This window comes from Ixodes scapularis, unplaced genomic scaffold (assembly GCF_016920785.2).
Source record: "Ixodes scapularis isolate PalLabHiFi unplaced genomic scaffold, ASM1692078v2 PGA_scaffold0__279_contigs__length_252992795, whole genome shotgun sequence".
NCBI classification, from domain to species: Eukaryota; Metazoa; Arthropoda; class Arachnida; order Ixodida; family Ixodidae; genus Ixodes; species Ixodes scapularis.
Genome location: NW_024609835.1, coordinates 193,493,023 through 193,637,201, shown reverse-complemented (window position 1 = coordinate 193,637,201; position 144,179 = coordinate 193,493,023). Strand labels below are relative to the sequence as shown.

The 144,179-nt window shown below is 46.2% G+C and overlaps 3 protein-coding genes and 1 pseudogene across 3 annotated transcripts; 3 read left to right on the top strand and 1 right to left on the bottom strand.

The window, feature by feature from the left end:
* Window positions 1–50,059: 50,059 nt before the first annotated feature.
* Window positions 50,060–68,111, top strand: LOC121836059. Its single transcript, XM_042290708.1, has 2 exons — window positions 50,060–50,286; window positions 67,478–68,111. The coding sequence occupies exons 1-2, from the start codon at window positions 50,060–50,062 to the stop codon at window positions 68,109–68,111; spliced, it is 861 nt and encodes a 286-aa protein (XP_042146642.1).
* Window positions 68,112–81,776: 13,665 nt separating this feature from the next.
* LOC121837920 (protein unc-13 homolog D-like) lies at window positions 81,777–84,380 on the top strand. The gene has a single exon (XM_042293799.1). It carries the CDS (start codon window positions 81,777–81,779, stop codon window positions 84,378–84,380), a length of 2,604 nt encoding a protein of 867 aa, XP_042149733.1.
* Window positions 84,381–88,704: 4,324 nt separating this feature from the next.
* LOC121836058 lies at window positions 88,705–90,547 on the top strand (annotated as a pseudogene).
* A 16,827-nt stretch (window positions 90,548–107,374) lies between these two features.
* Window positions 107,375–126,239, bottom strand: LOC121837919 (glucoside xylosyltransferase 1-like). Its single transcript, XM_042293798.1, has 5 exons — window positions 126,081–126,239; window positions 115,745–115,876; window positions 115,164–115,356; window positions 107,464–107,780; window positions 107,375–107,380 (listed from the first exon to the last, which is right to left on the bottom strand). The coding sequence occupies exons 1-5, from the start codon at window positions 126,237–126,239 to the stop codon at window positions 107,375–107,377; spliced, it is 807 nt and encodes a 268-aa protein (XP_042149732.1).
* Between the last annotated feature and the right edge of the window lie 17,940 nt (window positions 126,240–144,179).

Genomic DNA, 144,179 nt, shown 5'->3' with positions numbered 1-144,179 from the left:
GGTGCCGTAGCTTTGGTAATGCCCTGTAAGCTGCAGAAGGATGAGTCAACCTAGTTCCAGTAACAGTTCACCTCACGTACGAATATGACCAGAAAATGCTCATGCCACCCAAGGATGAGGGTCGACAAATTTCCCAGCGTACGGTCTCCGATTTTCTTCTTGTGGCCCAGATGATGAGCTGCCTCTTGAGTTTCCTCACTTCATCCCCCTGATTACTGATGGTCCTTGTCTCTGGTGTCCGGCCCTTGCAGCTTGCCTCCACACGTTTGTCACCCTCGTGGTATTCTCTGTGATTCTCCGAGGAACCATCGTACTGGAACAAGAAAGTAACAGTATACAGTGAATGGACAAAGCGAGACACACCTTATACTCAGGGGCAGATCCAGAACTCCGTTGGGGGGGGGGGGGGGGGGGGGGGGGGCAGAAAGTTTGTAAGAATGCTATTCTCCCCTTCTTTCGTGTGCACCGGGGGGTCCAGCCATGTCAAATTGCCCTCCAAGATGGGGGGAGGGGGGGGGGGTCGACTTTGTTTGGGGGGGGGGGGGGGCGCCCCCGTCGTCCCCCCTTGGATCTGCCCCTTGGATCTGTCCCTGCTTATACTTCTAAATTAGATAAGTACTGTGGGTCTTACTGCATGACGTGCCAAGCGGAGATAAGTAATGTCTGGAGCTTGACAGGGGGGAGGAGGGGTCTCGACGCATGCTGGACGACAGGTGCCAGATGCTGCCATACCCACAGGGTATCCTGACGAGAGAGAGAAGACAGGTGTGAGTCCAGGAAATTGGCATGTTTGAGCAACACTTTTTAGAGGTGCCTTCCCGTTAATTCCCTTCAAGAGACATCCATCTGACTAGTTAATTCAGAATTATGTTCAATGTACCCAGTCAACTTGCTTAGCCAAATGCAAATATATAACAAGTGGTAAATTCACTTTTTATAATGTTGCGTGTTTTTTTTTTTTTTTTTTTATATCTTATGCTATGATGACAACTTCTCTTTTATGATTTTACAGATTAGCAAATCCAAGGTTCGGTCCTGATCCGCGTCATTTGCTACTATATTTATATTTTTCCAGTAAAGTGGTGTGAAAGTTTCGATACGTGGAGGTTGCGCGTGAACAAGCAATTCATTACGTTCGACCGTTTTACAAGTCACGTCCGATGTACATACGACTAAGAAATTAATCGAGTCACATACACTGCGTTGGAGAAAAGACGATCGTGCCATGGCCTGACGCGAAGGACAGCACGAGCACTTTAAAATGTTTGCACTCACCAGCAACGAACTTGAAGCGGAATCCCGGAATCTCGAACGGCGAAGTGAGTCCCCGGCTTTTTGGCTTCTTGCCTGAGCAGGCCCATTTAGAACACATTCATAGCGCGATTCGGTAACTCACGTGACACTAAAACGACAAGCGAGGATCCAACCGAAAGGGAAATGTACTAGGAAAGAGAAATTCGCAGAACAGCAACACCGACAACGCCGACAACGCGACCGGCGACATGGCTTCGGTTAGGGCAATGAACTTTTTGAAGCTAACGGTAACTGCTCGATTTTTTCTTTCCATGTTGGTTTATCATTATTACCTAGCTTATTATGTTTTCTAAAAATAATAACATTAACGCACTCAATTTAGTCAATTGCGATTCTTTTTGACGCTGTTTTTTTGTTTGTTTTTATTTGACAACTTCAGTTGTCGCCATCCGGCTTGAGGAGCGCTGTGTATGCGCGATTACCGGAAGTGGCCTTGAGTGGGACCACTGGTTATGATTCCACTGTGGTTCAGAGCATGCACATGATACACATACACAAGATAAATAGCGGACACTTCCATAGGCTCCAGCGGCCCAGATAGCCGAGTGACAGCTAGCGCTCCTAGCGGGCGGCATTAAACACAATCTAGTTCCGAATCCGGTCAAGTTAGTTTCGGTTTCGGTTTCGGCATTTCTGCTGTGGTTCTTTGATACCCTTCTCCTTCTCTTTCTCCCCATCTTTCCTTCTTGCGTCGCTCCTCGCTACGCTCTCGGGAGCTCTTCGGCCACCGGAGCCGCTGTTTCTTTCTTTTTTTTTTTTTTTTAATGTTGACGCAGTTTTATTTTAATTTTTATGATATAATCTGTGCAAAATGTGTAAAACAATATTTCTACTTCACAAAACAGATGCGTACATCATCTTTGTTTTTTCTACTGCAAAACATAGAAGTTCCACAACATCCACATTGACTCTGGTGGAACATTTTGGGGTTAACAACAGTAAGTGGTTCGAAAATATTTTATTGGGCCACATTCGTATATACATGGTTTACTTCAGACGCTCTGTATGTTTTATAAGAAACAAATACTAATACTCACAAAAATAAATGAATATGAAGGAGTTCGTCATATCGTACACTTCGTAATAGAGTTTTAGCGGAATTAAATTAACAAAAATTTTCCACAGGGAACATGCTGAAGGGTCTATTCGCTTTCACGCCGACTCGGGCTCGGGAAGTCCATAAATAATTAAGACATCGCTATCATTACCACTCATAAGAGTATAATAAGAGTGCAAAGCACGCAGCGAAGGGTACGAATTCCCAATTTCCGGCTATTATAAAACATACGAATTGGCATAGCCTGAAACACACTGCGGGCAAGCCAGTACCAAACACTGGGAGCTCTATTCGAAATCTGACAATATTCAACATTCCTAGACATTCCTCGAAATACGTTTGATCAGAAAGAAAGTATGGCTAAAAGAAAAGCGGCTAAAAAACTAAGACAGTGGGCACAAATCTGGATACATTTTCTTTTTAATATCTATAGCATCTATACACTATTTTCCATATAAATTCTGTAGAAAGTGGATAAATACTTTTGCAAAAGGGCCGTGATACACATTTGCTGGAAATAAGGGAAAAAAATTTTTCGAGTGCAAGCTGCACCGCTTAATTAATACGCACTTTCTGTTTCTGATTTGTCAACCACCTTCGTTAATACACTATTAACAGTTAAACTTGTCTAGTTGCTTTACGGCAACTGAAGAGTGTAACCAAACTTTGTCCAGGTTCCGGTTAAGAAATCGAACATGCCAACACAAGCGTATTCTGCAAAACATTTTTAAAAACCATTTGTGGCACTCTGAGCAATGCCAAAACTACCCAGACCTTAAAGTGTATGATACAAGACAGCGCACACTCCTCAAACATGCGCCACGTTCTCTATTATGGCAAGAAAGCGATTTTCTAGTTGCTGAATGAAATCAAAGGCAGCCTGGGATGGTATATTAGATTCCCGAAGAGCTTTCCAGTCACGTGATATGCTTTAAGCACAAGTAAGTACTGGTGAGGCCTGGCCAAGCTGTCAGACTCTTCCCTCAGCGGCTGAGAACAGCCACAGCTGTGGGTTGTCAGTTCAAGGAAATGCTTGATCAAATAGCCCCTAACGTAACAAGTGGACGAGTCATCAAATAAGTACAGTCGGGAGCAAAAGTTTGCGGGGCACGGGAGAGCGTTTCCATTGTTCGACAGTTTGAACAGTTCCTTTATCCCTATCTGTTTCAGTCCTGAGGTGAACTGATACACCTTTGAGTTTGTATTGCAGCCCTGCATTTGTCATATAGCTCCAAAAATGTTCTCAAGTGGCAGTGGATCTTGCTGCAGGCGTCCTGTGAGTAAGAACTTAAGGTCATGGCTATTTGAAAATTCCTCCCAGAGCATAAATCGAGAAGGAGATACTGGCAGTGGTCTTTGCACTGGGCAAATTTCATCAGTACACCTTTGGTCGCCATACGAGAGTCATCACGGACCACAAGCCTCTACAGTCAATCTCTGGCAAGCAACTAGATCAGGTCCCCAGACGACTGCAAGGAATGCTCCTCCAGACTCCAGACTTATCACGATAGAGTACCGACCAGGGAAAGAGCTCGTCCTGGCGGAAACTATGTCAAGGGCATATCTACAAGAGACTGGAACGCCAGAACAATTTGCTGATGTCAACGTTGTGAACTACCTCCCAATGTCAGCAGAGACAATACAGAAGATCAAGGAGGCAACACTCAAAGACCCAGTTCTACAGAGAGTGAAAACGACAATCCTAAGAGGATGGCCTGACACGAAGCGCGACGTCCGACCGGAGGAGAAGCCATACTTCACTTTTCGGGACGAACTAACTGTTGAAAGTAACATTATCTACAAAGGACAGCGACTTGTAGTGCCGCTACATTGCGCGACGAGATCAAGAAGAGAGAATAAACTTTATTAATTCAGTTTTCTGAAGGGGGGGGGGGGGGGGGAGGGGCCCTTAGTCCAGGGCTCCTGTGGCCTTAGCCGCCGAGCGGGCCCGGTCCACCAGCTTACGCTGGTCATCCAGGCTGGAGCTGAGCAGCACGGCCTCCCATTGGGAAGGGGTGGGGTGTGGGAAGAAACTTCATGCATCGCACATGGGCGTGGAAGCCACACTTTGAAGAGCACGAGAGTGTATTCTGGCCACAGATGAACTCGGAATTGAAAGACTACATCACGGCATGGTGAGATATGCCAAGTTCACTCCGACAGACAACAGAAGGAAACTCTGAAGCCCCACCCTATGACAAGCCAACCATGGGAGCGAGTGGGTGCAGACCTCATGGAACGCAAAGCAAAAACATTCCTTGTGATCGTAGACTACTACAGTGGAGTTTTTGAAGTAGACCAACTGATATCGACTACATCAGCCGCGGTTATCAGGAAAATGAAAGCGCACTTTGCAAGATATGGCAGTCCATCAGTTCTTGTCAGCGACAATGGTCCGCAATTTTCGAGTGAAGAGTTTGCGAAGTTTACAAGGGAATGGGACTTCGAACACGCGACATCGAGCCAGGACATGCGTTGTCCAACGGCAAGGCTGAAGCTGCTGTAAAAACAGCAAAGAAGATACTACGGCGAGCAATGATGGATGGAAGTAACCCTTACCCAGCGCTACTGGAGTATCGGAGCACACCGAGACAAAGACCAAATGCCAGCCCTGCGCAGCTACTGAAGGAGAGAGAACCCGAAGCACCATCCCTACCACGACCATACTGCTACGTCCACGAATCATCAACTGCAAGCGTGAAAAACAACTATTAAGGAACAAAATGGTGGACTATCACAACGCAAAGGCGAAAGATCTACCACCAAGGAGACAATGTGCGCATCCAACCTACAGGAAAACGCACATTGGACAAGGGAGTAATCATGCATAGGCAAAGAACAGATCGTATGTTGAAACGAATGGAAATGTGCTTCGGCGATATAGAGTCTTCCTGCGGAAGGTACCACCCCCAACGTGGAACGGTTACGAAGAAACCAAAGTGGACAACGACGAGACCGAAAGCCACCATCAGGATGAAGGCCCAGCGGGAGACAGCTGTGTCACCGAGCCGCAGAGTAATCCGGTGAAGGCAACATCAGGGGATCTAAGCAGCCCAAGTACTCGACCAGTTCGTGAACGCCGAGTACTGAACTATCCCGTACGAAAATGTCAGATGGGAGCGGTCCCAGGTTGGGTCTGCGGAGTTCTGAACTTCTGGACAGTTCCGATCAGCGCGATTCTGGGCGTAACCAGTCGAATCCAGTGAGACGCAAAGCACTGGAATCGCACGGTGATCGGTGAATCTGATCCGCTCCCCTTGTTCCAGTAGGGTCTGCTCCCAGCCAGCGGCTCCCAGCCAGCGGGCGCGCAAACTGTGGGCGCGCATATGCGTGACTGGAGGAGGCGAGGGAGGGGGGGATGGCGGAGAACTTTCGCCACTTTCGCGGTCTCTCGCGTGTCACGTGTTGGTGCATACGCACATTCGCGTTTGAACGCGTTTGAGTGCGTTGCGGAGTCCTTGCGGCCAGGCGCGGTCGCTTGCAGAGCGACGCGCGCCTCCCCGCAACGCTCGGTAGCGCGACGCAAGCGAGTAGAGACTTGTTCAACTTTCCGAAGCGTTGCGGTGCGTTCGGGTGCGTTCGACCAATCAGAAGCCGAAAGAGGAGAGGGGGTGACGTGTTCGCTCGCCCGACCCGGCCGACTCGGCGAGACGTCTGGAGACGTATCCGGTTCGCCGGTCGCAGAGCTTGCTTTTTCGTTTTGGGGAGCGGTGGGGACTGTATTTTCCAAGGCTGCGATGGTTCAAGCTTGACAAAACATCGGGGAAGCCGGCGAGATTGTCCCAAGATCGAACACTTCGACGCTGTCGCTGTGCGCCGCCATGTTGCCTTGAATTTCGCTTACTATTGGTGAGCCACTAGCGACGATAGCGCGTTCTTATTGGCTCTTGACTGCGGTTGACTGCGTGTCAACGCAACTGTGCGTACAAGTTTGGCGCAAGCGGTCTTCGCAACGCAACGCGTCCGCGTGTCGCTACGGAACGCACCGCGCTCAAACGCGAATGTGCGTATGGGCCTTAGGGACAGGCGCCTCCGCTGCATCCCCTACGCGGGCGCTGCGAGCGGGCGTTCTCCGCGCGCGCGCCCGGCTTTGTCTCCGAGCAGTGTTGCCAACCGTAGGGTAATTACCCTACTTGTAGGGTATTTTAGGCATGTTTGGTACATTGTAGGGTTGTAGGGCCGTCCGGCCATTTCCCCGCCAAAAGTAGGGTAATTTCAGAAAGTGAAAAAAAAAAAAAAAAAAGCTCCCGTGCAGGTTTTGCACAGCTTTGATAGCTTTGCAAACTCGTGTGCTGCCACACCATGACATCATGCAGAACGAAAGTATCCAAGTTGCAAGACGAGCTAACAGAGAGCACCACACACCAAGCTGGAGAGTATTGGAGAGCTGGAGCAAAGAGCAAGTGGGAGAGGTGGGAGGAGTGGGAGTTGCGCGGAGGGAGTTTGGAGCCAGAGGAGGTATCTTCCCAGTGGACAAGTTCCCGCCAATTTTTCTCTGATGACTCTGGTACATCCGGCGGTTCTTGTTACACCTGCGAAACACGTGGCACCACGGTGAAACCACCCCGAGCCCACCAGAACCGGAAGCCACCTGTTCAACTGACGACTAACAATAGCTGGAACTACCACTCGTCCTCTGCGCTCTTTTCTTATGGCGCGTTGCAATTAACTCTTTCCTTACCACGCCCATAAAGCGTCGATCACCGATGATCGACGAGTTTTAGCGACGTTCAAGCGAACGAAACAGAAGCCATGACGTTTCATCGAATGACACTTTGGCGAATACGGAAGAGCCGCCGGTTTCCTATCCTCCCCAATAGCATAGTTTGTCGAAATAGTACCTTAGTTCGACGAATCCCTAGGCGCGGTACACCCAAAGAAGCTAATATGCCGCTCGGATTAGCTTCCTTTTGTAATGAGCCGCCTTGTCTGTCGCCGCGAGTGCTGGTCCCACGTAGCCCAGTTTTTAATTTGACGACTAATCGGCTAAACATGTTGGTCGGGGATATGAGTGCGCTCGCTACATCACTGTAATGCTGATTATACAGAGCGCACCTGAAAGCATGGTGTTCTAGAATAATGCAGGTATGCGCGCGCATGCGTGCCCTGTCGCTTTGCACTGTATTAATATTACCCTGTATCATGATAATCTATGCAACAGTAATATCTGAACAAAGATTTGCCTCGTAGGGTAAATTGTAGGGTAATAAGACACATTCGTAGGGTAATGTAGGGTTTTCTGGACGTTGGCGTGGGGTATTTTCAAAAAATAGGTTGGCAACACTGTCTCCGAGTCAGTTTAGTTTTGTTCTTCGCGCTCGTTGCACGGTCGGTCGGCGCTCGACCGGCGTCGACGTTCGCGCTGCGGGCGCACGGATACTGACGCGCCCATCGTTGCCCTGGATGGATACCTACTGACCTCGGCTTTGCATCTTTATTCAGTGTGAAGCTGCCGACCCATTGCACTTTGGCTCGGCATCTGGATGCGCTTGGCGCTGGTGTGCTTGGTGACAATACTTGGACAACTCGGATACCGCTTGCCTGCCGGAACATCCCGATGCACTCCATCACTGGATACTGTGCTTGTGCGTGCTGTGTGTGTGTGTGTGTGTGTGTTCCGTGCACCGTGTTTGGCGACGACGCGCGCCTTGCACTCATTGTCTGTTGCAGTCAGCGGCAGCGCTTGGACAGTTTCGGTTCTTCTCCGCTCCCGTCAGACTGCCGGCCGGCGGCGACGTTCGCGCTGCGGGCGCACGGATACTGACGCGCCCATCGTTGCCCTGGATGGATACCCACTGACCTCGGCTTTGAATCTTTATATAGTATGAAGCTGCCGACCCATTGCAGTTTGGCTCGGCATCTGGTTGCGCTGGTGTGCTTGGTGACAATACTTGGGCAACTCGGATACCGCTTGCCCGCCGGAACTTCCCGACGCACTCAACGCTGGATACTGTGCTTGTGCGTGCTGTGTGTGTGTGTTCCGTGCACTGTTTAATGACGACGCCTGGACGACCGTGTGCGCCGCCATAATTACCGCTGCGCTCCCCACTGGACTCCACAGAAGTCTTCCGTGCGATTCCCTTAGCCGTTACAAGCGAGAGATCGTCGCGATTTCAGACCCACTCCGCCTGGGTCTGAAATCACGACGATCTCTCGGTTGTAACGGCTAAGGGCATAACACGAAATTCTTTTGTAGAGTCCAGTGGTGAGCGCAGCGGGAATTCCGGCGGTGCAACGGTCCTGGGTTTAAAATTGGGACTGGAACTGCGCGGTTCCAGGCTGGATACAAGCTGGTGCCCCAATTTTGGGTCTAGGCGGAACCGGCATTTTTCATTCCGGCCTGAATCTGACATTTTCGTACGGGATCTGAAGGACTATGTACCTTAAGAATCTGATAATTCAACACTCCCAAAAGAAAAGGGGATGTTACAATATGACATTGTAGCTGTTTCTGTTGGCCCCCGCTAGGCATGGCGAGTTGCGGCAGCGCGGTTAGGCGTCGGGCAATAAACATGGCTGACGAGCACATGTGTGGTTCCATCACTGGAGTCGACAAATAATGAACAACCACGGACCCCAGCCACGTGGGCCACCATACCCGCACGCAGGGGGCACCTACTTTAGTAGGTGCTTGGTGAGTGGCGTCACTACGAACCCCGAGCCATGTGGGTTCGCCCACCCACGTCTGGCTGTACGTGGCTTAACACGTGTCCGGGGAAAAGGGGACCCTGGTGTTTGAGCTGAGCCCGGGGTATGTTTGGACCCTTCGGGGCCCCATGGGCGAGGCAATACACCGCTTCGGACCCTGCTTCTCGTAGACGGGTGTCCTGGCTTGGCCCGACCAGGATGATTTAGTCAGTCGCCTCTTCTACCCTGTTCTTCCTTCTTTTACTTTTCCTCCCACCTCTTTCTCTTCTTTTCTACACTCTCTTTCTTCCTTTTTCACCTTCTTAGGCGGCAAGGGCCAACTTTGAGTGTAAACAGGACCTGTCCCTGCAACCACACTAGGGTATGGTGCCCGGGCAGCACTGGTAGCGCAAATGTGTCAGCCAAGCCCTCTTGCTATGGCACATTACCTACCCCCTTGTTGGGCTCCGTGGTGGGCGGTGCACCCGGGCACTTAACTTTCCTTCCCATCTGTATGGGTACCAAGCAAAACTTGGTACAAGTTGTGCTTGGTACAAGATCGGTCCCTGAAAAGGATCCGCGACGAAGAAAATTTCCCTCTTTTAGAGTCACGAAGCAACACCGACTATATCACCAAATGTTTTGTAGTTTAGGCTGAAGACGCATCCAAGCCACTGTCTAAAACGTCACCTTTCCTTGTTGCAAAGGTGCCGAAAAGCCTGTTAGGGTAAAAGTTCAACTCCAAAAAGATGTTTACTGGTGACCTCTTAATAGAAGTTTTCGAAAAAAAAAAAAACAGACAGTGGCTTTGCACTGCCTTAACCATATTCAGGGAACAAAGGTAACAGTTTCTGCTCACCGTACACTGAACACTGTCCGTGGTGTGATTTCGGAGGATGACCTGATGGACTGTCCTGTGGAAGAAATTCTTGAAGGTATGCATGGCCAGGCTGTTGTCGCTGCCAAACGTATCACCATCCGAAGGGATGGAAAGGAAATCCCTACAAAGCACATCATCCTCACGTTTGAACTAAATAGCATACCATCCTCTGTTAAAGCAGGATATTTAAATTGCAGGGTCCGCCCTTACGTGCCAAACCCTTTCCGCTGCTTCCGCTGCCAGCGGTTTGGGCACGGCTCGCGTTCCTGCCGTGGTCGGGAGACATGTGCGAAATGTGGGCGCAGCGAGCATACCGCTGATGATTGCCACGAAGATCCAAGGTGTGTCAACTGTAAAGGGAACCACCCAGCGTATTCCAAATCTTGCGATCATTTCAAGAAAGAAAAAGAAATTTTAACCCTGAAAGTGAAAGAGGGTATCTCCTACCCCGAAGCGAAGCGACGCTTCTCTGGGTTTCAGAGGCTCGTTTGTCGAGGCGGTGCGCAGGATTACGGCAACTGTGGGAACGCAAGTGTCCTCGGAGCTTGCACAACCACTTAAGTCCCCAGGTTGAGACTCCAACTCCCTGGGCGTTCCATCTCGGCTGCACACGCAGGTGCTGCACCGAGCCATAAGGAGTATTCACTGAGCGCCATATTTGTGGGTGCTGTCTAGAGCGCATGCTCAGAACGAGCCCCCATTGATAAGCTGCTAAGACCGGCCGTTTTGACGGTGTGGAATGCACGTTGCAAAAGAACCCTGGAAGCTAGCCATCAGCACGCGCTCAGCAGTCGCGCACGAAGCTATGGCCGCCAGTGAATTCTTCCTATAGTAAAGGCTCTGGTGCACCAACAGAGGAGATGGAGGCCACCCCGTCGCAGACGGGGAGTACCTCCTCTCAGGGTGGGTCGCAGAACCCACCAAAGAAAGGTGGACATGCACCGAGCCGCACGAAAGGCTCGGAGGCATCAGTAGAGGAAATGGAGGTTACCCCGTCACAGACGGAAGGTGCCTCCTTTCAAGGGGGGCCTCAAAACCCACCCAAGAGAAATGATCCAAAAAAGACAATAACCAGAATCACCGGCCCATAATTCACAATCCCCTTGTTCTTGGTTTTTATGACCAGGGGCCTTATGCAATGAAATTGCAGAGGACTTTTTCACAATTTAGATGATGTAAATTTTCTCCTGCAGAAACATGAGCCAGTAGCACTCTGCCTTCAGGAAACAAACTTAAAATTATCAAATACCAATTTTTTAAAGTCATTCCAACTTTTCAGAAAGGACCGTCTAACCTCCTCCTGCTCTTCAGGAGGAGTTGCCATTGTTGTGAAGAGTGATGCGGCAGCCTGTGAAGTAACTCCAGCCACCCTTCTCGAGGCTGTTGCAGCACGTATTTTACTTGATCGCTTGGTTACTGTTGTGGGATGTTGCTAGCTACCAAATAACACAGGTACCGATAGAGTAACCAAAGGGTTATCTCAACAGCGGCGGCGATCTCAAAGGAGCCGTCATACCTAGTAGCGCGGTCCCCCCCTCTCCGCGGCAATCTAGACGAACGTTTAGGGTCACATTACCGCGGGTCGGTTCGATTAATTACCTCGGTCGGTGCCAATGATCGTCTACCTTGTCTCACTCTCTCGAATATAGCGGAAGAGAAGACACACATACCAGAGTAAGGACACAGTCCAAGAGCATTTATTAACATACTCTTCTATAAGAACTACAATGTCCCCATCCAAAATGCCCCCCGCGCCGGCAAGGTAATAAAAGGTCCTTACCTGGCCGGACGCGGGGTTCCGGAGAGCCAAGACCGGGGACGCATCGGAGAAGTCGCCGACACACGTCCTATCTCTTTCGCGGTCACCCGGACGAGTCCCCTTTCCCGAAAGTGGGAAAAGTCGAGGCGAAAGCCTCCTCGCCTGTCGGTAGTGATTCGCATCCGAGCGGGGGAACGGAAATCGGTCCCCCCGGGAGAGAGTGAGAGGAGAGCCCCCCAAGCCAGGCGGCCCTCTGCCTCACGAACAGGTCAGAACTTACGGCGAAGGCGGCCGAGCGTTCCGACCCGCGGCCGTTATCACAGCCATCGGGGAAGGGAGACCAGAGGAATCCCCAGACTGTTTGCTGATTGTACATACCACCTTCATTTGCTTTATCAGTAGGAGATCTTCAACAGTTGGCTGATCAATTGCCAGAACCCTTTTTTTATACTTGGGGATTTTAATGCACATAACCCACTTTGGGGGAGTCAACGGCTTGACAGTCGGGGAAAAGTGATTGAACGTTTCGTCTCATCAAGGGAACTCTGTGTGCTTAACACCGGTGAACCAACATATTTCAGCTCATCTCACCGATCTTTTTCCTGTATCGATCTTTCCATTTGTTCCCCGGATATATTTACCTTTTTTCAGTGGAATGTGATTGATAACTCATATGGCAGTGATCACTTCCCGGTTCACCTGGCCCCAACGCAACTCTTGACGAGATTGCAGTCGCGTCCTCCCAGGTGGAGGCTAGAAACCACAAACTGGGAGCTTTTTCAAAAGACTGCTGTGTTCTCCCATGATCTCCTTGACACGCTTTCTGTCGATGAAGTAAATGACCACATCGCAACAATCTTAATAGAGGCAGCACGGGTTTCGATCTCCCAAACGACAGGCTATTACCTAAACATCCTAAGTCTTGGTGGAACGTTGAGTGTCGTAAAGCAAAGAAAACACAAAAAAAAAAAAATTCTGGGGATTTCTGCGCCGACATCCGACAGCTCTAAATATCTTGTCTTTTAAGCAGAAGCGTGCTTTCGCACGTTATGTCCGGAGGCGAGCAATAAAGAAGTCCTAGATTGGCTATACCTCCTCCATCAACAGCTCCACACGTGTCAAGGTTGTCTGGGAGAGGGTCAGGAAAATAGACGGGGACTACCGTCAGTATTCAATTCCCTTAATTTCGTCACCAGACGGTGATACCCCCTCCTCACTGGAAGAGCAGGCTAACATTCTGGGCAGGCATTTTCAAAGTATATCAGCATGTGGAAATTACAGCACTAAATTTTTAAGCCACAAGGCAAGGACAGAGAAGGTTAGGCTTGTTACTGCTGGCAGCAACAATGAAGAGTACAACCAGCTTCTTACACTTGCTGAGCTGCGTCACGCACTTGCATCATCAAAGCCTTCAGCCCCAGGTTCCGATAGAGTACATTACAGCATGCTAACCCATTTCGCTGATTCATCATTTGATTTTCTTAAAAATTTTTAATTGTGTATGGAGAGAAGGGCAGCTACCCCATTAAGTGGAAAAAAGCCATTATAGTCCCCTTTTTAAAACCAGGAAAAGACAGATCTAATGCCTCTAGTTACCGCCCTATTGCGTTGACTAGTTGTCTGGGAAAGACTTTTGAGATACTTGTAAACAACATGCTCATTTTTATTTTAGAAAGCAAGAGTCTTTTAAGTCGTTTTCAATGTGGTTTTCGCGCTTCAAGGTCTACAACTGATCACCTTGCCCGCCTTGAAACTGGTATCAGAGAAGCTTTTGTTAGCAGACAGTTTTACCTTTCTGTATTTTTTGATCTCGAGATGGCCTATGATACCACCTGGCGGTATGGCATTTTACAGGATCGTGTGCATGTTGGTATACGGGGAAGAATGTTCAACTGCATTGCCAACTTTTTAGAAGATAGAACCTTCCAAGTGTGTTTAGGAACCACACTTTCTGCTTCTTTTTTTCAGGAGAATGGTGTCCCTCAGGGCTGTGTTCTCAGTGTGACATTGTTTCTCTTGAAAATCGATTCATTGTCACAGGTGATACCACCAAATGTTATGCACTCGTTATATGTCGACGACGTGCAGATCTCGTATGCGTCTTGTAATCTCTCCATTTGCGAGCGCCAATTGCAGATGACTATCAATAGAATGACAAAGTGGGCCGATCAAAACGGGTTCAAGTTTTCGACAGAAAAGACTGTTGTTGTCTGTTTCTCACCAGAGAAGAGGCCTATTTCCGGACCCCTCGCTGCATTTGGCAGGGGCAGTGCTGCCAGTTAGAACCGAACATAGGTTTCTCGGCGTCACCTTTGATAAAAAGCTCACTTTTGGTTCACATATTAAATCGCTCCGATTGAGATGCCAGAAAAAGCTAAATATTATTAGAGTTCTTTCGCACAAGTCCTGGGGTGCAGATCGGGTCTGTCTTTTGCGCATTTACAGAGCAGTTGTACGCTCAACTTTGGATTATGGGTGTATCGTGTATGGGTCAGCCAAAGCAACAACTCTCAAGATGTTGGATCCCGTCCACCACCAGGGTATTCGGCTTGCAACGGGGGCATTTCGTATATCACCGGTGCCTAGTTTATATGCAGAAGCAAAGAATGGTCTCTTAAGAGGTGCAGGCTGTTTCTAAGTGTCCAGTACTCTTTGCGAACTCGCTCTTCGCCAAACAATCCTGTCCACTCCATCATACAAAATATAGAATATGAACGCACCTTTCAGAATAGACCATCTGTCACAAAACCTTTTGCTCTACGCATAAAAACACTGACTGAACAGCATAGCCTTGAAGCACCTGGTCCTTCTGTTGAACTCCAGCAACCACTGGCCCCTTGGAAGAACAATGATATAAACTGCAATCTCTCATTGACCAAATATAACAAGAAAGTAGTGTCTGCAGATGTCATAAGACAAGAATTTCTCGAAATGCATGCCAGTTATGAAAATTACCGTAGTTTGTTTACAGATGGCACAAAGACTGCAGAGTATGTTGGATGTGCTTTTGTTTCGGGGTGCATTCAGAGTTTTCGAAGAATAAATAGAGATGTCACAGTGTTCACAGCTGAGCTCTATGGTTTAATAATGGCAGTTGAGCACATTTTGAAACATAAATTTCTTAAAACGCGGTAGTTTTCACCTACTCGCTTAGTGCATGCAATACCCTCTTGTAACAGATTTACACCGACGAGTGCTTAAGGTACTGGCGTGGAAACTAGCCATTGAGTTCTGCTGGGTACCCGGCCACATGGGCATAGCTGGTAATGAAGAGGCCGATCGGGCTGCCGCAACTTCGGCTGATCGCAATGTTGACATTTTTGCGATACCGGCTGCTGATTATAGAGCAAAATTACGAAGGCAGATAACAAAGAACTTGCAAGAGGTATGGGACACTGACACTCACAATAAGCTTCACGTCACCAAAAAAACTCTGAGTGGAAAAGTTGCAGGCATCGTGAGCGTTTTTACGAGGTTATTTTGTGTCGATTGCGGATTGGACATACACATCTCACCCATGGACATCTTCTAAGGGGGAAGGGGCACCCGAGTGTCTTTATGCTCTGAATCCCTAACTATTCTACAGATTCTCTTAGTCTGCCCGAAATTTGAAGGTGAACGTCACAAACATTTTGCATTGTTTTACCATAAGCATGTTCCATTTCACCTGATGCTTTTGCTTGGGGAAGAACCTCTCATACCACATAAACAGGTTTATGAGTTCTTGAAGGATATTGATTGGCCTTATACACCGTATCTAAATTTTTTGTGCTGTTTTACGAGAGCTGACTCTGTTGCCAATCTGTCTTTTCTACTTCATTATCATAGTTCTGGCGCACTATGGCCTTTGTTGCTGATGCGCCAAAAAACCACAATTTAATTCATTCATTCATGCAGCTTCTGCCCTGTCTTCTTGAATTGTGAGCTATTTAGAAAGCTGTCCATTCTATCGCAGAAATAGGCTGTAGCCATGGCTGCCTGAGGAAGCTCCTTGGCATAAACAATGAATAGGATTGCAAGACAGACTGAGGCACTCATTACCTGTGCGGCACTTTTTACTTTCATGTTATTGAAAGGGTTTTAAAAAATGTGTCGCTCAGTAAGTTTCGGAGCCAATCGCAACCTCATCTCATGGGTAGAACGATAAAGTTTAACAATATGGGACCACTCAATGACCTCATTTCCAATGCAAAATTTGTGTGCTTGGAGATTGTTCCTGGTTGTTTTGATAAGGTGCGGAACATCAAAGATAAAGTAAACATATTCGTTATCAACTTAAATAAACATGGCTCACCCACAGACACACCAAGTTGGTTGTCCAAGCTTACATTTGAAGCCTCCTGATCACAGACCAAAGCCTTTACTGTGAAGCCAGTCTTAAGCTCTTGCAATGAAAGAAATGAGAAGACTGCGGATAACAAAAAACGGTGTTGAAGCGTGCACAACAGTGTATGCAAGTGGCTGGACCCACGTCCTGGATATTCTAGAGAGCCCAACATAACAACCAAGGATCTATCTGAAACACCGTTCAACACCGTCCTCTGTAAATCCATGGACAATGTCGTTCGCACAGTCATAAGTCAAGTCCCTTTTCAAAGAAATCTCATCGAAAATCAAGGTGCACACACGACTGCAGCCCGACAGCCCGACGGAAACAACAGCGCGAGAAGCTCATGCCGCTCGGCTCCACAAACTCACGCCGAGCATGCGAGCACGCGGGCAGTCATGCGTCACCTTGTTTGATGCAAAGCCGACCGAACACGCTGCACGGGAAAGCACAAACGGACGGCACGCATGGCACAGACGAACACGCACGAATGAGCAGAGGCCAAGCAGAATGATGCTGAGGCGACGGCGTGCAGGCAGGCAGGCACACGCAAGGAGGATAGAAGCCGGAGAGCTTGTGACGGGAGGTCACTCAACCTCCACAAGAGACAGGTCAACGAGGCCCATTGTTTGCCTTATATTTACAACTTCTCCCATGGACTGATGAAAGTAGCGAAAAAAGTCAATGTTGGGGTGGTATTCTCAGCTCGGAACAAGCTCTCCAGCTTGTGCAAGAAAGTGGACGCTTCTTCGAACCGACCAGAGAGCTGCACTAAGAAGCACAAAACCAGCTTTGTCCAGTGCACCGAAAAGGTCGTTTACTCCATTCCTCTCTCCTGTGGGAAACGCTACATCGGCCAGACTGGACGGTGCCTGAATGATCGACTTCGCGAACGCCAGAATAACATCACTGGAGCCAACTCAGGACATTTAGGTCTGTGCTGCCAGGATAGCGGGTGTGCGGCACAACTACGTAGTTGCACCGTGCTTGACCAAAGCAACAACCAGCTAACAAGAGGAATAATTGAAGCAAAGCATATTGCCAGCTTGACGATGGATGTCTGAGCATGCCCATCTCTCACCTTATCGGCAAAAGAGTTGGCTCACCTCACCTTAAGATGATAATCGCGGACTACCTTACGACTTCGTTTTAATAGGCGAAAAAAAAAGACAAAATAATTTCCAGATTTTGTTTTAATACGAAGCAGAAGAAAACGAAGACAAAATACAAAGAGTTATGACTCAGCGCTGTGTGTATGTTTTTGTGCCTGTGATTGAGTGAGTGCTTGCTATTGTGAGACGTTTACGTGCTGTGAAGTAGAAATTATGGAAAACCAACTAGCCCAGGCTTCGGTGTTAACTAGGTTGCACTGCTCCAATCTTTTTTCCATCTCACTGGGTTATATCCTAAAGAGCAGTGGAGACAATGGGCAACCCTGTCTAAGGTCTCTTTTTATTGCTGCTGGTCTTGTAGTTTCCGCTTCCCATTTTATAACCACCCTATTCTTCGAATAAACCCGTTCTAGGAACTTAACAATGGTTCCCCTAGCCCACACCCTGTCAGTTGGTCCCAGAGGTTCTCCTGATTCACATTGTCATATGCCCCTTTGATGTCCAAAAATGCTACCCATAATGGTCTTTGACTTGTCACTGCTATCTCTATGCATTGAGTGATTACGAATAAGTTATCATCTAGTCGTCTATCCCTCCTTAAACCGTTTTGAAGCTCCCCAGAATCTGCTTTCTCTCTACCCATTCTTCATTTCTTTTTACAATTTGCATAGCTAGTCGGTATATTACTGAAGTTAGTGTGATTGGTGGGTATGATTTGATACTGTCTTTGTCTCCCTTGCCCTTATATAATTATCTCATCCTGCTCAATTTCCAGTCACTGGGTACCTTCCCTCCCATAAGTATCTGGTCAATCACCTGCCTTAGTTTCAATTTGCTTGTTTTGCCTAAGCTTTTATGAAACTCACGTCTGGACCTGTCGCAGTTCCAGCCGGAACCTTTCTTTCTGCTTTTTTCCCATTCCCCTTGGCCGTAGGCATAGACTTCGGGATGGGGGGGGGGGGGGGGGGGGGGGGGGATCAGGGCTTGTGCTTCCCCCCCTCCCCCGGGCCCGGGCCATGACCCTTACCGAGACGCTGTTTACGTGCCATGTAAAAGAGCTTCTATACTCTGTTTCACCTTGTGTTGTACCGCAGGAAAGGCTACAAGCGCGAGCTTTTTGCTCTATGGCACACCTCGGCGGCACAAGCTCTCGTGCACCAAGGGCAGCTGCCAACACTATGAGCTCGTGCTTCTAGCCTTCGCTGCGGTACAACATAAGGTGAAATGGAGTATAGTAGTGGCATGTAAACAAAATAACGCACGCGTTACCTTTATTGACAAAATACATGGGAAATGGAATCCCAGCGTGCTTTCGTTAGCTTCAATCTCCAGTTCTGGCGCAAAAGTAACGTGCAGCACACCTTCCCCCCCCCCCCCCCCCCCCCCCCCGGGAGAACCTTTCAGCATGCCCCCCCCCCCCCCTCCCCCTTCGGAGAAATGGAAAGTCTATGCCGCTGCCTATGGCCATTTCCTCTTCTTCACTGTGATCCTCCTCTTGTGTTGTGTACATGCTACCGTTCCTACGGCCTGATCTGGTTCTAACTCCGAAAATGCTGCTCCGATTGTATGCCTAATGTATTCTCTTGCCTCTTCCCCTTCTACCTTTGTCCCTTCCTGGATGCTGAATGTCGTCTGGTATCTCTTGGTCTTTTTTCCCTGTGCACTGAAGTGTTCCCAGAACATTTTTGCCGCATTCCTATCCTTCTGGTTTATCTCTATCATCCTCTGGACCCCTGCCCTCCCAATTATGGCCTGTATTAATGCTGATGCCTCCCGCTTTCGTTCTTGAAAATCCTCCCATTTTGATGTCACTTCGGCTGGTGTGGCCTTCTTATTTTTTGCCCATCTGTGTTCTTTAGATGCCGCTTGGCGTCTCGATATTGCTGCCTTAACCTCTTTATCGCACGAGCTTTTGGGCTTGCGTTCTAGTTTTCTTCCTCCTTGTTTGATTCGATATTTCTCTAACTCTCTTTTAAAAACACTAATTCTTCATATGTCCATTATCTTTCCGGTTGCTTGGATACTATGTTCTCGATTCGCTTAGATACCTCCTGTAATTGTTTATCATTTAAGTTATTTCTACCCTCTTGTTTTTGATTTTGCGTTTCTGGTTTTACTGAGCCAAATCTTATCTTGATTTTCTTATGGTCGCGCCCCAGACGTTTTGTGCTTTCCTTATCTATTTCCATACCTACTAATCTGTTTTATATCTTCCGCGACATTAAACAGTAGTCAATAGTCGAGTGCGAGCTCTTTCTCTCCCATGTTATTTTTCCATCACATTTTACCTGAGCGGTAACCAATACCAGATCAAGAGCTTCGCAGAACACCTCTAACATCCTCCCTGTTGTATCCGTATGCCCATCAAAGTCTTCCAATTGTGCATTGATGTCTTCCAAGATAATTATTTCCTTGTTAGTGCCGATTTCCGTAACGTTTCCTGATATGCATGTTAGGTGTTCTGCGTTCTCCTCCTCTGCATATCACTCCCTGTTTTTAGATACACAAAATCCAGGCTTGTGTCTAAACCCCCAATATTGCCTTCGATCCACATGTGTTCCCTGCAGTCCTCTCGCTCCCTTTCCCATTTCTGACCCTTCACTAACACCCCTAATCCGCCTCCCTTGCGTTCCCCATTGGCCCGGTTGCATCCCACCCTATGATATCCCGATATGTATGGTGGTTCTTCCAAATCACTCAGATGTGTTTCTGCTAATCCATACACTGCAAAGTTTTCGCATTCTAATTGCTCCTCGATCTCCTTCCACTTCATTTTGTTCCTGCCCCCCGTTGCATATTTATGAAAGCTATGTTAAGTAGCTTATTCCTCCTGTTTCTGCGTGGCTTCCTCCCACCCTCCCCGGACAACTCCCCCAAACTCACATCGCTGCTCTCCTCTACCTCTTTGCTTTCCGGTGTCTCTCTGATGTGCCCACCCCGTCTCCCCTCTCCTACAGGCCTTTCGCCTCGCTCCTGACGGGATCCCTCTCCTTGAAAGCATTGGGGCCTCCTAAAAAAGCCACCGCCTTCCTTGCTATCCGCCACCCAACGGCCCTCCCCACGTAAGAGCTGAAATGGATACCGCTCCTTTCAAAAGCCTGCTTTCTGTTGTTGCGTACCTCCCAATTCATGTCAATCACCCTGAAACCTATCTCCCTTCCCAGTCTCCAGATGTCCTGGTTTGCGGCTATCACAGCTCTCTCAATGTGAACGCCCTGCCCCCTCACCTCTGGCATTGTGCGGACATTTATCTGTACGTTGTCCGAAGTCGCCCTCAAGTCCCTCGCCTCCCTGCGCAACTGTTTTCCCACACCTCCCCCATTACCTCGTAGTGCATCATTCAGTTCCCCGCTATCCTCACGAGGTTTTGGCCTTCTTTTGTCCCCCATAGTTTCTCTTTCACCCCCTCAATCACCGCCCTCATTGTCTGTCCAGCCAACACCCCAAACTTGACCCTGGCGTCCCCCTTCACCCTCTCAGCTACTGCTCCCCGGCACCTTTCCATGTTGGAGTCTCCTGCTATGATCACGTTGCCCTCCATGTCCTCCCAACTCTTCATTAAAGCAGGGGCTTTGCCCTTTGACTTTTCCTCTCCTTTTGCCGTCTCTTCTCATCCCTGCTTCAGTGCTTCTTTGTACGTCCTCCTTGCATCCCTTTCTACGACCGTGTCGTTCGCTGTAATGTCCGATGGCAAAAGGACCAGCTCCAGATCTGCCAACTGCTCGTTTGCCTTCGCCAGCTTCTCGTCCACTGTTTTCTCTTTCACTTTTTTCCCTCTCCAGTTCTGCCTCTAGCTTCACAATCCTTGCCATCAGCTTTGTGTTCTCTGCTTCCAGCAGGTCCTGTCGCGCGTTTAGGACGCACATTCTACACACGAACCCTGTCATCCCTGCCTCGTCTACGCTATCAAACCTCGTGTCATCTATGCCCACGAACTTCTTGCAGTCACCACACTCTACGTGTGTTCCCTTCCTCTGCCCTGCCAAGTTCTCCCCCGTCCACCCCTTTGTTTTCGCCCTTCTCGTCCCTGAGCCCCTCCCTAGCCTGCTTTATCTCGACCTCCATTCTCTCTCGGGCCTTCCGCTCCTTCTCGAGTTCCCCCTTCATCATCTCCAACATCCCCTTCATCTCATCAGCATTCACGCAGATCCGGCATTGGTGCTCTTTGTCCGCTGATTCCTCCACGCTCGCGAGCGGGGTTTCCATGAGGAAGCACCATCGTTCACAATTACCGCATGCCACGTTGGGCACATTCGGTTTGGCCTTGTCCGGCTTGGCCTTCTCCGTTTTTTTTTTGCCACTCGCGCTCCTGTCCTCCGAAATATCTCTAAATCCAACTGAGGAGAATAAATGGTGTCCCTATATATCCTTAAATTGACCGACCGAGAGACACAAAGCACCCGCCAAAAAATTTGATCTACACGTGTTCGGACACGTGACCCTACACTACCGCTACAACCGCCCTTCACTCTACCCCTAAATTCCTACTTCGCCTCCCTGATCCTACTGCTAAATTGAATCTACTTTATGCCAAGCCATATAAAGTACACTTAAAACAAAACCCAGATACAAAGCAACAACAACAACAACAGAAAAAATCACAGCTTCGAGCTCCGGAATACGCGTCCGATCCTTGTCCGGTCGATTCGTGTTCGATGCCGTCGATGCGTATGCTCCGCGCGTTCGGCCATTGGTTCGGCGCGGTTTTCAAATGAGTGCTTTTTATTTCTGCGAGTTCTGCACACCGTTCCTTCGTACTTTGAATTCTATACGACTTTTACTACAAGGCATGGAGTTGGCACAGTTAATTTAGCATAACCTGAGTGAAAACCAGCGTGTCAAAATTAAAGACTATAGAATCACTACAGCATAGGCGGAAAGTTTTAAATTTCCCGAAAAAGGGGGGGGGGGGGGGGGGTGGAGGGAAAGGGGGGGGGCAACGAGTTTGCCTTAACCTCACCCTCTCCCCCCATACATATATATAGTTTTCTTTTTATTCTTACAGAATTGTTTAAAGAAAGTCATGAAAGCTACACTTTCGCGGTTTGTGCGAGTGAGTTATACACCCCGGGGGACATTATGTGGGTTGTTAATCTTAGCGATAAGTCGGATAATTATTAAAATTCACTAATTAGCTTTTTAATTAGTGAAAATAGACATATAGTTCCAATTAGAAACTTGCTGAGCGTTATCGAAAACCACTCAATCGGTCATTTTCAGAAAGACTTCCAGCGCGTGAGAAGAGTAGTAGCGCACTAAAGTTACCACTCGTGGAGCAGGTACAATGCTAGTGGTTGCGGTAAGGCGTCCATGCGATTTTTCCGTCTCTTATATAGCCCCAGCCTCGTACCTGCTCTACGAGTGGTAACTTCAGCGCACTGTTGCGCTTTTCACGCGCTCAACGTCTTTTTAAAAATTTCTGATTTAGGGGTTTTGGACGACGCTCAGCAAATTTGTAATTGGAACCATATGACTGTTTTCACTAATTAAAAAGTTAATTAACAAATTTTAAATAATTAGCCTACTTATCGCAAAGATTAGCCACCCCCATAATGCCTCACTGGGCGTATAACTCACTCGCACAAACCGCATAAGTGTACCTTTTATGGCTTTTTTTTTAAACAGATCTGTTAGAATAAAAAAAAAAACACGTATATATAAATATATAAGCTCCAGAGACAATCTAATCTACAAACCTACAGAAAAGGCGACGCAATAGTTGGCATGAAAAGACAAGATTACCTCGATGAAGAATTCAGACAGTTAAATGACGAATCATTTTACCATGAATGGGCAACTGATCCTACTCAAATGTTCAAGTCTCTCATTTTGCAAAAAGTTACTAATCTGAATAAAAGCGAAAAAATTACAAAAGAAGTCTTTAACGTTGTAAGACCATCCCATTCCAAGCCTGACCGTTTCTATTTATTTCCTAAGATACACGAAATCAACGATCCAGGGTGACCCATAGTGTCAGGAGTCAGTACATTTACTGAACGTATATCAAGTCTTCTTGATACCGCCTTGTCAAAGAGATTCCTCCGATATTCCCCTCGTTCGTGAAGGATTCTAACCACTTTCTGCAGGAAATCGCCCCTACTGGACATTCTCAACAATTCTTTCCTCGTTACACTTGGTTTTGGCTTCGCTCTATACCAACGTACCTCACAAGAATAAAATCGTGGCAGTGGTTTAAGCGTATGAAAAGGCTAATCGCAAACTTGACATAGACGGAGATGTCATTTCGACACTAATTAAGCTAGTCTTGCAATACAACCACTTTGAATTTGAGAACAAGCACTCCACAGATCAGTGGAACTGCCACGGGAACTAAAATGGCTTCCAATTACTCGAACATATTCATGGCACAACTGGAAACCAACTTTCTCTCCAAACACCTATTCGACTGTTGTTTTAGAAACGCTATATTGACGACATATTTATGCATTGGACTGATACTGAGGGCGAACTATTGGAATTCATCCTCGCCTTTAATTTCGCTTACCCGTTTATAAAATTCACCCATTTTGTATTATAGAGCTGTATAAACGTTCTGGATGTTACTCTCGAAATCACAGACAACAGCCTAAGCGCGAAGCTTTATAGGGAACCAACTGATAGACAACAGTACCTCCACTTTAACAGTTGCCAACCTAGGCACTGCAAGACGAGTTTTCCTTATTCTCAAGGACACATATTTAAACGGATTTGCTAAAACAGTGGCGATTTCGAACAGAATGCAACGGAACTGAAACTCGTACTGACACAGCAGAAGTATCCGACAAACGTAATTGACGATGCCGTGAGCAGGGCGAGGCACTTGCACCGTAGAGATCTAATAAACAAACGGAAAGAACGCACAATAGAAAACAAGCACTTTAACCTAATCTTGACGTACGCAAAAAATCTTCCGAACATCAACAACATCCTGCGCAAACACTACAATATTTTATCAGAGAGCGAATGCCTGAAAGAAGTATTTTCCGCCGCACCTCGCGTATTCGTCCGACGTGGGAGGAATCTCAGATATGCACAAGTTACTCAAAAGAAGTAATTAGGTCATGTTACTGAATATTGGCCTCAAACGTAATTTGAGTAGACAAGAAGTTACTCAAATGTAAAGTAATTGACTAAATGACTAACTAGCGTAACGAAGTAGCGAATTATTTTTGAAGTTACTTTTATATTTTTTATAGCAACAAGAAAATATATAAATATTTTGATTCGTTAGTGAAATTCTGCTAGCCAAATAAAAAGCGACTTGTGTTTTCACATAAATTCTTTCATAGCTGGTTCTGCTTCTGTGTGATAAATTGTTTTGTCCTTTTTGTTTTTTGGTCAGAGACGTACTGCAGATGTATCGTTTCTACTTTGAGGTTTAGCGCTGCCTGAGCTTGATTTTGCAGACAGCGTTTGCTTGTTCACAAAGTCACAGTCAAATTGGACGTTCTAGTGATTTATACAGCGTAAGGTCGGTCTGCCAGGATGAGGCGACACTGGTTTACACTGTAGATGAGCAATTTTGCCAGTGCAGTACGACTGCTAACCTGTGGTCTTTAACGTGCTCACGCAGTAGTGATACACGACCGCACGGCAGTACGATGCTCATCCAGAGCGAAACGGGCAGGGGTAGGGCTCGAACCCAGGATCTCTGGGTTCTGCAGCGCGAGCTTTGGCTCCACGTGCGTCGAGCTGGGTGTGTGCGTTAGCCCACTCGGCCACCGATACTTTTTTTTTTCTTTATTGCCGGATTTTTTACATTGTCAAATAGGCAGGCATATCGCTCAAACAATACCCTACCGAAAAATCCGGTATAACTTTGCCTATCCGGAATATGGAACCGGAAATTTGTTGCTGGAGACCCGAAATCCAGATTGAGAACAAAGGAATAATTTCTGAAAACCTAAATTCCAGATAGAGTCCAGATAGAATCCAGATAGATTTCCGGTTCCATATTCCGGATAGCGAAAAGTTATACCGGAATTTTCGGTAGGGATAGGAAACAGGGCAAGGCTAAACTAAACCAGTCCGAAGTGACTGGCGTCGGAGGCTAAAATTGTTTCATGGACAAAAATACCTCAATGCGCGGAAGCCACTCAGGCTCGCACTTCTGTGCTCTGTTGACTTCAACTAACAAAGATACACTTTCACGAAAATATTCCCGCGCCTCCCGTACATTACTGTCAGCGTTGTTCACAGCCATTCGGGACTTCCAAATACTGTGCAGACCCAACAGCATAACCAGATCAAAGGGAGAACCTTTCTCGTTTTTAACCGATAGATAATGGATTCCATGCGCGTCTAGGGGGAGGTCCTTTTTCAGGGTACGTTGGAGGACGTCCCAGAAGAAGACCCCATCCCAGCACTCAAGAAACACGTGTTCGACCGTCTCTGGCTTCTTGCATAAAAAGCAGTGATCCCCCCACGGTACAAAAAGTCACCTCTTGTTTAGCCATGTCTTGACCGGCAGTGTACCTGAATGTAATATAAAGAAGAAAGTCTTGGTGCCTGCGGGTACCGCCATACGCTTAACGCGCTTCAAGACATCTTGCCCTGGGCCTGCACAGTATAAGGCTCTGTATAGAGGTACAGGATACACAGTATCGCACACAGCCTTATACAATCTTTTCCGAGGAACCTCACTCAAATACTCAACTGAAAAACGAGATAACAGAAATTTACATGAGGCAACGACTACCTTTAAATACCCATGAATACCACCCGACATCGAAGACGTGAAAACAATCAACTCAGGCAACCTGCTTGCAACTCTCACTTGACAAACGGTGCGCAAAAAGGGGTCACTTATGTCCCGAAAATACATGAACCGATTAACAACCTGGCGTAAAAGCAAATGCGTGAAACTAAGCCCCCCAATGCGTACGCGCCGCAAAAGATTCGTCCTATCTGATCGCTCCCGAGTGGAGCCCCAAATAAACACTGAAAATACCTTGTGCAATTTCTGCACATTTACCCGCGAGCAATGCAAAACTTGTAGAACGTACCACAGTTTGCTGACAAAAAAACAAATTGCAAACTGTGGCCCGTGCAAAAATAGGCAGATCATACCTCCGACTTTTTTCTACTCTTTCGCGAAGCTCCACTACCTGCCGGCGCGAATAGGGTTCCCTATCGCAATAATTTTCTAGAGGCACTCCCAAATATTTTACGGGGGTGGTCACCCACTGCATGTTGGCAAACAAACAAGGAGTAGAGCTCCACTCTTCATGCCAAAATCCCAGGCACTTGGCCCAGTTAACAGAGCTGCCACTGACTTCGCAAAAACGTTTAAGCGTGTGAACGACCTGAACAATACTCTCGCGGTTGAAACAAAACATTGCAATATCATCAGCATACGCAAACACTTTAACTTCGGTCGCATGAAGCTTAAAACCACTGATAGTACTGTTTTTAGAAATACTAATGCAAGAAAATTCTAGGTAAATGCAAAAAAACACAAAAAAAAGGGGTGACAAAGGACACCCTTGGCGGACGGATCGATTCACTTTCATATGTTTTCCAACCGACTTGTTCACCGTAAGTCTCGTCGAGCAACCGTTGTACGCCATGCTGACACCTTCGCGGATAACAGCGCCGACGTTTACAAGATCTAGAATGGTTAAAAGCAGGTCGTGAGGCAAGCGGTCAAAAGCCTTTTCCAAATCACGGCCGGACTGGAAGCGCGTGCTCTCTTTTTCTTCATACGGCCTATGCAATCGGGACAATCACCACCTCCCGCCGCAATTCGCGGGGTGCGTTGTCACCTCACCCGTGGGCTACCTTTTGCCGTTTGCACAGAGCGCGTCCGACAGTGTTTCTCAGCGGTGTCGCAACTTGCGGCCGAGATTTTTATAGCCTTTGACACCTGATCCTTACTTTTATACCCTCAGCCACTGTCTAATGCGCTTCTGATGAGCACAAAACGGAGAAGATTTGACGTACATCTCCGAGAGATTCGGGAGTAAAAAGTAGTAAGTAAACACAGCGAATGCGCGGAAAAACTATACTCGTCTTTATTTTCAAGACTCAAGAACAGGAGGAGACGGACCCTTTCTAAGTGGTGGAAATTTAAATGATACATAATTCGCACACTCTCTTGAAATGTAAGCAGGCCCAATCTATCCATTGCCGTGGTCTGCATCATCACTTCATAGGTCGCACATGAAGTCGGTCAGCTGCCTTAGACGAGGGTGTAGTAGTCTGTAAAATTTTCGCACAGTGCATATTACAACCTAAAGTGCTTCCTCGAGGGCTTGTGCACATATCCAGTTGATTTTTCATTTCTGTCCGTGACCGTCTTTGCATGGTGAATCAGAAGTATTCTGAGGAACCGTTGCCAAAACAACAACCTACGAAGCTCGAACGCCAGCGCAAAGCAGCTCAAAGGGACACTGCGAGTGAGATGAAGTGGGGTGAGGTGGTTGCGCCCCTGGCGGCAAGCGAGTGAACTACATACGGAGAAAAAATGCCATTGACTCCCGGCGATTGCAAAGGCCGTAAGAAGAGAAAGAGAGCGCGTGCTTCCAGTCCGGCCGTGCCCAAATCTACCTGGAGCATCGCAACGCAAGTACGCATTGCGTCGCAACACTCCAGAACACTGCGTGCTTTATGAATATTGTTGAAAATAGTCCTTTCTTTAATGCCGCAAGTTTGATGGGGCCCCACTATTTCTGATATTACAGATTGCAATCTCCTTGCTCAGATCTTCATTAAAATTTTGTAGTTGACATTAGTCAGATTGATCGGCCGATACGCTATGACGTGCTGCAACTTAACTGCGTCATCTGTTTTGGGGATTAACACTGTGTGCGACGACATAAAAGATGGAGGCAACATATTCAAATTATATGCTTCATTGAACACTTTGGCTAGGACTGCGGCAATCTCTTGTTTCTGAGTCTTATAAACCTTTTCATCCTCCTCCGCATGGGCGCTGCCATCTTGGAATCACGTGACGCGGGGAGCCATTAGGTTGCATCAACTTGCTGCTCCGCTCTCCCCTCCGCGCCTTGGTGGATGCGTTGTATTCGTGTTTTTCGTCGCGTTTCACCGCGCTTTCTTGCCTTACTTCGGAAACTGCAGTCGAATACGTCTACTCGACGACTAAGGCATCACGAGGGTTCAAACGTCCTTATAACAACTAAGGTTTGTTTACTAATAGTGGTGCAAGGCGTCAATAGTCAGCGCAAGGAGACTGTCTGTATTTCCTGAAAGTATCGTTCTTTGTATTCATAATATATCAAGAACAGTTTGTTTTGATGATGTGAAGAAACTCGCGGAGGAGATAGACAACGAGCGTTTAGCTTGCATTTTATTTGAGGCTAGAAGTAATGGTACGTCAACATCAGACGATTTGTTAGTTCATAATATCACACCTATGTGTGTATGTGGTTCTCAATCTTTTTTTGCGGCTTAATCATTCGGTTGCTCGGTTTACTTATGAAGTTTAAAAAATTGTATACCGGTGCTCGCTCCCATTTCGACAGTCATTTATTTTAACACAAAGGTTGGGACTTCCCGCGTAAGAAACTTCCACAGACACTTATCAGTAGCGAGTTTTAGAGTAGCGTGCACAAAGAACATAACATCGTTTGTATTTGCAAATCCAAAACGAATTTTGGGTTCGGCGCATGGGCAAAAATGACAACGCTTTCCTCTTTTTTTTTTGCGTACGTTGTTTTAACTTTTGCTAGTATCTAAAAACCACAATACGTGACGCCAAAAAAAAAAAAAGAAAGAAAAGAGACGTTTTCATTACAATTATTAACTTTATTTGGCCAGTTTTACGAGAGACAAATGCCAGATTCAACTTGGCGGACCTGTCACTTACATCATATCTTGAATAAGCAAATGTTAATATAAAAATAATTTATTTCCTATGGCCTATATCGCGAAATTCTGCTTATCAGTAGTTTAGCAGTGTTGATAATTTAAGAAATCTCCTACTCGGCCCGTCAAAAAATGCTCGAGTACTGAATTAAAAAAAGAAGCCGAAACGATATTACTTTTTTATATCAATTATCTGCGTCATTACACGATACGTTTTTAGTCTGCCAAGTTCACTAAAGGTTGGGTGCCCACGAAAACCAAACAGTGAGTAGTAAACTCGCGAGCTTATCTGTTCTGGCCGATTCAGCACATTGCTAATCAAGCTGGCGATATGCTTCTTTATATTAACGTGTTAGTCTCTTCATTGGTTGTCTTTTCTGGAAACTGGTGTCATCACTGGTACGGCCGCAGACGATGGTAATCTTGCCTGTATACCAGTCAGGCGTTTCGCAACCGACCATAATCACATACACCAAAGGGGTTAATTGGAAAAACAAAACCCACAATTTAGGCTAAAATGCACCTCGTAGTCCTCAAAGTGTCTCAATACCACTGTTTCATTGGTTGTGTGCTGCAAGGAAAATAATCGTATCACAAAATTAAACAAAGACAACGTAAAACAGCAACACAGCCGCGTTCACGTTGAAACCGAAACCCACCAAATTGAAATAACCTAATGGCGCCGACTGCGTGAGCGCCCTCTATCCGCCTCTGAGGCAACCACTAAAAGGAAAAGGTCTATAAAAAGCTGCACTTAGGCCGTCTGGGCCAGGGGACTTTCCGAGGTTTAGGGCTTCTATTGCAAAGACCACTTCCTCTACGCTGATGGTCGATTCTAGTAATTCTTTCGTTTCGTCATCTATGCGCGGCATGAAACCCACAAATTCAGCTTTAAAAAGCCGAACATCTACTGGATATGACGCAAATAATCTACTGTAATATTCGAAAAATGCGAGTTCGATTTCTTCCTTATCGCTCGTAACTTATCCGTTCCTTTCTACCCCCGTTATATCCGCAAATTATTACGTAATAACATTTCGTTGCTTCTTTCAGTGCTTTTAAGCAAGCCTGTCCGCTCTAACGCTTTCATTTTTATTTCCTGCTTAAAAAGCTCCCCCATCTCACACCATACCCTAATTTTTTCTGGCTCTCCAGTGTTTCAACCGCGGCCTGGACTTGGGCAGTGAAAACATCATCCTCCAAAAGTTTCGCATTCAATTTCCATTATTCCCAGCTGAAAACTTTCCTGGCTTGGGATTTACTACTCATACAAAAGGAAACTAAACAGTGATCACTAAAGGAAGCAGGGTGCACGCGATATTCAAAACATAATGGTATCAAATATAAAGAAACGTACGCTCGATCTAGACGGGCGTGACTCGACCCTTGGAAAGGGGTGTACTGGATTTCGCGGCCATTCCTCAAACATTCCACAACGTCATCAAAGCCGGACTCGTTGATTAACATAAGAAGGCTCTCGGTGCTTAAATCGCGATAGGGCGTTGAGCTGGACTTGTCCCCAGCAGAGCAGATGCAATTAAAATCGCCAAGAAAAAAAAATGAAAGCCGCTTACAACTCCCTGTAACGCCGAATTAGAGCGCAGCTCTTGAGGAGGAGGAGGGAAGGGCACTGGGGGGGTTAAACTAACCAGGGGGGGTCACGTTACCTTGGGGGTCACGTGACCCCCAATGCCGATGATGTCATCACTGACGTCACTGATGACGTCATCAGTGACGATGACGATGCGGGTACCGATGACGTCATTAGTGACGTCACTGATGACTTCACCAGTGATGATGACGATGACGATGCGAATGTCGGTGACGTCATCAGTGACGTCGCTGATGACGTCATCAGTGATGATGACGATGACGATGCGGATGCCGGTGACGACATCAGTGACGTCACTGATGACGTCATCAGTGATGATGACGATGACAATGCGGATGTCGGTGACGTCATCAGTGATGATGACGATGACGATGTGGATGCCGGTGACGTCATCAGTGATGATGACGATGACGATGTGGATGCCGGTGACGTCATCAGTGATGATGACGATGACGATGTGGATGCCGGTGACGTCATCAGTGATGATGACGATGACGATGTGGATGCCGGTGACGTCATCAGTGATGATGACGATGACGATGCGGATGCCGGTGACGTCATCAGTGATGACGATGACGATGTGGATGCCGGTGACGTCATCAGTGATGATGACGATGACGATGTGGATGCCGGTGACGTCATCAGTGATGATGACGATGACGATGTGGATGCCGGTGACGTCATCAGTGACGATGACGTCATCGGGGGGTCACGCGACATCGGCGGGGGTCACGTGACCTCGAGGAGGGGGCCACGTGACCTCAGGGGAGTCACGTGACTTCGGGGGGTCACGTGACCCCCCACGAGGTCACGTGACCTTGGTGGGGGGCTCGCGCGGTGCATTATGGGACATTTCCCATGATGCACCGCGCGGTTACGCCGACGCCGACGCCGACGGCGACGGCGACGCCGACGGCGACGCCGCTCAAGCCGGAAACGGGCCCCTAAGAGCTGCGCTCTAAAAAATGAAAGCCGTTTACAACTCCCTGTAACGCCGAATTAGAGCGCAGCTCTTGAGGAGGAGGAGGGAAGGGTACTGGGGGGGCGGGGGGTCACGTGACCTTGGGGGTCACGTGACCTTGTGGGAGTCACGTGACCTTGGGGTGTCACGTGACGTCGGGGGGTCATGTGACCTGGGGCCACGTGACGATGCCGATGACGTCATCAGTGATGATGACGATGCGGATGCCGGTGACGTCATCAGTGACATCACTGATGACGTCATCAGTGGCTATGACGTCAACGGGGGGTCACGTGACCTGGGTAAGCATCGTGACCCTCGTGAGGGTAACCCTAGTAACCCTCGTGAGGGTAACCCTAGCAACCCTCGTGAGGGTAACTCTCGTGACCCTCGTGAGGTTAACTCTCATAACCCTCGTGACCCTCGTGAGGGTAACCCTCGTGAAGGTAACCCTTTTGGGGGTTACTAACCCTCGTGAGGGTAAGTAACCCTCGTGAGGGTAAGTAACCCTCGTGAGGGTTACTTACCCTCGTAACCCTCGTGAAGGTAACCCTTTTGAGGGTAACTAACCCTCGTAACCCTCGTGAGGGTTACGAGGGTAACTAACCCTCGTGATCCTCGTGAGGGTAACCCTCGTGAGATTAACCCTCGTAACCCTCGTAACCCTCACGAGGGTTACGAGGGTTGCGGTTACGCCGACGGCGACGCCGACGCCGACGCCGACGCTGACGCCGACGCCGCTCAAGCCGGGAACGGGCCCCTAAGAGCTGCGCTCTAAAATAATAAGACGATCACTTTTGCAATACTGATGCATGAAATAAAAGAAACACCCGCCGCTCATCAACCCTATTGGAGGGGTACACACAAATGACCATCGAACCATAGGACGAAAGAGAAAAATCACATACAACAAAGCGTCCTGAAGCACACGTCCTCACCGCCTCAACTGTTTCACCCAAGCACTGGCGCACTAACAACATACAGCCCGCCGACGACCCAACCGCGTGACTAACACACACTTCGTAACGCGCCGTAAATGGTCTAACCATAAATTTGGTCTGGTCCTCACTCTCGACCTTGGTCTTCTGCACAGCGATGATGTCGAGGTCCTGTTCGACTGCTAGACGGTAGAGTTGCCTCTGCCTCCTGCGATCTGAGAGGCCTCGGACATTAAAAGTCGCTATTCCGACAGGACTTTGTAGGGAGACCATGGGTTAGTGAGGATTAACCCGCCTGCACTGTCGTTCACTGCAACATTTTGTCGCGTGATCCTCCGCGGTCTGCGCCGGACCGCTGGTGGCCATCCACTCCACTCCCGCCCGACACCATTCTCCACCTGCGCTCGAGCTGACGCAGCCGAAGTTCCTGACCAGTCGTGCCCGTGATGTCTTCGAACCTACGCTTCGCAGAGCCCAGCTCGACGTCCATCTCTGGTGTGATGGAGACCTCGTCTGACAATGGCGAAGCACCAGCTGCGCCGCCGGCACTCCCTGTTGGAGGTACCGCCGAGCGCTCGACTGCAGGTGGCTCTGCAGGAGCCGCAGTCGACGGCTTGTTCGGCAGCGCGGGGCTGCTCACTTCAGGGGAGGTGCCGGAAGCGTCGTCGCTCTTGGCTTGCTCGGCCTGGGTTTTCACGGGTGGGACCGCTCCCTCCGCCTCTTCCTCGTCCATCATGTCGTCGACGTGGTCTTCGTTGACTCCTCTTCCCACGGCTCGGGCGTAGGGGCGGACACAGTCGTCACGCTCGTGGCCTTAGGCGCGGTACTCGGAGCACTTGGGAGCCCGGCAGTCTCGACGGATATTCCCCATCCTACGGCACCGGAGGCATACTGGCGCACTCCCAGGCACGACGACCAATACCAAGCCGCTTCCGAAGCGCAGCTGATGGAGGAGGCGGTCGAGGTTGACACCCTCCTGTAGTACCAGCCGTGCTATCCGGGTGGTAGACTCGGCTCCCTCGAAGCCCGGCACCTTCCAGCGATCGGACGTAATGTCCTTCACCTCGCCGTACTCCGAGAAAGCCTTGCGAATGGTGTCGTTCGACACGTCGAACGCCACCCAGTGCAACTGGATGCGCACCTCTTGCCTGGAGGGGTCCACGACGATGCAGGTGCGTCCTTTGACAGCCAGCCGTCCTGCGTTCACCAGCTTGAGCTTGGCCGCGTCGGTCCTCAGGTCAAGCAGCCAGACATGGGACATCCGGTACGCCCCGATTCCGGCTACCTCCCTGAGGACCCCCAGCTCGTCGAGCGGTTGCCTGAAATCCTCAATCCTGTAGGGCCTTCCGGCCATGTCGCAGTGAAGGACGACCGCTTTCTTCATTGAATCACCTGATGGAAGCTGGGGCAACAAAAACCTGTACTCACTTGAGCTGGGAAAAACAGTATCGCCGCGGCCGGCGAGTACTCGAAGTACACGAAGTAAAGTACAAAGTTGATTAGAGGTGATGTATTTCAAGTATCGTAAATACACCGAGTGCAATGTACTTGAAGTAAAGTACTCTAAATACAACATACTTTTAAAGTAAAGTACAAATAATTTTTTATCCAATCTTTCGTGATGCTATTTCATATCGTATTTTTCCTTCTTTATTTTATCGGGTAGCATTGCTCCAATGGTAATCGGAGCAGCATTTGTTTTCGGAAATGGCGGCAAATATTGGATAAAATGAAGTTTTCACGGAGTAGTTGTTTTACTCTCGCTGACGAACTATTTAAAGGAGCGGTGCAATGATATTCAATTGGAATGTTTTTCACTTTACACGAGCTTACTCGAACTAGTGGGACTCAAGGATACTCGCACGGAATGCCACTGGGCAAGAAACTCCTTTGTTGCGGTGTAATTTCAAGGACAAAAGCGATCATTTCCATTCAATCTCTCATTTGCAAAATGTGATGACGTAACGTGGGGATCGCAGTACACCCCAATGACGATATTTGAATGCGGTTCATGGATTGAACCCGAGCATTGCGTGGGCACTCGATTTGGGCTCGTGATAATTACTAGTTCGAGAAGCATTCGGGTAGTGGTCCGTGTCCAATCGCTGCAACGACAACAATAGCCGAACCATGACAATGTTTGGAACTCAGCGCGTGTCCTGTGCCTTGCCAACCCCAGCGCGTGGCTATGATCAGCATTGGGGGCTATAATCGGCTCCAGATCACGTGGCCGCTTGTTCTGGCTGCTAGTTGAGGGGATAAACGCTGCTCGTGTTAGGGGCGAAGCTCCTTTGGGGCTAAAATAGTTCGTATGTCCGTCCGCCGTCCGGCGTACCCCTGCTCATAAGCTCACGAGCTCCTGCTCGTGAGTTCAGCAGCGAAAGCAAGAAAAAAAGAAAAAGAAAAAGAGGACAAAAAAAAAAAAAAAAAAATAGGGGGCTCTGAGATGACATCCTATCTGTCTTCTTAAAAAAGAAAAAGAAGACTACTGACATGAATGAAAACGGCACCATCAGCACTACCTATGACCAAAATCAGTGTCAAGAAAAAGAAGAAAAAAAAACTAGGGGGTTCTGAGTTGCCATCCCATCTGTCTTCTTAAAAAAAGAAAAAGAAGAAAACCACACATTCTCCTACTGACATGAATGAAAACGGCGCCATCAGCACTACCTATGACCAAAATCAGTACCATCAGCACCACCCGAGCTTCTCCCCAATCAACATCATTCACTACGTGGAGATGCGGATGATCTTTATACAGCTTTTGCTTCTTTTATATTTTTTTTCTGGGACTTCTTTTGCGTGGGGTGAAAAACGACAGCGTGTGTCATCGGTCGTTAACGCCAGGGATCCGTTCTAAACGGTATTTTCGCAAAGTACAATAATTGTTGCAGCGCCCCTTTAACGTAATACACTTATAAGGCACGCACTTGTATCGGTCTTATAGCCGCCATTCCTTCACGAAGAGAAATGACCAGATGACGTATCGAAAGACGGTAGCGCGTTTTCACATGACGATACGCCATTTTTTGTTCCCAAATTTGGAAAATGTACTTTAAAGTCGGAAATTTCCCGTTTTTTAAGAACTAACAAAAAAATGCTTTAGTAAAGTACAAAATACGTCCTCAAAGAATGTACTTTAAGTAAAGTACACATTTTTGAATCCTAGTTAAGATAGTACTTTAAGTGCCATGCCCTTAAAATACTTCCCAATTTAGCTTATTTTCTTTTTTTTTTCCGTTTGCAAACTTTTTGGTGGAATTATTAATCTTCTCGAACGATATGAAAGTCCTGCATATTCTGAGTTCTGGGAGGAAAGGCAACGCAAAGAGGTCCCCTTTGCGATGCCCTGTAGCATACGATCCTTAAAGTACAGCACAAACTACGGGAGCACCAGAGGGGCTTCAGAGCTAGTGCTGCATTTTGTTGACTCCTTCGGATGGGGCTGCAATGTGTACACCTCCTGTAGTGGGCGACAGTTTCTACGTTGGGGAGAAGCGAGGACAAACCCTTTCTTTAAAAAGGTCGTCTTTCTGTGCTTCGTGACACGAAGAAATGCCAGTCCTCGGCGTTAATCCCGGATTTACTGGGTCTCACTTGCGACATGTCTGTCCGCTCCGCGCGCCTCGTAGCAGGGTTGTTGCAGTGGTGGGCTCGTAAAACGTTTAGAGGGTTTGGAGTTCTCCAAATCACTCCTCCATCTCCCCTGCATATGCCACACGCTTCCCCCTCTTTGCAGATATGAGCTGATCCTCCAACATCTTATCTATTTTAGAGCAGCAACGTTTGTTGACCAACAAACCTACCACTAAGATTTCAAAGTAATTTGTAATTTGAGAAGTTACTCGGAAAAAGTAATTGAAGTAAAATACTAATTACCGAATTAATAATGTAATTGAAAGTTACTAAACTACTCAGAAAAGTAGTTAAACTACAATAACTTGAGTAGAGTATAGTTGAGCTAGTACTAGTCTGTCTCAAGGACGTACTTATCAAATCACTTAAATGTGAACATTTCGACGGAACTCTAACCGATTTCTACCTGCCTGGTTAGGTCAGCAATAAGAACTCTAACCCATTTCTTCAATGTGCCCGACGTTTCAAAGCCGGCTCCGCTCCTTGTATGTACGTTTGTAAGCCCATATACTGTATTCTATGGGCCCATATACTATACCATGTGGGCCCATATACTGTACAATATACTGTAGGGTGATTTCAGATAAGATCGACCAAAGGATGGCTAGTCGACGTTTTCAAATCAACTGATGTTTTTATATGTTATTGTCTAGTGTCTGGTATGAACGAATCCAAACTTAGTTTTGACTAGAAAAAATACTTGGGGACAGGAAAAATCGTAAGGCATGAGGTGGTGGACAGTTGCATTAACGCGCACTGATGGAGGGGGCCCGTTTGAGAGTGAATAACTAAAGCGATAACACTAGGAGAACTCTAATACGTTTTAGGCGCAAACTATGGGTATAGCTTGCTTGTAATATAAAGTAATCATATTTATTTAAAATTTATTTAATTTTCTAAAAATTCACAAACATGCCTGTTCGAACGACAAATGGCAAACTTTGGAGGTCTGTATCTCATGAAATAATTTAATCATTATGATATAATTTGCAGATATTATTCTAATAATATATAGCTAATATTTAAAAAATAACTAAGGTATCTGTGTGATACAATAGTTAGGATATACTTAGTCAAACATGGCAAAAAAAATCAAACAAAGAAAAATTCCGATGCGAATAAAAAAAAAACACCACCCTCGATTTTTTTTAAATTTAGGTAACCTGTTATACTCTATTTCGGCATTCATTTCCATTAAAAACATGTTGCATCATTTTATTGTGAAAGAAGATACAACTCCCCAAAGTAGAGTCCTTTTTCAAAGCCTACACTTAGCAGTGTTTTATACAAGAACTGACTCTGAGTTCCAGTTTCATGAAACCAACACACATCTTTTATATATTTTTATTCAGATGAGGCCAATGATAACTAAAGAAATCGTTCACACACTTAAATTAAGGAGAAACTACTGTGTGCAAAGAGGTATCATATTACGGACTAGTGATCCGAGAAAAGATCATGCAGCCATCGGCCACTAGGAACTTTGTTTACTTTATTCTCCTGCGACACTATATGCTATTCCCTCTTCCGCTCTACCTTCATCTCTCTCTCTCTCTCTCATATATATCCCTGATATATATCCAGAACAAAAACATGTTCAAGCATTCCCTTTCTGCGTGGTAGTGTTCTGTGGCTAGCAAAAATCATTTCCTCGCTAAGCTCACGATTATGGCAAAATAGTTGCCGGAAACCGCAGACGACACTCGTCGCAAGTTCTGGCAAAACGGCCGATACAATCTTTTTTTCGCATTTCCCCGCTCGCTGTCAAGGACAAGGGGGTTTGCTTCAACCAGCAAAACATGGCCGCCGACGACTGTTTACTGAGCAGTCATGCCTGTCGCCATCTCACTCGCTGGCGTCACGGGCGATAATATCAGGCACAAAGGGGCACACCAACCGGCAGCATTATCCCCAAATACTCGAGCCTCGCGTAAATACATAGAGTGTAAACGCTGTCGCCATGTTATCGTAGTAAGACCGCCCCCCCCCCCCCCCCCTCCGCCAACGGGGGACTGCAGTTCGCGACGGCGTACTAACACAACGGCGACGATATCGACATCAAGGGCTCCGAATTTTTCCATAGTTCTACTCCACGGGCATTTCTCGAAACGCTTGATATTGTGTACGCCCGCCTGGAAGGATTTCAGGCGCGTAGTTAAGATAAGGCGGTTCTCCGCGGCAAAAGAAAGCTATTTCACAAAAGCTTAAAAGCGGCGGCGACGCGTGTGCGGTGAACGCTTGTAGTTTTGGTGTAGACAGGGTGTGTGTGTTCTCGTTGTTGACACCAGCCGGCGATAAGGCACTGCAGGCGGTAGCTCAGTACAGCAAGGGCTAATCCGAGTGACCATCAACGTAACCCCACGGCCAACCCCTCGCGAACCGGTCGCCGACATGGCTCAGGCTGTGTCATGAACCACGTGGTAGAAGCTCGGGTGCTTTCATATCAGCGCGTGGAGGGACGACAGTGCGATTCCGGAAAGTCTTTTTCGAAGGCCGCTGACCACAACTTTTTGTCTGGAGACTTTCCCTCTTTCTTCCTTTGACGTGGATCAAGCTTTGCCGACAGCCTCAGTTGTGACCTCTCTTTTCAAATGTACGTTTGCAGTGAGTGAGCTCCTCAGCCTCGGACTTGTCACTTGTGCACCCAGTAGTTCTTTCACTTGGCAATTATATGCCATCAGTTGGGGTTTAATTTCTATTATTTATGTATACATTATGAAGACGTCCTGGAGCTCCGAACGAGTGTTTTGTGCAGATTACTTTTGCAAACACAAAAAGAATATACCAAAGCAGCGGAATTTTCGAAGGGTTGGCGAGTTGGACCTAAACTCATTGAAGCAAATTCTTCCGCCTGACTGTTCCACCAAAGTGAGTGCGACGGACTACCTGTGCTACCATTGCTTCATGCACATCACTAAGGAGATCTCGATGCGAAGCTCAGAGCAGTGCCCTGACATATTTGTGCCAGCTGAAGAAGCAATTGAAGATCTAAATCGCAGCATACTACCTACAGATGTGTCGCCGCTGAGACAACCAAGCGTCGTAAGAAGTCGGGACAGGCCTGCCTATGTCAAGAGAAAGCAGACAGAACTGGAGCAGGTTGCTGTCAAGAATATACGCTCAAGGCTACGTATTGCGTACGACAGGGACGCACCATCGGGGTCGTCCGAACCAACATGCTCCACATGCACTGAGTAGGTGGACAACTTTCGGCAGGCCTTTGAAACCGCCACCTCTCTCCGGGAACGTTGTCAACTGCTTACACTCCTGCCGTCAACACTGACGAAGAATGAGGTTCAAAAGATGATTCCACAGGCCTCAATGTACCTCATCAGTAAATCCCGAAAACTCAAGGAAAAGCATGGCGTGTGGTATGAGCCGGATCCTTACACGAGGTGCAAGGTGAGCCCCGAGAACCTGTCTGCTGCCCTAGAGTACTTCACGAAAGACGAGCTACAATGTTCGCGCCAAGGTCCCAACCAGAAGGACGTCATCTCTGTCATGCTCAACGGAGAGAAAACGTTCGTGCCAAAGCGCTTCATGACACGCTCAATACGAGAGGCCTTCCGTATATACAAAGACAAGCATCCCGATTCCGGCGTTGGGCTAACGAAATTTTACTCGTTGCGCCCTAGATGGGTCCAATGTATTCCACACCAGGAAGTGTGCGTTTGTGTGCGCTGCGCCAATTATTATCTTTGTATTGCCGCTCTAGAGAACGTTACAGGCTCAACATTCAACACTGGTGAAATGAACTCGGCATTTCTGTGCGACCCAGCAACAGAACTGTGCCTTCAAGGAGACTGTGATCACTGCCCAAAAGGCCAGTTTCTTACACTCCAGGAACTTGATATCCCGGAGGATGAAGAGATTGTGCTTGCAACATGGGAGTCCGGCGACCTTGTGAAAAAAACTTTGGAACCTGAGACTTTCCTAAAAGTCATCCAAGTGACGGTTGGAAGGTGGGTACTTCACAACCATATCCGGCGAACGCAAGGTAAAGCGATCTACGATGAAAAACAGTGCATGCAACGCGGGAGCATTGTCTTTCATTTTGACTTTGCTGAAAACTGGACCATCGTGCTTCCTGACGAAGTGCAAGCATATCACTGGAAAAAAAAAACAAGTTTCGATATTTACATGTGTAGTGACGACAAAAACATCTACAAACAGCTTTGCCATCATCAGTGAGGACCTCTGTCACGACGCCGCTCACGCTTCCTTGGCTCTAGAAAAAGTGAAGGAGTGGGTTGAAGACAACGTTGCGGTATACTCGTACGTGACGTACGTAAGTGACGGCGCCGCCAGTCATTTCAAGAATCGCTACCAGCTTCACCAATTTGCAAAGGACGATTGCCCACAAGCCCAGTGGTTATTTTCTGCATCTGGACATGGGAAAAATGCATATGACGGAGTTGGCGGACTCGTGAAGCACCAGGCCACGCTGAACAACCTGAGAGAAGGTTCAGTAAGCGCAATTCAGACGGCCAGGACAATGGTGAGCGTTCTATCAAAGAAACTGAAAGGCGTGCATCTTGTATATCTGGACGAAAATGAGGTTGTTCGGTATCGTGAACAAAAAAAAGAAGAGTGGCTGACGGTGCGCGCCTTCCCTGGCATTCAGTCTTGGCACGCGTGGCGGCTCAGCAAGTCATCAACAAAAGGGACCTGTGACGTATATGTAGCACGGATAGTCGGATCTGCTTGGAAGCAACTTTATTAAATGGGTACAGAGAGGAGAACCTTAGCGTAAAGTGCCGAATTTGATTTCCCAAGGACTGTTCATTTTGAATGCAGGGACATCTTATTTATCACATTTTTCTTCACGGGGTATTTAACCTACTGTTTTTGTTGGTGGTTACTAATAATTTTTATCTGATCACTATAAAAAAAATTTCAAAATGTTATCCTCAAGCAGGATAAAATATATCGGCTTGCCACGATTCATTCATACACCGAGAGCATCGAAGCTGCTCCAGTTAGGCACTATGGCATCCGTCACCTGAAATTGTTTGTAATCGTAAATACACAGCCAACCTAAATATCTTACTATTATATCTTTGTTTTTGTGTGTGGAAGTAAAGTTATTTATTTTACCCTAGATGTAAAATATACCGGAAGGTACAACTTCACACTGCATCATCTCTTCTCAAATCATAAGTCTCTAATATGATACCACTTTGTACGCTTATGTAAAATGCTGCATATAGTTTCTCCTCCCTTTTACTGTGTGACCGATCGCTCTTTTTATCAATGACCTCATCTGAATAAATGTATATAAAAGATTTGTGCAAGTTTCATGAAACTGGAACTCAGAGTCACTTCTTGCATACGACACTGCTAAGTGTAGGCTTTGAAAAAGGACCCTACTTTGGGGAGTTGTTTCTTCTTTCACAGTGCAATGATGCAACATGTTTTTAATAGAAATGAATGCCGAAATAGAGTATAACAGGGTACCCAAATTTAAAAAAAATCGAAGGTGGTGTTTTTTTTTTATTCGCATTGGAATTTTTCTTTGTTTGATTTTTTTCCCATGTTTGCCTAAATATATTGTAACTATTGTGTCACTCAGATACCTTATTTATTTTTTTCAATAATAGCCATATATTAGTAAAATAATGTCTGCAAGTTATGTAATAATGATTAAATTATTTCATGAGATACAGATTTCCAAAATTTGCCATTTGTCGTTCGAGCAGGCATGTTTGGCAATGTTTAGAAAACTAAATAAATTTTTAATAAATATTATTACTTTATATTACAAGCAAGTTGTACCCATAGTTTGTTTGTAAAAAGTTTTAAAATTCTCCTAATTTTATTGTTTTAATTATTCACTTTCAAACTTGCCCCCTCCATCAGTGCGCGTTATTGCAACTGTCCACCTCTCCCTGCCTTACGATTTTTCATGTCTCCAAATTTTTTTTTCTGGTCAAAACTACGTGTGGATTCGTTTATACCAGACACTAGACAATGTCATATAAAAACATCAGTTGATTTAAAAATGTCGACCAGCCACCCTTTGGTCGATCTTATCTGAAATCACCCTGTACCATATATTGTGGGCCAAAAAAGTGAAAGCCGTTTACAACTCCCTGTAACGCCGAATCGGAGCGCAGCATTTTGAGGAGGAGGGGGGAAGGGTACTGAGGGTCACGTGTTCTCGGGGGGGGGGGGGTCACGTGACCTAGGGGGAGGGGTCACGTGACTTCCCAGGTCACGTGACCCCCCCCCCCCCCGGCCACGTAACCAAAATTTCCCCGCTAGATTTAGTGGGAAACATTTTCCGCTAGATTTAGCGGGGAGATTTTTTCCGCTAGATTTAGTGGGGAAATTTTTTCCCGCTAAATCTAGCGGGGAAATTTTTCGCTAAATTTAGCGGGGACATTTTTCCGCTATATTTAGCGGGGGAATTTTTACCGCTAGATTTAGCGGGGGAATTTTTTCCACTAGATTTAGCGGGAAATTTTTTCCGCTAGATTTAGCGGGGAAATTTTTCCGCTAAATTTAGAGGGGAAATTTTGTCGCTAAATTTAGCGGGGAATTTTTCCGCTAGATTTAGCGGGGAAATTTTTCCGCTAGATTTAGCGGGGAAACTTTTCCGCTAGATTTAGCAGGGATACTTTTCCCCTAGATTTAGCGGGGAAATTTTTCCGCTAGATTTAACGGGGAAATTTTCCCGCTAGATTTAGCGGGGAAATTTTCCCGCCAGATTTAGCGGGGAAATTTACCCACAATGCACAGCGCGGTTACGCCGACGGGGACGCCGACGGCGACGGCGAAGCTGCTCAAGCCGGAAACGGGCGCCTAAGAGCTGCGCTCTAAAATGTGTCATATTGCGCACTATATGTAGGCCCAAAGATGGCAATCTGTCGTTGCTTTCTTCTTTCTTGCAGTATCATTTTCTTCTGTTTTCGTGTGTCGTATAGTAGCCCATGTGTATAGCTGCTTGGCAGCGTTCCGTTGGGTCGGTTCAGATTGTTGTTCGTTTTTCGTATGTGCAAAGATTCCAACAAGAGCCGCTTTCTCCAATTTCTTTCTCTGTCGAGGATGGAACTGCTGTCAAAGGCGATGACGTGGCCGGTCTTCTGAGCATGTTCCGCAAACGCGTTCTCTTGGATGCCGGCGCCTAAAGGGGCAATACTTTTTAGGCGCCGCGAGGTAACCTTAATAAATAAATAAATAAATAAATAAGTAAATAAATAAATATATACATACATGAATAAATAAATAAATAAATAATGTGTGACACAAGGAAATTCCAAAAGAACGAAGATTTCCAACAAACTGACTCGGACTCAGCATGCGAATGCTTAGAGATGAGTGGCCTTGGCTACGGGAAACGGGCCCCATTTTCTCATTATAAATTTATGAAAATCGCTTATACCCTTCGGACCAGATTACAACAAGCTCTTAAATTTGGCATATGGTCCGAACCGCTACAGCTACATTCCGATGTAGACGGAGCGTTTAACAATGCAAAGTTTTTTTTTAGTTTTTATTGTGAATAGTAAGCACAGTTTTTTTAGGAACATCCGGTACATATTTGCTTGCAGTTAATTTGTGCCAAAGTTCTACTTCCAAATGGTGCTACACACGTGGAGAAAGTAGATAACCTACATGTAGTGTAGGTTATCTACGTTTGTGTATGCTTTTTGCAGGCTGAAGTTTGCCTGCTTCAACTGGCGACTTGTCTCTCAGCTGCAGATGAGCAATTTAGCCAGTGCAGTACAACCGGTCGCCTGGTGTCTTAAACGTGCACCACGCAGTAGTGATACACGACCGCACGCCGGTACGGTGCTCATCCATATCGAAGCAGGCAGAGGTGGGGATTGAACCAAATATCCTTAGGTTCTACAGCGCGAGCTTTCGCTCCACGTGCTCCCAGCTGGGGTGCGCTAGCCCACTCGGCCACCGATTTCCCCCTCCTGCATCTGGAAGCAGGCAAGTTGTGACAACTTCTCGCAGTTGAAATTCGCAAGCTCCCTTGTGTTTTGAAATTAAATCTATCGAGGTATTAGCTTGCGAATTATGTTTTATTACTATATCCCTGAATGATATGTTTAGAGAAAGTTTTCATCGTAGTCGATCTGCCGTCTTGCTCATCAACCAGTACAGTGACTGTGCATCACAAACGTTGTTACCAGATTAGCGGTTTTTCCTCTGGCTTTTAGCGGTGTTGAGAGTCGTCTGGAGGGTAATATTTTTTTTTCTTGAGGCGGTGGGTTTCTTGAGGATTATTTTTACATTTTGCTCATTTCTGGTGGTTTAATAATGTTTTATATATATTGTTTTAATTTCTCTCTCATGAATGGATTAATTTCTGTGTAAGGTAGAGCCATATATAGGAAAGAGTCACCTTTGCTTACTCGTAGCAAAATTAAAAAAGGACCCCTGCCACCCCCGATTCCAGATGCGTTTCCGTACCCGCCGACGTAATCCATACGTTTTGCAGAGATTTTTGTTTTTGAATAGCGTAATCTGTGTCGTCTGATGATACATGAGACATTCAGTAACCACGTCACAAAGTTCTGGGTTAAATATCCCCCTTTTTTTCTTTTTTGCAGTGGTTATAGGACCCGAAACTTAGACATGCGACTAGTGAAATTTAAAACCTCTGTCAGACGAACCAGATATCGCTACTGCAGAACAGAGCTATGTGCAAAAACATGCGGATAACCTCGGGATAGTGTGGTACCACACCTAGAATCGGGAGTAACAAGTCACGTGGATGTGTATTGCTCAAACCAAATAATGAGAAAACAGGGGAAGGTGAAGCTCTTTATTATGAATGAATAAACATTATTTTCTCTCTCTCTCTCTTTGTTTCTCTCTCTCTATGAACATATATAATCTAACAAAAAGTCAGGAAGTGTGCAGGCGAGCTGGTAAAAGTTGTTCCTCACCACGGTCTCTGCAGTGAGGCAAAAAGTAAAAAGTGACACATAGGAGAACGTTTCACTAGAAGAAAAAAGGGTTATTGGTGACATGGGCGACCAAAAATGTCATTTTGGCTTAAACGCTCACTGTGATGTCTTTATATGGAGTCATTTTGCTTTCATCGACGGAAATAAAAACGATATCAGACTGTCAGCTTTCATTGTGTCAATCGTGCTTTTTACACACAGCATCGAACTTAGTTCGCAACTGATAATAAGTCGCCACGATTATAACTTGTGACGCCGCAGCGAGTCAAATCCTGGTCGTGACGTCATGAACCAATGTCACAACCAAGACGGCCGACCGCACTCGCGAAAGTTCTGTCCCGCTACACGCGCGGTATGTTTCTTTTTTGGCAAACCTGGACACCACATTGTCGCCTACGAGGTGAAGTTCTACTCCAGCAGCCGGTGGCCCAAGCGCGACAATGAATAGATTAGTAGCCCGCGCTGTCCGCAAATACCACCCGGTTGGCAGCCTGATCTTCAGTCCAACCCACAGAGAAGTCTTCCTGATGCATCCAGCATTCATTTTTCTACATCTGCAAGTCTCAAGGCTCCACGGCCACAAGCCCCGCTGAAAAACAACACAAGGGGTCAGGAACATGCCATTGAACCTAGCTACAAGTCGTTAGCCAGTCTATCTGAATAGTCCAGTGGATGTACCCAGTATACCTATGAACAATCCTGTAGAAGTATCCAATTGGTCTGTGCCGGGGCTTGCAACCGGCGGAGCACCAGCAGGCCGGTATCTCAAACCCCCCCCCCCCCCCCCAAAAAAAAAAAAAAAAAAAAAATATATATATATATAACGTTTCGGTTACGGTTACGGTTACCGTTTTCTGTTAATAGAGAGTTTTAGGGAACCGTTTTTGCACATCCGATACGGTACGGTGGGCCCTCCGGTACGAACTGCGCATGCGCTTGTCTTCTGCGATCTTACCGTAATGCGCTGGTCGAACCGTAAGGCACGACCGGCACAACCAATGGCCGACATGGACAGTCTCGCTTGGTAAGCGAAACGGCGATTTCGCTGGCGGAGAGAGCGTGCCGTGGCTCCAAACATGAAGCAAATAAATCGTGGCAGTGCCTGGCAGGAGCGCCACGTGTGACAGCAAGTCCATAATGTTTGAGTCAGCAAATAAAACAAAAAATAAAGAACAAAACGCAATAGGACTTTTTCAATAGAAATAAATTGGTGTAACCAAAATCGTCTTTGTAGCTCAGGAGAAAGAAGAAGACGCCGTTCCGAACGGACGCGCTTTATGTTCTCCAAGGAAAATACACCGTGCACTGGCCGGGGAAATGCTGAGGCTTCGGCCAGTTCTTCGGAAACCATGACAACTGAATACCGGACCGTCTTACCTCGTCTACCCACAGGTAATTTGAGCCTAAACTCTGTTTTCCTGCATGGAGATCTTGCCGCGAGACCCTACCGCGGACCTGACTTCCGTGATGCCTTACGAGGAGTGGTTGAGGCTCAAGATATCATCGGAATCGGCCAATTCCAAATGAGCCACGTATGGATGGTAACTTGTACTAACGCTTTGGCGAAAGCCAAGCTCGTCAACAAGGCCGAGCTCTGTGTGAAGGGACACAGATGCATAGTCATCGACCCAGACACCAGAGACGTTAAACTCAAGTTGTTGTGGCTCTCGGTCCACATGGAGAACAAGCGAATCGAAGAGGCGCTAGCGCCCTACGGTACGGTTCGTTCAATCGTTCGAGAGAAGTGGAGTTGCCCAGGGATGGAGCAAATGGAGACTTTAAACAAGGAAGTAACGTTAACACTCTGTGAAGGGATGAACAGCACCCAAATCCCGCACCAACTCAGGGTTTTCGGCTGCCGAAGCCTCGTGATCGTTCCTGGTCGCTCTCCGCTGTGCCTCCGATGCAACCGAATCGGGCACATACGTCGAGAGTGCAGAACTCCTTGGTGCGGGGAATGCCGCCGCTATGGACACTCTACAGACGAATGTGTATCGACATACGCCGACAAGCTCCGACAGGTGAGAACCCCTCTTGAGGACGTTGTTCAAGATCACCTAATGGGCATCAGTGAGATGGTTGACGCTACAGGAGAAGTCATCGATTCCATAGCACCAAGGACAGAACGGGAAACTACTTCCCAAGAAGCACAAACGACCAATCCCGTCTCGCATGATGTCTCATCTGAGCCAATCAAAGAAGACTCTACGATAACCATTACAGCAACCATGCGAAACTGGTCGGAAGACGAGTACCCCCTATTGGAGGTAACAGAGGAGCCATCCTGCAGCCAACAGCCACTGCCTCGCCGGGAGCGTTCCACCACATCCAATGAAGCATCCGTCAAGAGACCCGCTCCTAAGGCTGAGTCGTCCCAGCCCTCTGGAATGGGTGCCAAGAAGGAGAGCAAGAATGACGAGGGAGGAGAGGCAAAGCGCAAGCCAGCAGCGCTCCGAGAAGACCCTTACAGCCCGGCTCCACAGCCGGACAACGAGATGAAAGACAATGATGTTTTACCTACATAACAACTAGTAGCCCATGGCACGCCCCCCCCCCCCCCCCCCCCCACTCAGCTTCGCTACCCTCAACGTCAGAGGACTGTGTTCACGTGCGCGACAGTCCCAAGTATATAGGCTCCTCTTAAAAGAACAGATAGACTTTGTTGCCATTCAGGAAACAAAGATATCGTTTGATGAGGACACCGCTCGAGCACTGGACCCTTTCCTCTTGACATACGAGGTATGTGTCCGTCATGCTGATGGCTTGTCGGGAGGGTGCTTTTTGTTTCTGAAAAAAAAGCCTGGGTTATTCTTCACTGTCACATGTCGTTGGCGACAAAGGAAGGTTTATATGCTGTGATTTTCTGTTACGGGGCATTTTTTTTCGTTTACTGTGTATTTACGCTTATAACGGCGAGCGAGAGAGGCGTTTTTTTTTTGAAAATCTTGCCCCATTTCTTGATACAGACAAGCAGATTGTTTTGTTCGGAGACTTAAACTGTGTGTGTAACGTTAGCGACAGATCAGTGCCTTCTACAAGGCGTGATAGCAGTGCCGAAATTTTGAACAGTCTCACATCTGATTACTACCTTTTTGATGTTGGGGCTTCGCAAAACGTTTCTAATCGATTTACTCATCTTCATGCAACATGCAATGCGAGACTGGATCGCATTTATGTATCAAGTGCCCTTTTTGCACAAGTGAGTGCCTACGACGTAAAGCCAGTTTCCTTTTCGGATCATTGCCTTGTAAGGGCGTGCATTGGTAGAGACGTACAACGTAAATCACCACCAAATTGGGCTTTATGGAAATTTAATACGAGACTATTAGAAGACAAAGAGTTTAGCAAGCGAGTTAGAGAAAATTTTAATATGGCGAGTACGAACCACCTATTCGGCATTTTTGCCCAGTGGGACTCGTTTAAACAAGAAATTAAGAATGACGCAATTGAATGCTCGTGCATAACATCATTCCATGCAAAGAAAGACAAAAATCTTCTTTTACGCAACCTACAGACCCTCCACGAGCTAGAGTGTGAGACACCTGGTCTGTTTCATGAAGAAATACTACGAGTGAAATGTCAGATACAAAGTCACGAACAAAAACGGTTCCATGGAGCACTAGTACGGTCTCGTTGTAGACGATTTCTATCCTCAGAGACACCCACTCGACGAGCACTTGACGATGAGACTCGAAATAGACAGTGAAAAAGAATACAACTTCTGAATTGTAACGGGGCATTATCATCTGACGAACTTGACATCATGAATGCTTTTGAAACACACTACCAGAGCCTCTTCGGGCAAACGCAATCGATAAATAGAGAAAAAGCTAAATATCTAGTCTCTTTGATGCCCCAGGTTAACCAGCTGAAGAGCGATCTCCTTGGTAGACCAATCACATTGGGAGAAGTACAATGCGCGATAGATGAATTACCAAATTCAAAAACACCAGGACCCGATGGACTCCCAGCAGAGTTTTATAAAGAATACAAGGACCTCTTAAGCCCGTTTCTACTGAAAGTATTTCTGGAAGCGTATGAGCAGGAAACACTACCACCTTCTTTTTATAAGAGCCATACAGTTTTAATCCCAAAAAGTAAAGAGGCAGATAAACTCCTAAATGTTGAAGGGTACCGCCCTATTACACTCTGCAATGTGGACTACAAAATCTTCGCAAAAATTCTGACAAAACGACTTCAATACATCACATCCAGCGTTATTGACAATCACCAGACTTGTGGAATTAAGGGCAGAACGATACAGACAAACATACACGTAGCTCGTACAATAATAGAGAGCTGTTGTGCTCATGCAGATCAAGTGGCCAAGGTTCAAGTGGATCTAGCAAAAGCTTTTGATCGCGTCTCCCATATTTTTCTATTCGACATACTTCGCCACGTAAACTTAGGGCCAACACTTTTTAAAGGAATAAAGATATGCTACCGCACTTGTACCACTAGGCTTATAGTTAATGGCTCTTTGTCAGGTCCAATTCGTCTAGAGTCATCTGTCAAACAGGGATGCCCATTGTCCCCCCTTTTGTTCGCACTATACTTAGAGCTCCTATGTCTAAGCGTACTAAATAGCCCTGCTGTAGAAGGATACCGTTTCTACTCCACAGAGGTAAAAGTGTTGGCATATGCGGATGACATTGCGTTCTTCTGTAAGGACAAACGAAGCGTAGACAATGTGTTCGCTTTAGCTCAAAACTTGTGTTCTACGACTGGGGCGCTCATCAACAAGGCAAAGTGTACAGGCTTCTGGTGCGGGCAATGGGCCACAACACCTTCAAAGTACGCTGGCATTTCATGGAGCTGCATTGCCCTTCAGTACTTAGGAGCTCCCCTTAATTGCGTTAGGAACAATGGACATTATTGGACAGAAAGGGTTGAGAAGATGAAAACTAGAGCGGCTATAATGAAAGTAAATCAGTGGTCTATTTTTGGACGGGCGAAAGCCTGTAATATCTTCTTAGCAGCAAAACTTTGGTACGCACTTCAGGTGATTTGCTGTACTAGAGGCCACATTCAGAAGTTTCACAGAGTGTTTGCAACTTTTGTATGGGGTTCTACTTGGGAACCCATGAGACGAGGTAACCTGTTTCGTTCCGTTGAGCAAGGCGGTCTCGGGCTTTTAAGCGTCTTTTTAAAACAAATTATATCACGCTTCTTGTTCTTCAGAACTGTGTCTCATGACTTCCTTCGAACTTACATGCAGGCAGAGCTTTCAAGTGCGTTGCCGTATTTGGTAGTAACAACAGTGCCTGCGAGCACATCTCGTCCATTGGGATACCTCGGAGAGGTACCCAAGCAGCACGTTGTGAATGGGCCATCGCTGGCAAGTGTACTATGGCCAACCAGATTTTCGATGGCCCAAGCTTGGCCAAAGTGCTCGGCAATAGAAGTGTTTTCGTCCTCGTCTGGTGACTTGCCATTCACTTTATGCCAGTCGCTGGCCATTCACTTTAGGCCAGTGACTGGCCATTCACTTTAGGCCAGTGACTGACCATTCACCTTTGTCCAGTGGCTGGCCATTCACTTTAGGCCAGAGACTGGCCATTCACCTTTGGTCAGTGACTGGCCATTCACATTTGGCCAGTGACTAGCCATTCACTTTAGGCCAGTGACTTGCCATTCACCTTTGGCCAGTCACTTTCGGCCAGCCACTGGCCATTGACTTCAGGCCAGTCACTGGCCGAAAGTGGCTGCACTTATACACTTAATACATAATTTATCACAGACTGCCAGAAAATTTGGGTGTTCCTCAGAAGACTGTCAAGAGTTTCGGGAGGTCAAGTTTGAGAACTCAACCCCAGAAACACTTGCATAGTAATGACACGCGAAGCTGCTAAAAGGCTGCTCAATATTTATTGGACTTTTTGAGTACTAAGTCTTACGACGCTGGTTGCGACCACCATTCCAGTCGTCGTGGGTTCAGGGATGGTATGTTGTCCCACCATTAAGATCACCCGGTACTGCAGCAGTAAAATAAAAAAATAAAACGAAGTAACTTTAGGTGAAGGGACAGTGCAACAATAGAGAGTTTTAGTAGATCGTTCCGATACCTCCGATAGCCCCGATAAGGATACCATGTATGCGCAAGGGAGGCGGTGGCGGAGTATCGGGTATCGTTATCGGAGTCATGGGAGCGATCTACTAAAACTAGCTACTGTTCAGTTACAATATTTTCCACTTTACACGAGCTTACTGGCACTAACGGGAAAGAGAAGCCTTGAGTACACAGTAAAGGGTTTTACACACTTAAGGGCGTAAATCAGTTTGTCCCTGGGCTAACACCCTTATGGCGTTCAGGCAAGCACCCTTCACAAAGGGTGCTTGCTAACACCCTTGGGAAAGGGTGCTTGGCATGAAATGGGCACCTGCTGGGGTGGCCCAGTGGATGGTGGGCCACCCCAGCCAATCTGGCACCGGGAGAGTATCATGCGACGTTTCGGTTATGCGGAGTTCAAGGTCACATGACGCTCTCTCGACGCTGGATTGGCTGGTAGCGTCCGCCGCGCTCGGACGAAGGTTGAAATGAAGTATAGACCCCAGTGAACATTTCATTGGAATGTGTCAAATACACATATCAGAACTTGTAAATTGTACAAAAATAATATATGGTATTGCATATTCTTATATTATTATCATATGATTTACAGCTTATCATGTTTACTGAACACATTTACACTTTTTTCACTTAAAGAGATTGCCACAACACCACATACGAGGCATGTGATAAAGAGATAATGAGTCACACTAAACACAACTCACTTCATGAAAAAGTAATACAAAAGAGCTCCTTCCAAGCCACATCATAACCCCGTGGGCAATTGGGATGTGCTACGGCACCCGCCTTTCTCGAACTCTAAGTGAGCAAGCAGTGGCCCCAAGCATCGCACTGCACGGCTGAACCATTGTGAACATCATGGTCTGCCACAAACGAAGCATATAAAGCTTTTCTGTTTGGAGATCTAGTGACATGTTTTGTTTGTCTCAGAGGATTGCAGACAACACGCTTCGCTTATCACTTGTCTCCTACGCGCATCTGTTTACTAATTGGAAGCAGGGTAGAGGGGGTGGTTTAGCCCTTGACTGAACCACAGCAGTATTTCATTAGGTGAAGCTCATTATGACATCCATTAGAATGTGTTAAATTGGACATTTATTGAACCTTGAGAAATGGAAAATACAATGTATGCCCATTCCATGAAATAAAGAATGCTATCTGCAAAGATGTAGTGAAAAATATTACAGAATGAACTTGCACTCTACGGCAAAAAAGCAAACGTCTCAGTAAAAGACGCTATCCTCTTGCTCACGTACAAAGAAAATTATAAAGTTCTGGAAGACGACTATGGATAAGGAACTCGTACAGCTAAATTCTAAGCACCTCGTCTACAGGAGGTCAGCATTAGTTATCGCAGAAAGTGCCCAACATTTAAAGAAATAAAAAGAAAACATGTCTCCATAAAACCTTCTATCATTCGTTCTGGATGGGAAATAAAAATTAACCTGATAATACTGGCGAGAAAAGTGGATTATACACTTTTAAAACGGCTCACAAAACAACTCTTCAACCACATACCTCTCTGTAAACTTCGTTCAAAATTTAATTACGACTGTCCTTGGATTGGTGTCCCTCAAGCCAAGGAAAATCCTCTCCAGAGCAATTAGTGTGTTAGAGGCCTTGCATTTGTACTGGATGCTGAAAAGCCAATATGATACCAACAACATGCACAGCCCCTCTTCTGCATTAAAAACGGAGAACAAGCGCTCACGATCCTCAACAAGGTGAAGAAAGTCTGCATCGTCCAGCTCTTCCTTGTTGTAGAGGACACATGGTGCCGGTGGGGTGTTCTCGTCCTGCGTTAGGTAAAAGGACAAAGCAAAACATATTTTAATGTAGAAGGCCAAAACATGTTTGCTCTTGTCAACTTCTATTATTCGCTGCAGTTAAGGCCATGAGCATCAGCCTCCACACAGGCATACAGTGCTTATGTTGGAACAAGTAACCGGCGTCTGCAGCAATGTAAAACGAATGAGGAATTACAATCGGGGCAACATAACAACATGCAAGTATTGCGAAATAATCTTAGGGACACTTGTAAGTAGCTCTATTTCTGTACCCGAACGCATTTCCGAAATCTATTTGTGTTTCAGTAGTGAAATACTTTTGCGATGTATTATGATACGTTGCTAGACTTATGTATCTTGTTACATTTATTGTTAGAAATGAGCTGACAGGTTTGGAGATAAAAAAAAAGCCACGGAAAAATCCGACGCATCACTGGTTTATTTTCGCAATCAGTGATTTTTTGCTTTGCTCTCACTTTTAACTTCTACAGCGGCCGGTTTTCTTTCTGCTGACAGCAGCCTTCCTGAGTACATTTGGGGTTATTGTATGGGTAAGAGGCCACCAACAAATGCACAGATGGGAAACAATATGTCTAAAAGAAGAAGAAGGCAAAAAGCAGGGACGTTTGGGCAGACACGCTTTGTCAGGCGGTGTCACCGGTTGCCAGCGTTCATTGGGTGCGATAATGGGTTCTTTTCGGTATCAGCGAACATAGCCAAGGGAAGTCAAGTTGCAAAAAAAAAAGGGACAAACACCGACAGAAGGCGGGGAGCTTAGGTGCTACAATCTATGTTTGCCACAGACGCACCCTTCTCACCTCGCCGCCCTGCATTTATGAGCCGTACAGGGCTGCCGACTGACCATAACGGTAGATGCTAATATTTGTCCCTTGGCAAATGTTAATTTTTTTGTCTCCTCCTCTACACTGAAAAACCCAAAATCCAGCATGCAGCGTGTCGAGGTTGACGGCTGCGGTTTTCAACGGTGGAGGGGGTGATTACATATTAAAAAATGCTCGTGATAATATATTTCTACAGCTATCTATGATACATTGTTGCGTTTGCACCTCAATGCACCCCTCGAATCCGTGACAGACAAAGGCGTTCTGACAAAATATACAATGAGCTGTCTGCGTCAGGAGAAGAGCAATCTCGATGGCCCAAAAGGTAACCTGCGGCTGCTGGATGACTTCATGTAAACGGACCCAGAATTCACGGGCTTGGAGAGAGGTGCAGAAACTATGTGACATTCAACTAAAAAGTTAATAAGCTCAAATTATTATCCATTTTAAGCCAAAATCCATGATTCGCACATGCCTAATATTTTCACAATGAAGCCAAAGGCGAACCAAGTAGTAGTCCGTTGATTTATTGCCGAATAGAATACACTTTGAGTACTAAACTGGATGCTTTGCTTATGTTTGGAAGGTTGCAATGACAAATGCAATACTTAATTGGGTGAAAAGCAAAGTTTTGTAACAATTATGTGCATGATTACATTCTACAAGTCGTTTTACGTGTATACACTCTGCACAGCATTCTATTTGAAAGCTAACAAAATTAAGAAAAAAGGCCGTGAGAGTTCTTTCGATGTCTTCTTCACTGCGTGTTCGTGGGACTCGGCGGACATTAGTAAAAGGGATAACCGTCACAGTACGTTGACTAATTGACCAAAATCTGTTAGCTTTGTAATTTATGGCTTTATGGACCATGTTGTAACTGCAGTGTTAAAAGCCAGTCAGTATTAAAGGCTATCCCTATTTAAACCATTCACAAAAAGCCAAGCGGCTTGGAGGTATTCATTGTACAACTTTTGAGTTTTTAATGTCGGCTGCAAAAACCGTGCTCAGCTTGTGCTCAAGATTTCGTGCCGTTAATAATGGGCAGAAGTGTGACCTAGTCATACCGGGTACGTCGTCACTATCTCGACAGTGTGTCCTTGGCGGAAGCATCGGCGTCATACTTCCAGGACAGTGAAGATGCGTCCGAAGCAACCACGTCCGCACGACATCCTGAGGCCTTCTGAGCGCAAGATTTTGGAATTGGGCGACGAAAAGGCAGATTTTTAGCACTAAATATTTCGAAACTTGTTGCCATTCGTGAACTGTGTCAATTGTGTTAGTCTTTAATATTCACTGCCTTTGAAACTAGAATTGAAACATACCCCCTAAAACCATTATTAAAAATTTTGGTTAATTAGTTTTGAATAACAGACTGCTAAGGGTTTTCCCCTTATGTAATGTCCTCTGAGCCCCACAAACACACATTGAAGTCAACATCCAAGTAACACTCACGCCGTTTTTTTTTTACTTTGTTTGAATCAAAAGAGAAAGCTTTGTATTTATGTATATATAAATATAATAAATACCGGGTGCATGTGCATGCAGCCGTGCACCATCCCACTATAGAAGTCCACTTTTTTTCTGCAGCAAAACTGGATAAAACGGACAAGGCCAGTTTTACATAAACCCCCAGCACTGCATTTGCCAAAGACTGCCAAACATGATTGCTCACGTCATAGAACACTCTGCGCGGCTTGCGGTCTTTGACGGTGAGTCTACTCGCTTGGCGCACCTGGGACCTGCAATAAATTCAATACCGCTTGCCATATCCCACAAAGTAACAAAAAAAAGCCAGTAATACATAAGTCTACAGCACGACATGTACCAATGACCGCTAGAAATTCTCGCTCGACTCATAGAACACCTCATGCGACAAAACCCTGCATTAAGGACCGATTGAACTTAGTATAAATGTTGCAGAAAAATAAGTATCTGTATTCAGCTGTGTGAAAACACGTGATCTAATGTAATAATTGTGTGGCCTTAAAGGGGTAGGGAAACAACATTTCAGCGCTCATTTTCTAGCTTGAATGTGTTGCATGTTGCACCCTAACCTCAAAAAGACCAGTCTTCCGTTGAAAGGCACAAGAAAACTAATTTTAAAGCTAAATAAACGATCTCTCAATGTACACCTGGTGGATGCGTGCGGAGCTTTTTTGGGAGGTAAACTAGCAACACTGAGGAACCTGCTACGTAGTCGTGACGCAGCAGATTCCTTCGGAGCAGCGCCGACCTTTGGATTTTCAACATTTTCTTTCTTAGCTTTCCTCCTGGCTCAACTCACAAATCGCGCATTGTACCAAACGGTCCAAAAAGACGGAAAGGAACGACTCCCCTCATTCTCGCACCCTCGTTCGTGAAACCGGAAACAGCCATTCTCCCCCCTAGAAGATTAGCCCGTCGCTTAAAACTCGAACAAAAGTTGCTTTCCCCATCTAGTTCAGCCTAAACTGACAGTGTTGTGGAAGCTACGTGCTTCTTGGGCCAGCCCATGTGGGCCAGCCACACGCTCGTCACGCCACGGGTACTTCGAACGGCTTGGTTGTAACGCGCTGACGCTATTGACACCACCACAACGCTGATAACGCCACCAAGGGCAAAGCTCATAACCACGCCTGCCTTGCTACTCCAAGAACGCGGGGAATCTTTTCGTTCTGTTTTTGTTTGCGCCGAATATCCCATGACGCATCGCACTCTCCGTTCGCTTTTCTTCGAGCGCTTGTTCGAGTGCACCGTTTGGAAAGAAAAATATAGCCAGTCGTTCAAAATACAAACGTGCGATTATCATTTACGGCTATTATCCATCATGCTTGACTCACTTCCGAACAAAATTTGAATATTTCAATTTTTGTTTCCGTACCCCTTCAAAGAACACAAGTGTGATGATTAATGAATGATGATGATGAAATAATTTTGACTGAAGAGAGTGACCACAAGTGTATACTAAAAGAATCACTAACAATGATGAAACCTAGAAATCTATTAGTGCCTTCCCTGCGTTTTTCCATCGAATGGAAGAAGTTTCTTGGCCTATATTTTTGTTAAAAACAGTTGTGATCCGTCCGTCTGTTTTTTTTATCTTAATGTTGTGCATATTTTTTATTTCCTAGGTTGAAAGCTCAAGGCAATTCCTGTTGTTTGTTCAATCACATTTACCCAAATGTTAGTAGGTTGCTTTTTTATGTTTACTGTGCTTGGGTATGTCAGGGGTTGTGAACAGTAAAACGCTGTAAGGCCCAAAAAAGGAATTCCCTTTGTAAAGTGGTGGCAAGCAGAAGAGAAATTGTAAAGACTGACTTCATGTCTTCCCCTACGTTTTCTTTTTTGGTCGCCTATTCATTTTTAGCCCATTAATACTCAGCTGTGTTTGATACTTCTCTGCGTTTGTGTCATCCTTCAGAGAACCCGTCTTTAATAAATTATGTGTTTAGCCTGTTTAGCTAGCTTGCACCCTCGTTTTTGTTTATTAATAAATGACTGTAGGATTCAACTGCAAGCACGGTGTTAATGCATACTAATAAATAGCAGCATACTTTTATTGACTAGTGCTGATGATTGGACTAGTTAGTAGCCAATTATTGAAAATAAATCATGAAGGATACGGGAACGGAGGATACACTCTAAGAAAAAATGGAGGAAAAAAGTAGCAACGGCGTGTCTTCCTCCCTTCTACTGACGCGCCCCCAACCGGACGCGAGAAAAGGGGAGGAACGAAACGTTTTTCTCCTTCTCCAGGCAGACGGGAGAAAGCTTTCGCCCTCCCGACTCATCTTCTTTCGGTTTCGTTTTTCGAGCAGGTCGCGCACGTTGTTTAATAAATAGCTATTGAGTTCATTTAGCTTCAGCGGCAATAAAGGCCGCCTGTAATTCCGTTTTCTAGTCTAAATGTGCAGAACATTTCGGTTGCATTGACGCTTTTATCACTAATTTTATCAAACGAGCAAACGAAGCCGCTGGAAACAGCGAAGTTGCGGAGCAGTGCCAGCAGTGCCACGTACACTGGGGGATGGCCGTCTCCGGATCGCGGGACTCGCGCGCGCGGCGAACCGATGGAACTAAAGTCGCTACAGTAGCGAAACCACGCGGAACTGTGTCGACGTTTTTGACGTTATGGAAACCTCAGGAACTGCGTCCAAGACAGGCAGGTTTTGCTGCCGGCTGCCTGGGTGCCTTCCGCGCTGAGTTCGGTTCTGTTTTCCGATGCCGAGTGCAACCGGCGTTCAACGTGGTTTTGTATTTGTGCGTGTCAGCAACATAGCTGCAACATCGTGATGCCAGTGTTGTGGGTTGTGAACAGAAGACTGGGATTATCACCGATGTGACCGTGTGTTCGCGTATCAGTGGTGTAACAACAATATGAGATCGTAAACTGTCGGGCATTGATGCCGTTGGTCGGGCCGTGATGAGGGGGCGGGGTGTCGCAGGTTGACATTCCGCTTTACATTAAAAAGTTTAATACCACTTGAGGGATTACGTACAATCGATCAACGTGCGGATAGTCATGTTGGAACGCTGGTCTGAACAGTAGAAGCTCCTATTGCTATCGTACAATGGCCAATATGACTGTCGGAATTGTCTCGTCCCCGAGAGCGATTGCGCTCTGGGGCAAGGACTGAACAGTACAAAATCGTGACGGAAAGTACGTATATTTACAGTATGGAATTCTGGCATTAAAAAACAATAGAAGGTAAAATCGAAAAAAAAGCTGCCCTTTATTTTGCTGTTTAAATATACTACGGTTCCTGGAGAAACTGCCTTCCAAGTGGCGCGCTGGGATGAGCGCTAGACGTTTTTGGGCTCGCCACGGCGTAGCTCCGTACACTGAACATCTGCCGCAAGTCGCGGCTTTGACTGCATTCAAGTTGATCGAAAAGCGATTTCTCAGCATGTGAAGCATCACTTCCAGCTGAGTGAATATCCGCTCTACAGAGATTAATTCAAGACGGCAATCGCAGCTTTGCGCGAACAGCACAAATAGAAAAACCAATAGAAATGCAGGCTACGACGTGCCGTGTGGGGAAACAAACTCATGGCTTCGAACCGCATTAGGGCGGCTTTAAAATAATTACGGCATGATCGAGCTTTAAATTTTTAATAAGAGATTCATCCCCTGAGCCATTCAAAATACTCTCAGAGGCATGACATTGCTGGGAAAAAATAAACATGCTGGGAATATTTTTCTTTGCTTAGGGGGTCACCGAAAAGTTCCGTACGTTCAAAAAGACCAGTATAAAAGACGGAAACTCGGAGCACGGGTGTAGTGTTCGTGTTAGTGTGGTGTTCCGTCGTATTATTATTTGTGTGTGTGCCGTGTATGTGCTCAATGTATGTTCACCTAATGTTGTAATAAGTGTAATGTGTGTGTATAGTAGAGGATCCCCAAGCGCTGGAGAGCGGCTCTGAAGCGCAGTAGTGGCCTGAAAAAAATTAATTATTTTTTGTAGAACATGAATTGGGCGGTACCAAGCGCCACCTAGCTTAGCTGCTTGCAACTACTCTGCTTGACCCCGCCATCTGGTGGCTAGCGATTTAACCTTTCACGCTACGCGATGAACAGCGGCTTCGAGTTTGTTCTTTCGAGAGCTGCTTTTGGTTTCGCGGATTGAGTTTGCCCTTCTCTGTGATGTGCGGTTGACGAAGGAATTGTGACTCGAGGAACACCAAAGGTAAGACTCAAAGTGCGCGAAGTAACTGGGTATCGGTTGTCTCCGTTTAACATCGCAGTGCTGTCGACGAGAAGACTGAGTAACTGCTTTCGAAACGCAAGTTTCTGTACCTGTGGGGGGAATCTGGCTTCGGAAATAAACACAATTTGCGGAAAGCTCGTGTGACGCTTTTATTTGCTGCTGCTCTCGTCCCGTACAAGAGACGTAGCGTCCTGGTTAAGCCTTATTGGGCTCGATTTGCTCGATTCGGGGCCGCCATATTGAGATGCAAGCGACAGAGGAACGTTGCTCCCCTGCTTCAGGGACGAACGTTTCTCCCTTTCTAAAGCAACATAGGTTACAAGACCGTTCCTCCCCTAAGGGAGGACTATCCATACCCTTTTTTCTAAGAGTGTATGGACACAACACAGCGCTGTGTTGATCTCCTCCTTCTTGTCCGTGCGATTCACATTCTATGTTTTTAATAACACTTTTATTAATAGTTTTCTGCTTGGTATCATCTGTATAGGGGTTCACTGGAACGACCCACCTGCTATTGCATTCACTTTAGGGCAGCTCCACCTTCCTCATGGTGCCATCGTTCAGGAAGTGCAAGGCGGGTGTCACCCTCACTCTTGTGGTGGGTGTCACTCTCACCCTCTTGTGGTTCAGTTCCCCAGGTTCCCATAGGTTTCAAGCTGCTAGCCAAACTGAGTCAGGCCTTCCAGCTTTGCAGGAAATGTCAATTCCACTCTTTTAGACGTAGACACCCACATTTTGCGTGTACGTGAAAGAAGAGAGGGAGCAAAAGAAAAGGATGCATTAAAAAAATGCATCCTTTTCTTTTGCTGAGAACATACATAGACGTTACACGCTATTGTACATTCAGCGGTGTGGCTTGATTTAGGAAGAGCAGTTTTTTTCATATAACTTTTATATAAATAAAAAACTCAATATAATGGGTCGGGCATAAATGGTTGCTATGAACTGCCCTATACATTTACACATTACCCGATATCATCAAAAGAGTAGAGTGGCGTAGGGCTGCACTGCACCAATTATGACTTTGTAACCAATTAATAGTTGGCATTTACTTGTTTATTACTATTGGCTATTATTCTTCGACAGAAAGAATAACCGGGCGAGTTGGTACGGTGGTAGTCTTTGAACTCCATCAAATATTCAGGTTTGACATTAGTTAATTTTTTCCGCCTTTTTTCATGTTTTTGCTTTTTCTAGCTGCTCTGATTTTTTTCGTAAGGGCTTTCGCCACTACTAAAAAACGTGACATCTAAACTCCTTTTATTTTTTTCATCACACAATCGTAAACTTAAAAAGTGTGCCGGTTCGGTAAACGAGAAGAGACCTAATTTCCGAGGGTAGAAGCTCTAAAAACAAAGGACAAGTAAAAGGAACAAACAACACAGTGTGTTGTTTTTCCATTGTTTTTAGCGCTTTTACCCTCGGAAATATGACGAAGAGACCGCGCGTCTCTACGGCACAGGCATTAGCTTATGCAAAAGATCATGCTGCATGCTCGCTCTTGTAACGTTTTTCTCGCTCCCGCTTTATGAAACAAATCGGTAGCGAGCGGCTGTTAGGACAAGACGTCAGAACTAGCATGACCTGTGATTAACACTTTGGGACGGCGACTGAATGCTTGAACTGCCGTCAGACGGCACTTGAACGCTCCGCACAAGCGTCGTCGGACGAGCGCCGCACGACGGCGCCCAGAACATGCCCACGGTTCCGCCGCATGGGAATCTCTCTCACACTGCGGAGCGAGCCACAGGTTTTGAAGAAGATACGCTCTTTTCAAATAATGAAATAACAAAGGCCAGAAACATAGTTAGAATCAAGCATAGCTTAACAAGCACACGGTTCACGACAAAGTTTGAAACAGCAGCCCACTTCGCAGAAACAAAAGAAAGTTGCTTACCGGCGTTTGCACGAGTCGTGCATGGGCGGTTCTGAACTTACGGGCGTTGGCAAGAAGCAGCGTCTCCCAGCTCACAGTCATCGATTGCTATTCTTGAACACGGTATTCGTAGGGAACATATCTAAAATATCCAATAAAACGGCAAAAAAGTAAAAAAAAGGAGATTTCCGAAGCCTCTGGAACTACAACGACCATTCAACCGAGCCCAACGGAAGCTGATTGCAATAGCGATGGTCTTGTGCAGTCTTCAAGAGTCTCTTTTCTTTTTTCTTTTTTGTTAATTTTTTTTAGAACGATACTAAGCAAGTTATTATTATATTAGTAATAATAAGAATGTACTTAAAATAATAATGTAAAACATTACAAAAGTGAGTAAATCTTAGGTTTTATTTAAACCTTAGGTTGTTTCTTTTTTGCGTAAACCGAAACCGAAACTGACTTAAGCAACGTTTCCTTCGTCGTAATTGTTTGCGTGTGTGTGCGTGCATGCGCGTGCGTGTTTGTGCGCGCGCGTGTGGATGTGTCCGTGTGCATGCGTGTGTGCGTCTCTGGTTGTGCGTGCGTGTGCGTCTGCGCGCGGGCGTGGGTTTGCGCGTGTGCATGCGTGTGTACGTGCGCGCATGCGCGCGTGTATGAGTGCGACTGCGAGCGTGCAAGCGTCTGTTTGTGCGTTCTATTGCACTGTGCCCACAAGAAGAACAATTGGATGTCCCTGGACACTGTTAAAACACTAACTTATTGAATATAATAATTATTATTATTATTGTTGTTATTGAAACATAGACCTGAGTCTCTAGACACAGGGCCCTAAACTTTTCTATAAGGAGCATTCACTGGGCGCCATATTTGTGGGTGCTGTTTAGAGCGCATGCTCATAACGAGCCCACATTAATAGGCTGCTAAGACCGGCAATCTTGAGGGTGCGGAATGCACGTGACAAAAGAACTGTGGAAGCTCGTCATCAGCACGCGCTTAGCAGTCGTGCACACATCTATGGCCGCCAGTGAATACTTCCTATAGCTGGCTGTATACCTGTATCTATAAATTTCTAAGGACCACTATGCAATGCTACAGGGGGGGACAGCCTGCCATTGAATTTTCCATAGACGACCATATGCCATTTTTGTATGGGATGTCTCGGACTGGTTTATTATGGGATTTGCCTCTTTATATGTGTGCGTTTTTGTGCATGTCACCATATTCTCAAATTAATATTTTACTCAGGTTGACATGGTCATGTGACAGGTTCTAGCAGCATGTCATTAATATTTGTCAAACATTTTCACTATATTTTGATTTCATGTTGCCAGATACAAACTCGAGACTAACTGATTTTTTTTACTGTGCACTTCCATCAATAAATATGTGTAAACAATACTAGTATAGAGCATTTCACCCTACTTTCCAATTTCTGAGCATGGAGTGATTTGTAAGAAAATGAAATACGAACTCATATATAAAATTTTGTTTGCAAACATAAAGATTGTATGCAAAAGAGGTACTTTATTACAGTGTTGTACACGTTCCTCAAAAAGAGGAATGGAAGCTCGTTCCTCGTTCCCCCTGAATTTTGGAAGGCGTTCCCGTTACAAGTTCCACCTGTGAGAAAGAAACTCGTTCCCGTTACAATTAGAAAATGGAACGTATCGTTACATATACGTTACATTTGTATTTTGCTGATTACATGCATACTTAGTTATATCAAGGAAATATTTTTTTTATCTATTCCGTCAAATGGGAACATACGAATTTGAAGGCCGTGATCGAAGAGCACCAGGAGAAAAAAACAAGCGGAAGCAGCCCTTAGCAAAAAAAGGCCGTACTTCAAACGAAGTTGAAATATATTTAGTACGAATATTCATTTTGTATTTATTCTGTATTATGTTGGCCGCATTCGAAATACGCGCGTAAGGTATTCAAAATACGTTATAAATATGTATCAAAAAATATTTTAAATATGCCAAAAATATTATCCCTTCACACTCAAGATGCCATTTGTGCATTAAAAACCGGTTACACAATTTTTTTTTTATTTTCGATTTTGTCAGTAAATGGTGTCCCTGTGGTATTTGAAGGCACTACTGAATACATCTGACAAAGCTACATTAGAAACGAACACAAACACAAACACCATGACGCACTGAACAGCTCATTCACAGTCCCGATGACTGCTCTACAGCCTTATATAGCCTACATATTGATGGTAATGATTTTTTCGGTGACCACCTCTGCGCTTATTAAGGTTCCAAGTATTCGATCTTCTCCTCGGGAGTCTTTCAAAGGGGAAACAGTGTTTTGAAGTTCGTGGACGATATCTCTTAGTAAAAGGCATTGGTACAACTAATAACAATTCGGCGCAGTCCTTAAAACAATATCCATACAAACGGCTCATAAAATACATGTTATTGCTTCTCTGCGTAGCAACACTCAGGACGAAGCGAATCAAGGCAGTATGTTCACTTTAAAATACTGTAAACGACCTTACCTTCGTGAGGACCTAATTCTCGCAAAGTTCGCGAATTGCCTAGAATTCCGAAAAATAGGTCCCGTGAACAATTCCGGCAAAATGTAAAATCATTAAAATCTATATTGCGATCCCAGCGCGTCGCGAAAATTAGAATTTGCGAATTATTTCGAAACTCCAACTTTGACCTAAATCGCGAAATATTGAGCCCGCGAAAACAAAATATTTTACAGTAGTTGTTTTGCCTTTCCATTTTAGTAGTTGACTATTTAATATGGTAGTTAATATCACCATATTAAAGTCACTATTCGCATCTCGTACAATGGTGAGTATACACGTTCAGTGAACTAACATTGTGCTAACGAAACCACGCCAAACGTATCTGTTCACAGCACCCGCTGAAGCTTTCCAGCATCAGCAAATGTTGTGGTTGTAGTTCCCGAACCCCGTTTGTGATTGGTGTGCAAGGAACTGATCAGGTGTGTTCTTGATAGAAAAAAGGAAACAATAACATAAACTGGGCTGATTTATCAGTGCGATTCTCCGCAATTCAGTTGACAAACTAATCAAATGTTGTATTTAGGCGCTTCAGTGTACTCCATATCTGCTTGAAGTGAACTTCTAGAAGGGGAGCTTTTCAATACTTTGGTAGTTTAAGTCAAACTACCAAAGTATTGCAGTCAAAAGGTACTTAGATTATAACACAACAGTATTTACGATTTTCAGGTATTTTAAGAGTATTCTACACGTATTTTTGATTGCTCCTTTTTTCTAGGGTTGGAGTATATTTTGCATGAATTAAATAAACATTTCAAGAAATATATGTGAAAGGTATTTTGTGCCTATTAATTTAGTATTTACATATTTCAAAGCGCATGAAGGGAACTTCAAATGTAGTTTAAGTAGAGGTATTTTAAAATGATTTTTAGAAGTATATTTTAGTACTGAGTGAAAAAAAAAAGAAGTTTATATTTTCGGTCTATTTTTCGTGTACTTAAAATTATGAACTGTATTTCAAATACACTCAAATTAGAATGTGGTATATTTCAAACGTATTAGTTTTCGCTAAGGGAGGGTTTGATTTGTTGATATTCACCTTTAAAAATCTAAGCTTTTAACCATATTCATGTTTGTGGTGGGGGACTCAGACGAGCCAAAGGTTCTGTTACCCTACATTGCACGGGCGTTTTACAACAATCTCACAAAAACTTCAATGTAGCAAAGTTCCTTGTTCGAATTTAACAACAGTTGATTATCGAAGTTGTCCGCAAGACCAGCAAGTGAAGAAGAGGGTAGGGCTTTTGGAAGGTCAGTCTTGAAAACTACAAGTCCTTCTTCATGAAGGCTGGGTTCGTTGTTCAATTTGATGGTTGGGGGCAAGAGAGAATGAATAAAGGCTAATTGTTGCGTAACTTTAATGTTTCCAATGCTCGGGATACAAGGGTATGTTTGATGTCTGGTAACTTGTACTTTTGTTGTATCTGTTAATCGGTCTCTTTGTGGAAGTTCAGCGATGGCTGTAGTCGGTCTTAGATTTCTGGGTGTATGAGGACTCGTGGAAGCAAAGAAAGTGGCTGAGCTTAAAACGTCCCTCTTTCTGTGTGTTTTCCTTCGATTAAAAGTTTAGCTTTCTGTAGCGCACTCTCGGGCACTGAAAATAGAATCGATGTCCACTAGCTCTCCTGCACCGGACTGTTACCAAGCGAGGACCACACAAGATGAACCCGAAGATAAGTAACCAAAAAGTTAACCAGATCCTGCTCTTTGTAAAGATATTGTTTTTATACTTCTAAAATTTCCCTTTTAGAAATCAAATTACAATTACCCCAATGAACAAAAAAAAAAAAAAAAGGAACGCCGTTCTTTTTTCCGTTTCAGTAAAAATGTAACGCGTTCCCGTTCCAGCTCCACCGATGCAAAATGGAACGGTGGAGTTCCTTCGATCCTCATAAAATGAACGCGTTCCAGGAACGCCGTTCCTTGGAACGCCGTTCCGTATAACACTGCTTTATTATTAGCTATTTGCATGAACTACAACTGACATTATAAAAAACTAGACTGCTAACAACTGTTGCTTTTCAAGCAGAAATCTTACCTGTACATTATGAACAGAGCCATATATAAGCTTTCCCAAACCATTTTACATGATTTATTTAGCACCCTCTTCTACACCCTTCTCACATTCTTTGCTAAATGTAGGGTGTAACACGAAACAGCACCCTTTTCGGTAAAATTATGAGGTTGTATTCCCAGTTATAAGGGTGTTAAAAGGGTGTAGCCGAGGGTGTAAGTTGCTACAACGCCCCTTTTACACCCTTAAAGGTGTAAAAGCTTTTACTGTGTAGTGCGGCCGAGCATCACTGGCGTCAATCACCATGATAGCGTCAATAGCGTCAGGGCGTTGCCCACCACCCGCCAACAACCACGTTGTTAGCAACAAAACCAGCGTTCTGCACTTCTAGGTCGAGATGTTCATTTTCTTTTTCTTTTACATGTGGTTCGACTTTGAACGTTTCCGTTGCGGTTTTAACCGAAGCTGTTAGCTTTCGTTGGCTCAGGAAATCAGTATCCTAGCACCTATATAAAACATTACTGAGACTAGCTTAAGTTTAATCAATATATGAGAGACGTCTTGTTTAGGCTCTTCCAAAACACAAAGCCTGAAATATCCAATCTTATCCGATTCAAGCACAAGCTGATCGGCAAGCGTGGCTAGCGTGGCGGTTTACTAAGCTGAGTGCATTGATACACCTATAGCTTTTTAAGGTAGAGAAGGGGGCTTATGGTCGGTGTACAAGTACACTGGCTGGGTAACGGAGGGTGCGTCTTCCAGGAGAGGCGAGCATGTGCGCCCGATGCACCCGACTACAACTTTTTTTTCTTCAAGTGCAGTTGGGAAGTAAATATGTGGAGCACTAATCGAAAAATCGCGGATGTGGTATTCGCGTTAAGAGGGCCGCGCAGCGACTGAGCGGTATTGTTAGCGCGAAGATGACGTGGGCACTGTTTTCGTATTTTATGTTCATAGAACAACGACGGGCACAATATTTTCCCACTTCTGGTAATGTTCTAAATGAACATATCACACGGCAGTGCTAGTTAAGACAATAGCCTTTCAAGACTAACGAAAAAAAAAAAACGAAATAAAACGGTGATCGTTTGCTTGCGCTAACAGTGTTCGCGCGATGCACGCACTAATATCCTGCCAACCACTCGCTCATGATGCTTCTCTCGCTGCCCGTCGTTATGCCAATGTTTCGTCAAGGCGATAAAAGTTTAGATTATGGGTGTCCCTGCGGCGAAACTGAAAATCAGCACTTTTGGCCGAACACTTGCTGGCCGTGTTTATGTCCCCGGCATCCAAGTTGAAAATCAGCACTTCTGGCCGAACACTTGCCGGCCATGTTTATGCTTCCGGCGGCCAAGCTTAAAATCAGCACTACTGGCCAAACACTTGCCGGCCGTGTTTATGTCTCCGGCGGCCAAGCTGAAAATCATCACTACTGGCCAAACACTTGCCGGCCGTGTTTATGTCTCCGGCGGCCAAGCTGAAAATCAGCACTTCTGGCCAGGCGCTTGCCGGCAGTGTTTATATCTCCGGCGGACAAGCTAAAAACAGCTAGTTTGTGGCCGGACTCTTGCCGGCCTTGTTTATGTCTCCTCTGGCCAAGCACTTAAAGTGGCCAAGCTGTCCAGACACTGGCCAACCGTCGGCCGATCGAAATTCACTTTCTAGTGCTGCTTGGGTAGTGAGCTCAATAGACTTCCTTAAAGCACGTTTTTCCTTGGAATACTTATTTAAAGTGTCGCGGAAAGCTTTACATGTCGATCTCATCGATGCATTATTTCCTATACCCCTGTACCGAAGTATGTTCAGTAATGGCCCGGGACAAGACGTCCTGAAACGTGTGTGTAAGCTACATGTCTCACCGACAGCGAAGTCATTCTTTTATAAGCTCCACACTTCAATGTTGCCGGTAAAGGCTTGGCTTCGCGAAAAAGGTATATTTGTTCCTTGGTCAGTGAACTGTCGTTTGTGCAACCAGCCTGAAACAATAGAACATTGCTTTATTTTTTGCACCGACGCCTATTTGTTTTGGGATGTCCTACAAAGGACATTGAAGAAAGATTTGAATATATGTGCATATACGATACGTTTTTTGCCTTTAAACCAAAATGATACTTTTCCTTATGACCTGTTTACATTGATGGGTCTGCATAGCCTTTGGAAAACAAGGATGATTGATAGAAATGCTTATCCTCCACGGTCTACAAAGTCCAATTTCATAGAAACTGTGTCACATGTACGTAATGTGTACGACCATCTCAAGAAACGCCCAGAATGGTATACCCTTCTTGACAAATGTGTTCATCTTCCCGACTTTTAGAGATGTGACACCATTCGAAAAATGTTACCATAGCCCTCTTTCTTCGTATTTCCATGTGACCATTATCAGCCAGTTTGAATGTAAATAAGAGATAGCTCTGTTAGAATGTGTCTTGATTGTTTTTATTATCCTTTTTCCATGTAATAAATAAAAAAAAAGTTTTTGTAGCTCAGTGGATTGGAGCGCCGAATTTTTTGAGCTCGTAGAGGAGCGGGAGTGGAGAGTTCGAATCCCGCTTGCCCACACACTTTGTTTTTCTTTTTTTACATATTATAAGTTTTTATTTTTTTGTTTTTTTTTATACAAACATTGAACGTGCATTTCGAGCACTTATCACCTGTTTTTTTACAGCTGCTGTTATGACTGAGGATTATCTGTAGTGGCAACAGAGTGAGCAACAGCCTTCTGCATCAAGGCTCTGGTTACTTTTTAGTTTAAAAATGTTGCATGAATTCAAAATTTCTGTACACATGCTAATCACATATATCCTACAAAACGAGCCCTTTGAATATTGGGTGATAGTTTTAATAAGTGCACAGCAGTAAAGTTACAGGTTTTCCTTTATATTTTCTTCGCGTAAGTACCGTACACGGCGCAACGATCGGTACGCGGGCGTTCGACCGTGATCGTCTGCTATCTGTACCGTAAGAGAGCAACATGAGCGCCGCATCTACCTCCGTCCCTCCGCCTCCTCCTCGCAAGCGGTTTACAGCAGAAGACAACATCTTTTTACTTCGGGAGGTGCTAGGCGCTACTCCTTTTTCACTCCAGCCCTTTGGAATGACGCAGCGTTGAAAAAGAACTTCTCGTTGCGAGGAACGAAGGAACGGATTGACCTCCTCGTAAATAAAAATAGAGATTTGAGACGTACTGAAAGATACGTCATTCCAAAAATATACACACTGTATGGAAAGAAAAACAGAAATCATTACACTCCTTCCTTATTTACGAACCCCCAGAGTCCCTCATGAATATAGAATCCCCTAGGGGTACTAAAAAGGAAACTAAGGACTTGGTGTCAAGCATCTGAGCTGTAGATATCGTAGCCTAACCGTTGGAGATATTTCGTACTTTTATTTCATGGTTGCGTGAGTAGACTTGGCTATAAACACCTATATTTCATGCTCTAGAGTGTTCCTTTTTGTATTTATTTGTGCTGCTAATTTTGTGTTCCTTTCATTTTTTTTTGTGCTGCAGAGTGTTTTTTTTTGTAACAACATGTATTTTAGTTGGTCTCCTGGCCCCACATACAAGCTGAATGCTGCTTTTGTGGGCTAGGTCTTTATTTTGTATGACTTGATCTGAAAATAAAAATTGAATTAAATTGAAAATTGAATTGAAAATTGAATGGAATTAACTTTGTACAAGAAAAATGACCGCATCAACTTGAGAGGGTGTGTATATTTTGGTTATTTTTGTATTTTCTTCGAGATTTAATATTTCTAGTTTTATTTGTCCATAGCTTTCTTAATACTCGATCCTGCATTGGGCCTCGAGGGAAAGAGACAGGATCGCTAGCAGCCGACTTCGAATGCTGATGATAAGCGCGCGCGAGCGTGTTCTTGTGCCAAATCGAGTTTGCTTTCGGCAACGTTTCAGCATATCAGGACGTGGTTGGTGTGACCATCATATTTGGTTGATGTAAAACACCAAAGCTTGCCCGCTGAGAGCGCATGGTTTATTAGAAAACAAGCTACCATGCATGTACAGTCGAGGCATTATTTTATTCCCCAAGTATATAAATCTGGTAAACTGAAAGGAAAAAAGTGAAAGCCGCTTACAACTCCCTGTAACGCCGAATTAGAGCGCAGCTCTTGAGGAGGAGGAGGGAAGGGCGCTGGGGGGGGGGTTAGACTAACCAGGGGGGGTCACGTGACCTTGGGGGGTCATGTGACCTTGGGGGTCACGTGACCCCCAATGCCGATGATGTCATCACTGACGTAACTGATGATGTCATCAGTGACGATGACGATGCGGGTACCGATGACGTCATTAGTGACGTTACTGATGACCACCAGTGATGATGACGATGACGATGCGAATGTCGGTGACGTCATCAGTGACGTCGCTGACGACGTCATCAGTGATGATGACGATGACGATGCGGATGCCGGTGACGACATCAGTGACGTCACTGATGACGTCATCAGTGATGATGACGATGACGATGCGGATGTCGGTAACGTCACCGGCATCCACATCGTCATCGTCATCATCACTGATGACGTCACCGGCATCCACATCGTCATCGTCATCATCACTGATGACGTCACCGGCATCCACATCGTCATCGTCATCATCACTGATGACGTCACCGGCATCCGCATCGTCATCGTCATCACTGATGACGTCACCGGCATCCACATCGTCATCGTCATCATCACTGATGACGTCACCGGCATCCACATCGTCATCGTCACTGATGACGTTATCATCACTGATGACGTCACCGGCATCCACATCGTCATCGTCATCATCACTGATGACGTCACCGGCATCCACATCTTCATCGTCATGATCACTGATGACGTCACCGGCATCCGCATCGTCATCGTCATCATCACTGATGATGACGTCATCAGTGATGATGACGATGTGGATGCCGGTGACGTCATCAGTGTCGATGACGTCATCGGGGGGCCACGCGACATCGGCGGAGGTCACGTGACCTCGAGGAAGGGGTCACGTGACTTCAGGGTGTCACGTGACCTCGGGGGGGTCACGTGCCCCCCACGAAGTCACGTGACTTCGGTGGGGGGCTCGCGCGGTGCATTATGGGACATTTCCCATGATGCACCGCGCGGTTACGCCGACGCCGACGGCGACGCCAACGGCGACGGCGACGCCGACGGCGACGCCGACGCCGCTCAAGCCGGAAACGGGCCCCTAAGAGCTGCGCTCTAAAAACCCAAAATACGCTGGCACATCATTCGTGGTATCAGGACATCATTCCTGGTATCACAACTTTTTTGCTTACTCATAAGCTACGCCAAGTTGAACGTCCTATGCCTTGCCGCCAACAAGCGCCTTTATCGGTGCTCGGTGGCACCCGAAAGAAATGCGACTGACTCCGTGCCACGGCAAACCAAAAAGAATGTTTATTCTCTCGTGTCCCTGCACAAGTCACGGGCACCACGGCACGCGCGTGCGTGCCTCGCTTATAGAAAGCGGGAAGTTCAGAAGAGGCTCACGCCACACTTAGTGCGCAGACAGTCGTACAAAATCAATTTTTTTACATTGTTTTCGCTGAATACGGCCAACTCCAAATCATGGTCAAAAAGATCGAGCGCCATTGTTGTCGGAAAGCTCGTCTGCTTCTTCAGCAGACGAACATTTTAGAACTTCGGTGTGCTAGGGGCGACACGCCGTGGTGCGCCAGGTTTCGTATTACGGAAGCGCATTCATTCCAGTAAAAGAACGAGACTAACTATAAGTAGGTATACAATATATTAGGTTCTCCATGTATTTAGGGTTCGATCTTTATTTACTTGAGTTTCTGCGATTTGTACAAACACACGCAAATTCGTCTTTTCTCGATGAGGCGGATGCAGGTTTCCGTTGCCAGGGGGCGCGACCTGTACCGATCGTCTGCTATCGTCTGCAAATACGGTTCCCCCAAAGCCGTTTTAGGGTACCTGATCGGTCCACACGCCCGATCCAAGGTATCGATCCTTTTTGCTTATCGATCGTATTTTGTTCCGGTTCCCTAAAACTCTCTAACAGAGACTTTTCGTAGACCGCGTTTCTCCCTCCGCTAAGCCCTCCGCAATGAAGAAGTTGCTGCTGCGCCTGCGAGCCGATAGCATTGACTGTGGAGTTCCGGGTATCGTCGCGGGTTGCGGAGGGCGTTGCGGGACGGCGAAAACTAGAGTTCCTGTATAGCTACCTACGGTAGCAGAGTTGCGCATTCAGCCTCGGCGGGTGGCCGTAGCGCCAGCTTTCCCGCACGCCATGGATGCTTTGCTCCTCACGTGACTAAATTTGGCGAATAGCGGCGCCGCGCGCGCCGCCGCGCAAGGAAAACAGGAGAGGAGGAAAAGGAGGCGGAAAGCAGGGGAACATACGCCGGGCGCGAGAAACGTCGGCGGGGCGACCGTAAAGGTGGCTTTCTTGCACGGCGTGGATGCTTTTCTCCTCACGTGATGGATCTCGGCGAATAGCGGCGTGGCGGCGCGGGGAAAACGAATGCGCAACTCTGCTCCCCCTTCGGGGGAGCATATACAGGAACTCTAGCGAAAACGATCTACGAAAACTAATTATAATGCAATTAAATGCAAAGGTGCGAAACTACGAAAACTCCCTATTATCGCCTCAGTTTCGGTTGTTAAGATTTCAATTTTTACGGTTTTGTTTAGCGGTTACACGTTCCCCCCCCAAAAAAAAAAATCTTTTTTTTTATATTTTTGTTTTATTGAAATGCTAGAGAGCCCTTTTATAATAAACGGTTTAAAGTAGTCCCAAATATCCAACAATGGGACATTCGCAATTACAAGGACTCAAAAACTTCTTAGTGCTTCTAATTGGTCAAAATTTGCACATGCTTCTAGCTCCAACACGTTTTAAATACATCTATTTGCATTATATAGTTTGATCAGGGGGGGGGGGGGGGGAAGGTGCCGCCGCTTCCAATGCACCCTCCTCAGAATTTACGGCGCTCCGTGGGGGCCGCCATGTTAAAACTTGATACCAGTGTTGCTGCATCTGTAGGTCGTCTTTAAGTTAGAGCTGACGCAGAAAATCTGGCCACGGCGCAACGCCGATGTACGCTGGAAGCTAGAGCCGGTTTGCTTTCGTTGTTTTTGTTTGGTGGAAGAAAATCTGGCAACAACGCACGTTCAATATGGCGCCGGGATTGCATCGGCAGCTTCGGTTTGACTCCGTTTGACGCGGTTTACGAATACATGTAGCGAAGACGTGACCGGAGAAGTGCCCCTGTGATGGTCCCGGAGGACGGAAAGTATCATTCGTAATCGTCGGGTGTGCTTTGAAAGCGAAGGGAGTCACAGGGTCCACGAGTGCGCAACCACAAGCCAAGGTTCACGACAGCGCTCCGTTGACTTCGGCGATCTCGTTCTGTTTGGTGCATAGAGATAGGTTTGGTGCAACACGGCGATGGGCGGCAAAGAGTTGAAACGTTCGTGGTGTGTGGTGCGGTGCTTGGAGGTAGAAGCCCATACTAACACGAAGCGCAAATCGGTTATTGTGGGGTTGAAATTCAACGGGTTCAGTCTCGTCGTCGTCAGCTGATCCGGTCCAGCTGGTCCGGGAGGACGCAGCGAGCGCTTTTAAAAGTAAATCTTCCTTCGTTCTGTTTCAAAATGTGCAAGATTCTCGACGCATACCGTGAGTAAAAAGCTGCGGGCGTTTTCAACAAAATTACGTCGTTTTAATTGGAACAATGGACTCCGGATTGTGTTCCTAGACCTCCCGTTTTTATGCTTCGTGTTGTTGGCGTTTGCACAGAGACGCACACCGCCCGAGTAGATGATTCGGTCCTGCAAACGACCGGTCGTACAGAATTTTAGGGAAACTTAAGTCACCACCGATATTTTCTTGTAAATCTCGTGTGAGTTTGTTGCGCTGGTCATGCGATGTGAATAAATTAGGGCAACGTTTCCTACCTGCCTGCGGATGCATGAACTGAGAACATTTTTTACGTAGTGAACATAACGTTTTTTCTTTATTTTGGAAAGAGGTGTTGGGGAATTTATCATGGTACAAACACTTGAGAGTTCAGAAATTGGAGACAGCGAGCATGCTTTCCCAACTTTGTCTCTTTTCTCTCTGGCATTGCCCCTAGTTTCAAGGTGCAGTTTCAGTAGACATTACTACTAGCAGGTACAAACTGCTCTAAAGCAGGTAAAAGACTGGTAAGTCAGGGCGGTGCGGACTCCGTGTTTCGCGCTTTTCGCAAGGTGACTCGGTAAGTGCTTTTGCGAGGTATGCGGAATACGCAAACGATTTTGTTATGCCCGTCGGTCGCGTCTCTCCAGCAAAACGAATAAGATGATCTACAAAGGCGCAATCACAAGCGAACATTTACGATAACAGTGCATATTTGATTCGGTGGTCCGTGTAGTTGTATTTTATCCTGCTCTCTGCGACGCCGTGTCATGGCGAAGAGCTGGAGCGTTCACGGACTGTGCTGGGCTACCGGTTGACCCAGGGGCAAATCCAGAACTCCGTTTTTTTTTTGTTTGTTTGTTTGTTGGGGGGGGGGGGGGAGGGAAAATCTAAAGCAACATAAACAGGACTCGGGTTGCGCCTTTTGTTTTAACCGCCGCAGAACCACACTGCGCCGACGGCCCCTAAATGTGCGCCGCTGCGCCGACTTTTGGTTCTAAGCCGTGCTTTGAAACCGCCGCCGCGGACTTAGTCTCGGTTGAAGCGACGGAGTGGTTCTCCAAGTTCAGAGTACAGGTGTGCCTGCTAGGGTGCGACCTACCCTATTTCGAACCCTCGTCCTTGAGTACCGAGCCTCCTACCGCCTGGCAGGCCGGTAGTTGGTTTTATTTCGGGGGATCCACCCATGTCAAATCGGCCCTCGAGAAAAGGGCAGGGGGGGGGAGGGTGTCAACTGTTTGGAGGGGGGCGGAACCCCCCCCCCCCCCCCCCTCGCCCCCTGGGTCCGCCCCTGGGTTGACAGAGGCCCGCATCGGCACTGAGTGCACTTGGGCTGTTGAAGTGGCTCTAAGGCTGTTGATGCTCAAGCCTTTTTCATCCGCGGCTTGCCTGCCGCCTCGGCGGCTCTGAGGCGAGAGCGTCGGCCTACAGATCCCCATGTGGCGTGTTCGAATCCCGGCCGAGGTGCCCGCAATCCGACGGATGCTTATTGCGGAGGAGGCGCCGTGTAACCGAGCTTTCGGTTGCATGTCAAAAGATCCCCAGGTGGTCGAAATAAATCTCCGTCCTCCGCTGGGGCGTGCCAGATGCCCGTCGTTGGTTTGGCACGTAAAACCCCCAAATTTTTGGCCGCGGCTTGCCGCCAGCTGATCCGGCTGCTCGACGGTGAGGAAGTGGCGAAAGTTACCTCTGAAGTAAATGTAAATCCTTGTTCATCCAGTATCCGGTGGCAAAGTGTGGAAGGTGTCCAACGCGTATTGAGGGCGGGAACTACGAGCGTTTTGCATTGCTTTTGTAACCGAAACCAGAACAGCGAGATAACTGCCTTGCGTACTCCAAAAATGATGGAAGCAATACGTCGTCAAAAACCCCTTTTTAGGGTTTCAAACCAAGTAAACAAGACAAATATAATTAAACTTCGTTGTCTGTATGCAGGAGGACTTATGTAACACATTAATACATTCTCGTTCCAAAACGAAAAAGAAAGTAAAACTCAGTCCGCCGTATATGGCAGCAACTTCTCCGCTGCGAAACCTATGCTGGCAACGTAAGCGGTTTTAATGTGGCAGCCTCCGCTTTGCGCCGCGTTCCCTTTCCCTCCTCCCCCCCCCCCCCCCCCCCCCTGAGTTTGATACCCAAGCATACGTTACCTCCGCTACCCGGGGAACCATCGTATTTTATATAATAGAAATAAAAATAAACATCGCTCCTTTGTTGTTCGGCGACGCTAAAAAAATACAGAAAAAAAAAGACGCGCGAACTATTGGAGAACTATTCGCACCTTCTCGTCGCTATAGTTTGTTTCAACATAGGATACCCAAAAGTGGCTTCGCCCACACTGAAGGAAGTAGCAGAACTATCGCCTTCCTCTAGTAAAATACTGCCAAGTGGAATAAAGTAATAAAATTAAGAGCTGGGCTAGTTAGTGAAAGTCAAACACAATGTAAATGCAATAGCGCACAACAGGAAGACTAAGGATAGGAACGAACAACACAAAAGACTGTAAAAATATGTCCTGTGTTCTTCGTTCCTTTCCTTGGCCTTGGTTGTTCTGCGCTGTTACACCTTCGTCATGTATGCTCTTTCCAAGCGAAGTCCTGTGGTTGTAGACGCTCACATGTCTCGCTGTTCAATTCTGTGACGCTAGAAAATTCGGTTCTTTCTATACTAGCGCCATTATCCTCCGAGGTTTGGAGGCGGAGCTTCTCCTACAGATATCTGCAACTAGGGATGTCACGACTTTCGTCGAGCCGGATTTTTACGTCAAACATCAAGATTCGACTGGTTCGACGGACCTTCGAACTTTTAACCAGGTTTACAAGGTTAGACCTTGTGGATAGTGTGGCAAGATTTTGATATATGCATATGCACCACTCGCTTACGGCAACTCTGTCAAATGGCCATGGCATTTCAAGATCCCTCCTCGAAATCATTCTTAAGAAGCACTAATATTTTTATTTTTTTCAGGAAATATTGGCGAATATCAGTTGCCGTTAAATAATTTACGCTTACAGTTACGGTTTTCATAAATTTCAAATAACGGTTTCGTTTCGGTGACGGTTATTGAACAAATTTCATTCCTAAACGGTTTTCGGTTTCGGTTACGGTTAAGGTTTGAGTCCCCGCCAGCAGGTGCCACAGTGGATGCTTCTAGTTCCGCTGTTCCAGAATCTGCATCCCGGACTCCTGATCCTGGGAGAACCTCTTCAACTTCTGATCAGGAGCGGCTCGTATTCAGGATTCCTGACTCTGAGAGGGCCTCTAGAATCAATGACCCGGAGCGGCTCGCAACCAGGATCCCTAATCCCAGGAAGTTTTTTTTTCAAGCCCTGAGCTACACCACATCCATACAGGGCAGTTGACATTGCCACTACGGGCACACAGCTCTTCTGTTCTTTTGGCACACTTTCATCAACACCACCGATCGAAAGAGACAGCGACTAGAGTTGTGTGAGTAAGCCTGGTGAGCTGACAAAAAGAAATAAAACTCTCCCATCTCATTTGGAAGGTTCTATGGTACATATGTACTCAGTGTTCCATTCAGGTATTTCACAGTTGGAGAACATGGTGTATAAGATGTCTTTGTAAGCACTATTTCAGTTAATGTATAATCACATGTTGACATTTCTTTAGCGACCGTGCAAACACTTTTTGCCACTAGTTTACGGGATTTTTGCGGACATTTTGCAAGGTCACTGTTCAGCGTTCAGTAAATGTTCAAGTGCAAAACACGAAAAGGAATTGAACTACAAGTACGTTTTTAGGTCAAAGTGTCCTACTGGGAATACCCAAAGACTTCTTTTTTTTCGTGTGTGGAGTGTTGAATCACGAGACTATTAGGATTTGTCGCACCGTTTCATTTCAGGCTCTACGAATCCTTGTTGCACATAATTTTACGCTTTGAACTGGTAATTTTTTCTCTGTCTCTAGGAGATATTGAGATTTATGCAGATATGTCTTATTTCCTCTATCTTGTAAGTGTTTTGTTGAGGATATTCAACAGTAGTCTTTTACCAAAAAGCTATAAGCTTTGTCTATAATATCAACGTCAAATCAGCTTTTTTTTTGTTAAGATAAGGGAAAAAGGTAGTTCAGTTTCTTGATCTAAAAAAATATGAGACGTTTGCAAATCTCTGTAATTCGAAATTAGAGGGCAGCTCTCGAGGAGGAGGAGGGGAAGATATGGAGGGCAGGGTATGCCCCTCCACCTCCTCCGTACCCTTCCATCCTCCTCTCCTCCATCCGTCCTCCTCCCCTCCTCCTTTGCTCCTTCCGCTCCCCTCCTTTTCTACTCCCCTCGCCTCCTCCCATCCTCCCCTCTTCATTATCTACTCCGCCTCCTCCTTTCCTCGTCCTCGTCTTCCCCTCCTCCTCGTCCATACCCTCCCATGTTCCCAGTTTCCCCGCTAAATCTAGCTGGAAAATGACGCCACGTGACCTCAACACCAATTCAGTTTCCGAGCTAAATTTAGCGGGGAAATCATTCGTCATATGGATTCCTGTCACGCTACCCATGAACAAATTCAGTTTCCGGTAGACTGAGAGGGAAAATTTACGTCACGTGACCTCAACATCAATGCAATTCGTGCTAAATTTAGCAGAGCGGTTACGCCGACGGCGATGCCGCTATACGCCGCAACGGGCATTTAAGAGCTGCGCTCTAAAAAAGGAGCAGGACCGGAAAAAGACATAGTGTGGACTGAAGTGTTTTGAAGTGTCACCTGCTTGTTATTATGTAGTTTTATAGCGCAGCTCTCAGGCGCCCGTTTCCGGCTTGAGCGGCGTCGCTGTCGCCGTCGGCGTAACCGCGCGCTGCATTATGGGACGTTTTCCATAATGACGTCACACGTGACGTCACGAAGGTAACGAGTGACATCCCGAAGGTCACTCGTAAAGGTCACGACCTTCACGAGTGACGCCACGAGGGGCGAGGAAGGGAGAAAGGGGAGGAGGAGAGGGTTCGGAGGCGGGTCATACCCTCCTCTCCGTACCATCCCCTTCTCCTTCTCAAGCGCTGCGCTCTAATTCGGAATTACAGGGAGTTGGAAACGTCTTTCATTTATTTATCTTATGTTGCGCCATACGTTCTTCCTTATTTTCTCGGGAGAGGGAATATGTAATATGATATTTTGAATCGTTCGGAGATGACGCTGCTGTGCTGTCATGCAGTGGCTTCAGCATATGACGTCATGTTTCTGAATACAAAGAGGGCGCGCGCTCAGTGCACTTAGTTGCTGTTTGGGATTTCGTCCCGATCAGTCGTCTTATTCATTTCGTCTCGGCGCGGCCTGCTACGGCCCTCGCCGGTTCCAGCCTGAGCCAATGCCATGGCTTAGACCTCCGTGCCTCGGCGCACCGCGCCCATGGGCGGCTAGCTACGGCCGCTGTTCCCGCTTTCTTAGGCGCCGAACAGTCTTTATAGCCTCGGTCGATACTTAGGTGCTCGGGCATCCTTAAAGATTACTACAGTAATAAATGACGCACGATAGAGGAATCATGACCCTGGTGACTGCTTCACCGACTCATGTACTCGACAGTTAAAAATACTAATTCCTAGCTCAACACCTCCACGATTACGAAGTTTACACATATGTTGGTTTGTTCTGGCCAATATTTCATATACTGCATAATGCCTCTACGTGCAAGGAATGTATCAAGGAACGCCCCTCATTCAAGGAGTGAGAGGCGTACCAAATAAACCACTCCACCAATGGAGGATTCGTCACGGCCGTCGTTCTGGCTAATATAAATAAGGAGAGTGTACTGTAATTCACGTAAAAAAGTATTTGATAAAAAAAAATTGGGTTGTAACATGTGTCATAGCCTTCTCTATACTCACAAAGCCTGGCAGTTTGATGACAGAGCCATAGAGTGCCCGGTCGCAGATTGGGAGCACGAGGATCTGGTAGCACAGGGCATTTCTCGGGGAGTCTGGCATTCAGGGCTTAGCTTTTGCAGCGGCGAAGACCCGAAACATGGCTTTCAAACCCGACTAGAAAAGAAGCGGTGGCCCGAGGAACGCGAGAAGCACGAGCGAACATTCCATCGCTCTGGACAAGTGTGTTTCGGCGTCTCGCCGCAGCGGGGCGCCCGTTACATGACTCTTGTAAAGGGGCTTATACTCATGTGAGTGTATACAAAAAACTTTTTGTATACACTCACATGACTGGGACAAGAACAAGGTGGCAGAAGCGCCTTTATCAACTCCAAAAAAAGTATGGCTTCCTTGCAGAACCCTTAGAGGTAGTGACGGGCGAGAGGTTGGAGTCGAAAGTGAGAAGCAGAGTACGTGAGAGGGAAGTCTTCCAGTGGTTTGAAGCCGCTCAAGCGAAGCCAACGCTGCTGGTGTACAGTAAAAACAAGCAACTGATCGCGGCTGAAACCCTGCTCTATGACAACAGCTTGGGCAGCCGCCTTCTGTTCGAGGCGCGAGCGGGCGCTCTACGAACTCTGGTATACCGGGAGCGGTTTGACCCCAAGGTGGTTTCCACGATGTGCCGCGCGTGCAGAGAAGAACCTGAGACAGTTGAACACCTAGTGCTCTACTGTGAGTGCCTGCTGCCAACCCCACTGGTAGATCGCCGGCTTCACTCAGAGGCGATGCTAGCATATGCACTGGGCTTTAAAACGACGGCTGACTGAAACAACCCCTACACGGGCGAAGCAGACGACCCTCCACAAGACAGGCATGACATTTCTACCATGCAGTGCGTGCGAAGGACGAAAGCGCGTCTGGAACACTGGTGGAAGAAAATTTAGAACAGATAGCTTATAGTTTTTTTTTGGCTAGGGCACGAAGACTCTTCGAGCTCGCTCGGTATAAAGGGAAAAGCCGCATCATCATCATCATCATCATCATTGTAAAGGGGCTTGTAAAGGGGCTGTAGACTCTTGTCTGCCGCTTTACCTTTTCCATATCGGCAGCCGCGCCACATGACCCGTCCCCATCTCCCTCTGTTTGTGAGTGCGTGGGAAGCTCGTCGAACCACGTCGAACCATTTTCGCAGCCGTTGGGGCCACTTTGGGGGATGGGTTAGCCCTGGCTTAGCCGAACGCTCGGAGCCTTGCCAGTCTAGCTGGAGTCAGTCGCTTCCGGGGAAGAGCCGTTCAAAGACTCCTCTCCCTCACGTGTCAACCCTTCTGACATCTCCTCGCGGCTGGCGCCGAGGAGGCGGAACGCGACAATGTGTGTTTCGGACCTTCCGGGGATTTATCCGTCACTGTGGCGGGAGGAATTGGATTAAACGGCGCCGGATGTCTGCGGTTAAACAATCCAGAGATCGTCCAGCAGCCAATTTGCAGACCTTGGAACTGTTTCCCACCCCTTTATAGGACTCGAGTGTGGGGGATAATCGTCATCTTGCCGCTCCCAAACGTTAAGCTCCTCTTTGGGGAGAGCTCCGCTGGTCAGGTTGCCGTCGGTCGCTTCAGAAGCACCACCCACGGAATCCTCCATAAAATAAACCTGTTAAGTTTTCCCGATCTGTTTCCCCGACTGACTGGCTCGGACGTTGGACGCCAGCGAGGTGGCCACGCTACCCGAGAAACAAGGCTGGGCGTGGACACCTAGAATTATGTTTATACAGCCTAGAACTTGGTCTGCCTCAACAGGTGACGAGTCTCCCAGCTGTAGATGAGAAATTTTGCTAGTGCAGTACAGCTGCTAGCCTGGGGTCTTTAACGTGCATCACGCAGTAGTGATACACGATGGAGCTATAGGGAGTATTCACTGGCGGCCATAGCTGTGTGCGCGGATGCTGAGTGCGTGCTGATGGCGAGATTCCACAGTTCTTTTGCAACGTGCATTACGCACCATCAAGAGTGCCGGTCTTAGCAGCCTATTGATATGAGCTCGTTCTGAGCATGCGCTCTAAACAGCACCCACAAATGTGACGTCCAGTGAATACTCCCTGTACTCTGCGTCAACTATTTTGTGCTGCATTGTCAAGGCTAGTGTAGTTTCCACTGTGCAGCAGTCCTGTATACTGCTGCGAGAGCGCGTGACTTTGTCTTTTACGCCTCATTCGCTTGCTTTCGCGAAACTATTTTTGACTGAGTTGGTAAACTTTGAAAGCTGAGCTAGCTTTGACAAGGTAGCACAAAACTGTTGCTCGTGCAGAACATACAAATTGGCCTATCCTTTTTGGTAGCGCGCAATCTGAAACCTAGGATCGTCGATAATTGTGCTCACGCGCCATATTAATTTCTGAAAAGGTGGTTTGGGCCAGTCTGGTTCGATCTCAGTTTTCGCCGGTACCAATAGACGATGACGATTGCACGAGCTAGAGTGTCGTTGAATATAAGTAGTTTCGAAAGACGTGAATGAGCAAAATCAGTGTTCCAGAAAACCAGCACTCGAAGTCTGCGAAGGACGAAGCCTTGGACGCGGAGCTCGGGCAGATCTTCGAAACTATCTCCACGCAAGACTTCTTCTGGCTATGCGTTGAGTGCCTGTTACTCTCCGAGCGAGACATCGGAAAACCAACCAAGCCCTATGTAGCCATCAAGCAAGAGATGAAAAACTACGTGAGGACGGCATTCAAGGAGATCTTCCAAAGCACGAACGAAGAAAAACTCCTCGAAGCCGCTGGGAAATCTCCGGAAGTCCGAGTTGACTTACACGTCACTCTCGTCCAGGCAGAGGATCTTGTCGCCAAAGACGTGAGTGGCATGTCCGACCCTTTCTGCGTCCTTCGCGTCGGCTCTTCCCAAGCGCAGCACAGCAGCGTGAAGCATAAAACCGTCAATCCGTGCTGGAATGAAGCTTTTCAGATTCGAATCGAGGACCCGGCGAATGACGCTTTTTGCATTGAAGTTTGGGACAAGGACCCGCGAACCCTGTGTGGCGTTTGTCGGGAGCTGTATGACGTGCGTTCGTGTGCCTCCTGTTTAGTCTTCCTCCGGGAATTCCTCGAGGTGGTCTGCTATCGCAGCGCAGACGACTTTATGGGAAGCGCCGTCAAGACCATCAGCGAGATTCCCTGCACGGGAGGCGAGATGTGTCTCCTGCTGAAGGATAAGCGTAGGCAGGGAGCTTACGGAAAAATCTACCTAAAGCTTGGATTCAAGTGCCAGTGTACCAACCCCCCAAACGCGTGGGCTGTCTTGAAGTCACACTACTGCCTCAGCCTCGTTTTTCTTCTTCAGCATGCCACGGCGGTTCATCCTGACATTGCTCTTAGTTGGTGCGAGTGGGACGAGTGTCTTTCCGAAGAAGGCTTAACGTTGCTATTCAGGCACGCACTGAGCAAGGGCATAGTAGAGATCGAACAATGTTTTTGCCGCATAACGGCCCTAACAAATGTTTCAAGGTCGAACAAAGTACGAGTGAACTTCTCGGTCCTCTACCAGTTGCTTGCACGGATGAAATGGTTGCTTGTCGACGCGCACCACGAACTTGTTTCAAAAGCTCTCGAGACTGTCCTTAAGGCCCTCTCCAAAATGTGCCCGGCTAACTTCAGCGGGCTGCACGAGAAATTTAGTTTAGAAAAAGAGCACCAGCGTATGGACTTATCAGGGCTTCTGTTTTGCTGCGTCACAATCGAAGCTTTAAGTGCTATCGAGATAACCGACCCTGCGAGCACTGTGGTAAGGGGCGAAGCGGCTCTTTGGTACGAAAGTCTTGTGAACAGGGAAGACTTGAGATCCGAAGATTTTTCCTCGCTTTGTCAGTGCCTTGGCAACGTGCTTTCAACCATACAGGCGTATCACGAAGAAGCGGATAAAATCTTTAAGTCTGCATGGAACGAAACGTACAGTCAGATTGTGCGCAAGGAGCTTGATTTTTTTCTCTCAAGTACTTTCAAGCCTGGTTTGAGAAAATTTTGCTCTGAACTGCAGGACGGGACAAAAGAAACCGAAACCGGATATTCAGCAAAAATTGAAATGAGCCTTAGGGCATTTTATCGCCTCCACGACTTTCATCGCACGTTGAACAAGATGCTACCAGTTGAGAGAGAGAAACTTGAATTGGATACGATTGAAGAGTGGTTTGGATCTGAAACGGTGATGCTTTGGTTTGATTTCGCCAAAGTCCCAGTGTCTGGATGGATCTCAGAGTCCGTTAGCAAAGACGACATGTCACCTCTTGCTCGTGACATCAAATACGGTACCGCAGTTCGTGACACACTGGACATTTTTACCACCCGTTACGTCCAATTATGGGAAGAGCTCCAGTTCCGGGACTTCCGCTGTGCCCTCGCTTTCGCGACATGCGTGGGCGAGGGCGGTCTGCAATTTTCGAAGTGTCTGGCCCATCGAATCTCAGCCGAACGATATTTTGACGCTGTCGGGGAATTCCAGATTTCGAGACAGCTGTGCGTCGCTATCAGCAGCCTGACGTCCATGTCATTCTTTCTACAGAACACCCTCGCTCAGTTGGAACTTTTTCTGTCGAGGGACTCAGGTCTCGCTCCCAATGCGAATCAGATCGTTTCCTGCTTGGAACTGGCGCTCGACGAGACGCTCGCAATTGTAACCCGCGTGTGTTCCGAGGCCGCGGATAAACTGAAACCCGAACTTTGTGCGAGCTTGTCCCAAGTTGCGAACGCGAGCTCGGAATGCATTCAGGAGAAGAAACTGTACTTGTTGCAACATTACTTGGACACTCGTATCAGGATGCTTGATGAGCATCTCGAAGCGGTCGCGTTTCGAATGATTCTGCGCTTGCTGTGGAAATGTGCCTTGATGGCGGTTCGGGCAGAAGCTGCGTCAGTGCAGGAAGACTACCTCTGCCGAATCACGACGGCGTCTCTCAGCTATGTCGGCTTACACCATGCGCTATTGAAAATGAAAAGCGCGTTTGACGCCGGAGGGCAAGGTCTTCCCGTAGAGGATATCAATACCAAGCTGTACTTGGAGCTTGAGGCGCAGTTAACTAATATCGTTGATGCGCTAGGCAGCGGCGGCGCCGACTCAAGTACTTAGCCGGCGCACCAAGCAACCTCGTAAAGAAAGACTACGCAATGAAAAGTGCTGTTTTTTCTTTTTTTTGTGGACGGAGGGGCTGTATCCATACTGTCTGCTTCTTTTTAGTTTCAAAACCTTTCCTTATATTTGGCTGGGCTCTGAAGGTCACGGAAGACAGTACAATTGATTTATTCTTATATATGCCGTGTGATAGAGGGACTCAAAAAAGTGGCGAGACGAGCACGTAGCTTGCGATGTTCATTCATATGAAATGTCCCTTAGAAAGGTTGGCGAAGACGCAATAAAGAAAGCGCTTCAAGAGGCAGGACTGTGGTGTCCTCGGTTTCTTGCGTACCTTAAAAGCTGTTTTTTGAAGTCGTTCTCCAAGATCAGGCAGAATGGACGAAGACCCTGAATTGCGGAAGAACACTGATATAAACGTTTTGGCACAAGTTGTGTTAAATTGTTTTGCTATTACTCTTGAGCCGGAGTCACAGTGCTTGTACATCATACAAAAGACAGTGTGCAGACATCAATCACAGCGATATTCGTGGTTGGAATGCCGCGTGCAAAATTTTCTTTGAACTCGTTGCCATGCGACATTCGAAACACGAATCTCGTGCGTTCAATTGCGTTGAATGTTGTTTGCTGACTATTTTTTTATGATGCATGCACGTTTGCACTGTTTAAAAAAAAGCCGCAGTTTACACGTTCTGAACCACAGTCCAGCCAGCGCTCGCTCGCAATCGCGGCCAGCCAGAAAGTGCGCGTGCATAGCACAGGAACACATCAATGAAAGCGCCCTCATACGCTTTCATGCAAAGGTGTATAAGCGGTGTGACCCGGGCTTTAGAGTGCAGTCTTGTTTTAAATACTTCAGGACTCGGCTGTGAACGTTCGACGAGGGTTGCTTTTCATAACAACCCGAGTCACGACACAGGACGGCTGTTGAGTGATGGTGTTGGTTTGCTGCTTTAGTCAAATCGGACCCGTTCTGAAATGTGATATGTGTAAGAACGTTTTTGATAGTTAACAGACATTACGTCAGCACTACACGGACGGCTTAAAAAGAGTGTGGGAGGTGGTGTCGTACAGATAAAGGAGTTCTTTTTGAATGGAGATTGAGCTCTTATGGCCTAGATTTTAGAGGTGTCAAATCAATAGCTCGCATTTTTCTCTGTCACACCGGACTGGTTATAAACCCTCCGACACAATTTACTTAACGCAGGTTTGTTTGTAGTAATCTAAATAAAAAACTGCACAAACTAAATATAATAAAATATTCATATTAGGTTTAAAATACATTATGTAGTGCGTGTGTGGTATACAAAAAAGGCGAAATCGAGCAATCCTCTTTTTTTTTGATCGAGATGAGGAGAAGGTAAGACAAGAAACAACCCATGTGATTGAACATGACTATTTTCCAGAGGAAGCATATTTTTTGCGTGCTTTGTAGGGATTACGATATTATTTTTCATGTTCATCCTCCTAACTTTAATCCTCAATTCAAAATAAAAATGAGAAATCATGGGGTCATGACGTGCTTGGGGACTGGTGCGATGACTCCAATTTTCCACGTGCTTTTAAGCACACCATGGAACTTATCATTCGCAAGTGATGATGAGGAGAGGCCTTCGCGCATAACAATTTAAATGGGCGGTGCAACGATATTCAATTGGAATGTTTTTTTACTTTACACGAGCTTACTGGCACAAGTGGGACTCAAGGATACTCGCACGCAACGCCACTGGCCAAGAAACTTCTTTGTTGCGGTGTAATTTCAAGGGCAAAAACAATCATTTTCACTCAATCTCTCCTTTGAAATTGTGATGACGTAACGTGGGGATCGCAGTACACCCCAATGACGGTATTTGAGTGCGGTTCATAGATTGGACCCGAGCATTGCGTGGGCACTCGAATTGGGGTCGTTGATAATTACTAGCTCGAGAAGCATTCGGGTAGTGGTCCGTGTCCGATCGCTGGAACGACGACAATAGCCGAGTCATAACAATGTCTGGAACTCAGCGCGTGTCCTGTGCCTTGCCAAACCAGCGCGTGGCTATGATCTACATTAGCGGCATAAAATGGGCTCCAGATCACGTGGCCGCTTGTTCTGGCTGCGAGTTGAGGGGGTGAACGCTGGGGTGAACGCTGCTCGTTTTTCTTTAATTTTTTTTTTGCGGAGACTTCGATTGCTTGGGGTGAAAAACAAACCCGTGTTTTATAGGTCATTAACGTCAGGGATCCATTCTTAACGGTTCTTGCGCAAAGTACAAAAATTATAACATCGCTCCTTTAATTATCCGCAATCCGTATCCGAACCGCACCCGCAAAATTCGAAACCGTATCCGACCCTCAATCCGCGCATTTATTTTACGTCATAAAGCGTGAATAAAAAAAAAAAAAAAAAGCATCTGGATTATATTTTATAAGCCGTCTGCTTACCTCTGTACAAAGACCTCTTCGTGTCAGAATACGGTCAAAGCCATTTTATCGTATTTTGTTTTATCGCATATAGAAAATAAGCGATCATCCTTCCTGAGACACTTCGCATCTCTGGAAAGATAATCGCAGTGATGAGATCGTCTGGGAGTCCGTTACACTGACACTCTGTCAACAAGATATGCTCAAAATGAAAGGACATTTTAATATTTATTTTCCTTTTTGCTTTGTAAAACCCACTTCAAGCAGACGCATATTTTATAAACATAGAGTTTAACGAAGGACTGACTAATAATATCGTGTCATTTTATTTTGAACAAAAAAGAAAGTGACAGAGGAAAAGCGCTCGCTCAGTACAGCAAAGTATACTCGTGTATATGTGGTAAGGCGCGAGTATGCCGTTTGAAAAATATTACAATATTCGATGATGACAACAACACCTATCAATTGCAGTTGTAAACACGAACCCTCAACTGCATGCTCGGAACCATATACTTAAAAGTAACTCAGTGCCAACTTTCCGGAGAAAGAAAACGAACCCACGCGCAACGTTTCACTTGTCGAGCTTGCTGTGTAGAAGAAAGAGAGTATCTTAACCATGGACGGTTTCAGACTGGTTCGCCACTCTTAAATTAATACCCGCTAATGAAAAGTCTCTTTCCGTTGGTACACTCGATGCTAAAGTGGCATGCACGAACTGCGCTACAAGAATGAGGTACGGAAACTGCGGCTGGCGCAAATTCCACCACTTCAGAGGATCTAATTCATTCTCCTCAATCTACTTGTAGGCGAAAAAGCCACTTGCAGGCTTCCTCTACTTTCTTGTGGCTTCTACGTGTTGGTTTTTTTTTCTTTTTTCCCAAAGAACGTTTTACGCTCTTTTCCTGCCAAACTAGAAACAGCTTTCACTGGACGACTGAGGCTCCGACATTTTTCACTTTTTCTAGGGACAGCATTTTTGGTGACATAGAACGTTCTAAGCGATCTTTGGTGAGAATCAAATATTTTTTGACGTAAAGAACAATTTTCTCGCCAATTGGCACCTCTTATATAAGCGAGCAGTTTGCTCCCGCATTAAACTCGACGATTCGCTTTATAATAATACTCACTTATTTTTAATGTCATTGCTCCTATTTACACAAGTATAGCCGTTCCTGACATTGTTTCAGTCCCGCTAGCGTTCGATAGATAACTGGTGCCCGTGCAAACATGAGCACTTTCCCGTCTTCCATAACTCGCTCGATGTGGCCACCAGGCGTGACCAGCCGACACCAGCCGACACCAGCCACACCCCTTCCCTTGGGGTAGTTAGTTGTCTGAATATCGAGATGAACGTCTAATGCAGCGTCCTCTTCTTGTGTGAGAGCGTGATGTGTTGCCACATCCCTCCTGTAGCCAGTCTTGGCCATCTCCATCCGTAGGATTCACTTCATCTGTGACGGTTCGAGAGGGCTCATTTGGGCAGGGTATGAAATCTGTGCACATAAGGGGTTGGCTCGGTGGCTGTGCTACAACACAGGCCACTAATCCGCTTGTCTTCGCCATGCAGGTTTTTGCTTCCTTCATCTCCCACGTGCTGTTTCCTACACTGCTGACTGCTCTTTCGGATGGCAGTCCGGGCTGTGCACTCCTCTCAGATAGGCACAGCGTGAATGGCTACTCTCTGCTGTCCCACAGTGAGTTACCACCTCTGGCTGCGCCTCCACTGGAGCACTGGATCCTCGACCAACCATGGAAGGCACAATCGACACCAACACGTCCAGACGCCGCAATTACAAAGCAGCGACGACCACCGGCGGCGCTCTGTGGGCTCGGTGGCTGTGCTACAACACAGGCCACTAATTCGCTTGTCTTCGCCATGCAGGTTGGTAAACCGTATGGTCTTTTTGCTAAGAAATCTACCAACCACTTTTTGGTGGAGCTGTCGAGCCCGCAGTGCTGCCTTGCCGTCTGTGCTGAATGCGTTCATGTTGTCCGTTTTTAGAGCGCAGCTCTTAGGGGCCCGTTCCCGGCTTGAGCGGCGTCGCCGTCGGCGTCGCCGTTGGCGTCGCCGTCGGCGTCGGCGTAACTAAGGTCATCCCAAGGTCACGTGACCCCCAAGGTCACGTGACCCCTCCCAAGGTCATCTCAAGGTCACGTGACCCCACGTGACCCCCTGAAGGTCAAGTGACCCCTCGAGGTCACGTGACCCCTTCTAAGGTCATCTCAAGGTCACGTGACCCCAAGATGACCCCACGTGACCCTTTGAAGGTCACGTGACCCCCAAGTCACGTGACCCCTCTGAGGTCACGTGACCCCCGAGGTCACGTGGTCGCCTCCCTAAGGTCACGTGACCCCCGAGGCCACGTGACCCCCAAGGTCACGTGACCCCTTCCAAGATCATCTCAAGGTCACGTGACCCCACGTGACCCCCAGGTCACGTGACCCCTCTGAGGTCACGTGACCCCCCGAGGTCACGTGACCCCTCCAGTTCACGTGACCCCCAAGGTCACGTGGGGGTCACCTTTGGGGTCACGTGGCCTTGAGGTCACCCCCAGGTCACGCCTTCCCGAGATCACGTGACCCCCTCCCCGAAGTCACGTGACACCCCCCCCCCCCGGAGCATTTTAAAGAATGAGGGGAGGAGGAGGAGAAGGGGGAGGGGTCTACCCTCCCCTCAGTACCCTTCACTCCTCCTCCTCAAGAGCTGCGCTCCAATTCGGCGTTACAGGGATTTGTAAACGGCTTTCACTTTTTACTGCTGCTGTCAGGCGATGTAGAGACAAACCCAGGGCCTGACAATGCCGTGCTTGTTGAACTGCAAAAACTGTCTGCCGGTCAGTCTCAATTACTTGCTGAGGTACAAGGCCTCAAATTCTAACTGCAAACAGCCGACAAAACAATGTCTGAACTCAGCAAGCGAATGGGCGAATTAGAAGGCCATTACCAAAGCCTTGCAACTGTACGGACTGAACTAGAGACAACCCGAGCCGACACCGCCCAGACGGCTCGCCAGGTCTGTGACCTGGAGGCCCGTCTGGACGATGCCGAGAATCGCTCCCGCCGTTACAACTTGATTTTCTATGGTCTTCCTGATCCCACTGCCTCAGAAACGTTTGCCCAGTCGTAACAGAGAGTCATTCGCCACTGTTTTGATCTCTTCAACGTCACTTTGGACCCTAAAGAAATGTAACGTACACATCGCCTCGGGCGTTATACAGCTAACCAGTGCCGCCCAATAATTGTAAAGTTCACCTTTTTCAAAACCAAAGAGTTCATCCTTTCAAACAGCCCAAAGTTGAAGGGCACAAATTACAGCATTGGCGGAGACTTCTCTCGTCCTGTTCGTAACGCTCGGAGGCACCTTGTTGCGTTTGCTAAAACCAAATCTGTCGCGTTTTCTCTCCGCTACAAAACCTTGTTCATCGGTTCTAAACGCCATGTTTTTGATGAGGCAACAGAAACTGTAAAAGAAATAGCATAGCGATCACCCCGCTATCAGCGAGTAAAAGAACACCCTCAGACTACTGCCCGAACAAATCTTTCTTTTTCTGCAATCTTTACTAACATACGTAGTTTCCTACAGAAGCGCGAACTTGTGTCCAATCTTGTGTCGTCATCTGCCAGCAATCTACTGATATTAACTGAAACATGGCTGACTAATGACGTCACAGACTCTGAGGTGTTGGCTGATCTACCGAATTTCAACCTCTTTCGTAACGATCGTAAGGGCACTCGAGGGGGAGGCGTCCTTATTGCCGTTAGCCAACATTTGTCATGTTCTGCTCTCAAAATTATGTCTGACCTAGAAATATTATGGCTTATCTGCCGAGTAGCTCCTCAAACGGTTCTACTCGGCGTATGCTATAGACCCCCGCATAACAATCCCGACTTTCCCCTTAAGCTCAATAACATCTTAAGTCAACTTACCGCAGAACACCCCAACGCACAGATCCTCCTTTTTGGGGACTTTAACTATCCGAACGCTGATTGGATTAGCTCGTCAAATCTAACTGTGGGTAACGCAGAAACGAGGGAATTTATGGAAGTATGTCTCAACTTTAATCTCACTCAATGGTATCAGAACCAACACACATATCAAACCAATCTGCAAACTTTCTAGACCTAATACTAACAAGTCAACCGGACAGCTTATCATCCATCACTTTCCTCCGCGAAATCAGTGACCACAGAGTTATTCACGCTGTTTTCAAGTCTCTTCCGATAGCACGCCAAACATACAAGAAAACGATCCGTCTCTATGATAAAGGAAATTACGACGCCATAAATAATAAATTGACCACGTCTTTCAGATCTTTTGAGTCATCTTTTCACGACCGATCTATAAACGAAAATTGGTTTATTTTCAAAAGTAAGGTAAAAGAACTGGTGAATAAATTCATTCCGAAAGTCAGTTTTCGCGCCAATTGCCAAAAACCATAGTTCACCAAAACTCTGAAAAGACTAGAATATAAGAAAAAAAGACTTCCGTGCAGCCAGGCAAAGGACAACCCCTTGTGCGTGGGACAAATACTATGCAGCTGAAGACGCGTATCTGTCTGCTATCCAATGCGCTAAGCGCTCTTTCTTTCACACCGACCTACCTAATATCCTACTCAACAACACCAGGAAGTTCTGGCAAATTGTAAACCCTCAGCAGACGCACACTGTTTCCCTTAGAAAAGAATCGGGTGAAGTTGCTAATGATCCGGAGTGCGCGAACATGTTTAACACTGCTTTTTCATAAGTTTTTACCGAAAGACCGCACACGTCATTTCCCATGTATGTTACTAACATAGTGACAGCAATGGCCCCCGTCACTTTTTTCGCAGATGGCATTTCCTCTGTAATCGAAAATATACAAACTCTCATCATCAGCCGGCGTAGATGAAATCACCTCTAAATCCCTAAACAATACTAAGTATGCGAGCGCAGCGTATTTGTGCTTACTGTTCACTCAGTCCCTCACCACAGGCATCATACCAGAGGACTGGAATAAGGGAAAGGTCGTTCCAATCTACAAATCAGGTAACAAAGATTCTCCACTAAATTACCGCCCCATCTCTTTAACGAGCGTGCCTTGCAAAATCATGGAACACGTCATCTACTCCCAAGTAATACATTTCCTAGACTCTATTAATTTTTTTCACCCGTCGCAACACGGGTTTCGCAAAGGCTTTTCTTGCGAAACCCAGCTGGCTATTTTCCTTCATGATCTGCATGCTAATCTTGATTCTAACCTACAGACTGACGTGATTTTCCTGGACTTCGCAAAAGCATTCGACAAAGTATCGCATAAACGTTTGCTTCTTAAACTTTCTCAGTTAAATTTAAACTCTGACATGTTAAATTGGATTAAAGAATTCCTGAACAATCGCTCTCAGTCTGTTCTTGTTAACAACCAGTCCTCTCATTCACTTCCAGTTACATTAGGCGTCCCCCAAGGATCCGTCCTTGGTCCCCTCTTGTTCCTAATATACATTAACGACTTACCGCTTCATGTGTCTGGTCATATCAGTATGTTTGCTGACGATTGTGTTATCTATCGCACTGTGACTAACATTTCTGATCAATAATCTCTCCAAGATGACCTTAACCACGTACAAGAATGGTGTGACGACTGGCTTATGAAGCTAAACATTAATAAATGCAAACTCGTGTCCTTTCATCGCCGCCGTAATCCCCTTCTCTTCCCTTACGCTATCGCTAACATGCCCGTAGAAATCGTAGAGCCATAAATACCTCGGCCTCACTCTGTGCAACGATCTATCCTGGCGCACGCATGTTACTAATGTTATCTCATCTGCAAACAAGACATTGGGATTCTTAAAACGTCACCTCCGTCACGCCCCCCAACATGTGAAATTACTCGCCTACAAATCACTTATCAGGTCGAAGCTGGAATATGCGTCCGCAATCTGGAGCCCGCACCAAGTATATCTCATGAACGCACTTGAAGCAGTTCAAAATCGCGCTACTAGATTCATTCATCCCTCGTATTCATATAACGTCAGCATATCCTCCCTGAAAGCAGAATCAGGCTTGCCTAGCCTCTCTACCCGTCGTCGCATCACCACGCTTTCCTTGTTTCACAAGTTCTATTATTCTCCGCTTGGTTTCATGCCTTACATCGTGCCGCCGGCACGCATTTCTCAACGCACTGGTCATCCGCTCCAAGTGGCACGCCCACGCGCCGGTACTGTCACATTTTTTCCTCATTTTTTCCTCGAGCAGCCTCAGACTGGAACGGCCTTTCCCCCAACATCGCTGCCGTCACCTGCCCATCAACTTTCATGGACAATGTAGCATCTCATATCTCTCTCTGAATATTTATGGAACCCAAGAACTGATCCATCTGTACCCACCCCTTATGTAATACCCCCTGATGGGGGGTCTTTAAGGTAATAAAGTGAAGTGAAGTGCACTTTGCTTGCACTACGCTTTGGCCTGTGCCCACGAGATATGAGCGTGGCTCCGACGTTGGACCCTGCACGGTACCCCTGCAGGGTCCAACGGACGCCGTTTCATTCGTCGTAGGCCGACAGTTGCTTGAGTCGGCAATCTGCTTCAAATTTTGTTGAGCTGCTCTACGTCTGGGATGGCTGGTCTGAGAGGTCGTTTCGGAACAGGAGGTTCTGACCGCAATCAGCGTCCCATGAGCGGCCCGGATGGGATGTATCTATTATTTAAAGGGGCGGTGCAACAATTTTTGTACTTTGCGGAAATACCGCTTAGAACAGATCCCTGACGTTAATGACCAATGAAACACGCGTTCGTTTTTCACTTCACGCAATAGAAGTCCCAGAAAAAAATTAAAGAAAAACGAGCAGCGTTCACCCCCTCAACCAACACCACCTGGGCCTGTTTTCTCGAAGCGATGGTAAACCCATTTTGGTAAACCACGGTGCCTAGGAAGGGGTACTGTAATAAACGGTTGGATATAGAACAACAATAATTATTTTTGATTGGGCAATAAGATGCGCCATCTATCGGTGAAACGAGCCAGTCATTTTGTTTATCCTCTTTTTCCGCTGGTTGTCATCGATCTATACTCCGTTCCACCTTCAGTCTGAGCGCAGTGGACGCCACAGGCCATCCCAGCCGATCCAGCACCGGGAGAAAATCGCGTGACCTGCCGGTTGGGCAAAGGGACACAGGGAGCTCAAGGTCACATGACACTCTCCCCACGCTGGATTGGCTGAGATTACTCCTAGCGTCCGCTGCGCTCGGACTGAAGGTGAAACGGAGTATAGTATGGTATTTTAAGTCAAAATATAGTAATGTTGTACTTGAAGACCGATTTATTTGCTTCCGATGGTACGAAGAAACTTTAGCTACTATGCTAGAGTTTGTCGGCGAATATTCGAAAATGTAAGAAACATTTCCTTCAATATGTTTCGCCATAAACAACGCATAACTTTCCCGTGTTTCTTCCAGTCTGGCAACGCCGGTGCTGTAGTCTCGTTTTCGTTCCTTGCGACGCACGTTTCTGCGATTCCTGCTGATCTCAACTGTTCGCCCTCTCTTCCGTTTGCCCAACCGATTCACCGGTGACGAGAAGCTTAGCTTCTCGTCACCGTTGAATTGCTGGCCACCGGGGATATGTAGAAACCTCAGTGCTGTCGGCATACTGTCGGCGCACTGTGAACAAAAAAAAAAAAAAAAACAGTACAATGTCTTACTTGTTCACCCCGAACGAAGACTTTATTGAGGATAACCCCCTTTCTCCGCAAAGTAATCGCTGCTCACGATTTGGCGTGCATAGTGCAACAAAATAAACGTCTTAGTATGAATATGTACCAACACTCATTCGCAAAACATTTTTTTTTACTCACCATAAAAACACTTGCAAGGCTTATGTACCGTCACATGTCTTGGATCCCGGACTGCTGAAGAGTGATGCGTTCGCGGAATGCTGCCGTCGGTTAGTTTAGTAGTCCCTCTGAACTATCGCTTTGCTTGACGTGCTAATAGGTTGATGGTGAGTCATTAATATAACAGCCACATCGAAGTGAATGTTCACCAGAACCAAGCAGAACTATTAGCCCTCATTAAGCGACGCCGCGGCCATTTTGCTTCTAGGTACTGCTCCTCCCTCGGCGCCCCTGCTCTCCCAGTCACGTGACCTGGAATTCCCCCTTCTAGGGACAATAGTTAACTTTAAACCACGGTTCGCGTTCGAGAAAACGGGCTCGTTTTCTCGAAGGCCTCGGCATGGTTTCTTCTTCCTCTATGAAACGTCATCACAGTCGGATCGCGCTCGGTCGGCTATTGGACCCGAGCCGGACCTTCGACGCGCTGATTGGCCACGAGCCGCAGCCGAACACTGACGCAGCACTCGTGCCCAATCTCTCGCCTCGATCGATCTGACTATGATGACGCGTGTGGAGGCCTGCCTCAACTCGCAGCCAGAAAAAGCGGCCACGCGATTTGGAGCCGATTATATGCCGCCAATGTTGATCATAGCCACGCGCTGGGGCTTGGCAAAGCACAGGACACGCGCTGAGTTCCAGACATTGTTATGGCTCGGCTATTGTCGTCGTTGCAGCGATTGGACGCGGGCGACTACCCGAATGCTTCTCGAGCTAGTAATTATTACGAGCCGAATCGAGTGCCCACGCAGGGCTCGGGTCCAATCTATGAACCGCATTCAAATATCGTCACTTGGGTGTTCTGCGATCCCCACGTTACGCCATCAAATTTTGCAAAGGAGAGATTGAACGAAAAGAATTGCTTTTGTCCTTGAAATTTTACCGCGACAAAGGAGTTTCTTGGCCACTGGCGTTGCGTGCGAGTAGCCTTGAGTCCCACTAGTGCCAGTAAGCTCGTGTATAGTGAAAAACATTCCAACTGAATATCGTTGCACAGCTCCTTTAAGGGTGTAGCCCAGGGTGTAAGATAGACAGGTGAGGAAACGAGAGCCAAATGAGCGACCGGATTGTGTCCCCCTCGGTTTTCTCTTTTTCTGTGGCGCCATCTATGTGGAGCACCGCGAACTCTCACTCCGGGTGGGCAACCGGTGTCGACCGCCTAAACTGACGGAGATGGTTTCTCGTCGATTTTCAATGGAGGACTGTCGTGCTCTCGGTTTATTTTGCGCACTCTCCCATAAAATTCCATGCAAATCTGATTCCGATTTTTTTCTTCTCGCCGCAGCGCCATCTGTCGCAAATCGGCGGTACCCGCAAGCAGACGAGTACACAATCCTGTCACGGCGCTACGGTATGCTTCTATGGGCCGTTTCCCCACCTGTCTATCTTACACCCTGGTGTAGCCCGATACGAAAGCAGGGGGGCTATGTTGCGCTTTTTGCACTCCCAGGAGACTTGGAAGAAGGAAGTGACGTCAACGACACAGCAAATGCAGATTGGATGTTGACAGAAGAAAACGAAATCAACACCCAATCTGCGTTTGCTGTGTCGTTGACGTCACTTCCCTCTCCCTAGTCTCTTGGGAGTGCAAAAAGCGCAACGTAGCCCCCCAGAGTCACATAAGGGTGTTTTGTCCTGTCCATGGAGGTTTTATCAATTTCAGAGCAAACTCCGCACTCCGTTACTTTGTGGATAATGGGGCTACGAGGTAACGTGTTGGAAGCCATATTATTTAGCAAACCTGGCGAACTCAGAGGTTGAAACTCGTGAAAAATATGGGCCATTGTCCGGTAGGACAACTTCTGGAATTCTGTGTCGAGCGAAGATAGACTTGCAGTGGGTCCCTACGACTTGAGCGATTATGTTCTCCAGGTAAGATATTTATGGATATCTGCTGAAATAGTCGGTCACAATCAACCACTGGTAGAATAAATCCATGGCCACCCGTTACCAAGGTCTCTCAGGGAAATCGGTTGGTTTTAGCGGCATTGTTTTGTTCGTTGATGCCTCGATGCAACTGTGACAGCTCTTAACTGTTCCTTCAATTTCTTTCTTTATTCCTGGCCATCACGTTGTGTCTTTAGCTCGCGCTTGAGTCTTATCAATGCAAAAGTGGCTGCATTTACATGAATGCGACCGTAGCGCATCAAGTCGAGATTTCACGATTTTGATTGGTAGCAGTTGGGTAGAAGAGGAAGAAGTAAGAAGACAGGCTGCGTGTCATTGGTCCCCGCTTGATTCGATGCGCCACGATCGCATTCATGTAAACGTAGCCACTGACCGTCGTGAACAAGACGCAGAATTTCAGATCTTCAAGATGCGGGCACGAAGATTCTAGCAGCGAACATGTGGTGAACGGGTGACGGAAAGGATTGAAAGGCTTAACTTTAGTGTCGATCGAGGTCAAGCCGGCAGTGCCCTTTTTTTTTCAATAGTTTTGGATCTGCAGACATACTGAGTTCGTTTTCTGGCTATCTATCAGCCATTTTAGGCTGGAGCTGGCTGCTGGTATGGTTGACCTTACTAAAGAAACGAATGCCTCATCCTCTTCTTCTAGTTCAGATAATCCTTCCAGGCGGAGAGGTGATTTTGAAAGTGTGTCGACTGTAAGAATCTCCTTTCCTGGAACGTAGGTTATATCGTAGGTATATCTCATCATGCGCATGCGCATTTGCTGAAGTCCTGGAGTAAGGACGTGTAACGACTTGGAGGAAAACATACTCACGAGTGGCCTTTGTGTCAGTCTCTAATTCTTGCTTTTTCCCGATGAGATAGTCGCTGAATTTCTGGCACGCCCACAGTAATACAAGGCCTTGTTTCTCTATTTGTGCATAACGTTTTTTTGTTTCAGTGAGGTATCTCAAAGCGTAGGCGATAACTTTGAACCTACCATCGTCTTTACGTTGACAGAAGATGGCACCGAGTCCAAACGATGTGTCATATGCGGTCACTACAATTTCTATCTTGGCATCGTAGAACCCAAGGACCGAATTGGAAGACATTACTGTTTTCCATTTGTCGAAGTTGTTTCTCTGAACTAGAGTTCCTGTATAGGCTCCCTACGGGAGCCAGAGTTGCGCGTTCATCCCCGTAGCGCCCCTGCACGGCATGTTGATCCTGCTCCTCAAGTGACTGAATTCGGCGAATAGTTGCGCCGCGCGTTCGAGGCGCGCGGCGCGCTCGAAAGTAGGGGAACGTACTGTCGGGGCGCGTGCAACGTCTTCTTTCCTGCACGGCATTTTATCTGGATCCTTACGTGATCGGATCTCAGCGAATAGCGGCGCGGCGGCACGTGGAAAGCAGATGCGCAATTCTGGCTCCCGAAGGGAGCCTATTAGCGCCGAGATGTTTCGGTGGCGCCCTCTTATGGTTTCCCTCCGTGATGTCACGACTGGGATTTGCCTCGCCGTGACGTCACCAGTTGTTATTCTGGCTACTTACCATCGGGTGGGACGACGAGTTCGATGGTGTGTTTAAAAAGCACAGTAGAAGCTAGGAGCCATCGCAATCCGAAACTAACACCGTCAAAGTTGACAATCTGACAGTGCTCATATGCCCATGGTTTGGCCAATCGTGGAAAGCTGACCACAGCGACGCTTTTGGCCGCGCACATCGCTAGTATACAGGAACTCTACTCTGAACTGGTCCCCAAACAAACTCTTGCTTTTTGGAAACCATCGAAGTGAGTGGCTGCAGGATTTCAGCGAAGCTGGCAACTAGCTGAGCAAGGTAGGTCGACATTCCAAGGGCCCTCTGCAGCTCTCTCCTCGATCTAGGCGATGGCATGTCCATAACCGCCTTGATTTTTGAGAGCTCGGGTCGAATTCCCAGACTATCTATTCGGTGAGCAAGAAACGTGAGTTCTTGCGTCCCGAACAAACATTTGTCCTATTTTGAGTGTGCCCCTACACTGCATATCCTCTGGAGCAGGTTTCTTAGTATTTCATGGTGTTCCTCTTTGCTGAGACCCCTGATCAGAACATTGTCCCTGAGGCAGAAGACGCCGCTGACTCCTTCGACGATGTTTGACAGTTGTTTTTGAGTGCTCAGGAGCAGACGAGATTCAGAATGCGAGTCTGTTGAAGCAAAACCATCCGAAAGGCGTGATGAACGTGTTGAATATCTTGCACTGGTTGCTCAGGGGAATCTGCCAGAGCCGGAATTAGTGTCAAGTTTGGAGAAGATTTTAGCCCTTTGAAGGAGGCGCGAAGTATGCTCGTATGCTCGACGAACGGGATGGGGTGCCACTCTCTCAATACGTAACGATTCATTTACGTGAAGTCGACGTATATACGCACTGCACCAGTCGACTTTGGTACAATAACCATGGGTGCGCACCACTTTGTTAGGTCGTTAACGTGGGAGACAACGCCAATGTCCTCCATTCGAAGAAGTTATTTTTTGCCTTCTCATAAAGAGGGATTTGAACACGAAGAGGCGAGTTTAAGGCTAGCGGTCTTGCGTTCTCCAAAAGCTGCAAGTGGTATTTGCCATGGAACCTCTCCAAGCCTTTGAACAGTGATGGAAATTCGACGTTAGGGTTTACTGTCGTTTTGACTTTCTTGATTGATGAAAGCAACTGAAGTCCTTTGAATAGCCGGCTTTCCTAGAAGGGTTATGGTGACATCTCTGAGAACGTAGATGTCCTACTCGGACACTCTATCTTTGTATACGTCATTGCAAGGTGTGCAACACCTTCCAACGACAGTGTTTTTCCATCTGGCCCACGAAGCTGGCGAGGTGGCTTCTGCAGTATCGACCGCGGTTCAAGCTTGTTGAAGCCTAGCTAATGCTGGGGGTTTACAGTTTCGTCGGCGCCTGTGTCAATCTTGAATTTCACTGGCTCGGACTGGACAACAGATCTACCTCCCAATTATTCGCTGACGGAGAGCGATTCATATCACGTCCGCTCGCTATCGCGTCCGGAAGTGGAATCCCTTGGCCACGCTTGCGTTCGCTCGCCGACGCGCGTGGCATTACTCCGCCCTTTAAAAAGAGGATCGTCTCGATGCCACATGAAAGAGAAAAAGAAAGCAAGGCAAACAAAATAATAGAAAATACGGAGACTGGCAAGACACAGTCCTATCAAGCGTTGTACGGGATCACAGTTCACAGTCTTATCGTGCGTAGTACGGCTTGAGGCGCGCGACATGGACGACTTCATGTCGTGGTGGACGGCGTGTCGCTGTTCTTGTTCCGCCGGGCATCACCTGGTAGTTCAGCTCCCCGAGGCGACGAAGTACCTTGTATGGTCCAAAATACCGTTTCAGCGGTTTCTCACGGAGGCCGCGGCGACTGATGGGCGTCCACACACACACCCTGTCTCCGGGCTGGAAATGGAAGCCTCTGCGACGAAGGTTGCAGCGGCCCGCGTCGACGCGTTGCTGATCTTGAATCAGGAGTCGGGCGAGCTGGCGGACTTCTTCTGCCCGTCGAGCAACATCCTGGGCGTCGTCGCTCTCCCCGTCAGCTGGCCCATGCGGCAGCATCACGTCTAGCACGTTCGTTACCTTCCAACCATGTACCAAATGGAAAGGTGTAAATCGAGTGGTCTCTCGAACTGCCAGGTTGTAGGCGAACGTGACTTAGGGCAACACCTCGTCCCGCGTATTGTGTTCTATATCGACGTACATAGCGACCATGTCGGCGATTATCTTGTTGGGTCGCTCCGTCAGCCCGTTGGTCTGCGGGTGGTACGCGGTGGGACGACGGTGGCTGGTGTAACTGAGCCGAAGAATTTCTTGGGTCAGCTGTGTAATGAATTATAATCCGCGATCTGTAATCAGAACTTCGAGAGCGCTGTGCCGAAGGACGATGGACTCCATAAAATCTTGGCGACTTCAAGAATGGATCTACTTAGTTCCTAAAGAAAGGACTTTTGTTTCTGCATACCGCGTGATATAGTCTGTGGCGAAGATTATCAAACGATTTCCTAGGATCGACGGCAGAAAAGGAATAAGTAGGTCTATTCTGATCTGGTGAAACGGTGCAGTTGGCAAAACAATTGGCTGCAGCAGACCAGCCGGCTTCGTCGGCGGATTCTTGCGTCGCTGGCACTCGTGGCAAGATCGGGTGTAGAGGTGGACGGTTTTGGGGAGCTTGGGCCAGTAATAATTTTCACGAATACGGGCCAGTGTCTGGCTGTAAACAAGCTGCCCCGACGTCAGATCGTTGGGACATGCTTGAAATACCTCCTCTCAAAAAAATTACCGCATCTCTACATGGTGAATGATGTTGATTGGGGCGAAACTCGGGTGGTGCTGATGATACTGATTTTGGTCATAGGTAGTGCTGATGGTGCCGTTTTCATTCATGTCAGTAGTCAGTAGGAGTGAGTGAGAAAATGTTTTATTTTCAGGTGGGGTACCTGTTACCCTTGAAACTCGTCATTGGCTACAGGGGGAAGGGAAGGAGGGATTGGGTTTAAATGTAAGTATCAAGTCCGGCGGACTTGATGAACTCTATCAGCGAGTCTAAAATTGCTTTTCTGTGCTCGAGGGTGCCGTCTGGAAGAACCCATTCCTTTAGGCAGGATGGTCTTTCTTGTGGCGGTAGAGCATTCAAAGCTAGTTTCCGCTTGATGTCACTTTTGGGACAATCCCAGATGATGTGTTTGATGTCTGCCAATATTTGACAATGATCGCACATGTCAGTTTCGGAATCTTCCCCGTTGTTGCTTTTTCGGAATTTATATTTCAAGGCCGGTGTCATGGCGGTTCCTGTACGCAACTTTCGTAGGCATACACGCTCCCACCGACTGTAAGATGTCGATGGAAGGGGGTGTTCGTCTGGCCTGCGTAGATCGGCCTGCGTAGATCGGATTAAAATGACCGATGGGATGGAAACTCAGAGCCCCTACTCTTCTTTTTCTTCTTTTTCTTGATACTGATTTTGGTGGCACATTGATACTTTAGACCCATGTTGTTGTAAAAAGAACTATCTCCAAACTCCGGTCTAAAAACATGCTTTTCGTGCAAGGCTCGTCAAATTATGAGGCGCTGGAGAAATGTAGCCTTCTGCGTTAAGTCCTTATTTCGAACTCTTTTGTTCGCCTTCCGCCCATTGAAAAGCATGCGGGAAGGGCCTTAGAACGCACCTGGTATCGCTGCGCCGCTACGTTCTTCCGCAACAAAAAGTTCGTCTGCTTTCCTCGCCGTCACCATGGCAACGAACGCCGAATGAATAGAAGCACGCACGGTACCGCCGTGTGAAGCCAGCAACAGCTGACGCCATTTTACGAACGCCGTCTGCTCGCCAAAGCCGAACGCGGTGTGTCAGATCAACCGCCTCCACCGGTGCGCCGCTAGCAAAGACGAAGAAGCTGAGACACGCCGACGGCGATCGAGCAAGCAACAACACCGCCGGACGACTGCAACGGCGGCATTTACCGCTCATTCACACTGGAAGCGGATCCGCATTCGCAAAGCGATTGCGAACGCGGTTGTATAAAGATTCAGTTCAATTGCACGTGCACCCGATGACATCAAGTGCGCGTGCAATTGTACTGGATCCTTATACAACCGCGTTCGCAACCGCTTTGCGAACGCGGATCCGCTTCCAGTGTGAATGAGCGGTTATTCGGATCAAAGGCCGCCTTCACCGGTGCGCTGCTAGCAAAGACGACGAAGCTGAGGCACGCCGACGGCGAATGGGCGAGCGACAGCACCGCGGGACGACTGCAACTGCGGCATTTAATCGGATCAAAGGCGCGAAATAAGCAAGAACAATTTTTATTTGAATCATAACACCCGATATCCAAGTTGGGGACCACATACGTTTGCTGGGTCTTTCCTGTGAACTTTTTACAGAGAGACGGGGTGCCGCATTCAAAACACAGCTCCGTTTGCAAAATATGGGGGCCCTGAAAAAGGACCGTTTAGACCGCTACCAGAACCTATAACTGACGTAACGAGCAACTTGACGAGCGGTTGGCGCACAAGTAGTCTTTATGCATGCAGGCGGGTGACGGGCTCAGCGCAGCGGATCCCTCGAAGTCACCAGGGCCGTCAGAATCCTCGCTTTGCAGCTTTGCAGCAGCTGTGCATGGGCGCCGCCATAACTGACCTTCTGTTTTTGTTTCCTCTTATTTCGTTTATTTCACTTCATCATTACCATAGCAGGCCAAGTTATTGCCACATTATATTCAAAGCTGGGTCCTTTTCTAAATCATCGGCCTTTGTAGAGGATCGGCAACTAAAGTTTCAGTTGCTCGGCATCTCGGTGAGACAAGAGAAGGTCAGCAATGGCGGCTGTAATTTGGCGCGTGTGTAAAGCGTCTGTAAGGATCCAGTACAATTGCACGCGCACTTGATGTCATCGGGTGCGCGTGCAATTGTACTGGATCTTATACAACCGCGTTCGCAACCGCTTTGCGAACGCGGATCCGCTTCCAGTGTGAATGAGCGGTAAATGCCGCCGTTGCAGTCGTCCGGTGGTGTTGTTGCTTGCTCGATCGCCGTCGGCGTGTCTCAGCTTCGTCGTCTTTGCTAGCAGCGCACCAGCGGAGGCGGTTGATCTGACACACCGCGTTCGGCTTTGGCTAGCAGACGGCGTTCGTAAAATGGCGTCAGCTGTTGCTGGCTTCACACGGCGGTACCGTGCGTGCTTCTATTCATTCGGCGTTCGTTGCCATGATGACGGCGAGGAAAGCAGACGAACTTTTTGTTGCGGAAGAACGCAGCGGCGCAGCGACACCAGGTGCGTTCTAAGGCCCTTCCCGCATGCTTTTCAAGGGCGGAAGGCGAACAAAAGAGTTCGAAATAAGGACTTAACGCAGAAGGCTGCATTTCTCCAGCGCCTCATAATTTGACGAGCCTTGCACGAAAAGCATGTTTTTTTAGCCATCCCGTGTCCTGTTTTTTTTATCCGTAACATGGGTCTAAAGTATCAAACTGCCTTCTTCTTTTTCTTTTTGTAAGAAGACAGATGGGATGGCAACTCAGAGCCCCCTATTTTTTTCTTCTTTTTCTTTTTCTCAATTTTTTTCATTTTTTTTTTTCATTTTTTTTTCTTGCTCTCGCTGCTGAACTCACGAGCAGGAGCTCGTGAGCTCCTGCTCGTGAGCTCACGAACAGGGGCACGCCAAACGGCGGACGGACATACGGACATGGCTAGCCCCTAAGGAGCTTCGCCCCTAAAAGTCTGTCGGGATTACAAGCAGCCACGGCGAGTTGTGGTCCTCGAAGTTCTTTTTATTAGCAATGTGCTCGACCAAAAGCGTCGCTGCGGTCAGCTTTCCACGATTGGCCAAACCATGGGCGTATGAGCATTGTCAGATTGTCAACTTTGACGGTGTTAGTCTGGGATTGCGATGGCTCCTAGCTTCCACTGCGCTTTTTAAACACACCACCGAACTCGTCGTCGCACCTGATGGTAAGTAGCCAGGATAACAACTGGTGACGTCACGGCGAGGCAAATCCCAGTCGTGACGTCACGGATGGAAACCATAAGAGGGCGACACCAAAACATCTCGGCGCTAATAGTGTACACCTTGTCGAATGGCGAAGGTCGGCAGGGCTCGTGAGAGAACACGTCGCACTGCACTCCCACGCCCTTCCAGGTGCTCGATTAATGCGCGCACCTCAGGATCGTCTCGTTGACGTCGTGCTGCACGTGCTGGCGTCAGCAGTAATAACGTTTCTGAAGCAAATCCCTAAAACAAATGGCATCTTACACGCGCGTTCATCAACGCTTTGTTTTGGTTATTTACTTTGAATCTTTTATACCGGAAAGGCGTGTGGGCGTGGCGCGTGAGACAACATTCCTTGCATTCTCCTTGATGCTTGGGTAATTTAGCAATAGGTCAACTAAACTGAAACGAAATATAGTTGGTACATGGTCAATGACGGTGGTGAAACCGGTTGAACATTAAAGGATGACACAGAGGCAGGACAATACACACACAAAGCTGCAGTGATGATGGAGAACAACTTGAACATTAAACAATCAGACAAATATAGAAAATCAAACGATAACACAGGGACAAAACAATCATTCAATTTAGAAGGTGCGCGCTGCAGTCGCGCTGACGTCAGTGATTGCGTCGTAAAACGTTCATAAAAAGGGGTGTTTACTCAAAATTTGCTTTTTCGTACTCACAGTGAGCTGCGTCGTGAGTCCCATGACGATGCTATCGCAATTCATAAACAACCAACGATAGTGGTATAGGCAACCCATTTTTTATTATTTGACACATTGATTTACAAATACGTGCTAACAATATGCGTCTACAGTTCGTAGTTTATTAAAGTTAAAAAATTCAATGTTTAAATTGCGACTAGTAAACAGGTTACAGAAACATGAAAATGTATATTTTAACATTTGCCTGTCGTAATTATTCTGTGGAAAAACACCCTTCACTTATCACGACGGGTGATTAGGCTTCAGCATTTCCGGTCAGCATGGCAGGGCAAGTTAAACTTTAAGTTTATTTTTGTTTCTTCTCGATTTTGAAACTAGCCTCCAACTTGTAACACTATCAATACGTATATACTTGTAATAGCAAATCATTTGAGGAGACCAGTAATGTGGAAGTCGCGTCAAACGTTGCAGAGTTTTTATTGTTTGTTTTGTTTGAAGCGGCAGTTCCTTGTACAAGTTTCCAGAAGTGAGGCAGAAATGAATGCCTCAGGGTCTCGGCCCTACGGATGTTAATGCAGATGAACCCTTTCACTTTTAGTTTGTGCTCCCAATAAGGGGGCAATAAATTAAGTGGGAGGGAGAACGAAAATTGTAGACAAGCAATGTTATCGAAATAGATAAAAAATAGTAAGTGCGCTATAAAATATCCTAGAGATGATGCCATGTATATAGTTGTCCTTTGGATGGGTTGAAACATAACACCTAATGTTTTCAAAGGACTTAAAATTATAATAAGTGTCGTATTTAGGATCGGATGGTGAATGTAAAGAAAAAGTGTATTTTTTCGAAAGAAAAAGGCTTTCGTTTTATTGGTGTAGTTTTTACTGAGTTTTCAAAACCCAGAGTTCTAGATTTGCTAAAGTTCTACTACGAGAGTTATCACATCATTAAATTTATCTCATCAGCGGAAGAAAAGGCGTATTTTTCCCGCATAAATATGGAGTTGAAAATCGTTATGTAAGTTAATTTCAGTCACAGACAGCGTAAAAATCGTAGTGAGTGGCTTATTATTGTAACGCTTCTGGCTTTGTGATTAACCCATTGGCGGTCTTGTCGTATGACGCGCTTTTCCCTTTAGCTGCGGACGGATAATCAGGCGCTCGAGACTCGCCACGCCCGACGTCGCTTGAAGTGCGACATACAGTTTGCGCTTTCTACTTCTGTACGCCTCCCCCTTTTCTATATCCCCTCCACTTTTTAACTTGCCGCAACTTTGATCCCCTCGCAGTTTAGGAGGGGAGTGCTAAGAGGATTATCTTCCCTGCAGAAAACCGAGGTTGTACGTATGTCTGCCTTTAAGCTGTAGCAGACTAAATAATTTTAACACATTTGATAGCAAGGAAATAACCTAATATACCCCTTTGACGACCAAAAAGTCGGTCATGCTAACCCAGGATCGGGGGAAAATGCTGGATTTCCGTTTTGTATGTTTGAAGAACTGGTGGGGGTGGCATGCCTTAAGTTTTTTGTGTTGGTTTCCTTGGGTGGATTATTGTGCTGGTAAGAAGGGTTCAATCTTTCATTTGTGTGTGTGTGTGTGTACTTCTCTTGAATTTGGCCCTATTTAAGGATGATTCGGCCTAATAAAACCTTAGCTGTGTTTGGAGCTTTGTGTTGTCCGCTCCGTTTTCCCCTCAATCCTGGATTATCATGTCAGTATTGTACCAGCTCGAATGCACACTTGCTTTAGTTTCAAGAATACGGTCTTTTCTCGCATACCGTCGGGTATTTGATTAAATCATGAAAACGTTCTCCTTGATGTGGGCTTAAGAGGCCTTCCAGTCTTTCTCGACGTCCATCAGGCGCGCCAATGTTCTCCAGTGTCCCAGATATCCCAATAGCTTTCCAACGCACACAGTCTGATTCAGGCTGCGAAGACTTCGGTCAAGGACATCAATGAAGTTTTGCTCCAGACTTGACCCCAGCTGGTACTGCGCAACACGTAGAAATAAAGAAAGACAAACACTTATACAACAGTTTATACTATCACAGGAAAAGACGCAGGGTATAGGCTGAGCGGTAGCAGGTTGAACACCGCGCTCTGAGCTGCTCTTACATGCTCGCTGCAGCAGTGGCAGCTCATTGGGATTTCTATAATCAGTTCAGCCCCAGGGTGAGCTGTATTGCGTCCCAGTAATCATTAAGCCTTAGTGGCAAAAAAACAAGGAAAGAAAAACAAAAACTCCACTTTGTACGCTACTGAGACCTCATGGCCATTTATATATTGCATTAACCGTCTGTCTCACTGTATGAACTGATCAAAATGAGATAATTTACCTGTGTTTCGAGTGCATCATGGTGTACTATACACTCATGGTCTTATAGGTGGGTAGGAAGTGGAGAATATAAATAACAGAATATTTGCCCGGAACTGTAAAATACAGATTTCACAGAACTCATCTATTCATATAGCCGGTGCTAGGTTAACAACCTAATACCAGCTCTCCTCCAGGACGTACTCGACGCCTTCCACCGGCTTCGGCTGCGCGTGCGTCAGTATTTTCAGAGGCATGAAGTTCTTTCTAGGGGCAGATAATCTGCAGGGATCTCAACGTGGCGCCGACTAGAGGTTGTATTAACCTACGCCTAACCCAAATGAACAAAGTTGTTTTTAATAAATGACTCGGCAGAGTTTTTTTATGTGGCTTGACCATTAATTTCCATATTACCTTTTTCATGGCGAGAAAAACGGCATGGTAGGCAGGCTCTCTTCCAGGGAAAACGAAGAACTGATCCGTTCCGTGAAGAGAGGCGGCTGTTTGACCCAGGCACGACGCAGGAGCGCGACAGTCCGGAGGAAGCACGTCCCATCGGCAAGGCAGCTCGTACAATCTCCCAGGGTCGTCATGGAACACCATGTTCAGGAGGTCTTGATCAGGCAATTTCATGACACTATGATACTTGTTCATTAGGTTCGTCACGATGGACTCCAGGCCATAGGCACGCATTCTGGTCAGGTTCATGAGAATCACTCCAGAGTTTAGTCCTGAACGAATGAAGTGAATTAATGTTTATTTAGACATTCTTGTCTGAGAGAGTGACGTAACAGGCTGTCTAAGCCAAAATTAGTAAGCTTATCGGACCAGAGACTTAACTGTATAAAAGCGTCGTAAACAACAAGGACAAAGACGAAGTCAGTCTGGGTCCTTGTAGTTTTCAGAACTTTTATACTTTTAAAGTCTCTGCTTTATCGGCAACACTTTGCAGAGACTTTGTCCTCGTCGCCCGTCGTCGCCGAGCACTCGAAAAATATAAAAATTATTGTTCTCTCCCCTCTTTCTGCGAAGAGAGGGACGTCGGGACTCTGTCCGCTGCGCTGCGCAAATCGAGCGAAGACAAGCGAAGAGGAAAACCCTGGCGTCCTTCTAAGAATCGCGCAATAAAGGGTGATTTATCGTGTCGTCTGCTTAAAAGACTTGTTTAAAAACGTTACTCGCGTTATGAGAGATCCCACTTTGGCTGTATCCACTTACTACGCGTAATGTTGGATGGTTTCAGAAGCTTCCCCCGCGGTCAATTACTTCAGGGATCACTGGTGGCAGTCGTCAGTGGCATCCACGACGGCAACCACCACAGCTATAAGAATTAACGACGTCGCACCTCCTCCCTCAGGCGTACGTAACGGCACCATCCCACCCGCATTGTGCGACTATGCTACAGCTATTGCTTTCGTTTTTTTTCGCACATTGTGGGCGAAAAAAACCGTTTGCTTAGTATGCTAAATAAACCTTGAATGTAGGCGAAGCTGGTATGTGGAACTTAAAACCGAACCACCTGCATTCGAGAGGCATCGCAGGTTTCGTTAAGAAACTTCTGCTTTTCTGGACGAAGGAACGATTTTTTGCTTTATGTGGACTTTGAGTCGGAAGCTTTCGGGGTTTTTGTTCTTACGAGGAGCGTCCAGTAAATATCAAGATTAAATCAATTTGTAGATACCTTTGAAATATGAACTGAAATTGCCTTAACTATTGTTCGACCTAGTCTTGTGCTGCAGCAAACCATTTTTCTTCTGTGGTAACAAGCTTTTGTATTCCGGCATCTTAGAATTCTGTTGTCTGATTCCTGGACCACTGGAGGACTGCCTAAGACGTTTAGTCATCTGTGTCAAAATGTTGTCCTTTAAGAAAGATTTTCCAGTCGCCCGAAAAGGAGAAGTTCACTGGAGTTCAGACAGAACTGTAGGGCGGGTATGGCAGGAACTCTCAATGGAATTGATAAACCCTTACAGTTTTGGAGGTCTTTTCGACAGCTCGCAACTTTTTACACTTTTTTGGTCAAAATTAACTTGTTTCTGCATCCATCAAAATGCAACTTTATTAGCTTTGTCGTGATTTCTATTGTTATGTCCAGAAATCTTTATACAAGTCGCAATTGCGACTTCGCATGCAGTAACTCGCCGATGCTTAAATGTCACCCAGTGATACATTGTACCTTTGTAGCCGTAATGACACTTTTAGGCCGACCGTCTTGGGGGTCATCTTATATGAACTCACAACCTTCACGAAAGCGTTTGCACTATTCAAACACTGATGAACGTGCCGCATAATGTTTTCCAAAGATACATGATGGTCGAGAAATCCTTTTAGTAGGTCCTGAACCTTCCTTCACTACAACTTTCACGACACAGCTGCTACTGCACATGAGCCAACTGGTCCAGCCCCATCTTAAGCAACAAAGCACGGCAAAAAGTGTTCACAGTTGCAAGTTCCACCACCAAGTGTGAGACACATACAGTTTGCTTTGAAATACTTGTGAAACAAAAACTCGCATGTTAAGTTATCGCAACCATATCCGCATATTTACTGGACTTCCGTAAAATTTCACGCTCTTGGAACACAAGCCATTGCATTTTCTAGAATGCATCTACCCGATGGAATAAGCGAGCGGGACCCAGCTTCACTGCATAAGCATTACCGGTTTCCAAATCTGCGTGCCTTTGCCACAAATACCTTCTAACCATTGGTGTATAAGTTCTAGAGTTCTGCGTTTTCGGTTTCTATTATTTCAAAATTCGGCGTACTTTTTTCGGTGTTTACTTTAAAATTGAATTTTCGTTTTTTTTTGGTGTATATTTATGCCCCCAAAAAAGTTTATCGGCTTCTTTCGCTGAATTAAAATAAACACTAACGGACACCGGATCGATCCTTGTAGCTTTGATATTTGTGATCACTCAAAGAATAACTGGCCAGATACATTGAAAAAGAAATGGACGCTTTATTTGGCAAATGTGTGCAACTGTAAAAGAAACAACAAAAAAAGACGGAAGTACAAACAAGTCAGATATGAACCCTATGCCCCAAAAACATGGAACTTTACCTTCTGTACATCGGGATTACGTGATCTTATTATAGTACACACACACGTACTTTCCCAGGTTTTCTTCGTTGATCCGCACTTTTTCTTTTTTTGTTAATATGACCCTGAGCTTCGAGAATGCCCTCTCAACGCAAACACTGCATGGACACTGGCAGGCTGAGGAAATGAAGCGCTTTCTGAGCGAAAATCGGCCAATCAACCAGTTGTGACCGCTAAAAGAAACACGGTGCGACGTCATGAAGCACAACACAACATGCAGAGCTTGCATCCAGTCACCCTTACAACAAGTTTGAAAACAGGCTCGTACATGACGAAGTCATGGGGCATTTCGGATTTCACGTTCCGATCGATGATGCGCACATGAAACCATAACGCCATCATGTCATCCGTGTACCCCATTCATTCGGACAAGTTTCGGTCGGCACTGTCGTTCCACTTTTTCGCCACGGCTGTGCGGTACGACTGGAAGGTCAAAGTGACCTTTTCCGGTTAAAACTGAGTTTTAGAAAATGAATTCGACGTACCTTTCTCGGTTTTTATTGGTTTAGGTCGAAAATGGCGAACCTACAAACCGACCTTTTCGGTTAAAACCGAATTTCTGAAAATGGATTCGGCGTACTTTTATCGGTTTTTATCGGTTTAAACCAAAAACTCCGAACCCTATGTATAACGAAGGTCGTCCTTCCTGTTTGTAAGGCAGAGCACAACACAGTCATAGACTTTTGATTCTTTCGAGCGTAATATAGAACTATTTTGTTTTCCGTACGTCAGAAGCCTCATCTCTAGCGTGTTTTTTCTACTGAGGGTAACACTTCAGGATTTTGTGAGCATCCTCACCCAAAGCGGGGCGGAATGCTACGAGCGCGTGCTAAAGTTTAAGCTTTTGCCGCATTCTTAAAGGGGCGATGCAACAATGTTTGTGCTTTGCGCAAATACCGCTTAGAACAGATCCCTGACGTTAATTACCTATGAAACACCCATTCGTTTTTTACAGCAGGCAATCGAATTCGCAAAAAATAATTAAAAAAAAAACGAGGAGAGTTCACCCCCTCAACCTGGAACCAGAACAAGCGGCCACGTAATCTGGAGTTGATTATATGCAGTCAATGTTGATCATAGCCACGCGCTGCGGTTTCCAAGGCACAGGACACGCGCTGACTTCCAGGCATTGTTATGGTTCGGCTATTGTCACCATTAAAACGATTGGACACGGGCCACCACCCAATGCTTTTCGAGCTATCGATTATCACGAGCCCAAATCGAGTGCCCACGCAATGCTGGGGTCCAATCTATGAGCCGCATTCAAATATCGTCACTGGGCGGTACTGCTACCGTCCAGCTACGTCATCAAGTTTTGCGAAGGAGAGATTGAATGAAAACGCTCGTTTTTGTTCTTGAAATGACACCCCAACAAAGGGGTTCATTGGCCAGTGGCGTTGTGCGCGACTATCACTGAGTCCATCTAGTGCGAGTAAGCTCGTCTAAAGTGAAAAATATTCCAATTTAATATCGTTGCACCACCCCTTTAAATTTGACCATGGAAATGCCGCTTCATTGAAGTGTCTTAGTTACCAATGTAAAACTTCGTAAACATCTTAAGATGACGTCAACACTCAGCACAAGCAAACACCACCTGACGTTCGTAATTTCCGGCCAAACTGAATAGGCGAAAATACATTGAAAGTTTTTTTGAAAAATAAACAACGTGCTTCTAAAGTCCGAATCAGAGGCCGGATTCACGAAACGAACTTACGCCGAAAATGCGCGTGAGTTAAAACGTAAGACAAAACGTAAGAACAAATTTGTATTCACGAAACGAAATTATCGTAAGTTTTGCGCAGATTACAGCGGAATCCTACGACAGCTCCGAAGCTGTCTTACGCGCCTTTTACGATCAAATCAGCATGGCCTACAGCGTCGCCCAGTTACTTGGTCGCGACGACCAACGGACGTTTATTTTTCTACGTGCTCTTCTCGCGCGTCCCGACTTCAAGAGCAAGGAAAAAATGTAAGTACTTGAAACAGACCACGACTGACAAAAACGCTAGATTCTGAAACACCCAGCAAAGCTCCAACGGCCACGATTCCCCCAACCCCAACCAAGCGAGCTCGACAGAATATAGGCTTAGCAGGCACTCTGACTTTGCGCAGCGTTGCTTCGACGGTCCTTGGCCAAGACCGTCTGCCCACGACCGGCTGGCGTGCTGAATGGAATATGCCCGCGCGACCTTTGTGGACCCTTCCCGTAAAACAATAGTTTGATCGCTGGCCTCAATTTTAGATTAAGAGGTCAATCTCTTCCCCTTGTCATCTCTGTTTTCCAAGGCAGCGGTGACGAGCGCTCTCTCTCTCGAAAAGGGAATCTCATCGATTCTGTATCCTTGTTTTGTGTGGTATAGTGCTCAAATAAAGGCCGTATAGATTATCTTCGCAACACGGTACGTACACTTTGTTATTAGTCTGCCATTTTTATTCTGACACGACTGCACGTCACTGTCGAGCTATAACAGTTCGTGGTAGCTACGCAATGCCGGTCTAACCTTTCTTTGGCGTATGTCACGTCAGTATCGAGCTGCAGTCGTAAAAGATCGGTCCCGAAGCGCTTACCGATTCGCGGTCCAACAGCGCGAATCCAGCCCTTCAGTCAAACGCGCACGTCCGTTCCGAGTGTGAACAGGTATTTACGTGGCTCTTGCTGACACTGTCGTAGTTCAAACGTATCTTTCTTAACGTCGACTGACTCCTGCATCTCCGAGGCCGCAGAAAATGCCTCGGCAGTTTGTTTCTATCTACGTCCCTTTGCAAACGACTGACACGGGTCGTCTTTTACCGACGGTGACAGTTGTGTTAACTTCGTAACGATCGAGTTCGTAGCTGTCAACAGAGGCGGTTACGCATCCCGGCGTCGCCATTCGGACGCGTTTAAATCATGTTAGCATTGACATATCACTGCACAAACACGAACCCCAGACAAGCGGTGGAGGAAAAGCCGCCTGTGTTTTTTATTAAAAATCTACGTGCACCGAACTGCTCCGTACCATGCCGAGTCCTCCGAGTAGTTGTTGGTGCTGCCGAAGACGCCGTCGCCATAGCAACAGCACCTGTACGTTCTAGTTTTTCCGTACGTGAACGTCGCTTTCTCCTCTCACTTAAGAACGCGTTCGTGAATACCGATGTATCTTCTTCTTACGATGTTCTTAGCTTACGAACTTCTTAGCTAAGTTGTTGTAAACTAAGAAGCTCTTCGTGAATCTGGGTTCAGAACTTTGCTAAAAACAATAAAAACTACGACGAATCTTCTTCCAGCAATGTCTGAACGATATCTAATCACTGTTCATCTTCGGAAACCCTGGTATTATGCTATTTTCTTCATTTTGTTTGCGCCTGTCCTCGGCGTCTTTCCCAATCACAAGATTTGACGTCATGAAAACCCAGCCCAGAACACCGCGATAATTGGGGGGATATAACTTGTAGGGGTGTGCGAATACTCGAATATACGAATTCGAATCGAATAGAAAGTTCCCGAATAATTCGATTCGCGAATCGAATTCCTAGTATTCGGTCACTCGAATATTCGATATATTCGGCCAAAGACGCGCGGTCGGCGCAGAGCTGACAAAAAAAGCCGTTTTTCCCCCCGATGTAAGCGCCGTGATGTTAGACAAACCATGCGAAAAACAGCTCTTGGTCCTACCATTCCACAAAAATCTAACGCACAGGTTAGAAAAAAGAAAAGTAACGAACGCCACGAACATTATAGCACGCAGATTCACTCACGATCGCGATAAAACCTACCCTTGAATCACAACCTAAACATCCCGTTTGCGCCGCTTCCAGAGAGGAATTGTTGGGAGGCCGAAATCCCGCGCCATGCCTAATTCTTTTCACGAGTAAAGCCCCTCGTTTCAAACTGAAGCACCGATGTAAAACGCACTTGCCGCACTCACAGAAATCGGCGACTACACGATCACAGGAAGAAAACCACTTTAAACACGCCGATAAAACCAGCCGAGTTATCGCCGTCGTTCTTTTGGAACCTCCAGCCGCAAATTCCGATTCGGAACGAAACAGAACGGGAAAATAGTGTGCCTAGGTTTGAGAGGGTTTCCAACCGTTCGACAGCCGCGTTTGAATTACGAACTGCGAGAACGTGACGAAAAAACGAAAGCGTCGATCGGGATCGGGCAGGCAGGGCAGGGAGAGCAGGCGTCGTCGCCCTTCTGTTTGCTCGCCTTTTTCCTCGCGACAACACAACACATGCGCACTTACGACATATCTGCACTGGAGCCATCTCCGTGGTTTCAGTTTCGCTTGCTCCCTCTTTTAAATCAAGGCTCTCTAAAACAGGATAGACGGAAAAATGGATGCATAGCGGCAGTTGGACGGTGTCTTGCGCCACCTAAGCGCGCTTTTTTTTTCTTTCTTACTTCAGATTATGTTGTTGAAGCCTGTTTGCTAAGATTTAACACCTATCTGTTTATTTACGTGGAATAAAATCCCGGGTGCCCTTTTTCTTCCTTAAAATGAAAACCAAATATCGCAATATGCCCCTTTTCTGAGATATGCAAATATTTATAAAAAAAAGTCGCGGTGTTAGGTTGGGCTTAAAAAAGGCATGCGTGGCTGTAATTTTGGTTTTTTGTGACGTTTAGGGAAGATAGATTATATTTGTGCCATAAAATTGGATCTTTAGTGCCCAACATCCAACAGCAACTGCTTTTATTTTTTTATTTTTTTTTCACCAGAATTTTTTTACATTTTAGCTTTTGTTCTGCTCAAGATGCATATTCTGCAACATATGCATACTCTGCACATACAATAACCTCATTCGCAGCACACTTTGAAAAATTTCTACAAATAAAATCACTATTCGATATTCGATTCATTATTCGGCTTTTTTTTCTTGATTCGATTCGGTATTCGATTCAAAAACTACTATTCGGTATTCGCACACCCCTAGATATAAGGCTTATATTCATATTGTATGGCATTAAATCTAGCGCATGTTTAGAGAAAATACGTCAAGGACCAGACGGCTTAGAGCAGTTCTTACCATAACGTCCGTAGTATCTCGTTTTCCAGTTGTGCATGTACACACTTCCGTTATAGTCTTCGACGTCGGGAGCTAGTCCGGCCAGCTGAATATCATCCATGTTATCGAAAATGCTCCAGAGTTCCTCGACAGGGCGGAAGAACACGATGTCGGAGTCGACGTATAGCACCGCGTCCTCCTCACTAAGCATACTCTGCAGTGCAAAATGGTTACTTTGCGCTTTAATAAACTGAGCAGCAGAAACCTACGTTTCTTCATAATTGCACCAATCTAGTCAACACAAAATGTGCACCAACTTTTTATAAAACCCGTCAGGGCAAAATTCGTTAGCAGCGTAGTATTGAAAAAGTAATTAAGTCACACTAACGGAAGTACGATTGAAGTTTTGCAAAAGTATTCTTACAGCTACGGTTCCTCTGTTGCAAAAGTATTTTATAGTTACGGTTCCACCACATCTGAGCCAAGGAACCACTTTTTTTTAAAGCTGAGCTTCCAAAGTCCGCTGCTGCGTGACGTCTGCGAAAAATAAATAGGTGGAAGAAAAATAGGTTTTAGGTAATTTGATCGGATAATACACGTACGGGTAAAAAGAGTCGCTGCGAAGCACAGGGTCCGAACAGCTCCTTCCAGTTATGAGGACTCTTTATCGGGAATTCAACCAAGCGCAGAGAGTAGGTGACACGTTGGAGAACGCTGGACGGCCATTCTCTGATCTGCGAAGTAGCTTGAAATTATTCAAAGGCACAGACTCACGTGCAGAGCGCGACACAGTGGGTGCAAACATGCATTTTTCACACCTCTTTCCTCTCTTCAGCTTAGATGCTAGTAAACTTGCCTCCTGTGGGACACCAATAGAGCAGAGGGAAAATGTTATTCGACACAAAAGTTAAGAATAAAATGGGAAAATGCGTGAATGTCGTGTTTCCGTTGAACGTGTCGAGTAGTATACAGCTGCGTAGTGCTCATTTTCATCGCTCTTTGTGAACACCCGGTTGTCTCCACTGATGGCTACAACGATCCTGGCAAGCCACCACAATCACAAATACAAAGATGAAAAAAAAAAAGTCTTCTGATCTGTGGAAATGAACTTCCTGTAAGCCTTGCAATGTATGCCGACGTTTTGCAGAGGTAGAGTTTTCCTCTCAACGCTTTCTGTCAAACCGATATCTTAGCGCTAAGTTTTCTGTCACTCCGAGGATTGTAAAAATCCCCGGGAACCTCTTATATTCGTAAATAATTATATTATGGTGATCATACCAAAGGAAATTAATACAAAACTTTTAGGCTCACAAAAGCAAAAACTGCACATCTTTGGGGCCCGGAAAACCTCCGAAGCACCTAATATATTCAATATTTACTTTCCTAACGCTAAGTGTTTTACACCACTGAATAAGGCAAATCGTATCCAAAGAAAAGGTGACAACGTAAATAAATCGAACAAAAAGCAATACAAAAAAACACAAGTCAAAAGTTCAAGCAACTTCAACACACTTCATTCTCTCGGCGCCAGTTGTTCTTAAAAAAAAACTAAAGCGGTACTGTATTGTATTAAAAATACACTTAAATCGTTTTTATTCTGCCTTCAGGATTACAAAGATCAAAATTATATTTCAGATTGATGCTTTGAGTAGCCAGAACGCCCCTTTCAAAATAGCGCTGAAGCCCCTCCTTCCCCTCGCGTTCGGTGCGAGGAGGGAATTATGATGTGTGTTATACAGAGATCTCAACATTTCCGCCCTTTCCACACGCCTTATCCGGGGGTTCAGCGACCGAGGGAACCCAGCGCACGCTAAACTTACTGCATCCAGAGAAAGCAGCGCCATTGCCTTCCCTACCTGCTAGCCAGACACAAACGGATACTAACATACAGACGACCACACCTCGCAAGGTGATTGGTTAATCTCTCAACGTTGCCATGGAAATCGCCATCATCGCCATTACCGTTCTGGAAGCGTTCCTCGCCAATATAAGCGTCCTTCGCCCTCTGTAGGCAATCAACTTATCAATCACGCCCATCTCCACGGATTTCTTGCAATTATATTGTTCGTCTTGAGTACTTGAAAGCAGTTAAATTATTTTTCAGTGCCTCCAAGCACCGACACAGCATCTGGTAGTGGTAAGAAGATGTATGCTTGTTTCGCCGGTGTGTGGATAGCAAAAGCTCGGTATACAAGAAACGTCTCCATAAAGCTACCCGCCACCAGCGAATTTAGATTGGCTCACCAAGAATTGAGGGGTCAAGGAGAAATTGCTCAGTGCAAGCCATGTTTGAGAGGCACAAATTATTTTTCTTGGTACAGTGTCGTGACGAGTGGCGCGAGCACCTGGCATCAGAAAAACGCGCTTTCTCGCAATAGTGTTTTCTGATCTTTCTGATCTGTGCCGAAGATGCGTGCCAGAGGAACCTTCACAACACAGTGGGCTTCCAAAACTACCCCTCCCCCCCCTTTTTTTCTTCTATTTTCGTTGCTCTTTTACATAATACTTTTTATTCCTGAGGAACTGCCTCCTTCGTTTGGCTGTGTTAATTCGACAATTATGCTTGTGACACTGGTCTAAACTCGGGGAAGAACGCCAGAACGACAGTCCTGTGAGACTAAGAGAAGCTGTCCACAATCGGCTGTCCCTCTGAGGCAACTAGAATCTTTCTTTTCAAGTATCCATCCCGTAAACACTTTTAGTTCTATGTGACGTCGGATTAATAAGTAACATTTAGTCATTTCAATGCTTCGAATCTCGGGGCTAACATTTTGAGGCGGTTCAGCAACAACGAAAAGATGTTTGGGTGCCTATAATGTATGTGAAATGGGTGGTACAACAATTTTGTACTTTCAGTCAATACCGCTGAGAAGTAATCCTTGACGTTGATAACTTGCAAAAACACCCATTAGTTTTCCTCAGCGCGTAATGGCAGACGCGGAAACAATAAAGGGAATAAATAGCTTCCCCCTCCTCTACTCGAAATGAGGACAAGCGGCCACGTGATGTGATGCTAATTATATACACTGTAAGTGTTAATAATAGTCATGAGCTGGGGTTCGCAGCGCATAGAGCAGGGGCTGAGGTTCAGATATTGTTAGTTGGGCTATTAGCATCTTTAATTGAACGCGAGCCGTTACCCGAATAAGTTGGCGATGCTGATTGTCATGAACCCAAGCACCCGACTCGCGGTCATAAAAAGCGCGTACGTCACGGCGGCATGTGACTCTCAGTGCGAAGTTGTGATGTCATGTTACGTCACGGTCTATAAACCTAGTGACGTTCTCAATTTAAATCGACTTGACGCAATTAGTCATGTGAGGTCACGGCGTCACGTGACGTGACATTACTTGACAGCATGTCCCGAGACCGTTACGTCACGTGACCACGTGACACATGATTAATCCCAGTGCCAATAGGCTCCTTGCATTGACGTCACATTGCATACTTTTGAACACCAAGTAAAAGGAGGAGAGGGAAGCTGCTTTTGTAAGAATTTTGAGTGACAGGTTAATCTTCTATAATCTTCGGGGGGGGGGGGGGGGGGGGGAGAATAGCGACGCCTGTGCAAATCCGGGGGGCACAAAGGAGGATCCTGATAAGAGGGGAGCTCCCTCTTCCCCTTTTCTATGGAGGGCATCGGAAGTAACGTCATGTACAAGGAGCCTATACAAAAGCGCCACGAAAATCTACAATTTGTCATATGTTGCAATCTTGTATATGACGATTTAACCAATACATAGAGATACAGCTGCTAATTATTGATTCACAAAAGTTCATTTTGTGATACTAACAAAAAAAAAAAAGGACGGTTACCATTCTTTGTATAGCCGAATTAGAGCGGAGCTCTTGAGGAGAAGGAGTAAGGAAGGGTACGGAGAAGGAGGAGGGGCATACATTTCTCTCCATACCCTCCTCTCCTGCTCCCCTACATTTTAGCGGGAAAGCTTCGGTGAATTTCGCGCTCTTGAGGAAGGTAAGGGGAAAATACGGAGAGGAGGGCATGCCCCTCCTCCTCCCCTGTATCCTCTCCTATTCCCCTCTTCCTCCTCTCCTTCTCCTGTCCTCTTCTGCGCCTCCTCCTCACCACCTTCCTTCTCCTTTCTTGAGGTATTTCGATTTTGCGATATACGGTACTAAGCAATCTGATATATATATATATATATATATATATATATATAAAGTATATAAAGTAATGAAGTCGCACTTTGAAACGTTGTTGGAGTTTGAAAGCATTTAGTGAGTCGATATACAAACATACAGGCTGTTTCAGAGAACGCAGGTCAAATCGCTCCTGCGAAAACTACTCATCGCAACGAAAAAAGGCGTGTGGCGTTTTAGTCCTGGGTGAGGGGCCCATTTAGGAAAATTATTAAAGTCCGGGATAATTAAGTAGTTAATTATTTTTGCCTAATTAAATTTTTAATATTGTGTTTAAGGGCATGGTATAAATTAGAAAATCGCTCAACATCATCGAAAAACACTAATTCAACAAATGTCAGAACGATAGAAGGCACGGGAAGCATTTTACAGCTTTCTGAAAAACCGCACAAAATCGACGGGTTTTTAAGTTCCGGTTTGCTATCGGAGCGCATCTCAGCCCCCGCGGCACCGCGCCCCGTGGAGAGATAGTGCAACCAACCTCTGCTGCGCTGTCATCGCGCGTCGCAGCAGAGGCTGGTTGCACTATCTCTCCATATATATATATATATATACATATATTTATATATATATTGTGGTATCCTCGTTTACCGCTTGTCCGGAGAAACGAAATATAGTTCTAACATCTCAAAGCTCCACTCTGTCTAAGTTCTTAGGAAACAGGACAGCAGGATCAAGTCGGGAGAACGAGACAGCGTCAGAGTCAACACTGCCGAATCACGTGGTATTCTCGATGTCATCCTACATGCTCTGGGCTCTGTCGAAGACTGCTCGGCATTTTTGATTTCCTCAGCATTAGTCTTGAGCCTGCTCCCCCGAAATGGCACAACAGAACAGCGAGTGCACGCCCCTCGGGGCCAATGGTATGTTTTCCTGCATGACTGGTATGAAGTCCTTTATCTTGCACGAAGCATTTGGTGAGTGCTATAGGCGAGAAATAAAGAGCTATAACGAGCAAGCCGTTGTCGACCTTGGCGCCACTCAATTTACCAACTTCGTCTGACGTGCCACAGAGACCGATCAGTACAGCACAGGCCCGTACCCATGTAGATGGCCACTTCGCTAACGAGTACAACACGTTTTCATACGTTCCTATTTGTGATTTATGAATGGTGATAGCACTTGCCTGCACAACGGGTAGCTGCCATCTTCCCTCCTCCCTCCTCTTCCTCATCCTTTTGCTCCTCGTCCCCTCCTCCTCCCCTCCTCTTAATCCCTCGTGACGTCACTCGTGACCCTCGTGACGTCACACGTCACGTTGCCTGTGGCGTCATTATGGAAAACGTTCCGTGGTACATCGCGCGGTTACGCCGACGGCGACGGCGACGCCGCTCAAGCCGGAAACGGGCGCCTAAGAGCTGCGCTCTAAAAAAATACCGTGAACTGTTTTGAACCTGTTACCTTTATATTTTTTGCAGGTTCAGTTCCTGTTTTTTTCTAAGTTGTCGCCGAAGATTTCAATTCGGTTCAATTCCGGTTTGGCTAAAAATAACGGTTCGGTTCCGGTTAGATAGGCTGTTTTGAAGGCAAAAACAACCACAGAAAAACGTCGATGAGAGCAGTGACGTTGTACTTTCGACGCTGTTTGATTGGCTTGTCGGCTTCTGGCATGACTATCTTATGGAATGACTTAATTGGACGTTCCACCATGTCTGTTGTACCGCCAATGTGCGATGGTTCCGACCTTCTAATGATCGGCACGTCACTTTAGAAAGAGGTCTTTATTCCATCAGAGGAGCCGAAGGGCCGGTTCCGATCGTGAGCTTTGGAAACAGGTTGGACCGGATTGAAATTTGATTCGGAATTGGGAAGGAAGAAACTCCCCGTCTGTAAACAAAATACAAACAAAACGTTCTACTCTGAATAGACCTGACATTTGTTCAAGCCCACTTTTGGGATCCAGACTCAATCTACTATTTTATATTCAAGTGTTGTTTTAACATTTCGTACGCGATGCGCATGCGCGAGGGGACACGGACCTGCAAATGCCCTGCCGTGAATCGTTAGGACTCCGTCGCTTCTACGCGGAGCCACCATGAGCAGGATCATATTTGCGTTATGCCTTGGGTTAGTGAAGGTAATGGCGCTTCGCTGTGAGTTTATGATGGTATTTCGTCTCATCTGGTAACAGCGGTACACAACAATTCTTCGTCGTAATGAGATAACGTCGCGACCGTAGCGACAAACGTTACTTTCAGGGCAACGGCGCTGTGGAGGTTTCGTGCCACTGTGAGTCGCGAACTGGTTTGAACCGTTCTCTCTGTCGTTTGGTCGTATCCTCTTTCCTGTGTATGCTCTTGGGAGCCGGTTGATCGCAGACGTTTTGTCACCTGATTCATTCGCGCGCGTATCAGCTCGTGTGTGAATCTGCCGGGCCAGGCCGTGGCGGCGGCGATGACTGGTTACTCGCACTCTTGCTTTGCGTTGGTGAGCGAGGAGCCGGTGAGCAATCTGGGGTACTTTCGTCGAGATGAAGTTAGCTTATCGCGTTTTAAGCGCGAGACACATGGACGGCAGAATCGTTCGATCCGACGTCCGATCCGACAGTCCGAACGCCGCTCCGAATCGCCGCACGCGACAGTTTGAGACACACGTTTCCGACCTTGCATGCGACACGACAATCCGTTCGGCTCCGCCCAGGAGATTCAAGCACTCCAGCGGAGGTTCGCGTTCATAGATCTCTGGTCCCAGATTGACGGTTTAGCTTGCACGAGCGAAGTTAGGAGCTCGTTCTCGCTGGCGCGTGCATTCTCTGCCGGGGCCACCTATTTCGAATGCGTCAGTGGGGTCTCCACGCGTCCGGCTTCCCGTCGCCCGTCCCGTTTTCTTATTCGCCCCGCCAGACCCGGTACGTCATCATGACGTTCGCGCTAGCTGTGCTGTCATTGGCTGGACGCATCCGGCAATCCGTCCGCCGTGCGAAACTATCTGGCGCGTTGGACGCACGTCGGATCGCCGATCCGACGTCTGAAGCGACCAAATTTTTCGGATCAGGCAGTCGTATTGCCGGATCGGACGTCGGATCGGATGGATTTTTCGCGCATGTGTCTCGCGCTTTAGAAGCATTTTACGTCTTGTGAGCGTCAGGTCACTGAACGGGAGCTCGAGTTTGTTTTCGAGCGCGGCACCTTTGTTAGTCTCTGCTGTCAACCCGATCGATATAGAGGAATTCAAGGACAACAAATATGAAAATCTTTCTACTGCGCCCATGATCACAAAACTCTACTGCCGTCAACCGCGCCCATGATCACAAAACTCTACTGGCGTCAACCGCGCCCATGATCCCAAAATTATGCTGGAACCGACGGTTCAAATTTGACGCCACTAGCATTTTCAGAAAAAAGTTCTTAAGACGCAAAGTAGAACAATAGTTTCAGCTTTGTCGATTTTGTTTACACGAAATAATAAGCTTGATAAGCGAAACTGCTTATATAAGCAGATTCGCAGATTGCAAGGTTCCTTCAAAGTAGAGAAACATTTTTCTTAAAAAGTTCAAAATCGTGTTGATTGTTACTTTATTCTTACAATGAAACTGCACGCGTATTTTATAATGAAATTGTGCAGGTCCGCTTCGCGTTTGCCAATCGAGAATGCAGTCAGAGGTGTAAAAGTTAGCAAAAAAAAAAGCAATTACGCTACAGTGACAATTAGATGAGTCGAAAAGTAATTAAGTGTAAGTTGCAGTTACGTGCACGCTTAGAATTGTAACTTCTTAAAGTTACAGCTACTAAAATATGACAAAGTTACATCGCAGTTGCTTGTAATACATTGCATATATAAGGGCTGCAGGGCTGAAATTACCGACGCGCTGCTCAGTTCCCGAAAATGTTTCTGCTGAGATCACATGACTGAACATTTCTTTAAGCAAAAGCGCCTCCACGTGATTATATAGTCGTAGGTACTGTAAGATATCTGTAATTAAACCAAGTTAGAAGTTCCATACACAAGCAACTAAGTTACAGCTGCTGCTGCTAACATTTTATCGTATTTTGCAAAATATTTAGTAACAGAAAATGTAACTAATTAGAGTAACCTAAGTAACCTAAGCACTTGAAATTATTTACTTTACAGCTCTCAATGCAGCTTTACTGCTATAAACGAAGAATCCGTTCACAAGAGTCGCGCAGTCACGGGGCGTGAAAACACGTGAAGGCACCACGTCAAATGACCCCCTGACATCACGTGGTCAAAGGTAAAACGAGACGAAGTACGCCTCATACGTAACGTTAAACATATAGTTTACCCCCTCCCCCCTTCCCCTCTCCCCTCCCGAGCGAAGGAAATAGATTCTCCGTTTGCACAAAGAAAGGCGAATCTGCCATATTGTTCCCGAGATATTTCGGTGGCACCCTCTTATGGTTTCCGTTAGCGACGTCGCAACCCGAATTTGCCTCGCTGTGACGTCATGAGTTGTAATCTTCACAATTTATCATCAGTTGCGAACTGCAGTATTTGTAAAAATTACAACGGAAGGTTGAAGTCATCACATTCGTAAACCACCATCTTCGCAGTTGACACTGACAGTGCGCTGATTCCTGTCGTTGAAGAAAAATTAGTCCAAATAAAGACGGCGCCGGCAGCGTTGCTGGTGCAAAAGTTGTTAATTCATACTCATAAAAAAACGGCAGGAAAAATTGGCTGCAGAAACCACTATTGTTGGTTGCCCATGAATTGCTATATCATTCGCCATGAGACTCATGACGCAGCTCGCTGTGAATACGACGACGGAAATTTCGAGTAAACACTTTATTTTATTAATGGTTTACGACGCAGTCATTGGCGTCAGCGTGACTGGAGCGCGCCACTTCAAAATTAAGTGATCGCTTAATCTCTGTGTAATCATTTATTCTTCTGTCGCTGTGTAAACGTGTACTGTCCAAGCTGTTTGACCAACATCCTTTCAGCTTCGTGTGTGTGTCGTGTCCTCTCTCTGTTTAATCGTTTGATGTTCAAGCAGTTTCACCCACCATCATTTACCATGTACAAACTATAGCTTAACTCAAAGCGATAATTGCTTTATTGCTTGAGGGTAAATGTGAATGTGCGCGTACTGCCTCTTCGCCTATGAGCGGCGCGGGATTATATCTGCCTGCGCCGCAGCCATGAGTGATTGCTTCGTAGCTAGGGCGCAAATGTGAATGTGTGCGTGCTGCCGCTCTGTGTATGCGCGGCGCAAAATTATCTACTTGCTAGGACGACGTCCTAAAGGACGATGCCAGAGACAAGGTCTACAACGACCTTTAAAATAACCTCAAGGACGACGTCCAGGACGACGTCGAGGACGACGTCACCAAGGAGGACGTCAAAGACGACCTTCAGAACGGCCGCTACGACGACCTCTAGGGCGATTTCAAGGACCATCTCTAGGGAGAATTCGAGAACGATGTTTAGGATGATGTCGAGGAGAATGTCCGAGGTTGCAATATTAAAGACGACGTCTGGAACGACCTCTTCAACGATCTCCAGGACGACCTCTAGGACGACGTTGAGGACAACATCAGCATACGCGCGGCGCCTGCGTATGCGCGCGGCGCATTCGTTGCAATACAGCATTTGCATCACGGCATTCGCCGTATTGCGAAAAACGAGTGAAGAAGCTAAATAATGCTATCACATTAAAAAAAATGCTTTCGCTTTCAAAACAAAGGTAAAGCAACTAACTTCGAAGTGATGGCGGTTCCTTGGCTAACAAATTTATATCACATGACTGGGAACTCGTAAGAAAAACCGGTCTGCACTTTAATGTTTCTCACCCCCGTGTGAGAAAACATTTACTTTTGCATGGCATCCCACAAAAGCCAAGCAAGCATTTTTTGAACTCGGAACTGTACAATTATTATTCTACCTTTCTGCTGGCGCAATAGACGGAGCGGTTGAAGGTATGGTTCTGGTGGTGGATGACTTTGCTATTGAAGCACCCAAACAAACGTATGTGCTAGCTGACCATTTACTGAAATATATCAAGAGAAAACAACAAAAAATTCTGGAGTATAGTACATAAATTTCCCAGAAAGGCGAGCCACTTCATAGCGGCAGCAGCGACATAGTGTCAGTTGTTCGGTACAGTCAACGCGCAGTCCAGGGACACGGCCCAAACGTTAAGAACGGCCGGTTTGTCGTAGCTGCTATCGGGATCGGGCGCGTGCCCTTTTCTTCATTTACCCCGCTCGCTCGGACCAACAACGAACAACGTATCCGACATTGTCTGGCCTAGCTGGACAAGCACTATCTGGGCGCCACCATCTTGCCTGTAACGTCACGTATTTGGTTGGGTCACGTGACGAGCAGTGACATTTTCGTACTATACGGAGGCCTGGGGCTCACTTAGTGTAACGGCTGGAACCCCGGTTTATCGCTCCAAGCCCGTCTACCTTGTTGACCCAACACAAATCCCCTGGACTGAATTCTTTACCTCATCCACCTCGATCAAGCGCGAGCACAAATTGGACAAGAGTGCTGCGTCAGTGTTCGGGTGAGGCTCGTGTTTCAGTGGTCCTTCACTGATTGAACACGAGTCTTAGCCGAACGCTGTTTACGTCAGCTGAACGCTGCTGCAGAAATACAAAACACATAATCCGTGTGCTTGTTATCCCCGTGGGTTTAGTACTAAACTTAGCCGCTAGGGGTTCTGTTCTTAATAGAGATCACGAGTCATTTCTGCTAACAGAAAGTTAGGGCGCAAACAAGCTGGTGGTGGTTTAACCTTTTAGACAAAACCCCGAGACTTGGGGGAAAGAAGGACAACACAACAACAAAGTCTCAATTTTCTACTCTCACCCGGTCCTGGAGACGCTTGATATTTTCGACGTCAGCGTAGAGCAGCAAGCGCAGGGGAGCCCGAGAGAATGAAACGGCAGACTTGAGATTGTTCATGGTCAACTCGAGCCGGGTAGCGCACGTCACGACCACCATGGTCACGGGAGACCTACAATTCATAACGGGCACAGACGCTTTTGTGTGAATGGTTCAATCTGCGGGGCCGTTTGAAAACATCGTGACTAGAGGACAGTTTTTCAAAATGCCTTTCCACTTCCGGTAAGCCGCTTTTTGCCATGTATGTACAATGTCCTCCACTGTCCTCATTAGTTTTCATGCAGGTCCTAAGATATTGGCGTCCATGTTCTTGTTCGCGAAAGGCAGACGCATGGCGAGTGGCCCCGTCAACGACAGAACTCAGTAGGGCCGAATGGGAAGCTTTTCGGGAAGCTTATTATGTGCTCTCTTTCTTCGGGGCCGCCGGATGACGTCTGCCGTGGCTACTGTAGTCGCCGACGAGCCGTCTTCGCGCATCGGGTCATCTTAACTACCAATAAAGGCCGGTATGCATAAAATCAGAGTAAACGTTTCTGCTCTTTTATGTTACGATTACTCTGGCAGTTGGTAACGACACAAAAGAGCTCAAACGAGCTTGAAAGCACTGCAGCCTAAGCGCGTAGAAATGCATTTATGGCAAAAGTTCATCAACAAGGCAACAATGCTTCACGCGCAAATTGCGGGTTTTAGAACGCAGCTGTGTCACTCTTAAGTTTGTGCGCAGCAGAAGCCACAAGGGTGAGCCCCGCATTTTGAGCTGGACCGACGAGCACGCGTGGGCGTGCAAAGCAAGAGTAGTTCAAACGAGTAAGCTCAGGCTTGTAGTTTAGGGTTCGCTCTCACTTCGGTGAAGCAGAAATAACCCTTTGTATGTGTGAAGTGTCCACAATTTTCACGTCACCTCAAGCTTGTTCGACAATAAGTTGGTGCATAGTTAGTACCTGCTGAGTTGCAAAATAGCAAGGCTTCTATATTTTCGCCTTTTGGCACTACAAACAAGTTTTTTAAAGTTCTAGATAACACGAGCCTCCTACTTGCCAATTTCAAAGCTCATAATCGAACAAACACGACATTTCTACATCTGTCAAAGGCCTTTGACCGGGTATCGGTTCCTCGTTTATAAGCAAAGTTAGCTATCTGCGCTTAAAATAGACGATAACATAACTTTATGATTTCACAATTTCATTTCTTCCCGTGTACAGCTTTCAGTTTTAAACACGCTTAAATCAGGGATGCAACGTTACATTTGGGGTTCCTCAGGGCTGTGGCCTTAGGCCCCTTTCTTTTAATATTTATTAACGATCTTCTAATTTCAATCTCTTCCAACGTACCTCTTTTCGCTCATGAGTTTGTATTATATAGTAAAATTATATCACCTAGCGAAATGTTTTCTTACAGAATGATTTATCCACCAAAATGAATAGGTGTTCCGACTGGCTGATGATTTTGAATTGCTCAAAATGCAAACTCGTCTAATTCACTCGAAAGCGCTCGATTTCATCGTACACATATTTTCTGGATACACAACCCACTGAAGCTGTCACGTCGTGCTAGTACTTCAGTATGCTCCTTACAACTGACTTCTCCTGGAACCCCCAGCTCACATCGAATCCATTTCACTCAACGCGTCAAAAACCTTAGTATACATCAGGCGTTGCCTACACTCTGCCCCTTCGAATTTTATTTTACCAGTTAGCCTTGTTACGTAAGGCCCAGGGCGGGGTTAAACGCCGTTGTGAATGCCCCCCCCCCCCCTCCCCCCGGGACCATTTTCTGCAATGTCTGCCCCTGGCCGTTTGTTTTCGTCGAGCGCCTCTCGCGGGTTAAGGTCGTCTGACTCAGCGAGCCTGGCGCCATCGTCGCTTCGGAAGCACGCCTGCCCAGCGAACGCACCAGACGGGCGCCGTGATGTAACATTCGAACGGCGTAAACAATGGCTAAGGTTTCACGACCGAAACATCAGGGCACGATCCGGGGCGACGAGATCATCCGGACGCCTTCATTCAACGCGTAGACACGGAGGGTCGAAAGTCGGCACGTCACTTCTCGGCTTCGGACGATATTTTGACCCGCTGCGTGGACTCCAACGAGCCGGTGTTTTGGTGAGACTCTTGGTGCCGTCTAGACCGACAGCGAAGTGTTTACGGTGGCTGAGTGTGCGTAATAATGGAATGTGGGGCGGTGTTTGAACGGGACGCCTTTCTGTGATTGGCCGGCCATCCGCCGATGTTGGGGTCCCTGCCTAGGGACCTAGGGAGAATATAGTGTTTAAAATGAACGAACTTCGACAAGCAAAGTCTTCTCTGTTCTCTAACCACCTGTAGATCAGGTAAATAAACAGTGAACTTTTCGAGAGAGATCGCGGCTCATCGTTGTTCCCGCTGAGCTCTATCCCGGTGCCTGGCTCGAATCGCCCCTCCACCACCACGGGCACCGCTCGGTCCCAACAGCCTACCAAACTTTGCCCGACAAAAATTGTGTATTCCGCTGCTTCTGATGTCCCCACCAAGCTTACCTCATCAACCAACTTGAAGCCACTCAGATTCGTGCTGCTTGTTACATCCTGCCCGGCTACGAACTCGCAGCAAACGTCTCGACTAGGAAGTCAGAATTAGGCCTAATTTCATTAGCTACTCGCCGAAAATGTTCACATCACTGCCATTTTCATGGAACTTCCCACCATGATACTAACATTATAACAATAATCTTGTACCCCTCTCTTCGATCTTCTCGTCGTTGAACAAACTTCAACTCTGTACAAGGCATCTCTGGTGCTTCTAACACATTTATTAACTCCTTTCCACTTTCAATTTCTGAATGGAATATACTACCTGAGAACGAAGCCTCAACCGTGTGCCCGGAGTTTCGATTTTGTTTAATTTTATTTTTAGAGGAGTGCTAACGGTTTGATTACTTGTTAATATACTGTTAATTCTCGGAGATAGACAACTGCGTGCATAGATGTGTTTTTACTTCTTTTTTAGATTGTGCGTAAGTTCGTGCTTTCGTGATATTTATGCATTTATGTATTATTTGTATGTGCATTCCTGACGTTATTTCAATTATGTCAACGTTATTTCTTGCCCCACCATATGTATTGCCCTAAATAGGTACATTTAAGGTTAAAATGTATGAATGAAGGGAATAAATTAATGAAAGTGATGACTGCACGTGCGGCCGATGATGGTCACAAAGTCTCTATAGAAATGCGTCTAGAAGCGAAACAAGAGCTCAAACCTCATGAATAACCTCGCACAGAAAACTTAAAACACATTTTCGTATGTTATTATAGGAAGTTCTAAAATTGTGTACACAAGCGTTTTGAGTACCCAAGGAAGTAGCGTGGTTACAACTGCTTATTCGTCGTACCCATACTTTGTCTTGGGTTTTCCGTACGCACGCTATGTATTAGAAATGGTGTGGGTGCCCAAGCTCACCCCTAAGTAAACTTGCGCTGAACTTGCGAGGCACCAGAAGTTTGTAGGGGGCTAAAGCCAAGACGAGTCGCGTTCAAAGCCAAGTGTACAGTGGCGGCTCCCAAAGATGTGGGCACGGTGTAGGAAGGCTCTTTAGGTGTAGAGACTTCGCTCTCCGCCGCGACCAGATAATGACACCCAGCGCGCTTGGCTTCACGGAGCCACCCCCAGATGGCGCCGTAAGTTTCAGGCCATCCGGCAGCGCACCGGCCGCCTGTGCTAGCTGCCTGCTCGGCGTGCAGCTTGCTTCCCGGTGGCTACGGGTTCGCGTACGATGTGGTATGTAGGTGGGGTCATTCAACTATCATCTCTCTCGGCACACTGAAGTTTTCATAACCCAATAAATGGCAGACGGAAAAACAAGAGTAACTCCCTAATACGAGCCGACACGGCGGTCTACGAGTGAAAAAGAAATATCCCTCTCCTGTAGATAATTTCTAGCCTAGCTTACATTCCGTCGTTTGTTTCCTCAGTAGCGCAATAGTAACGTCGGGAAGCGTTAATAAAATGAATAAACTCTGATTGTAGCGCAGGTAAACGATAACTTGAGTGCGATCGAAAGAAAAAAAATGCACAAAAATAAAGAATGATTAACACAAACCTTGTTAACGGATAATAAGTAACTGAATTGCTTTAAGCACCGTTCACATGACTTTTCTAAATATATATATATATATATATCGGGTTCGCAAATTACCGTTGATTCGGCTGGACTATTAAAAAAACAAAATTTTTTTCAACATGTGGGGCAGCTAACGCGATTGTTCTTTTACATTTTAAGGCAGCCTTTGAGTCCTGGTAAGTTTAACTGCTGGCCGAATTAGCACGAAGTTTCGCATTTTGCACGCAGACATTAATGAAAGCAGCATTCTTTTAAAGGTTCACTTTGTTAGTACACTTACATTTGCATGCAGCAGATTGCAGCAAAAGATTATAGTAACCACACTCGTCAAGGAAAGCAAACCAGTTTTATTAATGGCACTTCTGATATAAATATAATAATGATATCATCACAAACTTAAAAAAAATCGCTGTAAAAAAAACGCTGTAAAAACATTGTTTAATGTATGACACATTCTACAGCTGCTTTTGGAGTTCTTTTTCACATTACGAGTTGCACAGTCGTGACTCTTTTTTCTTTTCTCGAGACTGCTTCTTTGCATCTCGGTTTTCTCCTTTGCAGTCCTGTCGCATTCTCATGCGGTCTGAACCCTTTTGCACGTTCGACCGAAACCGGAGAAGCGTCTGCCTTCCACAGAGGCGTCTGCATTCCACGAGAACGCCAGACAGAGTCCGACCCTGAACAGATGGGCGGTCTGTTGTGTCTGCGTCTACCGCATGCAAGACAATCCCCTACGAGGCTCCTTCAATTTGGAGAGAACGACCGAGCATGTTACTGATACATTCGGCAGACGTCTTTATCCTGATCGTCTCTTTTACTAACATTTTCATGTAGTAAATGTTAGTAAAAGAGACGTAGCTATTCTGGACGAGCTAGACTGGTCATACGGAATATTTGAAAAAATTGCTGACGATCCTACGGTGTCGGTTAACGACTTGTGGATTTATATGAAAGAAGTTATTACCAAGTGTATAACAAGGTATATACCTACTAGGACTAAAAAGAAGGCAACGCACAATCCGTGGATTAATAGAGATATTATTCACGCGAAAAGAAAAATATCGCGCTGTCGAGCACGGACTCGTCAAGTGCCCGACCCGGACGGGCGCAGTAAACTAGGAACGCTAAGTCAAAATCTTAAATCGCTGATTAAAGCGGCGAAAAATAAATACTAGAATATAACCATGCCAGCTTTTATAATTTCATCTCCTCGCAAACTTTGGCGGCACCTCAAACCAGAAAAAGAGGGTGTAGGAAAAACTGAGGTTGAAGGACGTACGATCCAGGATAAATACGGAATTGCAAATTGTTTTAATCACTTCTTTTCAACCGTATTTTCTACGAACGATGGGACTACGCCTGTGTTCGACAACCTAGAGAATGTGCCTCCTATCCCCGATGTAAGTTTATCTCTTGATGGTATTGTCGACTTGTTGCTTAACCTAGATTGTATGAAGGCAACCGGTTACGACAAGATCCCGAATACGTTTCTGAGACGTTACGCTGGATCACTGTCTAACTATGTAATTATCATTTTTAAGAAATCTCTTTTAAGAGGATTACTGCCTAATGACTGGAAGATTGCTAAAATCATACCTGTTTTGAAGTCGGGTAAAGCTTCATCCGTTAACAACTACAGGCGAATTTCGTTAACATCAACATGTGGAAAACTTCTTGAACATATAATTTCGAACCATATACATTCTTTTTTGAGAAATCATAACTTGTTGAATAGCTTTCAGCATGGATTTCTCAAGGGTTTGTCTACTGTCACTCAGCTTGTTGAAGTTGTGCATGATTTTTCCGAGATTTTGAACCGCTGGGGTCAAGTTGACGTAATATTTTTAGACTTTAAGAAGGCGTTTGATAAGGTTAACCATAGGAAGTTATTGATCAAGTTAAAATCTATTTTAAGGAATCCCGTATTAATCAGATGGATAGAGATGTTTTTATATGAACGGAGGCAATTCGTAGAAATCAAAGATAAGCACTCCGATATGAGTGATGTCAAGTCGGGAGTCCCCCAGGGCACGGTCCACGGACCGCTATTCTTCCTAATATTTATAAACGACATAGTTAAAAACTTTACCGTCCAGGCTAGATTATTCGCCGATGACTGCATACTGTACACAGAAATTAAGACGCCCATGGATCAACTTAACCTAAATACATGTATTGCGCGCATTAGTGAATGGTGCAATACATGGCAAATGTCGTTAAATTTTCAAAAAACCGTTTGCATAACAGTTACTCACAAAACTAAACCCAGTGTGTTTGCATATAAGTTAGAAGGAAACCCGATTGAAAGGGTTAGCAAATACAAATACCTGGGTGTGACTTTTTCTCACGATCTACGCTAGGGAACGCACATAGATAATGTTGTTAAACAAGCGAACGCCAAATTATGGTACTTAAGACGGTTCCTAAAACTGAGTTCAGTCAACACAAAACTTTTGGCATATAAAACGCTCGTGAGCCCGGTTATGGAATATGCATGCGAAAGCTGGGACCACCACATTAAGCAAGATGCCCTTAAATTAGAAAGAGTGCAGAGGCTCGCTTTGCGCTTTATATTTTCTAAATATCGTCGATTAGATGCGCCGACGGCTTTCTACTCGAGAGCCAAATATTCGCTACTAAATACTAGGCGTAAAGTGAAAAGGTTGAAATTTCTTTACATGATTCTTAATGATTATCTACACATAGACAAGACAGCTTACTTAATTCCCGATGCATCTAGAATTACACGTAACAAACATAGTCGTGCCCTTCACCAGCCCTGCTGCTTCAAAGACTGTTTTAAGTATTCTTTTTTTCCCCTAACGATAAGCGAGTGGAACTCTCTCCCAGAACAAACCGTATCGTGTCAATCGCTGGAATCTTTTTGTTCTTATCTTGCATTTGATGACGTGGGCAGCAATCATTGAAATTGCATGTTTATTTAATTACTTTTCTCTTTTTGTTGCGTCATGATTTCCTGCCAGCGTCATTCTTCCATTGTTGTATTGATTTCACATTTTTTCCCAGCGCCCATTGCTTCTTCTGCAATATATTTTTAGGACGGGTTTGCAACGAATGCAGTTGTAAAGTTTTTGTTGTGTTCTTTTTATTTTTTCCTTCGGTGTTTATAAAGTTTTTTGTTCATGCCCTCCCTATCATAGTCCCATGTAGGGACTGATAGTATTTTGAAATAAATAAAAAATAAATACATGTCGTTGTTTTCCCTTTCTAAAATATTTACGTTTCCCCAGGCTGGAAAGCAGTCGGCGCATTCATTCAAATGTTTGGCTATTTCCGAATTCGGATCTTTGGTTTTTACATTTCTTTTATTCTCGGTTCACCGTTGCAAAAAAAAAAAAAAAAAAAAAAAAAGAAAAAAAAGTCGGAAACATTTAGAGGCGGCGTAAGCAATGGGTGACCAGCCCACGTACCGGCGGAGGGCCGGCGACCGGACGGCCTAAACGCTTTGGCGCCCTCTAGGGGCAGGCGGAAAAAAACATAGGAAAGGAAGGGACAAGATGTGTTCGCCGTTCCGACGGCGCGAGGAGACGAGTCTCCACACCTAAAGAGCCTTCCTACACCGTGGCTGTGGGCAAGCTACGTCCCCGCGACTACGATTTACAGTACGCGACAGCACTGCACTCATCATCAAAGCTCATGCCACACGCTGTTCTAAAGATCAAGCTACACAACCAAAACTGCTTTCATTAGAACGAAACTATGCAGTCACTAACTTTACCTTTCATATTCACGTTTATAACTTGTACAAATATTTGGTCGTCTGTGTTGATAATTTTTTTAACGTTTAGAAATCACCTTTCTCTTATCGTAAGCCGTGCACTAAAAGTATAATTTAGAAATCATGTTTCTATTATCGGGAGCCGTGTACTGGAAGTATAATGAATCACATCTTTGGATGATACAGCGATTTAATCGCCTTGCTTGACTTGACGCACCCTTTTGATATTTTCATTAAGGTCACGACTAGCATTTGCTTCTGTCGTATGGAATTTATCTAAGACATAATCCATGAGCGTAGGAAAGGTTCGAAAAATAGCCATTTCAATTGTTTACGATAGGCACTTTGAACGACGTTTTTGTTATAACATGACTACCGTATTTTCCTGGCTATATACCCCGCGGGCTATACATGTTTAAAAGTTGAAATGTTCGGCTTTGCGGACTATCTATGCGTGCGGATAATACAAGAATTTGTTTTTCATGATCGTTCATTGTGACGAGACGTGACGGATTTTGTGAATCAAAAAGTATGTTAATGATTTATGCATAATACAAGGTTCTTTTGTGAGCTACGAAAGCCGACATTTTTCAACGTGTCCCGTGTATGAGAAGATTTTCTTGTCGATTAAAGTATCAGATGCGGACTATTCACGGCGTGTAAACTCTGCACTGGATGCGAGCCATCTGACTAAAAAGATTAATGATTTACCCCAAAATTGTTTCTGCGGATTTATCCCGGAAAATACGGGATGTAGATGAACCAAAGAATGCTGGCTCAAAATCACATTTGCAAAAAAATGCGCATCGCACGGGGAAAAAAAAGTTGATGTCATTTTGGCTTCTGTTAAAGTGCCTATCTAGGAAAATTTAAGGTGTTCGAAATAATTAAGATTTGAATTATCCTTCAATAACTAACTCGTATTAATTAGGAAATTTAAATGAGCTGTTTTACTTAGAAACATTAGGGGCATCATCGAAACCCAATAAATGCTGTACAAATATGTAGGGCACGTACAGCATTTTACTGCGTTAAAAAAAAACAAAGTGACCACTTAGTTTGGACGCCTTTTTAGATTTCGGATATTTATTACAGTTCATCTTTACTTTGACTGTCTTGCTTGCTACCCGTTGCCCAAGCGCGTAACTGCCGGTTCTCTCCCTTGTAGAAGTAAAGAAAATGTGCCGGGGCATGCGAGACGAAACAGTGAGGTGCTGGAATAGACAACGCAAGAATAATTAATTTTTTATTTTTTGGATGAACGTTCGTCACGCGAATAAGGCGTTGCGGCTGTCGTTAGTGGCAGGCTTTGGACATGGCAGAGCACTATCGCTCGCAAAAATGCGTTTTCACAGAAAATCAAACATTCTAAAATGTCTTGTGTGCCTCATATGTTTGCAAAGTGCGCAAATTTGGTTGTTTTCAATGATGCCCATAATTACTCTACTGAAAGTCACACATTTAAATCTACCGAGTAAGAAGTTAAGTGCGAAAAATAAATAATTTAATGATACAGAACGCTACTAATTTTTTTAAGAATCACTTAGCCAGAAACCATTATGAGATGAACGGTTGTTTTTGTGTTTTGCGTACAATTTTGAACGAGCGATTTGGTGACAGTTCTGAGAACCCCCCCCGTTTATTATAAGTTTCTCGCTTGTGCTTTTGCAAACCAGAAATACCTTTTGTGGCTTCGTATTTGGCGGAGGGTAAAATACGCTGCCAATAAATCGGTTCTGTACCCTAGAAAAGTTAGGTTTCGTGTCACATTCTGCTTAGACAGACATTTATCTTTACTTTAATGTACCCTGGCCTTTTACTACTTCGCCACTCCCCCAGATTCAGTCAATACTCGGTGTTTAACCGAGTATTGACGTATTTATTGAGACAGATGACGTTTTTAATGTTTTACATAAGGTGCAGAGCGCTTTAAACTTAGGGAACAATTAACTTCCAATTAGTATCCATACTAAACTTTTAATTAGTTTGAATAGTTAACTGTTTATTTAGTTGAAATCAACATTAGTTTTAGTTAAAATCTTTCTGAATCATAAACCACAAAATCAATCGGGTCTAAAAAGATTTGGAGCTCGCAGAATTTGTTTCTTGGTCCCCGAAAATGCATTTAAATTTAACGCGCCCGCGCTTTGTTTTCATTTCGTCAGCATTTTCGCTCATCCAGCATTGCCTTTTTTGCACACGCTGTAGCTTTTACGCAGATACCATGCTTCGCACACGCTCCGAGTGCTTCTCAAATCTACTGATTTAATTAATTTAAATCACGTTTAGCAACTATAAAATGAAACCGTATTTCGATTTTGCTAATTATAAAGTTAATTAGGTACAAAAACATTAATTGAAAGCGTAATTATCCTAAACACTATCTGCCTCACTCCACTGGCCCCAAAGGCAATGACTGATATAACACCTATAGTTTATCTGTGCACTATACACAATGAGTCCAAACAAACGCGTGAAATTTTAAGGGCAGCTAACGGTGCCTTATCTAGAAAAAAAATCATTATCAGGAATGGGGCTACCGTTACTAAGGTTGCAAAGCCCGCAGCAATTATTTTTTTTTTGTTCCGCCGTGCTAGTGACATACAGCAATCGACAAAATATCGGCAAGTTACCGGTTCTTAAATGACGACGAGGTTTTGCTTCGAATGGCGGGTTCCCACGGGCCGGAAGCTACACCAGGACGAGTGATCACCAGTATCAAGACACCGCCGACGCACAGAACGACAGCGTAGCATATTGCGAGCGTCCGGACACGCATCGTGCAGCCCGAGTTTACGAGTAGGTTAAGAGCCTGTGCACTTCGCTGGAGAGAACGTGGAAGCCCCGCCCCATAAAACACGAGGACAGCTGTTCGTTTCGCCATTTTATATTTTGTCTTTACTTTGTCAGGCACTCAGTGCAGAATATCTGCAGTGAGCACGTGTGGGGAACGGCGTAAAAAACACAAGTCCTTTTTTTTTTAACTGTGAGTTTGGAATTAGTATTACTTGCTGGTTTGTGTCTAGTGTGGCAGGAGATATCAAATATTAGGTGAAAAGAACCGATAAAAATAACGCGGGTTCGTGGAAAGTTGGAATTATGTGGAAACATTTTAGTGGTCGGACCCATTTTGAAAAATTTCAGTGACGTAGCTAGTTTTTTTTTTTTTATGAAGGTTGACGAGGACTTTTGTGAATACTTAAAGGACGGGCACTCACGCAACCGGCCGAATGGGACCGAAAGTATCGTTAAGTGCTCCATCGAGGAACGGCGTCACTTGTCGAGGCCTAAAAAAGTTATGACAGTTTTGGTCGATCAGATTTAAAACAATATCGATAAATATTTAATTACACCGATAAGGCATTTAACGTGGTAACGAACGTTAGCGCCGGAAGTAATCAAAGAAACACGAGATCAGAGTGGTAACCCGTTGTCGACGCGTCGCATGCCTGTAGGGTTTCAAACAGTGACAACGTATTTCTGGCATATGGCTCAAATTATTTTCTCTGCTCCTTGAAAACAGTTATATTTTTGGCTTTTGAACTCTTACTCAGGCACGTCTTCCTAACCGATGACAAGCGGCAAGTCTTCGGACATCCCGCACTATCGTCATTCACCGTTGAGTGCTGAGACCAACTCGCCGCAATCGCCGCCAACAGAAAGCTCCAAGATAGGGGAGCTCGGAGTGTACCAAAACCACATAAAATACAAGGTCTGTGCTCACGTTCACCCTCCCCCTCCCCCCCCACCCCCCCTTCCAAGAGAAAAAGAAAGAAAGAAAGTTGTTGCTAGTGACTTTTCTACCCGCTCCAAGCAGCCAACAGTTCATAGCCTGACAAGCGTAGCCGCGAAGTGGCGGACTTGCCCGCGTGGCGTCGCTGCGTGCTGGCGCCTCACGAGTCAGCACGTGACGCTAGTCATCATCATCATCAAGATTTTTTTTTTTTGAGGACCCATGGACACTATACAAAAAGGTAAACACTTAAAAAAGGCACGCAAATATTTAATAAAAAACACGCTGTAATTCAGTTATAGGTTAGAAAGAAATAGGGTAATGGATGGAGCAAATTTATCCGTGTTAGTTATGGAAGCAATTCGATCGGGTAGTGCGTTATAGTCGTCAGTGGCCAATGGTAAGTTTGACATATTAGGAGTGATGGTTAACGTTGGAATTGGACGAAGTTCTCAAGAATGGTCGAAACGAGGAGAAATGCGATGAAGATTGAGGCAATAGAATGTATTATCTGAGATGATTGTTGTGATAACAAATCCGATGGAGGAGAGAAACGAGACACCTTGCGGGCAGTGAAAAAGTGTGTCAAGGTTAGCTGATTGGCGAAATTCTGTTGTGATAGCATATATAGTAGCCCGAATAGATAAAACGAAGGACCCTGCTTTGAACAGATTCCAGGCCGCTAGTTATGTATGCCTGCCACAATGACCGTATACGGAGGAAGCAAATTTTAGTTTAGTTCTGACCGAGGTAGTATCAGCTAGTTTTTTTACTGGGGATGTAGCTTGTGTAAGGTTACAGCGAAGAAATCCGAGAGTATGGTTAGCATCAATGATGAAGCTGTTCTATGAGTTGTTCATTGTACCGGTAAGGGGCCTCTAACAAGATGCTCTCTGCTTAGAAGAAGACGAGGAGGGATAAAGCGTTCTTTCTGGTCTCGCTCCAAGTGACTAACGCTTCTTCGATACATGGTGTCAGAAGTGGGGTTTTTATAGTAGAAATGAACGCTGATATGGAACATCTGCCCCCTCCTGAGTGCCTGGTGCTTTCTGACGGTGCCGCAGAGAATTGGAAGTTCCGGCAGCGTATCGAGGTCTTCTTCAAGGCCACCGCACCCGCGAAAGAAAAGAAACCAGCGCAGAAAGCAGTCGTTTTTCTCCATGTAGCTGGACAAGACGCTATCGACGTATTCAACACATTTCCACCGATAGTGGCCCAACGAGAAGACTACGATGCCATCGTCCAAGCTTTTGAGGACTACTGCAGCCCGAAGTGGAACGAGACATACGAACGGTACGTGTTTAGAGCAAGGCAGCAGAAAGAAGGCGAGAGTTTCGAGCAGTTTCTTCGCGACGTGCCGCTCAAGGCTCAGACATGCAACTTTGGTGAACTGAAGGACTCCATGGTCAGAGACCAGCTAGTCTGGGGAACGACAGACAAAAAGCTGCATGCTCGTCTTCTGCGAGAGGGGAACCTTACTTTGGAATTGGCCATCGAGTTCTGCAAAGCCGCGGAGTTAGCGGCTGCCCAGAATCGCGCCCTGGAAGGCGTAGCAAAGATTCACCGGGTCTGCAAGTCGTCAGTAGCACCAGGACGAGCCCCTCAAGATGAACAGAGGCGTGAGTGTGGCTACAGTGGAAGGAGACATGAACCAAGGAAGTGCCCTGCCTGGGGCGAAACGTGCACGGCTGGCAAGAAAAAAAATCACTCCTCATCTTGCTGCCAAAGCAAAAGAAACGTCCACGACGTGCGAGCACCGACAGCAGAGGAGCTGGAGCAGACACTTGACGACTCAGAAGATGACTTCTAGATACTGGCAATACAAAGTGACCAGGTCTCACAAGAACGAGATTGGATTGACACCGGTGATCTAGCCGGCCACCCGACAAACATAAAAGTCGATACCGGAGCACAGGCAAACGTTCTGCCGTATTCTTATTTCCACAAGATTGGGAGAGTAAGCGACTTGCAGCCGTCAAAAACCGTGCTGACTAATTACGAGGGCAATCCTATACAGCACTTCTGTACAGTCAGGTTGCCTCTACGTGTTCAAGGCAATGAGGAGAGAGTACCATTCTTCGTTGTGAAGAAAGGAAGACAAGTTCTGCTTGGCCGGGAGTCATGCGAGCTTTTCGGACTTATTGCCAGGGTACATCAAGTGGCCTCTTCCACTAATCAAGACTTCGTAAGTGAGTTTCCTACCCTGTTTCAAGGATTAGGATGCACGCGCCGGCCATACAGTCTCGTCCTCAAAGACGACGCTCGACCCGTCGCCATGGCTCCTAGAAGGGTACCGCATGCGCTTCGAGGCCCACTACGGAAGGAGTTGGCCCGCATGAAATCAGAAGGAGTCATCGCCAAAATGGACGAGGCGTCGGACTGGGTGAGTCCGCTAGTAATCATTAAAAATAAGAATGGGCGATTAAGAGTTTGCCTTGACCCGCGGCACATTAACCGCAGTTTAAAACGAGAATACTTGAGCTTCCACGCCGGGAAGAAATAGAAGCAGAGATAGCGGGAGCTATAGTGTTCAGCAAACTGGATGCGAATAGCGGTTTTCATCAAGTACCGTTGGATGAAGAAACTTCTAAGATATGCACGTTCAGCACCCCGTTCGGGCGGTATCCATTCCTCCGTCTGCCGTTCGGGATAGCGTCCGCTCCCGAGGTCTTCCAAAAAGCGATGAGCGAAGTATTCGAAGGCCTACCAGGTACACGTGGCTATATGTGCTTATCAATTTCCTTGCTTATCAATTTCCTTGCTTATCAATTTCCTTGCTTAGCAATGACGATGTTTTGGCAGCGATTCGGGCGTTATCGCCAAAAAAATCGGCTGGAGCCGACGGAATTTCTTCTTTTATACTGAGAGGGTGCGGCGACATTTTGGCTCCGGTTTTAACCTTAATTTTTAATCGGTCTCTGAAAGACAGGGTATTTCCAACCTTTTGGAAGCTTTCACTCGTTGTGCCAATTTTAAAGAGTGGGTCACCTCTGTCTGTCGCTAACTATCGTCCGATCTCTTTGCTATGTTCCTTTGCTAAGGTATTCGAAAAAGCTATGCACTGTCGTCTTATGCAGTTTTTTTTTTCTCGGCGCGTACGCATACAACAACATGGCTTTCTGCCCAATCGCTCTGTAGAAACGAATTCGACCGCATTCATCGATTTTGTGGGCTCCAAGCTAGGGTTGAAACAACAAGTTGACGCCGTCTACTTTGATTTTAAAAAGACGTTTGACCTGGTAAACCATTCCTTGCTGGTTGAGAAACTTGCAGTCTCTGGTCTGTCTATTCTGCTTTGCGACTGGTTTAGAAGTTATCTATCTGATCGATGGAACTTGGTTACTTACTTGGGTGTAAAGTAAACGGCGTACTGTTCAACAACGGGCGTCCCGCAGGGTTCAAATTTATCACCTTTGTTTTTTAACATATTTGTGAACGACGTCAGCGCGTGCATTAGTCCCCCCAATCAGAGATTTTACAATTCGCCGACAATGCTAAGCTTTTCCGAGCTATTACTGATGTTTCTGATTGTGACAAGCTGCAAAAAGATATTGCGGCGCCGGCCGGCTGGTGCAAACAAAACAGTGTGGTACTCAACCCGATTAAAACAAAACTGATATCTTTTTCAAGAAAGCATTCCCGTATCGCTTTTGATTATTCTTTGGAAAAATGCTTGGTTGAGCGCGTTTTAGTGTTGCGAGATTTGGGCGTACTATTAGATAGTGAACTGAAGTTCTCTGAACATGTGGCATTTTTAATCAATGCATGTTACCGCCCCTTAGGAGCAATCACGAAAATGACTCGCAACTTTAAGACTTATTCTTGTTTTTTATACCTTTATCAGTCGCTCATCTTATCTAAGTTAGACTTCGCTAGCATTATATGGAATTGTTTAAACAAGACAAACGCAACGGAACTGGAAAATGTACAGAAAAAGTTTGTTCGAATTCTCTATGATCGTTATTTTAACAGGCGGATTTACTTCAGCCATGAGCGATTAATAGATATTTTACATCTTCATTACCTGTCATCAAGAAGGCAGATACGGGATTTTGTGTTTCTCCACAAATGTCTTCACGGTTTTATTGATTGTCCGGAACTAACCTCTTCAGTGTTTATTGCCGCGCCTAGCAGGGCACTTCGCTCTCATCGTGTATTCGGCTGCTCTGAGCCAAAGATCATGCGGCCCCTGGAACGTATTCAGTACGCTTCCAAGACGTGGAACGCAGTAAACACGCCGAAGGCAGATATTTCTGAGCGTAAAAAGTTTATCATGCAAGCACTGACGAGGCTTTTTTGATGGAACGTTTCCTTTGTTGGTACTTTTGAAGCAATATAGCGAGGAAGACAGCCTTCTACACTTCAGTTTTGCAATGTCGGAGATCACATTTTTTTGTTATTGCACATTTAAACTTTAACTAGGCATGTTTTTGCATCAGTGCCGTTATCAAACATGTAAACTTTTTTTTAGGCATGTTCTTGTATTTTGTATTTTTATGTATTGTGTTCTTGCATGGACGCACTTCGGTGCACCCTCTTGTAGGCTCTTGGGCTGTTGAGGGGCACCGCAAAAGTAATAATAAATAAATAAATAAATATAGATGACGTGTTAGTCTGGGGAACATCAAAAGAGCAACATGACGAACGTCTACGTGCCGCATTAAATGCAGCGAGAAACGCCGGACTAACGCTCAACAAAGAAAAATGCGTCTTTGCTAGAGATGAGGTTCGATGTCTTGGAGACCGCATCAGCAAAAACGGGATATGACCAGATGAAGGTTTAATTAACTGCGTAGCCAGCATGCCCCGCCCCTCCAGCAAGCAGGAAGTTCAGAGGTTTCTTGGTGTGCTAAACTACTTTGGGAAATTTTTGCCGCAACTTTCAAGAAAAACTGAGGCACTGAGGGACTTGATAAAGAAAGAAAACGCATTTGTGTGGCTGGCCGTTCATGACAAGGAGTAGAATAATTTGATTGAAATGCTCGCGTCTTTGCGATATTCGACCCATTTAAACAAATAAAGATATCACCTGACGCGTCGAGTTTTGCATCGGTGCTGCACTATCTCAACTACATAACCAGGATTGGCGTCCCGTGGCATATGCGTCACGGGTGCTGTCGGAGGCCGAAGCGAATTATGCACAAATTGAAAAGAGGACTCTTGCTGTAACTTTTGCTTGCGAGTGATTTCGGTAGTTGGTGGCGGGCTATCCCGCGCTTTTCGAAACGAACCACAGGCCACTCCTAGCAATAGCAAAAAAGAGCTTCAGTGAAATGCCTCCGCGACTTCAAAGATATTTTTTCAGGCTTTTGCAATTTGATGTCAAGTTTGAGTATGTTCCTGGAAAGCAGCTGCTCTTAGCAGCTGCTCTTTCACGAATCCAAGTTCCCAACACAGAGAAGGCGGAAGCTGAAAGTGACGACATCGCCATCCACTCCACCGGTGTGCTCACAGGCCTTGTCAGCGACAACATGAAGGCCCAGTTAGCGTCGGCTACCTGGGACGAACAAGAACTAAGGTAAGTCATAAAACCCCTAGAGGAAGGAAATGCAGTTGTTGTAGAGTTTTCACCGCTTTCCTCGGAACTTACATGCATCGGCGGCGTGCTACTGCGAGGCAGCAGGGTGGTGATACCAAAAAGTCTCCGTAAAGAGATGTTGCACCGACTGCATGAAGGGCATTTAGGATCAAACAAAAGCCTGGCGCGAGCAAGGCTATTAATGTACTGGCCCCAAATGAACGCGGACATCGAGGCACTTGTCAGCCAATGTTCCACACGTTGTCATTTTGCTTATAGGCAACCATAGGAACGCTTAATGCTTAGACGAGTCCCGGACCAACCCTGGCAGCGAATCGGTGGAGACCTTTTCGAGTACGGCAGCAAACATTATCTGGTGGCGTACTGTGCCTACTGATACTACCCAGAAGTCGAGTTTCTGCCGCTAACAACCTGCCGAATTGTAACGGATAAGCTATCCGCTATGTTTGCGCGGCATAGAATACCTATAGAAGTTTGCACCGACGGTGGACCACAGTTTACGTCTCACGAATTTGGATAGTTTAAAACTAAATGTGACTTCATCCACACTATTTCCAGCCCAAGGTTCCCGCAGTCCAAAGGGTTGGCGAAAAAGGGAGTCCAGGTCGTCAAGCGACTACTAAAGAAAACTCAGCACTCGAACGACGACTTCTGGGTTGGACTACTTAACTACCGGACTGCACCCTTGAAAGATGGACGCACTCCCAGTGAGCTTCTGATGGGAAGGCAGCTACGCGGAAGGCTGCCAGATTTTACCGCAGCCACGACTTCCACAATGCGGAAACATGCACAAACCTTTAAGACAAATCACCATCTTGCTCCGCTGCGTCCTGGAGACGTCGTCCGGATCCGCGATGACAGTTCTTGGTGTCACAAGACCAGGGTTGAGCGATGTGTGGCTCCTCGTTCGTACAGAGTGTGCACCGAGGACGGGCAACATTACCGAAAAAACAG

Coding starts and splice junctions, on each gene's coding strand:
- LOC121836059 (XM_042290708.1), top strand. CDS start 50,060: ATGAGACGAGGTAACCTGTTTCGTTCCGTTGAGCAAGGCGGTCTCGGG. Junction 50,287..67,477: donor TACCTCGGAGAGGTACCCAA/GCAGCACGTTGT, acceptor TTGGGTAGTGAG/CTCAATAGACTTCCTTAAAG.
- LOC121837919 (XM_042293798.1), bottom strand. CDS start 126,239: ATGAATTGTAGGTCTCCCGTGACCATGGTGGTCGTGACGTGCGCTACC. Junction 115,357..115,744: donor CGCAGCGACTCTTTTTACCC/GTACGTGTATTA, acceptor TTTGCACTGCAG/AGTATGCTTAGTGAGGAGGA. Junction 107,781..115,163: donor GAGATACTACGGACGTTATG/GTAAGAACTGCT, acceptor TCATTCGTTCAG/GACTAAACTCTGGAGTGATT.
- LOC121837920 (XM_042293799.1), top strand. CDS start 81,777: ATGAGCAAAATCAGTGTTCCAGAAAACCAGCACTCGAAGTCTGCGAAG.